Source organism: Schistocerca americana, chromosome X (genome assembly GCF_021461395.2).
Source record: "Schistocerca americana isolate TAMUIC-IGC-003095 chromosome X, iqSchAmer2.1, whole genome shotgun sequence".
Taxonomy (NCBI): Eukaryota; Metazoa; Arthropoda; class Insecta; order Orthoptera; family Acrididae; genus Schistocerca; species Schistocerca americana.
The window spans coordinates 74,605,125-74,749,303 of NC_060130.1; positions in this window are offsets into that span (position 1 = coordinate 74,605,125).

The window sequence follows — 144,179 nt, forward strand, 5'->3', positions numbered from 1 at the left end:
TAAGCTCGGATGCAATTTCTGTGTTTCATCGTCAATAAGATGGTCCAAGGGATTCAGTAAACTTGAATTAAAGCATCGGAATCTAAAACTGGACTCACAGGAGAGGTTCTAATCATAGAAAGTTAGAGTGTCAGTCCTCTTGTACTTAACTCGGCTTTGTGCCTTTTGTATTACATTCGGATGCAATTTTTGTGTTTCATCAGCAATAAGAAGGTCCAAGGGATACAGTAAACCTGAAGTGAAGCATTGGAATCTAAAACTGGACTCACAGCAGAGGTTCAAATCATAGAATGATAGAGTGTCAGTCCTCTTGAACTTAAGTCGGCATTGTGCATTTTGTATTAAATTCGGATGGATATTCTGTGTTTCATCGTCAATAAGAAGAACCAAGGGTTACAGTATATCTGAAGTGAAGCATCGGAATCTAAAACTGGACTCACAGGAGACGTTCAAATCATAGAAAGTTTGAGTGTAAGTCCTCTTGTACTGAAGTCGGCATTGTGCCTTTTGTATTAAATTCGGATGCAATTTCTGTGTTTCATCGTCAATAAGTTGGTCCAAGGGATTCAGTAAACCTGAAGTGAAGCATCGGAATCTAAAACTGGACTCACAGGAGAGGTTCAAATCATAGAAAGTTAGAGTGTCAGTCCTCTTGTACTTAAGTCGGCATTGTGCATTTTGTACTAAATTCCAATGGAAACTCTGTCTTTCATCATCAATAAGAAGGTCCAAAGGATACAGTAAACCTGAAGTGATGCATCGGAATCTAAAACTGGACTCACAGGAGAGGTTCAAATCATATAAAATTTGAGTATCAGTCCTCTTGTACTTAAGCCGGCATTGTGCCTTTTGTATTAAATTCGGATGAAATTTCTGTGTTTCATCATCAATAAGAAGGTCCAAGGGATACAGTAAACCTGAAGTGAAGCATCGAAATCTAAAACTGGACTTACAGGTGAGGATCAAATCATGGAAAGTTAGAGTGTCAGTCCTCTTTTACTTAAGTCATCATTGTGGCTTTTGTATTAAATTCGGATGCAATATCTGTGTTTCATCGTCAATAAGAAGGTCCAAGGGATACAGTAAACCTGAAGTGAAGCATCGGAATCTAAAAGTGGACTCACAGGAGAGGTTCAAATCATATAAAATTTGAGTGTCAGTCCTCTTGTTCTTCAGTCGGCATTGTGACTTTTGTATTAAATTCAGAAGCATATTCTGTGTTTCATCGTCAATGAGATGGTCCAAGAGATACAGTAAACCTGAAGTGAAGCATCAGAATCTAAAACTGGACTCACAGGAGAGGTTCAAATCATAGAAAGTTAGAGTATTAGTCCTCTTGTACTTAAGCCGGCATTGTGCCTTTTGTATTAAATTCGGATGCAATTTCTGTGTTTCATCATCAATAAGAATGTCCAAGGGATACAGTAAAGCTGAAGTGAAGCATCAGAATCTAAAACTGGACTCACAGGAGAGGTTCAAATCATAGAAAGTTAGAGTGTCAGTCCTCTTGTACTTAACTCGGCTTTGTGCCTTTTGTATTACATTCGGATGCAATTTCTGTGTTTCATCGTCAATAAGAAGGTCCAAGGGATACAGTAAACCTGAAGTGAAGCATCGGAATTTAGACTGTACTCACAGGAGACGTTCAAATCATAGAAAGTTAGAGTGTAAGTCCTCTTGTACTTAAGTCGGCATTGTGCCTTTTGTATTAAGCTCGGATGCAATTTCTGTGTTTCATCGTCAATAAGATGGTCCAAGGGATTCAGTAAACTTGAATTAAAGCATCGGAATCTAAAACTGGACTCACAGGAGAGGTTCTAATCATAGAAAGTTAGAGTGTCAGTCCTCTTGTACTTAACTCGGCTTTGTGCCTTTTGTATTACATTCGGATGCAATTTTTGTGTTTCATCAGCAATAAGAAGGTCCAAGGGATACAGTAAACCTGAAGTGAAGCATTGGAATCTAAAACTGGACTCACAGCAGAGGTTCAAATCATAGAATGATAGAGTGTCAGTCCTCTTGAACTTAAGTCGGCATTGTGCATTTTGTATTAAATTCGGATGGATATTCTGTGTTTCATCGTCAATAAGAAGAACCAAGGGTGACAGTATATCTGAAGTGAAGCATCGGAATCTAAAACTGGACTCACAGGAGACGTTCAAATCATAGAAAGTTTGAGTGTAAGTCCTCTTGTACTTAAGTCGGCATTGTGCCTTTTGTATTAAATTCGGATGCAATTTCTGTGTTTCATCGTCAATAAGTTGTCCAAGGGATTCAGTAAACCTGAAGTGAAGCATCGGAATCTAAAACTGGACTCACAGGAGAGGTTCAAATCATAGAAAGTTAGAGTGTCAGTCCTCTTGTACTTAAGTCGGCATTGTGCATTTTGTACTAAATTCCAATGGAAACTCTGTCTTTCATCATCAATAAGAAGGTCCAAAGGATACAGTAAACCTGAAGTGATGCATCGGAATCTAAAACTGGACTCACAGGAGAGGTTCAAATCATATAAAATTTGAGTATCAGTCCTCTTGTACTTAAGCCGGCATTGTGCCTTTTGTATTAAATTCGGATGAAATTTCTGTGTTTCATCATCAATAAGAAGGTCCAAGGGATACAGTAAACCTGAAGTGAAGCATCGAAATCTAAAACTGGACTTACAGGTGAGGATCAAATCATGGAAAGTTAGAGTGTCAGTCCTCTTTTACTTAAGTCATCATTGTGGCTTTTGTATTAAATTCGGATGCAATATCTGTGTTTCATCGTCAATAAGAAGGTCCAAGGGATACAGTAAACCTGAAGTGAAGCATCGGAATCTAAAACTGGACTCACCGGAGTGGTTCAAATCATAGAAAGTTAGAGTGTCAGTCCTCTTGTACTTAAGTCGGCATTGTGCCTTTTGTATCAAATTCGGATGCAATTTCTGTGTTTCATCGTCAATACGAATGTCCAAGGGATACAGTAAACCTGAAGTGAAGCATCGTAATCTAAAACTGGACTCACAGGTGAGGTTCAAATCATTGAAAGTTAGAGTGTCTGTCCTCTTGTACTTAAGTCGGCATTGTGCCTTTTGTATTAAATTCGGATGCAAATTCTGTGTTTCATCAACAACAAGAAGGTCCAAGGGATACAGTGAACCTGAAGTGAAGCATCGGAATCTAAAACTGGACTCACAGGAGAGGTTCAAATCATAGAAAATTAGAGTGTCAGTCCTCTTGTACTTAAGTCGGCATTGTGCCTTTTGTCTTAAATTCGGATGCAAATTCTGTGTTTCATCGTCAATAAGAACTTCCAAGGGATACAGTGAATCTGAAGTGAAGCATCGGAATCTAAAACTGGACTCACAGGTGAGGTTCAAATCGTAGAAAGTTAGAGTGTCTGTCCTCTTGTACTTAAGTCATCATTGTGGCTTTTGTATTAAATTCGGATGCAATTTCTGTGTTTCATCGTCAATAAGAAGGTCCAAGGGATACAGTAAACCTGAAGTGAAGCATCGGAATCCAAAACTGGACTCACAGGAGAGGTTCAAATCATAGAAAGTTAGAGTGTCAGTCCTCTTGTTCTTCAGTCGGCATTGTGCCTTTTGTATTAAATTCGGATGCAATTTCTGTGTTTCATCATCAATAAGATGGTCCAAGGGATATAGTAAACCTGAAGTGAAGCATCGGAATCTAAAACTGGACTCACAGGAGAGGTTCAAATCATATAAAATTAGAGTGTCAGTCCTCTTGTTCTTCAGTCGGCATTGTGCCTTTTGTATTAAATTCAGAAGCATATTCTGTGTTTCATCGTCAATGAGATGGTCCAAGAGATACAGTAAACCTGAAGTGAAGCATCAGAATCTAAAACTGGACTCACAGGAGAGGTTCAAATCATAGAAAGTTAGAGTGTGGAGTCCTCTTGTACTTAAGTCGGCATTGAGCCTTTTGTATTAAATTCGGATGCTTTTTCTGTGTTTCATCGTGAATAAGAGGGTCCAAGGGATACAGTAAACCTGAAGTGAAGCATCGGAACTTAAAACTGGACGCACAGGTGAGGTTCAAAACATAGAACGTTAGAGTGTCAGTCCTCTTGTACTTTACTCGGCTTTGTGCCTTTTGCATTACATTCGCATGCAATTTTAGTATTTCATCAGCAATAAGAAGGTCCAAGGGATACAGTAAACCTGAAGTGAAGCATTGGAATCTAAAACTGGACTCACAGCAGAGGTTCAAATCATAGAATGATAGAGTGTCAGTCCTCTTGTACTTAAGTCGGCATTGTGCATTTTGTATTAAATTCGGATGGATATTCTGAGTTTCATCATCAATAAGAAGGTCCAAGGGATACAGGAAACCTGAAGTGAAGCATCGGAATCTAAAACTGGACTCACAGGAGAGGTTCAAGTCATAGAAAATTAGAGTATCAGTCCTCTTGTACTTAAGCCGGCATTGTGCGTTTTGTATTAAATTCGGATGCAATTTCTGTGTTTCATCATCAATAAGAATGTCCAAGGGATACAGTAAAGCTGAAGTGAAGCATCGGAATCTAAAACTGGACTCACAGGTGAGGTTCAAATCATAGAAAGTTAGAGTATCTGTCCACTTGTACTTAAGTCATCATTGTGGCTTTTGTATTAAATTCGGATGCAATTTCTGTGTTTCATCGTCAATAAGAAGGTCCAAGGGATACAGTAAACCTGAAGTGAAGCATCAGAAGCTAAAACTGGACTCACAGGAGAGGTTCAAATCATAGATATTTAGAGGGTCAGTCCTCTTGTTCTTCAGTCGGCATTGTGCCTTTTGTAGTAAATTCGGATGCAATTTCTGTGTTTCATCGTCAATAAGATGGTCCAAGGGATACAGTAAACCTGAAGTGAAGCATCGGAATTTAGAACTGTACTCACAGGAGACGTTCAAATCATAGAAAGTTAGAGTGTAAGTCCTCTTGTACTTAAGTCGGCATTGTGCCTTTTGTATTAAATTCGGATGCAATTTCTGTGTTTCATCGTCAATAAGATGGTCCAAGGGATTCAGTAAACCTGAATTAAAGCATCGGAATCTAAAACTGGACTCACAGGAGAGGTTCAAATCATAGAAAGTTAGAGTGTCAGTCCTCTTGTACTTAAGTCGGCATTGTGCATTTTATATTAAATTCGGATGGAAACTCTGTCTTTCATCATCAATAAGAAGGTCCAAGGGATACAGTAAACCTGAAGTGATGCATCGGAATCTAAAACTGGACTCACAGGAGAGGTTCAAATCATATAAAATTAGAGTATAAGTCCTCTTGTACTTAAGCCGGCATTGTGCCTTTTGTATTAAATTCGGATGAAATTTCTGTGTTTCATCATCAATAAGATGGTCCAAGGGATATAGTAAACCTGAAGTGAAGCATCGGAATCTAATAGTGGACTCACAGGAGAGGTTCAATTCATATAAAATTAGAGTGTCAGTCCTCTTGTTCTTCAGTCGGCATTGTGCCTTTTGTATTAAATTCAGAAGCATATTCTGTGTTTCATCGTCAATGAGATGGTCCAAGAGATACAGTAAACCTGAAGTGAAGCATCAGAATCTAAAACTGGACTCACAGGAGAGGTTCAAATCATAGAAAGTTAGAGTGTGGAGTCCTCTTGTACTTAAATCGGCATTGAGCCTTTTGTATTAAATTCGGATGCAATTTCTGTGTTTCATCGTGAATAAGAGGGTCCAAGGGATACAGTAAACCTGAAGTCAAGCATCGGAACTTAAAACTGGACGCACAGGTGAGGTTCAAAACATAGAAAGTTAGAGTGTCAGTCCTCTTGTACTTAACTCGGCTTTGTGCCTTTTGTATTACATTCGGAAGCAATTTTTGTGTTTCATCAGCAATAAAAAGGTCCAAGGGATACAGTAAACCTGAAGTGAAGCATTGGAATCTAAAACTGGACTCACAGCAGAGGTTCAAATCATAGAATGATAGAGTGTCAGTCCTCTTGAACTTAAGTCGGCATTGTGCATTTTGTATTAAATTCGGATGGATATTCTGTGTTTCATCGTCAATAAGAAGAACCAAGGGTTACAGTATATCTGAAGTGAAGCATCGGAATCTAAAACTGGACTCACAGGAGACGTTCAAATCATAGAAAGTTTGAGTGTAAGTCCTCTTGTACTTAAGTCGGCATTGTGCCTTTTGTATTAAATTCGGATGCAATTTCTGTGTTTCATCGTCAACAAGATGGTCTAAGGGATTCAGTAAACCTGAAGTGAAGCATCGGAATCTAAAACTGGACTCACAGGAGAGGTTCAAATCATAGAAAGTTAGAGTGTCAGTCCTCTTGTACTTAAGTCGGCATTGTGCATTTTGTACTAAATTCCAATGGAACCTCTGTCTTTCATCATCAATAAGAAGGTCCAAAGGATACAGTAAACCTGAAGTGATGAATCGGAATCTAAAACTGGACTCACAGGAGAGGTTCATATCATATAAAATTTGAGTATCAGTCCTCTTGTACTTAAGCCGGCATTGTGCCTTTTGTATTAAATTCGGAAGAAATTTCTGTGTTTCATCATCAATAAGAAGGCCAAGGGATACAGTAAACCTGAAGTGAAGCATCGAAATCTAAAACTGGACTTACAGGTGAGGATCAAATCATGGAAAGTTAGAGTGTCTGTCCTCTTTTACTTAAGTCATCATTGTGGCTTTTGTATTAATTTCGGATGCAATATCTGTGTTTCATCGTCAATAAGAAGGTCCAAGCGATACAGTAAACCTGAAGTGAAGCATCGGAATCTAAAACTGGACTCACCGGAGTGGTTCAAATCATAGAAAGTTAGAGTGTCAGTCCTCTTGTACTTAAGTCGGCATTGTGCCTTTTGTATCAAATTCGGATGCAATCTCTGTGTTTCATCGTCAATACGAATGTCCAAGGGATACAGTAAACCTGAAGTGAAGCATCGTAATCTAAAACTGGACTTACAGGAGAGGTTCAAATCATAGAAAGTTAGACTGTCAGTCCTCTTGTACTTAAGTCGGCATTGTGCCTTTTGTATTAAATTCGGATGCAAATTCTGTGTTTCATCAACAACAATAAGGTCCAAGGGATACAGCAAACCTGAAGTGAAGCATCGGAATCTAAAACTGGACTCACAGGAGAGGTTCAAATCATAGAAAATTACAGTATCAGTCCTCTTGTACTTAAGCCGGCATTATGCCTTTTGTATTAAATTCGTATGCAATTTCTGTGTTTCATCATCAATAAGAAGGTCCAAGGGATACAGTAAACCTGAAGTGAAGCATCGGAATCTAAAACTGGACTCACAGGTGAGGTTCAAATCATTGAAAGTTAGAGTGTCTGTCCTCTTGTACTTAAGTCATCATTGTGGCTTTGTATTAAATTCGGATGCAGTTTCTGTGTTTCATCGTCAATAAGAAGGTCCAAGGGATACAGTAAACCTGAAGTGAAGCATCGGAATCTAAACCTGGACTCACAGGAGTGGTTCAAATCATAGAAAGTTAGAGTGTCAGTCCTCTTGTACTTAAGTCGGCATTGTGCTTTTTGTATTAAATTCCGATGCAATTTCTGTGTTTCATCTTCGATACGAATGTCCAAGGGATACAGTAAACCTGAAGTGAAGCATCGGAATCTAAAACTGGACTTACAGGAGAGGTTTAAATCATAGAAAGTTAGACTGTCAGTCCTCTTGTACTTATGTCGGCATTGTGCCTTTTGTATTAAATTCGGATGCAAATTCTGTGTTTCATCAACAACAAGAAGGTCCAAGGGATACAGTAAACCTGAAGTGAAGCATCGGAATCTAAAACTGGACTCACAGGAGAGGTTCAAATCATAGAAAATTAGAGTGTCAGTCCTCTTGTACTTAAGTCATCATTGTGGCTTTTGTATTAAATTCGGATGCAATTTCTGTGTTTCATCGTCAATAAGAAGGTCCAAGGGATACAGTAAACCTGAAGTGAAGCATCGGAATCCAAAACTGGACTCACAGGAGAGGTTCAAATCATAGAAAGTTAGAGTGTCAGTCCTCTTGTTCTTCAGTCGGCATTGTGCCTTTTGTATTAAATTCGGATGCAATTTCTGTGTTTCATCGTCAAAAAGATAGTCCAAGGGATACTGTAAACCTGAAGTGAAGCATCGGAATGTAAAACTGGACTCACAGTAGAGGTTCAAATCATAGAAAGTTAGAGTGTCAGTCCTCTTGTACTTAAGTCGGCATTGTGCCTTTTGTCTTAAATTCGGATGCAATTTCTGTGTTTCATCGTCAATAAGAACTTCCAAGGGATACAGTGAACCTGAAGTGAAGCATCGGAATCTAAAACTGGACTCACAGGTGAGGTTCAAATCATAGAAAGTTATAGTGTCTGTCCTCTTGTACTTAAGTCATCATTGTGGCTTTTGTATTAAATTCGGATGCAATTTCTGTGTTTCATCGTCAATAAGGAGGTCCAAGGGATACAGTAAACCTGAAGTGAAGCATCGGAATCTAAAACTGGACTCACAGGAGAGGTTCAAATCATAGAAAGTTAGAGTGTCAGTCCTCTTGTTCTTCAGTCGGCATTGTGCCTTTTGTATTAAATTCGGATGCAATTTCTGTGTTTCATGGTCAATAAGAACGTCCAAGGGATACACTAAACCTGAAGTGAAGCATCGGAATCTAAAACTGGACTCACAGGAGAGGTTCAAATCATAGAAAGTTAGATTGTCAGTCCTCTTGTACTTAAGTCGGCATTGTGCATTTTGTATTAAAATCGGATGGAAACTCTGTGTTTCATCATCAATAAGATGGTCCAAGGGATACAGTAAACCTGAAGTGAAGCATCGGAATCTAAAACTGGACTCACAGGAGAGGTTCAAATCATAGAAAATTACAGTATCGGTCCCCTTGTACTTAAGCCGGCATTATGCCTTTTGTATTAAATTCGGATGCAATTTCTGTGTTTCATCATCAATAAGAAGGTCCAAGGGATACAGTAAACCTGAAGTGAAGCATCGGAATCTAAAACTGGACTCACAGGTGAGGTTCAAATCATTGAAAGTTAGAGTGTCTGTCCCCTTGTACTTAAGTCATCATTGTGGCATTTGTATTAAATTCGGATGCAATTTCTGTTTTTCATCGTCAATAAGAAGGTCCAAGGGATACAGTAAACCTGAAGTGAAGCATCGGAATCTAAAACTGGACTTACAGGAGAGGTTCAAATCATAGAAAGTTAGACTGTCAGTCCTCTTGTACTTAAGTCGGCATTGTGCCTTTTGTATTAAATTCGGATGCAAATTCTGTGTCTCATCAACAACAAGAAGGTCCAAGGGATACAGTAAACCTGAAGTGAAGCATCGGAATCTAAAACTGGACTCACTGGAGAGGTTCAAATCATTTAAAATTAGAGTGTCAGTCCTCTTGTACTTAAGTCGGCATTGTGCCTTTTGTCTTAAATTCGGATGCAATTTCTGTGTTTCATCGTCAATAAGAACTTCCAAGGGATACAGTAAACCTGAAGTGAAGCATCGGAATCTAAAACTGGACTCACAGGAGAGGTTCAAATCATAGAAAGTTAGAGTGTCAGTCATCTTGTACTTAAGTCGGCATTGTTCCTTTTGTATTAAATTCGGATGCAATTTCTGTGTTTCATCATCAATAAGAAGGTCCAATGGATACAATAAACCTGAAGTGCAGCATCGGAATCTAAAACTGGACTCACAGGTGAGGTTCAAATCATAGATAGTTCGAGTGTCAGTCCTCTTGTTCTTCAGACGACATTGTGCCTTTTGTAGTACATTCGGATGCAATTTCTGTGTTTCATCGTCAATAAGAATGTCCAAGGGATACAGTAAACCTGAAGTGAAGCATCGGTATCTAAAACTGGCCTCACAGGAGAGGTTCAAATCATAGAAAGTTAGAAAGTCAGTCCTCTTGTACTTAAGTCGGCATTGTGCCTTTTGTATTATATTCGGATGCAATTTCTGTGTTTCATCATCAATAAGAAGGTCCAAGGGATACAGTAAACGTAAGGTGAAGCATCGGAATCTAAAACTGGTCTCACAGGAGAGGTTCAAAGCATAGAAAGTTAGAGTGTCTGTCCTCTTGTACTTAAGTCGGCATTGTGCCTTTTGTATTAAATTTGGATGCAATGTCTGTGTTTCATCATCAATAAGAAGGTCCAATGGATACAATAAACCTGAAGTGAAGCATCGGAATCCAAAACTGGACTCACAGGAGAGGTTCAAATCATAGAAAGTTAGAGTGTCAGTCCTCTTGTTCTTTAGTCGGCATTGTGCCTTTTGTATTAAATTCGGATGCAATTTCTGTGTTTCATCGTCAATTAGATAGTCCAAGGGATACTGTAAACCTGAAGTAAAGCATCGGAATCTAAAACTGGACTCACAGGAGAGGTTCAAATCATAGAAAGTTAGAGTGTCAGTCCTCTTGTACTTAAGTCGGCATTGTGCCTTTTGTATTAAATTTGGATGCAATGTCTGTGTTTCATCGTCAATAAGGAGGTCCAAGGGATACACTAAACCTGAAGTGAAGCATCGGAATCTAAAAGTGGACTCACAGGAGAGGATCAAATCATAGTAAGTTAGAGTGTCTGTCCTCTTGTACTTAAGTCATTATTGTGGATTTTGTATTAAATTCGGATGCAAATTCTGTGTTTCTTCGTCAATAAGAAGGTCCAAGGGATTTAGTGAACCTGAAGTGAAGCATCGGAGTCTAAAACTGGACTCACAGGTGAGGTTCAAATCATAGAAAGTTAGAGTGTCTGTCCTCTTGTACTTAAGTCATCATTGTGGCTTTTGTATTAAATTCGGATGCAATTTCTGTGTTTCATCGTCAATAAGAAGGTCCAAGGGATACAGTAAACCTGAAGTGAAGCATCGGAATCTAAAACTGGACTCACAGGAGAGGTTCAAATCATAGAAAGTTAGAGTGTCAGTCCTCTTTCTCTTCAGTCGGCATTGTGCCTTTTGTACTAAATTCGGATGCAATTTCTGTGTTTCATCGTCAATAAGATAGTCCAAGGGAAACTGTAAACCTGAAGTGAAGCATCGGAATCTAAAACTGGACTCACAGGAGAGGTTCAAATCATAGAAAGTTGGAGTGTCAGTCCTCTTGTACTTACGTCGGCATTGTGCCTTTTGTATTAAATTCGGATGCAATTTCTGTGTTTCATCGTCAATAAGAACGTCCAAGGGATACACTAAACCTGAAGTGAAGCATCGGAATCTAAAACTGGACTCACAGGAGAGGTTCAAATCATAGAAAGTTAGATTGTCAGTCCTCTTGTACTTAAGTCGGCATTGTGCATTTTGTATTAAAATCGGATGGAAACTCTGTGTTTCATCATCAATAAGAAGGTCCAAGGGATAAAGTAAACCTGAAGTGACGCATCGGAATCTAAAACTGGACTCACAGGAGAGGTTCAAATCATAGAAAATTACAGTATCAATCCCCTTGTACTTAAGCCGGCATTATGCCTTTTGTATTAAATTCGGATGCAATTTCTGTGTTTCATCATCAATAAGAAGGTCCAAGGGATACAGTAAACCTGAAGTGAAGCATCGGAATCTAAAACTGGACTCACAGGTGAGGTTCAAATCATCGAAAGTTAGAGTGTCTGTCCTCTTGTACTTAAGTCATTATTGTGGCTTTGAATTAAATTCGGATGCAATATCTGTGTTCCATCGTCAATAAGAAGGTCCAAGGGATACAATAAACCTGAAGTGAAGCATCGGAATCGAAAACTGGACTCACAGGTGAGGTTCAAATCATAGATAGTTAGAGTGTCAGTCCTCTTGTCCTTCAGACGACATTGTGCCTTTTGTAGTACATTCGGATGCAATTTCTGTGTTTCATCGTCAATAAGAATGTCCAAGGGATACAGTAAACCTGAAGTGAAGCATCGGTTTCTAAAACTGGCCTCGCAGGAGAGGTTCAAATCATAGAAAGTTAGAGTGTCAGTCCTCTTGTACTTAAGTCGGCATTGTGCCTTTTGTATTATATTCGGATGCAATTTCTGTGTTTCATCATCAATAAGAAGGTCCAAGGGATACAGTAAACGTGAGGTGAAGCATCGGAATCTAAAACTAGACTCACAGGAGAGGTTCAAAGCATAGAAAGTTAGAGTGTCAGTCCTCTCGTACTTAAGTCGACATTGTGCCTTTTGTATTAAATTCGTATACTAATTCTGTGTTTCATCAACAACAAGAAGGTCCAAGGGATACACTAAACCTGAAGTGAAGCATCGGAATCTAAAACTGGACTCACAGGAGAGGATCAAATCATAGATAGTTAGAGTGTCTGTCCTCTTGTACTTAAGTCATTATTGTGGATTTTGTATTAAATTCGGATGCAAATTCTGTGTTTCATCGAGAATATGAGGGTCCAAGGGAAACAGTAAACCTGAAGTGAAGCATCGGAACTTAAAACTGGACTCACAGGTGAGGTTCAAATCATAGAAAGTTAGAGTGTCAGTCCTCTTGTACTTAAGCCGGCATTGCGCCTTTTGTATTAAATTCGGTTGCAATTTCTGTGTTTCATCATCAATAAGAAGGTCCAAGGGATACAGTAAACCAGAAGTGAAGCATCGGAATCTAAAACTGGACTCACAGGTGAGGTTCAAATCATAGAAAGTTAGAGTGTCTGTCCTCTTGTACTTAAGTCATCATTGTGCCTTTTGTATTAAATTCGGATGCAATTTCTGTGTGTCATCGTCAATAAGATGATCCAAGGGATACAGTAAACCTGAAGTGAAGCATCGGAATCTAAAACTGGACTCACAGGAGAGGTTCAAATCACAGAAAATTAGAGTATCAGACCTCTTGTACTTAAGCCGGCATTGCGCCTTTTGTATTAAATTCGGTTGCAATTTCTGTGTTTCATTATCAATAAGAAGGTCCAAGGGATACAGTAAACCGGAAGTGAAGCATCGGAATCTCAAACTGGACTCACAGGTGAGGTTCAAATCATAGAAAGTTAGAGTGTCTGTCCTCTTGTACTTAAGTCATCATTGTGCCTATTGTATTAAATTCGGATGCATTATCTGTGTTTAATCGTCAATAAGCAGGTCCAAGGGATACAGTAAACCTGAAGTGGAGCATCGGACTCTAAAACTCGACTCACAGGAGAGGTTCAAATCATAGATAGTTAGAGTGTCAGTCCTCTAGTTTTTCAGTCGGCATTGTGCCTTTTGTATTAAATTCGGATGCAATTTCTGTGCTTCATCGCCAATAAGAAGGTCCAATTTAAACAGTAAACCTGAAGTGAAGCGTCGGAATCTAAAACTGGACTCACAGGAGAGGTTCAAATCATAGAAAGTGAGAGTGTCAGTCCTCTTGTACTTACGTCGGCATTGTGCATTTTGAATTTAATTCCGATGCAATATCTGTGTTTCATCGTAAATAAGAAGGTCCAAGGGATACATTAAACCTGAAGTGAAGCATCGGAATCTAAATCTGGACTCACAGGAGAGGTTTAAATCATTGAAAGTTAGAGTGTCAGTCCTCTTGTACTTAAGTCGGCATTGTGCCTTTTGTATTAAATTCGGATGCAATTTCTGTGTTTCATCATCAATAAGAAGGTCCAAGGGATACAGTAAACCTGAAGTGAAGCATTGGAACCTAAAACTGGACTCACAGCAGAGGCTTAAATCGTAGAACGATAGAGTGTCAGTCCTCTTGTACTTAAGTCGGCATTGTGCCTTTTGTATTAAATTCGGATGCAATTTCTGTGTTTCATCGTGAATAAGAGGGTCCAAGGGATACAGTAAACCTGAAGTGAAGCATCGGAACTTAAAACTGGACTCACAGGTGAGGTTCAAATCATAGAAATTTAGAGTGTCAGTCCTCTTGTACTTAGGTCGGCATTGTGCCATTTGTATTAAATTCGGATGCAATTTCTGTGTTTCATCGTCAATAAGAAGATCCAAGGGATACAGTAAACCTGAAGTGAAGCATCGGAAACAAAAAGTGGACTCACAGGAGAGGTTTAAATCTTAGATAGTTAGAGTGTCAGTCCTCTTGTTCTTCAGTCGGCATTGTGCCTTTTGTAGTAAATTCGGATGGAATTTCTGTGTTTCATCGTCAATAAGAAGGTCCAAGGTATACACTAAACCTGAAGTGAAGCATCGGAATCTAAAACTGGACTCACAGGAGAGGTTCAAATCATAGAAAGTTAGAGTGTCAGTCCTCTTGTACTTAAGTCGGCATTGTGCCTTTTGCATTACATTCGGATGCAATTTCTGTGTTTCATCGTCAATAAGAAGGTCCAAGGGATACAGTAAACCTGAAGTGAAGCATCGGAATCTGAAACTGGGCTCACAGAAGAGGTTCAAATCATAGAAAGTAAGAGTGTCAGTCCTCTTGTACTTACGTCGGCATTGTGCATTTTGTATTAAATTCGGATGGAAATTCTATGTTTCATCATCAATAAGAAGCTCCAAGGGATACAGTAAACCAGAAGTGTAGCATTGGAATCTAAAACTGGACTCACAGGAGAGGTTCAAATCATAGAAAGTTAGAGTGTCAGTCCTCTTGTCGGCATTGTGCCTTTTGTATTAAATTCGGATGCAATTTCTGTGTTTCATCGGCAATAAGAAGGTCCAAGGGATACAGTAAACCTGAAGTGAAGCGTCGGTGTCTAAAACTGGACTCACAGGAGAGGTTCAAATGATAGAAAGTTTGAGTGTCAGTGCTCTTGAACTTGAGACGGCATTGTGCCTTTTGTATTAAATTCGGATGCAATTTCTGTGCTTCATCGCCAATAAGAGGGTCCAAGGTATACAGTAAACCTGAAGTGAAGCGTCCGAATCTAAAACTGGACTCACAGGAGAGGTTCAAATCATAGAAAGTGAGAGTGTCAGTCCACTTGTACTTAAGTCGGCATTGTACCTTTTAAATTCAATTCCGATGCAATTTCTGTGTTTCATCGCCAATAAGAAGGTCCAAGGGATACATTAAACCTGAAGTGAAGCATCGGAATCTAAATCTGGTCTCACAGGAGAGGTTTAAATCATTGAAAGTTAGAGTGTCAGTCCTCTTGTACTTAAGTCGGCATTGTGCCTTTTGTATTAAATTCGGATGCAATTTCTGTGTTTCATCATCAATAAGAAGGTCCAACGGATACAGTAAACCTGAAGTGAAGCATTGGAATCTAAAACTGGACTCACAGCAGAGGCTCCAATCGTAGAATGATAGAGTGTCAGTCCTCTTGTACTTAAGTCGGCATTGTGCCTTTGTATTAAATTCGGATGCAATTTCTGCGCTTCATCGTCAATAAGACGGTCCAAGGTATACACTAAACATGAAGTGAAGCATCGGAAGCTGAAACTGGACTCACAGGAGAGGTTCAAATCATAGAAAGTTAGAGTGTCAGTCCTCTTGTACTTAAGTCGGCATAGTGCCTTTTGTATTAAAGTAGGATGCAATTTCTGTGTTTCATCGTAAATAAGAAGGTCCAAGGGATACAGTAAACCTGAAATGAAGCATCGGAGTCTAAAACTGGACTCACAGGAGTGGTTCAAATCATAGAAAGTTAGAGTGTCAGTCCTCTTGTACTTACGTCGGCATTGTGCCTTTTGTATCAAATTCGGTTGCAATTTCTGTGTTTCATCGTCAATAAGAATGTCCAAGGGATACAGTAAACCTGAAGTGAAGCATCGGAATCTAAAACTGGACTCACAGGAGAGGTTTAAGTCATAGAAAGTGAGAGAGTCACTCCTCTTGTACTTAAGTCGGCATTGTGCCTTTTGTATTAAATTGGGATGCAATTTCTGTGTTTCATCATCAATAAGAAGGTCCAAGGGATACAGTAAACCTGAAGTGAAGCATTGGAATCTAAAACTGGACTCACAGCAGAGGCTCAAATCGTAGAATGATAGAGTGTACGTCCTCTTGTACTTAAGTCGGCATTGTGCCTTTGTATTAAATTCGGATGCAATTTCTGGGCTTCATCGTCAATAAGACGGTCCAAGGTATACACTAAACCTGAAGTGAAGCATCGAAAGCTGAAACTGGACTCACTGGAGAGGTTCATATCTAAGAAAGTTAGAGTGTCAGTCCTCTTGTACTTAAGTCGGCATAGTGCCTTTTGTACTAAATTAGGATGCAATTTCTGTGTTTCATCATCAATAAGAAGGTCCAAGGGATACAGTAAACCTGAAGTGAAGCATCGGAATCTAAAACTGGACTCACAGGTGAGGTTCAAATCATAGAAAGTTAGAGTGTCTGTCCTCTTGTACTTAAGTCATCATTGTGCCTTTTGTATTAAATTCGGATGCAATTTCTGTGTTTCATCGTCAATAAGAAGGTCCTAGGGATACAGTAAACCTGAAGTGAAGCATCGGAATCTAAAAGTGGACTCACAGGAGAGGTTCAAATCATAGAAAGTTAGAGTGTCAGTCCTCTTGTACTTAGGTGGCATTGTGCATTTTGTATTAAATTCGGATGGAAATTCTATGTTTCATCATCAATTAGAAGCACCAAGGGATACAGTAAACCCAAAGTGAAGCATCGGAATCTAAAACTGGACTCACAGGAGAGGTTCAAATCACAGAAAATTAGAGTATCAGTCCTCTTGTACTTAAGCCGGCATTGCGCCTTTTGTATTAAATTCGGTTGCAATTTCTGTGTTTCATCATCAATAAGAAGGTCCAAGGGATACAGTAAACCAGAAGTGAAGCATCGGAATCTAAAACTGGACTCACAGGTGAGGTTCAAATCATAGAAAGTTAGAGTGTCTGTCCTCTTGTACTTAAGTCATCATTGTGCCTTTTGTATTAAATTCGGATGCAATTTCTGTGTGTCATCGTCAATAAGATGGTCCAAGGGATACAGTAAACCTGAAGTGAAGCATCGGAATCTAAAACTGGACTCACAGGTGATGTTCAAATCATAGAAAGTTAGAGTGTAGAGTCCTCTTGTACTTAAGTCGGCATTGTGCTTTTTGAATTAAATACGGATGCAATTTCTGTATTTCATCGAGAGTAAGAGGGTCCAAGGGAAACAGTAAACCTGAAGTGAAGCATCAGAACTTAAAACTGGACTCACAGGTGAGGTTCAAATCATAGAAAGTTAGAGTGTCAGTCCTCTTGTACTTAAGTCGGCATTGTGCCTTTTGTATTAAATTCGGATGCAATTTCTGTGTGTCATCGTCAATAAGATGGTCCAAGGGATACAGTAAACCTGAAGTGAAGCATCGGAATCTAAAACTGGACTCACAGGTGTTGTTCAAATCATAGAAAGTTAGAGTGTAGAGTCCTCTTGTACTTAAGTCGGCATTGTGCCTTTTGTATTAAATTCGGATGCAATTTCTGTGTTTCATCGTGAATAAGAGGGTCCAAGGGATACAGTAAACCTGAAGTGAAGCATCGGAACTTAAAACTGGACTCACAGGTGAGGTTCAAATCATAGAAATTTAGAGTGTCAGTCCTCTTGTACTTAGGTCGGAATTGTGCCTTTTGTATTAAATTCGGATGCAATTTCTGTGTTTCATCGTCAATAAGAAGATCCAAGGGATACAGTAAACCTGAAGTGAAGCATCGGAAACAAAGAGTGGACTCACAGGACAGGTTTAAATCTTAGATAGTTAGAGTGTCAGTCCTCTTGTTCTTCAGTCGGCATTGTGCCTTTTGTAGTAAATTCGGATGGAATTTCTGTGTTTCATCGTCAATAAGAAGGTCCAAGGTATACACTAAACCTGAAGTGAAGCATCGGAATCTAAAACTGGACTCACAGGAGAGGTTCAAATCATAGAAAGTTAGAGTGTCAGTCCTCTTGTACTTAAGTCGGCATTGTGCCTTTTGTATTAAAGTAGGATGCAATTTCTGTGTTTCATCGTAAATAAGAAGGTCCAAGGGATACAGTAAACCTGAAATGAAGCATCGGAGTCTAAAACTGGACTCACAGGAGTGGTTCAAATCATAGAAAGTTAGAGTGGCAGTCCTCTTGTACTTACGTCGGCATTGTGCCTTTTGTATCAAATTCGGTTGCAATTTCTGTGTTTCATCGTCAATAAGAATGTCCAAGGGATACAGTAAACCTGAAGTGAAGCATCGGAATCTAAAACTGGACTCACAGGAGAGGTTTAAGTCATAGAAAGTGAGAGAGTCACTCCTCTTGTACTTAAGCCGGCATTGTGTCTTTTAAATTCAATTCCGATGCAAATTCTGTGTTTCGTCGCCAATAAGAAGGTCCAAGGGATACATTAAACCTGAAGTGAAGCATCGGAATCTAAATCTGGACTCACAGGAGAGGTTTAAATCATTGAAAGTTAGAGTGTCAGTCCTCTTGTACTTAAGTCGGCATTGTGCCTTTTGTATTAAATTAGGATGCAATTTCTGTGTTTCATCATCAATAAGAAGGTCCAAGGGATACAGTAAACCTGAAGTGAAGCATTGGAATCTAAAACTGGACTCACAGCAGAGGCTCAAATCGTAGAATGATAGAGTGTACGTCCTCTTGTACTTAAGTCGGCATTGTGCCTTTGTATTAAATTCGGATGCAATTTCTGCGCTTCATCGTCAATAAGACGGTCCAAGGTATACACTAAACCTGAAGTGAAGCATCGAAAGCTGAAACTGGACTCACTGGAGAGGTTCATATCTAAGAAAGTTAGAGTGTCAGTCCTCTTGTACTTAAGTCGGCATAGTGCCTTTTGTACTAAATTAGGATGCAATTTCTGTGTTTCATCATCAATAAGAAGGTCCAAGGGATACAGTAAACCTGAAGTGAAGCATCGGAATCTAAAACTGGACTCACAGGTGAGGTTCAAATCATAGAAAGTTAAAGTGTCTGTCCTCTTGTACTTAAGTCATCATTGTGCCTTTTGTATTAAATTCGGATGCAATTTCTGTGTTTCATCGTCAATAAGAAGGTCCTAGGGATACAGTAAACCTGATGTGAAGCATCGGAATATAAAAGTGGACTCACAGGAGAGGTTCAAATCATAGAAAGTTAGAGTGTCAGTCCTCTTGTACTTAGGTCGGCATTGTGCATTTTGTATTAAATTCGGATGGAAATTCTATGTTTCATCATCAATTAGAAGCACCAAGGGAATCAGTAAACCCAAAGTGAAGCATCGGAATCTAAAACTGGACTCACAGGAGAGGTTCAAATCACAGAAAATTAGAGTATCAGTCCTCTTGTACTTAAGCCGGCATTGCGCCTTTTGTATTAAATTCGGTTGCAATTTCTGTGTTTCATCATCAATAAGAAGGTCTAAGGGATACAGTAAACCAGAAGTGAAGCATCGGAATCTAAAACTGGACTCACAGGTGAGGTTCAAATCATAGAAAGTTAGAGTGTCTGTCCTCTTGTACTTAAGTCATCATTGTGCCTTTTGTATTAAATTCGGATGCAATTTCTGTGTGTCATCGTCAATAAGATGGTCCAAGGGATACAGTAAACCTGAAGTGAAGCATCGGAATCTAAAACTGGACTCACAGGTGATGTTCAAATCATAGAAAGTTAGAGTGTAGAGTCCTCTTGTACTTAAGTCGGCATTGTGCTTTTTGAATTAAATACGGATGCAATTTCTGTATTTCATCGAGAGTGAGAGGGTCCAAGGGAAACAGTAAACCTGAAGTGAAGCATCGGAACTTAAAACTGGACTCACAGGTGAGGTTCAAATCATAGAAAGTTAGAGTGTCAGTCCTCTTGTACTTAAGTCGGCATTGTGCCTTTTGTATTAAATTCGGATGCAATTTCTGTGTGTCATCGTCAATAAGATGGTCCAAGGGATACAGTAAACCTGAAGTGAAGCATCGGAATCTAAAACTGGACTCACAGGTGATGTTCAAATCATAGAAAGTTAGAGTGTAGAGTACTGTTGTACTTAAGTCGGCATTGTGCCTTTTGTATTAAATTCGGATGCAATTTCTGTGTTTCATCGTGAATAAGAGGGTCCAAGGGATACAGTAAACCTGAAGTGAAGAATCGGAACTTAAAACTGGACTCACAGGTGAGGTTCAAATCATAGAAATTTAGAGTGTCAGTCCTCTTGTACTTAGGTCGGCATTGTGCCTTTTGTATTAAATTCGGATGCAATTTCTGTGTTTCATCGTCAATAAGAAGATCCAAGGGATACAGTAAACCTGAAGTGAAGCATCGGAAACAAAAAGTGGACTCACAGGACAGGTTTAAATCTTAGATAGTTAGAGTGTCAGTCCTCTTGTTCTTCAGTCGGCATTGTGCCTTTTGTAGTAAATTCGGATGGAATTTCTGTGTTTCATCGTCAATAAGAAGGTCCAAGGTATACACTAAACCTGAAGTGAAGCATCGGAATCTAAAACTGGACTCACAGGAGAGGTTCAAATCATAGAAAGTTAGAGTGTCAGTCCTCTTGTACTTAAGTCGGCATTGTGCCTTTTGTATTACATGCGGATGCAATTTCTGTGTTTCATCGTCAATAAGAAGGTCCAAGGGATACAGTAAACCTGAAGTGAAGCATCGGAATCTGAAACTGGGCTCACAGAAGAGGTTCAAATCATAGAAAGTAAGAGTGTCAGTCCTCTTGTACTTACGTCGGCATTGTGCATTTTGTATTAAATTCGGATGGAAATTCTATGTTTCATCATCAATAAGAAGCTCCAAGGGATACAGTAAACCAGAAGTGTAGCATCGGAATCTAAAACTGGATTCACAGGAGAGGTTCAAATCATAGAGAGTTAGAGTGTCAGTCCTCTTGTCGGCATTGTGCCTTTTGTATTAAATTCGGATGCAATTTCTGTGTTTCATCGCCAATAAGAGGGTCCAAGGTATACAGTAAACCTGAAGTGAAGCGTCCGAATCTAAAACTGGACTCACAGGAGAGGTTCAAATCATAGAGAGTTAGAGTGTCAGTCCTCTTGTCGGCATTGTGCCTTTTGTATTAAATTCGGATGCAATTTCTGTGTTTCATCGGCAATAAGAAGGTCCAAGGGATACAGTAAACATGAAGTGAAGCGTCGGTGTCTAAAACTGGACTCACAGGAGAGGTTCAAATGATAGAAAGTTAGAGTGTCAGTGCTCTTGAACTTGAGACGGCATTGTGCCTTTTGTATTAAATTCGGATGCAATTTCTGTGCTTCATCGCCAATAAGAGGGTCCAAGGTATACAGTAAACCTGAAGTGAAGCGTCCGAATCTAAAACTGGACTCACAGGAGAGGTTCAAATCATAGAAAGTGAGAGTGTCAGTCCTCTTGTACTTAAGTCGGCATTGTACCTTTTAAATTCAATTCCGATGCAATTTCTGTGTTTCATCGCCAATAAGAGGGTCCAAGGGATACATTAAACCTGAAATGAAGCATCGGAATCTAAATCTGGTCTCACAGGAGAGGTTTAAATCATTGAAAGTTAGAGTGTCAGTCCTCTTGTACTTAAGTCGGCATTGTGCCTTTTGTATTAAATTCGGATGCAATTTCTGTGTTTCATCATCAATAAGAAGGTCCAACGGATACAGTAAACCTGAAGTGAAGCATTGGAATCTAAAACTGGACTCACAGCAGAGGCTCCAATCGTAGAATGATAGAGTGTCAGTCCTCTTGTACTTAAGTCGGCATTGTGCCTTTGTATTAAATTCGGATGCAATTTCTGCGCTTCGTCGTCAATAAGACGGTCCAAGGTATACACTAAACCTGAAGTGTAGCATCGGAAGCTGAAACTGGACTCACAGGAGAGGTTCAAATCATAGAAAGTTAGAGTGTCAGTCCTCTTGTACTTAAGTCGGCATAGTGACTTTTGTATTAAATTAGGATGCAATTTCTGTGTTTCATCGTAAATAAGAAGGTCCAAGGGATACAGTAAACCTGAAATGAAGCATCGGAGTCTAAAACTGGACTCACAGGAGTGGTTCAAATCATAGAAAGTTAGAGTGTCAGTCCTCTTGTACTTACGTCGGCATTGTGCCTTTTGTATCAAATTCGGTTGCAATTTCTGTGTTTCATCGTCAATAAGAATGTCCAAGGGATACAGTAAACCTGAAGTGAAGCATCGGAATCTAAAACTGGACTCACAGGAGAGGTTTAAGTCATAGAAAGTGAGAGAGTCACTCCTCTTGTACTTAAGCCGGCATTGTGTCTTTTAAATTCAATTCCGATGAAAATTCTGTGTTTCATCGCCAATAAGAAGGTCCAAGGGATACATTAAACCTGAAGTGAAGCATCGGAATCTAAATCTGGACTCACAGGAGAGGTTTAAATCATTGAAAGTAAGAGTGTCAGTCCTCTTGTACTTAAGTCGGCATTGTGCATTTTGTATTAAAATGGGATGCAATTTCTGTGTTTCATCATCAATAAGAAGGTCCAAGGGATACAGTAAACCTGAAGTGAAGCATTGGAATCTAAAACTGGACTCACAGCAGAGGCTCAAATCGTAGAATGATAGAGTGTCCGTCCTCTTGTACTTAAGTCGGCATTGTGCCTTTGTATTAAATTCGGATGAAATGTCTGCGCTTCATCGTCAATAAGACGGTCCAAGGTATACACTAAACCTGAAGTGAAGCATGGAAAGCTGAAACTGGACTCACTGGAGAGGTTCATATCTAAGAAAGTTAGAGTGTCAGTCCTCTTGTACTTAAGTCGGCATAGTGCCTTTTGTACTAAATTAGGATGCAATTTCTGTGTTTCATCATGAATAAGAAGGTCCAAGGGATACAGTAAACCTGAAGTGAAGCATCGGAATCTAAAACTGGACTCACAGGTGAGGTTCAAATCATAGAAAGTTAGAGTGTCTGTCCTCTTGTACTTATGTCATCATTGTGCCTTTTGTATTAAATTCGGATGCAATTTCTGTGTTTCATCGTCAATAAGAAGGTCCTAGGGATACAGTAAACCTGAAGTGAAGCATCGGAATCTAAAAGTGGACTCACAGGAGAGGTTCAAATCATAGAAAGTTAGAGTGTCAGTCCTCTTGTACTTAGGTCGGCATTGTGCATTTTGTATTAAATTCGGATGGAAATTCTATGTTTCATCATCAATTAGAAGCACCAAGGGATACAGTAAACCCAAAGTGAAGCATCGGAATCTAAAACTGGACTCACAGGAGAGGTTCAAATCACAGAAAATTAGAGTATCAGTCCTCTTGTACTTAAGCCGGCATTGCGCCTTTTGTATTAAATTCGGTTGCAATTTCTGTGTTTCATCATCAATAAGAAGGTCCAAGGGATACAGTAAACCAGAACTGAAGCATCGGAATCTAAAACTGAACTCACAGGTGAGGTTCAAATCATAGGAAGTTAGATTGTCTGTCCTCTTGTACTTAAGTCATCATTGTGCCTTTTGTATTAAATTCGGATGCAATTTCTGTGTGTCATCGTCAATAAGATGGTCCAAGGGATACAGTAAACCTGAAGTGAAGCATCGGAATCTAAAACTGGACTCACAGGTGATGTTCAAATCATAGAAAGTTAGAGTGTAGAGTCCTCTTGTACTTAAGTCGGCATTGTGCTTTTTGAATTAAATGCGGATGCAATTTCTGTATTTCATCGAGAGTAAGAGGGTCCAAGGGAAACAGTAAACCTGAAGTGAAACATCGGAACTTAAAACTGGACTCACAGGTGAGGTTCAAATCATAGAAAGTTAGAATGTCAGTCCTCTTGTACGTAAGTCGGCATTGTGCCTTTTGTATGAAATTCGGATGCAACTTCTGTGTTTCATCATCAATAAGAAGGTCTAAGGGATACAGTAAACCTGAAGTGAAGCATTGGAATCTAAAACTGGACTCACAGCAGAGGTTCAAATCATAGAATGATAGATTGTCAGTCCTCTTGTACTTAAGACGGCATTGTACCTTTTGCATTAAATTCGGATGCAATTTCTGTGCTTCATCGTCAATAAGAAGGTCCAAGGTATACACTAAACCTGAAGTGAAGCATCGGAATCTAAAACTGGACTCACAGGAGAGGTTCAAATCATAGAAAGCTAGAGTCTCAGTCCTCTTGTACTTAAGTCGGCATTGTGCCTTTTGTATTAAATTCGGATGCAATTTCTGTGTTTCATCGTCAATAAGAAGGTCCTAGGGATTCAGTAAACCTGAAGTGAAGCATCGGAATCTAAAAGTGGACTCACAGGAGAGGATCAAATCATAGAAAATTAGAGTGTCAGTCCTCTTGTACTTAGGTCGGCATTGTGCATTTTGTATTAAATTCGGATGGAAATTCTATGTTTCATCATCAATAGGAAGCACCAAGGGATACAGTAATCCCAAAGTGAAGCATCGGAATCTAAAACTGGACTCACAGGAGAGGTTCAAATCACAGAAAATTAGAGTATCAGACCTCTTGTACTTAAGCCGGCATTGCGCCTTTTGTATTAAATTCGGTTGCAATTTCTGTGTTTCATCATCAATAAGAAGGTCCAAGGGATACAGTAAACCAGAAGTGAAGCATCGGAATCTCAAACTGGACTCACAGGTGGGGTTCAAATCATAGAAAGTTAGAGTGTCTGTCCTCTTGTACTTAAGTCATCATTGTGCCTTTTGTATTAAATTCGGATGCATTTTCTGTGTTTAATCGTCAATAAGCAGGTCCAAGGGATACAGTAACCTGAAGTGGAGCGTCGGACTCTAAAACTCGACTCACAGGAGAGGTTCAAATCATAGATAGTTAGAGTGTCAGTCCTCTAGTTTTTCAGTCGGCATTGTGCCTTTTGTATTAAATTCGGATGCAATTTCTGCGCTTCATCGCCAATAAGAAGGTCCAATTTAAACAGTAAACCTGAAGTGAAGCGTCGGAATCTAAAACTGGACTCACAGGAGAGGTTCAAATCATAGAAAGTGAGAGTGTCAGTCCTCTTGTACTTACGTCGGCATTGTGCATTTTGAATTTAATTCCGATGCAATATCTGTGTTTCATCGTAAATAAGAAGGTCCAAGGGATACATTAAACCTGAAGTGAAGCATCGGAATCTAAATCTGGACTCACAGGAGAGGTTTAAATCTTAGATAGTTAGAGTGTCAGTCCTCTTGTTCTTCAGTCGGCATTGTACCTTTTGTAGTAAATTCGGATGGAATTTCTGTGTTTCATCGTCAATAAGAAGGTCCAAGGTATACACTAAACCTGAAGTAAAGCATCGGAATCTAAAACTGGACTCACAGGAGAGGTTCAAATCATAGAAAGTTAGAGTGTCAGTCCTCTTGTACTTAAGTCGGCATTGTGCCTTTTGTATTACATTCGGATGCAATTATTGTGTTTCATCGTCAATAAGAAGGTCCAAGGGATACAGTAAACCTGAAGTGAAGCATCGGAATCTGAAACTGGGCTCAAAGAAGAGGTTCAAATCATAGAAAGTAAGAGTGTCAGTCCTCTTGTACTTACGTCGGCATTGTGCATTTTGTATTAAATTCGGATGGAAATTCTATGTTTCATCATCAATAAGAAGCTCCAAGGGATACAGTAAACCAGAAGTGTAGCATCGGAATCTAAAACTGGATTCACAGGAGAGGTTCAAATCATAGAAAATTAGAATATCAGTCCTCTTGTACTTAAGCTGGCATTGTGCCTTTTGTATTAAATTCGGATGCAATTTCTCTGTTTCATCATCAATAAGAAGGTCCAAGGGATACAGTAAACCTGAGGTGAAGCATCGGAATCTAAAACTGGACTCACAGGAGAGGTTCAAATCATAGAAAGTTCGAGTGTCAGTCCTCTTGTCGGCATTGTGCCTTTTGTATTAAATTCGGATGCAATTTCTGTGTTTCATCGGCAATAAGAAGGTCCAAGGGATACAGTAAACCTGAAGTGAAGCGTCGGTGTCTAAAACTGGACTCACAGGAGAGGTTCAAATGATAGAAAGTTAGAGTGTCAGTGCTCTTGAACTTGAGACGGCATTGTGCCTTTTGTATTAAATTCGGATGCAATTTCTGTGCTTCATCGCCAATAAGAGGGTCCAAGGTATACACTAAACCTGAAGTGAAGCGTCCGAATCTAAAACTGGACTCACAGAAGAGGTTCAAATCATAGAAAGTGAGAGTGTCAGTCCTCTTGTACTTAAGTCGGCATTGTACCTTTTAAATTCAATTCCGATGCAATTTCTGTGTTTCATCGCCAATAAGAAGGTCCAAGGGATACATTAAACCTGAAGTGAAGCATCGGAATCTAAATCTGGTCTCACAGGAGAGGATTAAATCATTGAAAGTTAGAGTGTCAGTCCTCTAGTACTTAAGTCGGCATTGTGCCTTTTGTATTAAATTCGGATGCAATTTCTGTGTTTCATCATCAATAAGAAGGTCCAACGGATACAGTAAACCTGAAGTGAAGCATTGGAATCTTAAACTGGACTCACAGCAGAGGCTCCAAACGTAGAATGATAGAGTGTCAGTCCTCTTGTACGTAAGTCGGCATTGTGCCTTTGTATTAAATTCGGATGCAATTTCTGCGCTTCATCGTCAATAAGACGGTCCAAGGTATACACTAAACCTGAAGTGAAGCATCGGAAGCTAAAACTGGACTCACAGGAGAGGTTCAAATCATTGAAAGTTAGAGTGTCAGTCCTCTTGTACTTAAGTCGGCATAGTGCCTTTTGTATTAAATTAGGATGCAATTTCTGTGTTTCATCGTAAATAAGAAGGTCCAAGGGATACAGTAAACCTGAAATGAAGCATCGGAGTCTAAAACTGGACTCACAGGAGTGGTTCAAATCATAGAAAGTTAGAGTGTCAGTCCTCTTGTACTTACGTCGGCATTGTGCCTTTTGTATCAAATTCGGTTGCAATTTCTGTGTTTCATCGTCAATAAGAATGTCCAAGGGATACAGTAAACCTGAAGTGAAGCATCGGAATCTGAAACTGGACTCACAGGAGAGGTTTAAGTCATAGAAAGTGAGAGAGTCACTCCTCTTGTACTTAAGCCGGCATTGTGTCTTTTAAATTCAATTCCGATGCAAATTCTGTGTTTCATCGCCAATAAGAAGGTCCAAGGGATACATTAAACCTGAAGTGAAGCATCGGAATCTAAATCTGGACTCACAGGAGAGGTTTAAATCATTGAAAGTTAGAGTGTCAGTCCTCTTGTACTTAAGTCGGCATTGTGCGTTTTGTATTAAATTGGGATGCAATTTCTGTGTTTCATCATCAATAAGAAGGTCCAAGGGATACAGTAAACCTGAAGTGAAGCATTGGAATCTAAAACTGGACTCACAGCAGAGGCTCAAATCGTAGAATGATAGAGTGTCCGTCCTCTTGTACTTAAGTCGGCATTGTGCCTTTGTATTAAATTCGGATGCAATTTCTGCGCTTCATCGTCAATAAGACGGTCCAAGGTATACACTAAACCTGAAGTGAAGCATCGAAAGCTGAAACTGGACTCACTGGAGAGGTTCATATCTAAGAAAGTTAGAGTGTCAGTCCTCTTGTACTTAAGTCGGCATAGTGCCTTTTGTACTAAATTAGGATGCAATTTCTGTGTTTCATCATCAATAAGAAGGTCCAAGGGATACAGTAAACCTGAAGTGAAGCATCGGAATCTAAAACTGGACTCACAGGTGAGGTTCAAATCATAGAAAGTTAGAGTGTCTGTCCTCTTGTACTTAAGTCATCATTGTGGCTTTTTTATTTAATTCGGATGCAATTTCTGTGTTTCATCGTCAATAAGAAGGTCGAAGGGATACAGTAAACCTGAAGTGTAGCATCGGAATCTAAAACTGGACTCACAGGAGAGGTTCAAATCATAGAAAGTTAGTGTGTCAGTCCTCTTGTCCTTCAGTCGGCATTGTGCCTTTTGTATTAAATTCAGATGCAATTTCTGTGTTTCATCGTCAATGAGATGGTCCAAATGATACAGTAAACCTGATGTGAAGCATCGGAATCTAAAACTGGACACAGAGGAGAGGTTCAAATCATAGAAAGTTAGAGTGTAGAGTCCTCTTGTACTTAAGTCGGCATTGTGCCTTTTGTATTAAATTCAGATGCAATTTCTGTGTTTCATCGTTAATAAGAGGGTCCAAGTTATACAGTAAACCTGAAGTGAAGCATCGGTACTTAAAACTGGACGCACAGGTGAGGTTCAAAACATAGAAAGTTAGAGTGTCAGTCCTCTTGTACTTAAGTCGGCTTTGTACCTTTTGTATTACATTCGGATGCAATTTTTGTGTTTCATCATCAATAAGAAGGTCCAAGGGATACAGTAAACCTGAAGTGAAGCATTGGAATCTAAAACTGGACTCACAGCAGAGGTTCAAATCATAGAATGATAGTGTGTCACTCGTCTTGTACTTAAGTCGGCATTGTGCCTTTTGTATTAAATTCGGATGCAATTTCTGTGCTTCATCGTCAATAAGAAGGTCCAAGGTATACACTAAACCTGAAGTGAAGCATCGGAATCTAAAACTGGACTCACAGGAGAGGTTCAGATCATAGAAAGTTAGAGTGTCAGTCCTCTTGTACTTAAGTCGGCATTGTGCCTTTTGTATTACATTCGGATGCAATTTCTGTGTTTCATCGTCAATAAGAAGGTCCAAGGGATACAGTAAACCTGAAGTGAAACATCGGAATCTGAAACTGGGCTCACAGAAGAGGTTCAAATCATAGAAAGTAAGAGTGTCAGTCCTCTTGTACTTACGTCGGCATTGTGCATTTTGTATTAAATTCGGATGGAAATTCTATGTTTCATCATCAATAAGAAGCTCCAAGGGATACAGTAAACCAGAAGTGTAGCATCGGAATCTAAAACTGGATTCACAGGAGAGGTTCAAATCATAGAAAATTAGAATATCAGTCCTCTTGTACTTAAGCTGGCATTGTGCCTTTTGTATTAAATTCGGATGCAATTTCTCTGTTTCATCATCAATAAGAAGGTCCAAGGGATACAGTAAACCTGAGGTGAAGCATCGGAATCTAAAACTGGACTCACAGGAGAGGTTCAAATCATAGAAAGTTAGAGTGTCAGTCCTCTTGTCGGCATTGTGCCTTTTGTATTAAATTCGGATGCAATTTCTGTGTTTCATCGGCAATAAGAAGGTCCAAGGGATACAGTAAACCTGAAGTGAAGCGTCGGTGTCTAAAACTGCACTCACAGGAGAGGTTCAAATGATAGAAAGTTAGAGTGTCAGTGCTCTTGAACTTGAGACGGCATTGTGCCTTTTGTATTAAATTCGGATGCAATTTCTGTGCTTCATCGCCAATAAGAGGGTCCAAGGTATACAGTAAACCTGAAGTGAAGCGTCCGAATCTAAAACTGGACTCACAGGAGAGGTTCAAATCATAGAAAGTGAGAGTGTCAGTCCTCTTGTACTTAAGTCGGCATTGTACCTTTTAAATTCAATTCCGATGCAATTTCTGTGTTTCATCGCCAATAAGATGGTCCAAGGGATACATTAAAGCTGAAGTGAAGCATCGGAATCTAAATCTGGTCTCACAGGAGAGGTTGAAATCATTGAAAGTTAGAGTGTCAGTCCTCTTGTACTTAAGTCGGCATTGTGCCTTTTGTATTAAATTCGGATGCAATTTCTGTGTTTCATCATCAATAAGAAGGTCCAAGGGATACAGTAAACCTGAAGTGAAGCATTGGAATCTAAAACTGGACTCACAGCAGAGGCTCCAATCGTAGAATGATAGAGTGTCAGTCCTCTTGTACTTAAGTCGGCATTGTGCCTTTGTATTAAATTCGGATGCAATTTCTGCGCTTCATCGTCAATAAGACGGTCCAAGGTATACACTAAACCTGAAGTGAAGCATCGGAAGCTAAAACTGGACTCACAGGAGAGGTTCAAATCATAGAAAGTTAAAGTGTCAGTCCTCTTGTACTTAAGTCGGCATAGTGCCTTTTGTATTAAATTAGGATGCAATTTCTGTGTTTCATCGTAAATAAGAAGGTCCAAGGGATACAGTAAACCTGAAGTGAAGCATCGGAATCTAAAACTGGACTCACAGGAGAGGTTTAAGTCATAGAAAGTGAGAGAATCACTCCTCTTGTACTTAAGCCGGCATTGTGTCTTTTAAATTCAATTCCGATGCAAATTCTGTGTTTCATCGCCAATAAGAAGGTCCAAGGGATACATTAAACCTGAAGTGAAGCATCGGAATCTAAATCTGGACACACAGGAGAGGTTTAAATCATTGAAAGTTAGAGTGTCAGTCCTCTTGTACTTAAGTCGGCATTGTGCCTTTTGTATTAAATTGGGATGCAATTTCTGTGTTTCATCATCAATAAGAAGGTCCAAGGGATACAGTAAACCTGAAGTGAAGCATTGGAATCTAAAACTGGACTCACAGCAGAGGCTCAAATCGTAGAATGATAGAGTGTCCGTCCTCTTGTACTTAAGTCGGCATTGTGCCTTTGTATTAAATTCGGATGCAATTTCTGCGCTTCATCGTCAATAAGACGGTCCAAGGTATACACTAAACCTGAAGTGAAGCATCGAAAGCTGAAACTGGACTCACTGGAGAGGTTCATATCTAAGAACGTTAGAGTGTCAGTCCTCTTGTACTTAAGTCGGCATAGTGCCTTTTGTACTAAATTAGGATGCAATTTCTGTGTTTCATCATCAATAAGAAGGTCCAAGGGATACAGTAAACCTGAAGTGAAGCATCGGAATCTAAAACTGGACTCACAGGTGAGGTTCAAATCATAGAAAGTTAGAGTGTCTGTCCTCTTGTACTTAAGTCATCATTGTGGCTTTTTTATTTAATTCGGATGCAATTTCTGTGTTTCATCGTCAATAAGAAGGTCGAAGGGATACAGTAAACCTGAAGTGTAGCATCGGAATCTAAAACTGGACTCACAGGAGAGGTTCAAATCATAGAAAGTTAGAGTGTCAGTCCTCTTGTCCTTCAGTCGGCATTGTGCCTTTTGTATTAAATTCAGATGCAATTTCTGTGTTTCATCGTCAATGAGATGGTCCAAGGGATACAGTAAACCTGATGTGAAGCATCGGAATCTAAAACTGGACACACAGGAGAGGTTCAAATCATAGAAAGTTAGAGTGTAGAGTCCTCTTGTACTTAAGTCGGCATTGTGCCTTTTGTATTAAATTGAGATGCAATTTCTGTGTTTCATCGTTAATAAGAGGGTCCAAGTTATACAGTAAACCTGAAGTGAAGCATCGGTACTTAAAACTGGACGCACAGGTGAGGTTCAAAACATAGAAAGTTAGAGTGTCAGTCCTCTTGTACTTAAGTCGGCTTTGTGCCTTTTGTATTACATTCGGATGCAATTTTTGTGTTTCATCATCAATAAGAAGGTCCAAGGGATACAGTAAACCTGAAGTGAAACATTGGAATCTAAAACTGGACTCACAGCAGAGGTTCAAATCATAGAATGATAGTGTGTCACTCGTCTTGTACTTAAGTCGGCATTGTGCCTTTTGTATTAAATTCGGATGCAATTTCTGTGCTTCATCGTCAATAAGAAGGTCCAAGGTATACACTAAACCTGAAGTGAAGCTTCGGAATCTAAAACTGGACTCACAGGAGAGGTTCAGATCATAGAAAGTTAGAGTGTCAGTCCTCTTGTACTTAAGTCGGCATTGTGCATTTTGTATTAAATTCGGATGGATATTCTGTGTTTCATCATCAATAAGAAGGTTCAAGGGATACAGGAAACCTGAAGTGAAGCATCAGAATCTAAAACTGGACTCACAGGAGAGGTTCAAATCATAGAAAATTAGAGTATCAGTCCTCTTGTACTTAAGCCGGCATTGTGCCTTTTGTATTAAATTCGGATGCAATTTCTCTGTTTCATCATCAATAAGAAGGTCCAAGGGATACAGTAAACCTGAGGTGAAGCATCGGAATCTAAAACTGGACTCACAGGAGAGCTTCAAATCATAGATAGTTAGAGTGTCAGTCCTCTTGTCGGCATTGTGCCTTTTGTATTAAATTCGGATGCAATTTCTGTGTTTCATCGGCAATAAGAAGGTCCAAGGGATACAGTAAACCTGAAGTGAAGCATCGGTGTCCAAAACTGGACTCACAGGAGAGGTTCAAATGATAGAAAGTTAGAGTGTCAGTGCTCTTGAACTTGAGACGGCATTGTGCCTTTTGTATTAAATTCGGATGCAATTTCTGTGCTTCATCGCCAATAAGAAGGTCCAAGGTATACAGTAAGCCTGAAGTGAAGCGTCCGAATCTAAAACTGGACTCACAGGAGAGGTTCAAATAATAGAAAGTGAGAGTGTCAGTCCTCTTGTACTTAAGTCTGCATTGTACCTTTTAAATTCAATTCCGATGCAATTTCTGTGTTTCATCGCCAATAAGAAGGTCCAAGGAATACATTAAACCTGAAGTGAAGCATCGGAATCTAAATCTGGTCTCACAGGAGAGGTTTAAATCATTGAAAGTTAGAGTGTCAGTCCTCCTGTACTTAAGTCGGCATTGTGCCTTTTGTATTAAATTCGGATGCAATTTCTGTGTTTCATCATCAATAAGAAGGTCCAACGGATACAGTAAACCTGAAGTGAAGCATTGGAATCTAAAACTGGACTCACAGCAGAGGCTCCAATCGTAGAATGATAGAGTGTCAGTCCTCTTGTACTTAAGTCGGCATTGTGCCTTTGTATTAAATTCGGATGCAATTTCTGCGCTTCATCGTCAATAAGACGGTCCAAGGTATACACTAAACCTGAAGTGAAGCATCGGAAGCTAAAACTGGACTCACAGGAGAGGTTCAAATCATAGAAAGTTAGAGTGTCAGTCCTCTTGTACTTAAGTCGGCATAGTGCCTTTTGTATAAAATTAGGATGCAATTTCTGTGTTTCATCGTAAATAAGAAGGTCCAAGGGATACAGTAAACCTGAAATGAAGCATCGGAATCTAAAACTGGACTCACAGGAGTGGTTCAAATCATAGAAAGTTAGAGTGTCAGTCCTCTTGTACTTACGTCGGCATTGTGCCTTTTGTATCAAATTCGGTTGCAATTTCTGTGTTTCATCGTCAATAAGAATGTCCAAGGGATACAGTAAACCTGAAGTGAAGCATCGGAATCTAAAACTGGACTCACAGGAGAGGTTTAAGTCATAGAAAGTGAGAGTGTCAGTCCTCTTGTACTTAAGCCGGCATTGTGTCTTTTAAATTCAATTCGGATGCAAATTCTGTGTTTCATCGCCAATAAGAAGGTCCCAGGGATACATTAAACCTGAAGTGAAGCATCGGAATCTAAATCTGGACTCACAGGAGAGGTTTAAATCATTGAAAGTTAGAGTGTCAGTCCTCTTGTACTTAAGTCGGCATTGTGCCTTTTGTATTAAATTCGGATGCAATTTCTGTGTTTCATCATCAATAAGAAGGTCCAAGGGATACACTAAACCTGAAGTGAAGCATCGGAAGCTAAAACTGGACTCACTGGAGAGGTTCATATCTAAGAAAGTTAGAGTGTCAGTCCTCTTGTACTTAAGTCGGCATAGTGCCTTTTGTACTAAATTAGGATGCAATTTCTGTGTTTCATCGTAAATAAGAAGGTCCAAGGGATACAGTAAACCTGAAATGAAGCATCGGAATCTAAAACTGGACTCACAGGAGTGGTTCAAATCATAGAAAGTTAGAGTGTCAATCCTCTTGTACTTACGTCGGCATTGTGCCTTTTGTATCTAATTCGGTTGCAATTTCTGTGTTTCATAGTCAATAAGAATGTCCAAGGGATACAGTAAACCTGAAGTGAAGCATCGGAATCTAAAACTGGACTCACAGGAGAGGTTCAAATCATAGAGAGTTAGAGTGTCAGTCGTCTTTTACGTAAGTCGGCATTTGCCTTTTGTATTATATTCGGATGCAATTTCTGTGTTTCATCTTCAATAAGAGGGTCCAAGGGATCCAGTAAACCTGAAGTGAAGCATCGGAATCTAAAACTGGACTCACAAGAGAGGTTCAAATCGTAGAAAGTTAGAGTGTCAGTCCTCTTGTACTTAAGTCGGCATTTTGCCTTTTGTATTAATTTCGGATGCAAATTCTGTGTTTCATCAACAACAAGAAGGTCCAAGGGATACAGCAAACCTGAAGTGAAGCATCGGAATCAAAAACTGGACTCACAGGAGAGGTTCAAATCATAGAAAATTAGAGTGTCAGTCCTCTTGTACTTAAGTCGGCATTGTGCCTTTTGTATTAAATTCGGATGCAATTTCTGTGTTTCATCGTCAATAAGAAGGTCCAAGGGATACAGTAAACCTGAAGTGAAGCATCGTAATCTAAAACTGGACTCACAGGTGAGGTTCAAATCATAGAAAGTTAGAGTGTCGGTCCTCTTGTACTTAAGTCATCATTGTGGCTTTTTTATTTAATTCGGATGCAATTTCTGTGTTTCATCGTCAATTAGAAGGTCGAAGGGATACAGTAAACCTGAAGTGTAGCATCGGATCTAAAACTGGACTCACAGGAGAGGTTCAATTCATAGAAAGTTATAGTGTCAGTCGTCTTGTCCTTCGGTCGGCATTGTGCCTTTTGTATTAAATTCAGATGCAATTTCTGTGTTTCATCGTCAATGAGATGGTCCAAGGGATACAGTAAACCTGATGTGAAGCATCGGAATCTAAAACTGGACACACAGGAGAGGTTCAAATCATAGAAATTTAGGGTGTAGAGTCCTCTTGTACCTAAGTCGGCATTGTGCCTTTTGTATTAAATTCAGATGCAATTTCTGTGTTTCATCGTTAATAAGAGGGTCCAAGTTATACAGTAAACCTGAAGTGAAGCATCGAAACTTAAAACTGGACGCACAGGTGAGGTTCAAAACATAGAAAGTTAGAGTGTCAGTCCTCTTGTACTTAAGTCGGCTTTGTGCCTTTTGTATTACATTCGGAAGCAATTTTTGTGTTTCATCATCAATAAGAAGGTCCAAGGGATACAGTAAACCTGAAGTGAAGCATTGGAATCTAAAACTGGACTCACAGCAGAGGTTCAAATCATAGAATGATAGAGTGTCACTCGTCTTGTACTTAAGTCGGCATTGTGCCTTTTGTATTAAATTCGGATGCAATTTCTGTGCTTCATCGTCAATAAGAAGGTCCAAGGTATACACTAAACCTGGAGTGAAGCATCGGAATCTAAAACTGGACTCACAGGAGAGGTTCAGATCATAGAAAGCTAGAGTGTCAGTCCTCTTGTACTTAAGTCGGCATTGTGCCTTTTGTATTAAATTCGGATCCAATTTCTGTGTTTCATCGTCAATAAGAAGGTCCAAGGGATACAGTAAACCTGAAGTGAAGCATCGGAATCTAGAACTGGATTCACAGGAGAGGTTCAAATCATAGAAAGTTTAAGTGTCAGTCCTCTTGTACTTAAGTCGGCATTGTGCATTTTGTATTAAATTCGGATGGATATTCTGTGTTTCATCATCAATAAGAAGGTCCAAGGGATACAGGAAACCTGAAGTGAAGCATCAGAATCTAAAACTGGACTCACAGGAGAGGTTCAAATCATAGAAAGTTAGAGTATCAGTCCTCTTGTACTGAAGCCGGTATTGTGCCTTTTGTATTAAATTCGGATGCAATTTCTGTGTTTCGTCATCAATAAGAATGTCCAAGGGATACAGTAAACCTGAAGTGAAGCATCGGAATCTAAAACTGGACTCACAGGTGAGGTACACATCATAGAAAGTTATATTGTCTGCCCTCTTGTACGTAAGTCATCATTGTGGCTTTTGTATTAAATTCGGATGCAATTTCTGTGTTTCATCTTCATTAAGAAGGTCCAAGGGATACAGTAAACCTGAAGTGAAGCATCGGAATCTGAAACTGGACTCACAGGAGAGGTTCAAATCATAGATAGTTAGAGTGTCAGTCCTCCTGTTCTTCAGTCGGCATTGTTCCTTTTGTAGTAAATTCGGATGCAATTTCTGAGTATCACCGTCAATAAGATGGTCCAAGGGATACAGTAAACCTGAAGTGAAGCATCAGAATCTAAAACTGTACTCACAGGAGAGGTTTACATCATACAAAGTTAGAGTGTAGGGTCCTCTTGTACTTAAGTCGACATTGTGCCTTTTGTATTAAATTCGGATGCAATTTCTGCGTTTTTATCGTGAATAAGTGGGTCCAAGGGATACAGTAAACCTGAAGTGAAGTATCGGAACTTAAAACTGGACGTACTGGTGAGGATCAAATCATAGACAGGTAGAGTGTCAGTCCTCTTGTACTTAAGTCGGCATTATGCCTTTTGTATTAAATTAGGATGCAATTTCTGTGTTTCATCATCAATAAGAAGGTCCAACGGATACAGTAAACCTGAAGTGAAGCATTGGAATCTAAAACTGGACTCACAGCAGAGGCTCCAATCGTAGAATGATAGAGTGTCAGTCCTCTTGTACTTAAGTCGGCATTGTGCCTTTGTATTAAATTCGGATGCAATTTTTGTGTTTCATCGTAAATAAGAAGGTCCAAGGGATACAGTAAACCTGAAATGAAGCATCGGAATCTAAAACTGGACTCACAGGAGTGGTTCAAATCATAGGAAGTTAGAGTGTCAGTCCTCTTGTACTTACGTCGGCATTGTGCCTTTTGTATCAAATTCGGTTGCAATTTCTGTGTTTCATCGTCAATAAGAATGTCCAAGGGATACAGTAAACCTGAAGTGAAGCATCGGAATCTAAAACTGGACTCACAGGAGAGGTTTAAGTCATAGAAAGTGAGAGTGTCAGTCCTCTTGTACTTAAGCCGGCATTGTGTCTTTTAAATTCAATTCCGATGCAAATTCTGTGTTTCATCGCCAATAAGAAGGTCCAAGGGATACATGAAACCTGAAGTGAAGCATCGGAATCTAAATCTGGACTCACAGGAGAGGTTTAAATCATTGAAAGTTAGAGTGTCAGTCCTCTTGTACTTAAGTCGGCATTGTGCCTTTTGTATTAAATTCGGATGCAATTTCTGTGTTTCATCATCAATAAGAAGGTCCAAGGGATACACTAAACCTGAAGTGAAGCATCGGAAGCTAAAACTGGACTCACTGGAGAGGTTCATATCTAAGTAAGTTAGAGTGTCAGTCCTCTTGTACTTAAGTCGGCATAGTGCCTTTTGTACTAAATTAGGATGCAATTTCTGTGTTTCATCGTAAATAAGAAGGTCCAAGGGATACAGTAAACCTGAAATGAAGCATCGGAATCTAAAACTGGACTCACAGGAGTGGTTCAAATCATAGAAATTTAGAGTGTCAATCCTCTTGTACTTACGTCGGCATTGTGCCTTTTGTATCAAATTCGGTTGCAATTTCTGTGTTTCATAGTCAATAAGAATGTCCAAGGGATACAGTAAACCTGAAGTGAAGCGTCGGAATCTAAAACTGGTCTCACAGGAGAGGTTCAAATCATAGATAGTTAGAGTGTCAGTCGTCTTGTACGTAAGTCGGCATTTGGCTTTTGTATTATATTCGGATGCAATTTCTGTCTTTCATCTTCAATAAGAGGGTCCAAGGGATCCAGTAAACCTGAAGTGTAGCATCGGAATCTAAAACTGGACTCACAAGAGAGGTTCAAATCGTAGAAAGTTAGAGTGTCAGTCCTCTTGTACTTAAGTCGGCATTTTGCCTTTTGTATTAATTTCGGATGCAAATTCTGTGTTTCATCAACAACAAGAAGGTCCAAGGGATACAGCAAACCTGAAGTGAAGCATCGGAATCAAAAACTGGACTCACAGGAGAGGTTCAAATCATAGAAAATTAGAGTGTCAGTCCTCTTGTACTTAAGTCATCATTGTGGCTTTTTTATTTAATTCGGATGCAATTTCTGTGTTTCATCGTCAATTAGAAGGTCGAAGGGATACAGTAAACCTGAAGTGTAGCATCGGATCTAAAACTGGACTCACAGGAGAGGTTCAATTCATAGAAAGTTAGAGTGTCAGTCCTCTTGTCCTTCAGTCGGCATTGTGCCTTTTGTATTAAATTCAGATGCAATTTCTGTGTTTCATCGTCAACGAGATGGTCCAAGGGATACAGTAAACCTGATGTGAAGCATCGGAATCTAAAACTGGACACACAGGAGAGGTTCAAATCATAGAAATTTAGGGTGTAGAGTCCTCTTGTACCTAAGTCGGCATTGTGCCTTTTGTATTAAATTCAGATGCAATTTCTGTGTTTCATCGTTAATAAGAGGGTCCAAGTTATACAGTAAACCTGAAGTGAAGCATCGAAACTTAAAACTGGACGCACAGGTGAGGTTCAAAACATAGAAAGTTAGAGTGTCAGTCCTCATGTACTTAAGTCGGCTTTGTGCCTTTTGTATTACATTCGGATGCAATTTTTGTGTGTCATCATCAATAAGAAGGTCCAAGGGATACAGTAAACCTGAAGTGAAGCATTGGAATCTAAAACTGGACTCACAGCAGAGGTTCAAATCATAGAATGATAGAGTGTCACTCGTCTTGTACTTAAGTCGGCATTGTGCCTTTTGTATTAAATTCGGATGCAATTTCTGTGCTTCATCGTCAATAAGAAGGTCCAAGGTATACACTAAACCTGGAGTGAAGCATCGGAATCTAAAACTGGACTCACAGGAGAGGTTCAGATCATAGAAAGTTAGAGTGTCAGTCCTCTTGTACTTAAGTCGGCATTGTGCCTTTTGTATTAATTTCGGATGCAATTTCTGTGTTTCATCGTCAATAAGAAGGTCCAAGGGATACAGTAAACCTGAAGTGAAGCATCGGAATCTAAAACTGGATTCACAGGAGAGGTTCAAATCATAGAAAGTTTAAGTGTCAGTCCTCTTGTACTTAAGTCGGCATTGTGCATTTTGTATTAAATTCGGATGGATATTCTGTGTTTCATCATCAATAAGAAGGTCCAAGGGATACAGGAAACCTGAAGTGAAGCATCAGAATCTAAAACTGGACTCACAGGAGAGGTTCAAATCATAGAAAATTAGAGTATCAGTCCTCTTGTACTTAAGCCGGTATTGTGCCTTTTGTATTAAATTCGGATGCAATTTCTGTGTTTCATCATCAATAAGAATGTCCAAGGGATACAGTAAACCTGAAGTGAAGCATCGGAATCTATAACTGGACTCACAGGTGAGGTACACATCATAGAAAGTTATATTGTCTGCCCTCTTGTACGTAAGTCATCATTGTGGCTTTTGTATTAAATTCGGATGCAATTTCTGTGTTTCATCTTCATTAAGAAGGTCCAAGGGATACAGTAAACCTGAAGTGAAGCATCGGAATCTAAAACTGGACTCACAGGAGAGGTTTAAATCATAGATAGTTAGAGTGTCAGTCCTCCTGTTCTTCAGTCGGCATTGTTCCTTTTGTAGTAAATTCGGATGCAATTTCTGAGTATCACCGTCAATAAGATGGTCCAATGGATACAGTAAACCTGAAGTGAAGCATCAGAATCTAAAACTGTACTCACAGGAGAGGTTTAAATCATAGAAAGTTAGAGTGTAGAGTCCTCTTGTACTTAAGTCGACATTGTGCCTTTTGTATTAAATTCGGATGCAATTTCTGTGTTTTTATCGTGAATAAGTGGGTCCAAGGGATACAGTAAACCTGAAGTGAAGTATCGGAACTTAAAACTGGACGTACTGGTGAGGATCAAATCATAGACAGGTAGAGTGTCAGTCCTCTTGTACTTAAGTCGGCATTATGCCTTTTGTATTAAATTAGGATGCAATTTCTGTGTTTCATCATCAATAAGAAGGTCCAACGGATACAGTAAACCTGAAGTGAAGCATTGGAATCTAAAACTGGACTCACAGCAGAGGCTCCAATCGTAGAATGATAGAGTGTCAGTCCTCTTGTACTTAAGTCGGCATTGTGCCTTTGTATTAAATTCGGATGCAATTTCTGTGTTTCATCGTAAAGAAGAAGGTCCAAGGGATACAGTAAACCTGAAATGAAGCATCGGAATCTAAAACTGGACTCACAGGAGTGGTTCAAATCATAGGAAGTTAGAGTGTCAGTCCTCTTGTACTTACGTCGGCATTGTGCCTTTTGTATCAAATTCGGTTGCAATTTCTGTGTTTCATCGTCAATAAGAATGTCCAAGGGATACAGTAAACCTGAAGTGAAGCATCGGAATCTAAAACTGGACTCACAGGAGAGGTTTAAGTCATAGAAAGTGAGAGTGTCAGTCCTCTTGTACTTAAGCCGGCATTGTGTCTTTTAAATTCAATTCCGATGTAAATTCTGTGTTTCATCGCCAATAAGAAGGTCCAAGGGATACATGAAACCTGAAGTGAAGCATCGGAATCTAAATCTGGACTCACAGGAGAGGTTTAAATCATTGAAAGTTAGAGTGTCAGTCCTCTTGTACTTAAGTCGGCATTGTGCCTTTTGTATTAAATTCGGATGCAATTTCTGTGTTTCATCATCAATAAGAAGGTCCAAGGGATACACTAAACCTGAAGTGAAGCATCGGAAGCTAAAACTGGACTCACTGGAGAGGTTCATATCTAAGAAAGTTAGAGTGTCAGTCCTCTTGTACTTAAGTCGGCATAGTGCCTTTTGTACTAAATTAGGATGCAATTTCTGTGTTTCATCGTAAATAAGAAGGTCCAAGGGATACAGTAAACCTGAAATGAAGCATCGGAATCTAAAACTGGACTCACAGGAGTGGTTCAAATCATAGAAAGTTAGAGTGTCAATCCTCTTGTACTGACGTCGGCATTGTGCCTTTTGTATCAAATTCGGTTGCAATTTCTGTGTTTCATAGTCAGTAAGAATGTCCAAGGGATACAGTAAACCTGAAGTGAAGCGTCGGAATCTAAAACTGGTCTCACAGGAGAGGTTCAAATCATAGATAGTCAGAGTGTCAGTCGTCTTGTACGTAAGTAGGCATTTGCCTTTTGTATTACATTCGGATGCAATTTCTGTCTTTCATCTTCAATAAGAGGGTCCAAGGGATCCAGTAAACCTGAAGTGAAGCATCGGAATCTAAAACTGGACTCACAAGAGAGGTTCAAATCGTAGAAAGTTAGAGTGTCAGTCCTCTTGTAGTTAAGTCGGCATTTTGCCTTTTGTATTAATTTCGGATGCAAATTCTGTGTTTCATCAACAACAAGAAGGTCCAAGGGATACAGCAAACCTGAAGTGAAGCATCGGAATCAAAAACTGGACTCACAGGAGAGGTTCAAATCATAGAAAATTAGAGTGTCAGTCCTCTTGTACTTAAGTTGGCATTGTGCCTTTTGTATTAAATTCGGATGCAATTTCTGTGTTTCATCATCAATAAGAAGGTCCAAGGGATACAGTAAACCTGAAGTGAAGCATCGGAATCTAAAACTGGACTCACAGGTGAGGTTCAAATCATAGAAAGTTAGAGTGTCTGTCCTCTTGTACTTAAGTCATCATTGTGGCTTTTTTATTTAATTCGGATGCAATTTCTGTGTTTCATCGTCAATTAGAAGGTCGAAGGGATACAGTAAACCTGAAGTGTAGCATCGGAATCTAAAACTGGACTCACAGGAGAGGTTCAATTCTTAGAAAGTTAGAGTGTCAGTCCTCTTGTCCTTCAGTCGGCATTGTGCCTTTTGTATTAAATTCAGATGCAATTTCTGTGTTTCATCGTCAATGAGATGGTCCAAGGGATACAGTAAACCTGATGTGAAGCATCGGAATCTAAAACTGGACACACAGGAGAGGTTCAAATCATAGAAATTTAGGGTGTAGAGTCCTCTTGTACTTAAGTCGGCATTGTGCCTTTTGTATTAAATTCAGATGCAATTTCTGTGTTTCATCGTTAATAAGAGGGTCCAAGTTATACAGTAAACCTGAAGTGAAGCATCGGAACTTAAAACTGGACGCACAGGTGAGGTTCAAAACATAGAAAGTTAGAGTGTCAGTCCTCTTGTACTTAAGTCGGCTTTGTGCCTTTTGTATTACATTCGGATGCAATTTTTGTGTTTCATCATCAATAAGAAGGTCCAAGGGATACAGTAAACCTGAAGTGAAGCATTGGAATCTAAAACTGGACTCACAGCAGAGGTTCAAATCATAGAATGATAGAGTGTCACTCGTCTTGTACTTAAGTCGGCATTGTGCCTTTTGTATTAAATTCGGATGCAATTTCTGTGCTTCATCGTCAATAAGAAGGTCCAAGGTATACACTAAACCTGGAGTGAAGCATCGGAATCTAAAACTGGACTCACAGGAGAGGTTCAGATCATAGAAAGTTAGAGTGTCAGTCCTCTTGTACTTAAGTCGGCATTGTGCCTTTTGTATTAAATTCGGATGCAATTTCTGTGTTTCATCGTCAATAAGAAGGTCCAAGGGATACAGTAAACCTGAAGTGAAGCATCGGAATCTAAAACTGGATTCACAGGAGAGGTTCAAATCATGGAAAGTTTAAGTGTCAGTCCTCTTGTACTTAAGTCGGCATTGTGCATTTTGTATTAAATTCGGATGGATATTCTGTGTTTCATCATCAATAAGAAGGTTCAAGGGATACAGGAAACCTGAAGTGAAGCATCAGAATCTAAAACTGGACTCACAGGAGAGGTTCAAATCATAGAAAATTAGAGTATCAGTCCTCTTGTACTTAAGCCGGTATTGTGCCTTTTGTATTAAATTCGGATGCAATTTCTGTGTTTCATCATCAATAAGAATGTCCAAGGGATACAGTAAACCTGAAGTGAAGCATCGGAATCTATAACTGGACTCACAGGTGAGGTACACATCATAGAAAGTTATATTGTCTGCCCTCTTGTACGTAAGTCATCATTGTGGCTTTTGTATTAAATTCGGATGCAATTTCTGTGTTTCATCTTCATTAAGAAGGTCCAAGGGATACAGTAAACCTGAAGTGAAGCATCGGAATCTAAAACTGGACTCACAGGAGAGGTTTAAATCATAGATAGTTAGAGTGTCAGTCCTCCTGTTTTTCAGTCGGCATTGTTCCTTTTGTAGTAAATTCGGATGCAATTTCTGAGTATCACCGTCAATAAGATGGTCCAAGGGATACAGTAAACCTGAAGTGAAGCATCAGAATCTAAAACTGTACTCACAGGAGAGGTTTAAATCATAGAAAGTTAGAGTGTAGAGTCCTCTTGTACTTAAGTCGACATTGTGCCTTTTGTATTAAATTCGGATGCAATTTCTGTGTTTTTATCGTGAATAAGTGGGTCCAAGGGATACAGTAAACCTGAAGTGAAGTATCGGAACTTAAAACTGGACGTACTGGTGAGGATCAAATCATAGACAGGTAGAGTGTCAGTCCTCTTGTACTTAAGTCGGCATTATGCCTTTTGTATTAAATTAGGATGCAATTTCTGTGTTTCATCATCAATAAGAAGGTCCAACGGATACAGTAAACCTGAAGTGAAGCATTGGAATCTAAAACTGGACTCACAGCAGAGGCTCCAATCGTAGAATGATAGAGTGTCAGTCCTCTTGTACTTAAGTCGGCATTGTGCCTTTGTATTAAATTCGGATGCAATTTCTGTGTTTCATCGTAAAGAAGAAGGTCCAAGGGATACAGTAAACCTGAAATGAAGCATCGGAATCCAAAACTGGACTCACAGGAGTGGTTCAAATCATAGGAAGTTAGAGTGTCAGTCCTCTTGTACTTACGTCGGCATTGTGCCTTTTGTATCAAATTCGGTTGCAATTTCTGTGTTTCATCGTCAATAAGAATGTCCAAGGGATACAGTAAACCTGAAGTGAAGCATCGGAATCTAAAACTGGACTCACAGGAGAAGTTTAAGTCATAGAAAGTGAGAGTGTCAGTCCTCTTGTACTTAAGCCGGCATTGTGTCTTTTAAATTCAATTCCGATGTAAATTCTGTGTTTCATCGCCAATAAGAAGGTCCAAGGGATACATGAAACCTGAAGTGAAGCATCGGAATCTAAATCTGGACTCACAGGAGAGGTTTAAATCATTGAAAGTTAGAGTGTCAGTCCTCTTGTACTTAAGTCGGCATTGTGCCTTTTGTATTAAATTCGGATGCAATTTCTGTGTTTCATCATCAATAAGAAGGTCCAAGGGATACACTAAACCTGAAGTGAAGCATCGGAAGCTAAAACTGGACTCACTGGAGAGGTTCATATCTAAGAAAGTTAGAGTGTCAGTCCTCTTGTACTTAAGTCGGCATAGTGCCTTTTGTACTAAATTAGGATGCAATTTCTGTGTTTCATCGTAAATAAGAAGGTCCAAGGGATACAGTAAACCTGAAATGAAGCATCGGAATCTAAAACTGGACTCACAGGAGTGGTTCAAATCATAGAAAGTTAGAGTGTCAATCCTCTTGTACTGACGTCGGCATTGTGCCTTTTGTATCAAATTCGGTTGCAATTTCTGTGTTTCATAGTCAATAAGAATGTCCAAGGGATACAGTAAACCTGAAGTGAAGCGTCGGAATCTAAAACTGGTCTCACAGGAGAGGTTCAAATCATAGATAGTTAGAGTGTCAGTCGTCTTGTACGTAAGTAGGCATTTGCCTTTTGTATTACATTCGGATGCAATTTCTGTCTTTCATCTTCAATAAGAGGGTCCAAGGGATCCAGTAAACCTGAAGTGAAGCATCGGAATCTAAAACTGGACTCACAAGAGAGGTTCAAATCGTAGAAAGTTAGAGTGTCAGTCCTCTTGTAGTTAAGTCGGCATTTTGCCTTTTGTATTAATTTCGGATGCAAATTCTGTGTTTCATCAACAACAAGAAGGTCCAAGGGATACAGCAAACCTGAAGTGAAGCATCGGAATCAAAAACTGGACTCACAGGAGAGGTTCAAATCATAGAAAATTAGAGTGTCAGTCCTCTTGTACTTAAGTCATCATTGTGGCTTTTTTATTTAATTCGGATGCAATTTCTGTGTTTCATCGTCAATTAGAAGGTCGAAGGGATACAGTAAACCTGAAGTGTAGCATCGGAATCTAAAACTGGACTCACAGGAGAGGTTCAATTCTTAGAAAGTTAGAGTGTCAGTCCTCTTGTCCTTCAGTCGGCATTGTGCCTTTTGTATTAAATTCAGATGCAATTTCTGTGTTTCATCGTCAGTGAGATGGTCCAAGGGATACAGTAAACCTGATGTGAAGCATCGGAATCTAAAACTGGACACACAGGAGAGGTTCAAATCATAGAAATTTAGGGTGTAGAGTCCTCTTGTACTTAAGTCGGCATTGTGCCTTTTGTATTAAATTCAGATGCAATTTCTGTGTTTCATCGTTAATAAGAGGGTCCAAGTTATACAGTAAACCTGAAGTGAAGCATCGGAACTTAAAACTGGACGCACAGGTGAGGTTCAAAACATAGAAAGTTAGAGTGTCAGTCCTCTTGTACTTAAGTCGGCTTTGTGCCTTTTGTATTACATTCGGATGCAATTTTTGTGTTTCATCATCAATAAGAAGGTCCAAGGGATACAGTAAACCTGAAGTGAAGCATGGGAATCTAAAACTGGACTCACAGCAGAGGTTCAAATCATAGAATGATAGAGTGTCACTCGTCTTGTACTTAAGTCGGCATTGTGCCTTTTGTATTAAATTCGGATGCAATTTCTGTGCTTCATCGTCAATAAGAAGGTCCAAGGTATACACTAAACCTGGAGTGAAGCATCGGAATCTAAAACTGGACTCACAGGAGAGGTTCAGATCATAGAAAGTTAGAGTGTCAGTCCTCTTGTACTTAAGTCGGCATTGTGCCTTTTGTATTAAATTCGGATGCAATTTCTGTGTTTCATCGTCAATAAGAAGGTCCAAGGGATACAGTAAACCTGAAGTGAAGCATCGGAATCTAAAACTGGATTCACAGGAGAGGTTCAAATCATGGAAAGTTTAAGTGTCAGTCCTCTTGTACTTAAGTCGGCATTGTGCATTTTGTATTAAATTCGGATGGATATTCTGTGTTTCATCATCAATAAGAAGGTTCAAGGGATACAGGAAACCTGAAGTGAAGCATCAGAATCTAAAACTGGACTCACAGGAGAGGTTCAAATCATAGAAAATTAGAGTATCAGTCCTCTTCTACTTAAGCCGGTATTGTGCCTTTCGTATTAAATTCGGATGCAATTTCTGTGTTTCATCTTCAATAAGAATGTCCAAGGGATACAGTAAACCTGAAGTGAATCATCGGAATCTAAAACTGGACTCACAGGTGAGGTACACATCATAGAAAGTTATATTGTCTGCCCTCTTGTACGTAAGTCATCATTGTGGCTTTTGTATTAAATTCGGATGCAATTTCTGTGTTTCATCGTCAATAAGAAGGTCCAAGGGATACAGTAAACCTGAAGTGAAGCATCGGAATCTAAAACTGGACTCACAGGAGAGGTTCAAATCATAGATAGTTAGAGTGTCAGTCCTCCTGTTCTTCAGTCGGCATTGTTCCTTTTGTAGTAAATTCGGATGCAATTTCTGAGTATCATCGTCAATAAGATGGTCCAAGGGATACAGTAAACCTGAAGTGAAGCATCAGAATCTAAAACTGTACTCACAGGAGAGGTTTAAATCATAGAAAGTGAGAGTGTAGAGTCCTCTTGTACTTAAGTCGACATTGTGCCTTTTGTATTAAATTCGGTTGCAATTTCTGTGTTTTTATCGTGAATAAGTGGGTCCAAGGGATACAGTAAACCTGAAGTGAAGTATCGGAACTTAAAACTGGACGTACTGGTGAGGATCAAATCATAGACAGTTAGAGTGTCAGTCCTCTTGTACTTAAGTCGGCATTATGCCTTTTGTATTAAATTAGGATGCAATTTCTGTGTTTCATCTTCAATAAGAAGGTCCAAGGGATACAGTAAACCTGAAGTGAAGCATTGGGATCTAAAACTGAACTCACAGCAGAGGTTCAAATCATAGAATGATAGAGTGTCAGTGCTCTTGTACTTAAGTCGGCATTGTGCCTTTTTTATTAAATTCGGATGTAATATCTGAGCTTCATCGTCAATAAGAAGGTCCAAGGTATACACTAAACCTGAAGTGAAGCATCGGAATCTAAAACTGGACTCACAGGAGAGATTCAAGTTACAGAAAGTTAGAGTGTCAGTCCTCTTGTACTTAAGTCGGCATTGTGCATTCTGTATTAAATTCGGATGCAATTTCTGTGTTTCATCATCAATAAGAAGGTCCAAGGGATACTGTAAACCTGAAGTGATGCATTGGAATCTAAAACTGGACTCACAGCAGAGGTTCAAATCATAGAATGATAGAGTGTCAGTCCTCTTGTACTTAAGTCGGCATTGTGCATTTTGTATTAAATTCGGATTCAATTTCTGTGCTTCATCGTTAATAAGAAGGTCCAAGGTATACACTAAACCTGAAGTGAAGCATCGGATTCTAAAACTCGACTCACAGCAGAGGTTCAAAACATAGAAAGTTAGAGTGACAGTCCTCGTGTACTTGAGACGGCATTGTGCGTTTTGTATGAAATTCGGATGCAATTTCTGTGTTTCATCGTCAATAAGAAGGTCCAAGGGACACAGTAAACCTGAAGTGAAGCATCGGAAACTAAAACTGGACTCACAGGAGAGGTTCAAATCAAAGAAAGTTAGAGTATCAGTCCTCTTGTACTTAAGCCGGCATTGTGCCTTTTGTATTAAATTCGGATGCAATTTCTGTGTTTCATCATCAATAAGAAGGTCCAAGGGCTACAGTAAACCTGAAGTGAAGCATCGGAATCTAAAACTGGACTCACAGGTGAGGTTCACATCATAGAAAGTTAGAGTGTCTGTAATCTTGTACTTAAGTCATCATTGTGGCTTTTGTATTAAATTCGGATGCAATTTCTGTGTTTCATCGTCAATAAGAAGGTCTAAGGGATACAGTAAACCTGAAGTGAAGCATCGCAATCTAAAACTGGAGTCACAGGAGAGGTTCAAAAAATAGATGGTTAGAGTGACAGTCCTCTTGTACATGAGACGGCATTGTGCCTTTTGTATTAAATTCGGATGCAATTTCTGTGCTTCATCGCCAATAAGAAGGTCCAAGGTATACAGCAAACCTGAAGTGAAGCGTCGGAATCTAAAACTGTACTCACAGGAGAGGTTCAAATCATAGAAAGTGAGAGTGTCAGTCCTCTTGTACTTAAGTCGTCATTGTGCCTTTTGAATTTAATTCCGATGCAATTTCTGTGTTTCATCGTCAATAAGAAGGTCCAAGGGATACATTAAACCAGAAGTGAAGCATCGGAATCCAAAACTGGACTCACAGGAGAGGCTTAAATCATTGAAAGTTAGAGTGTCAGTCCTCTTGTACTTAAGTCGGCATTGTGCCTTTTGTATTAAATTCGGATGCAATTTCTGTGTTTCATCATCAGTAAGAAGGTCCAAGTAATACAGTAAACCTGAAGTGAAGCATTGGAATCTAAAACTGGACTCACAGCAGAGGCTCAAATCGTAAAATGATAGAGTGTCAGTCCTCTTGTACTTAAGTCGGCATTGTGCCTTTTGTATTAAATTCGGATGCAATTTCTGTGCTTCATCGTCAATAAGTCGGTCCAAGGTATACACTAAACCTGAAGTGAAGCATCGGAAGCTAAAACTGGACTCACAGCAGAGGTTCAAATCATAGTAAGTGAGAGTGTCAGTCCTCTTTTACTTAAGTCGCCATTGTGCCTTTTGAATTTAATTCCGATGCAATTTCTGTGTTTCATCATCAATAAGAAGGTCCAAGTAATACAGTAAACCTGAAGTGAAGCATCGGAATCTAAAACTGGACTCACAGGAGTGGTTCAAATCACAGGAAGTTAGAGTGTCAGTCCTCTTGTACTTAAGTCGGCATTGTGTCTTTTGTATCAAATTCGGATGCAATTTCTGTGTATCATAGTCAATAAGAATGTCCAAGGGATACAGTAAACCTGAAGTGAAGCATCGGAATCTAAAACAGGACTCACTGGAGAGGTTCAAATAATAGAAAGTTAGAGTGTCAGTCCTCTTGTACTTAAGTCGGCAATGTGCCTATTTTATTAAATTCGGATGCCATTTCTGTGTTTCATCATCAATAAGAAGGTCCAAGGTATACACTAAACCTGAACTGAAGCATCGGAATATAATACTGGACTCACAGGAGAGGTTCAAATAATAGAAAGTTAGAGTCTCAGTCCTCTTGTACTTAAGTCGGCATTGTGCCTTTTGTATTAAATTCGGATGCAAATTCTGTGTTTCATCAACAACAAGAAGGTCCAAGGGATACAGTAAACCTGAAGTGAAGCATCGGAATCTAAAACTGGACTCACAGGAGAGGTTCTAATCATAGAAAATTAGAGTGTCAGTCCTCTTGTACTTAAGTCGGCATTGTGCCTTTTGTATTAAATTCGGATGCAATTTCTGTGTTTCATCGTCAATAAGAAGGTCGAAGGGATACAGTAATCCTGAAGTGAATCATCGGAATCTAAAACTGGACTCACAGGTGAGGTACACATCATAGAAAGTTATATTGTCTGCCCTCTTGTACGTAAGTCATCATTGTGGCTTTTGTATTAAATTCGGATGCAATTTCTGTGTTTCATCGTCAATAAGAAGGTCCAAGGGATACAGTAAACCTGAAGTGAAGCATCGGAATCTAAAACTGGACTCACAGGAGAGGTTCAAATCATAGATAGTTAGAGTGTCAGTCCTCCTGTTCTTCAGTCGGCATTGTTCCTTTTGTAGTAAATTCGGATGCAATTTCTGAGTATCATCGTCAATAAGATGGTCCAAGGGATACAGTAAACCTGAAGTGAAGCATCAGAATCTAAAACTGTACTCACAGGAGAGGTTTAAATCATAGAAAGTGAGAGTGTAGAGTCCTCTTGTACTTAAGTCGACATTGTGCCTTTTGTATTAAATTCGGTTGCAATTTCTGTGTTTTTATCGTGAATAAGTGGGTCCAAGGGATACAGTAAACCTGAAGTGAAGTATCGGAACTTAAAACTGGACGTACTGGTGAGGATCAAATCATAGACAGTTAGAGTGTCAGTCCTCTTGTACTTAAGTCGGCATTATGCCTTTTGTATTAAATTAGGATGCAATTTCTGTGTTTCATCTTCAATAAGAAGGTCCAAGGGATACAGTAAACCTGAAGTGAAGCATTGGGATCTAAAACTGAACTCACAGCAGAGGTTCAAATCATAGAATGGTAGAGTGTCAGTGCTCTTGTACTTAAGTCGGCATTGTGCCTTTTTTATTAAATTCGGATGTAATATCTGAGCTTCATCGTCAATAAGAAGGTCCAAGGTATACACTAAACCTGAAGTGAAGCATCGGAATCTAAAACTGGACTCACAGGAGAGATTCAAGTTACAGAAAGTTAGAGTGTCAGTCCTCTTGTACTTAAGTCGGCATTGTGCATTCTGTATTAAATTCGGATGCAATTTCTGTGTTTCATCATCAATAAGAAGGTCCAAGGGATACTGTAAACCTGAAGTGATGCATTGGAATCTAAAACTGGACTCACAGCAGAGGTTCAAATCATAGAATGATAGAGTGTCAGTCCTCTTGTACTTAAGTCGGCATTGTGCATTTTGTATTAAATTCGGATTCAATTTCTGTGCTTCATCGTTAATAAGAAGGTCCAAGGTATACACTAAACCTGAAGTGAAGCATCGGATTCTAAAACTCGACTCACAGCAGAGGTTCAAAACATAGAAAGTTAGAGTGACAGTCCTCGTGTACTTGAGACGGCATTGTGCGTTTTGTATGAAATTCGGATGCAATTTCTGTGTTTCATCGTCAATAAGAAGGTCCAAGGGACACAGTAAACCTGAAGTGAAGCATCGGAAACTAAAACTGGACTCACAGGAGAGGTTCAAATCAAAGAAAGTTAGAGTATCAGTCCTCTTGTACTTAAGCCGGCATTGTGCCTTTTGTATTAAATTCGGATGCAATTTCTGTGTTTCATCATCAATAAGAAGGTCCAAGGGCTACAGTAAACCTGAAGTGAAGCATCGGAATCTAAAACTGGACTCACAGGTGAGGTTCACATCATAGAAAGTTAGAGTGTCTGTAATCTTGTACTTAAGTCATCATTGTGGCTTTTGTATTAAATTCGGATGCAATTTCTGTGTTTCATCGTCAATAAGAAGGTCTAAGGGATACAGTAAACCTGAAGTGAAGCATCGCAATCTAAAACTGGAGTCACAGGAGAGGTTCAAAAAATAGATGGTTAGAGTGACAGTCCTCTTGTACATGAGACGGCATTGTGCCTTTTGTATTAAATTCGGATGCAATTTCTGTGCTTCATCGCCAATAAGAAGGTCCAAGGTATACAGCAAACCTGAAGTGAAGCGTCGGAATCTAAAACTGTACTCACAGGAGAGGTTCAAATCATAGAAAGTGAGAGTGTCAGTCCTCTTGTACTTAAGTCGTCATTGTGCCTTTTGAATTTAATTCCGATGCAATTTCTGTGTTTCATCGTCAATAAGAAGGTCCAAGGGATACATTAAACCAGAAGTGAAGCATCGGAATCCAAAACTGGACTCACAGGAGAGGCTTAAATCATTGAAAGTTAGAGTGTCAGTCCTCTTGTACTTAAGTCGGCATTGTGCCTTTTGTATTAAATTCGGATGCAATTTCTGTGTTTCATCATCAGTAAGAAGGTCCAAGTAATACAGTAAACCTGAAGTGAAGCATTGGAATCTAAAACTGGACTCACAGCAGAGGCTCAAATCGTAAAATGATAGAGTGTCAGTCCTCTTGTACTTAAGTCGGCATTGTGCCTTTTGTATTAAATTCGGATGCAATTTCTGTGCTTCATCGTCAATAAGTCGGTCCAAGGTATACACTAAACCTGAAGTGAAGCATCGGAAGCTAAAACTGGACTCACAGGAGAGGTTCAAATCATAGTAAGTGAGAGTGTCAGTCCTCTTTTACTTAAGTCGCCATTGTGCCTTTTGAATTTAATTCCGATGCAATTTCTGTGTTTCATCATCAATAAGAAGGTCCAAGTAATACAGTAAACCTGAAGTGAAGCATCGGAATCTAAAACTGGACTCACAGGAGTGGTTCAAATCACAGGAAGTTAGAGTGTCAGTCCTCTTGTACTTAAGTCGGCATTGTGTCTTTTGTATCAAATTCGGATGCAATTTCTGTGTATCATAGTCAATAAGAATGTCCAAGGGATACAGTAAACCTGAAGTGAAGCATCGGAATCTAAAACAGGACTCACTGGAGAGGTTCAAATAATAGAAAGTTAGAGTGTCAGTCCTCTTGTACTTAAGTCGGCAATGTGCCTATTTTATTAAATTCGGATGCCATTTCTGTGTTTCATCATCAATAAGAAGGTCCAAGGTATACACTAAACCTGAACTGAAGCATCGGAATATAATACTGGACTCACAGGAGAGGTTCAAATAATAGAAAGTTAGAGTCTCAGTCCTCTTGTACTTAAGTCGGCATTGTGCCTTTTGTATTAAATTCGGATGCAAATTCTGTGTTTCATCAACAACAAGAAGGTCCAAGGGATACAGTAAACCTGAAGTGAAGCATCGGAATCTAAAACTGGACTCACAGGAGAGGTTCTAATCATAGAAAATTAGAGTGTCAGTCCTCTTGTACTTAAGTCGGCATTGTGCCTTTTGTATTAAATTCGGATGCAATTTCTGTGTTTCATCGTCAATAAGAAGGTCGAAGGGATACAGTAATCCTGAAGTGAAGCATCGGAATCTAAAACTGGACTCACAGGAGAGGTTCAAGTCATAGAAAGTCAGAGTGTCAGTCCTGTTGTACTTAAGTCGGCATTGTGCCTATTGTATGAAATTCGGATGCAATTTCTGTGTTTCATCGTCAATAAGATGGTCCAAGGGATACAGTAAACCTGAAGTGAAGCATCGGAATCTAAAACTGGACTCACAGTAGAGGTTCAAATCATAGGAAGATAGAGTGTCAGTCCTCTTGTGCTTCAGTCGGCTTTGTGCCTTTTTTATTAAATTCGGATGCAATTTCTGTGTTTCATCGTCAATAAGAAGGTCCAAGGGATACAGTAAACCTGAAGTGAAGCATCGGAATCGAAAACTGGACTCACAGGAGAGGTTCAAATCATAGAAAGTTAGAGTGTCAGTCCTCTTGTACTTAAGTCTTCATTGTGCCTTTTGTATTAAATTCGGATGCAATTTCTGTGTTTCATCATCAATAAGAAGGTCCAAGGGATACAGTAAACCTGAAGTGAAGCATTGGAAACTAAAACTGGACTCACAGCAGAGGCTCAAATCGTAGAATGATAGAGTGTCAGTCCTCTTGTACTTAAGTCGGCATTGTGCCTTTTGTATTACATTCGGATGCAATTTCAGTGCTTCATCGTCAATATGACGGTCGAAGGTATACACTAAACCTGAAGTGAAGCATGGGAATGTAAAACTGAACTCACAGGAGTGGTTCAAATCATAGAAAGTTAGAGTGTCAGTCCTCTTGTACTTAAGTCGGCAATTGGCCTTTTTTATTAAATTCGGATGCCATTTCTGTGTTTCATCATCAATAAGAAGGTCCAAGGTATACACTAAACCTGAACTGAAGCATCGGAATATAAAACTGGACTCACAGGTGAGGTTCAAATCATAGAAAGTTAGAGTGTCTGTCCTCTTGTACTTAAGTCATCATTGTGGCTTTAGTATTAAATTCGGATGCAATTTCTGTGTGTCATCGTCAATAAGAAGGTCCAAGGGATACAGTAAACCTGAAGTGAAGCATCGGAATCTAAAACTGGACTCACAGGAGAGGTTCAAATCATAGATAGTTAGAGTGTCAGGCCTCTTGTTCTTCAGTCGGCATTGTGCCTTTTGTAGTAATTTCGGATGCAATTTCTCTGTTTCATCGTCAATAAGATGGTCCAAGGGATGCAGTAATCCTGAAGTGAAGCATCGGAATCTAAAACTGGACTCACAGGAGAGGTTCAAATCATAGAAAGTTAGAGTGTCAGTCCTGTTGTACTTAAGTCGGCATTGTGCCTTTTGTATTAAATTCGGATGCAAATTCTGTGTTTCATCAACAACAAGAAGGTCCAAGGGATACAGTAAACCTGAAGTGAAGCATCGGAATCTAAAACTGGACTCACAGGAGAGGTTCAAATCATAGAAAATTAGAGTGTCAGTCCTCTTGTACTTAAGTCGGCATTGTGCCTTTTGTATCAAATTCGGATGCAATTTCTGTGTTTCATCGTCAATAAGATTGTCCAAGGGATACAGTAAACCTGAAGTGAAGCATCGGAGTCTAAAACTGGACTCACAGGAGAGGTTCAAATCATAGAAAGTTAGAGTGTCAGTCCTCTTGGTCTTAAGTCGGCGTTGTGCCTTTTGTATTATATTCGGATGCAATTTCTGTGTTTCATCATCAATAAGAGGGTCCAAGGGATACAGTAAAATTGATGTGAAGCATCGGAATCGAAAACTGGACTCACAGGAGAGGTTCAAATCATAGAAAGTTAGAGTGTCAGTCCTCTTGTACTTAAGTCTTCATTGTGCCTTTTGTATTAAATTCAGATGCAATTTCTCTGTTTCATCGTCAATGAGATGGTCCAAGGGATACAGTAAACCTGATGTGAAGCATCGGAATCTAAAACTGGACACACAGGAGAGGTTCAAATCATAGAAAGTTAGAGTGTAGAGTCCTCTTGTACTTAAGTCGGCATTGTGCCTTATGTATTAAATTCAGATGCAATTTCTGTGTTTCATCGTTAATAAGAGGGTCCACGTTATACAGTAAACCTGAAGTGAAGCATCGGAACTTAAAACTGGACGCACAGGTGAGGTTCAAAACATAGAAAGTTAGAGTGTCAGTCCTCTTGTACTTAAGTCGGCTTTGTGCCTTTTGTATTACATTCGAATGCAATTTTTGTGTTTCATCATCAATAAGAAGGTCCAAGGGATACAGTAAACCTGAAGTGAAGCATTGGAATCTAAAACTGGACTCACAGCAGAGGTTCAAATCATAGAATGATAGAGTGTCACTCGTCTTGTACTTAAGTCGGCATTGTGCCTTTTGTATTAAATTCGGATGCAATTTCTGTGCTTCATCGTCAATAAGAAGGTCCAAGGTATACACTAAACCTGAAGTGAAGCATCGGAATCTAAAACTGGACTCACAGGAGAGGTTCAGATCATAGAAAGTTAGAGTGTCAGTCCTCTTGTACTTAAGTCGGCATTGTGCCTTTTGTATAAAATTCGGATGCAATTTCTGTGTTTCATCGTCAATAAGAAGGTCCAAGGTATACAGTAAACCTGAAGTGAAGCATCGGAATCTAAAACTGGACGCACAGGAGAGGTTCAAATCATAGAAAGTTTAAGTGTCAGTCCTCTTGTACTTAAGTCGGCATTGTGCATTTTGTATTAAATTCGGATGGATATTCTGTGTTTCATCATCAATAAGAAGGTTCAAGGGATACAGGAAACCTGAAGTGAAGCATCAGAATCTAAAACTGGACTCACAGGAGAGGTTCAAATCATAGAAAATTAGAGTATCAGTCCTCTTGTACTTAAGCCGGTATTGTGCCTTTTGTATTAAATTCGGATGCAATTTCTGTGTTTCATCATCAATAAGAATGTCCAAGGGATACAGTAAACCTGAAGTGAAGCATCAGAATCTAAAACTGTACTCACAGGAGAGGTTTAAATCATAGAAAGTTAGAGTGTAGAGTCCTCTTGTACTTAAGTCGGCATTGTGCCTTTTGTATTAAATTCGGATGCAATTTCTGTGTTTTTATCGTGAATAAGTGGGTCCAAGGGATACAGTAAACCTGAAGTGAAGTATCGGAACTTAAAACTGGACGTCCTGGTGAGGTTCAAATCATAGACAGTTAGAGTGTCAGTCCTCTTGTACTTAAGTCGGCATTGTGCCTTTTGTAATAAATTCGGATGCAATTTCTGTGTTTCATCGTCAATAAGAAGGTCCAAGGGATACAGTAATCCTGAAGTGAAGCATCGGAATGTAAAACTGGACTCACAGGAGAGGTTCAAATCATAGAAAGTTAGAGTGTCAGTCCTCTTGTACTTAAGTCGGCATTGTGCCTTTTGTATTAAATTCGGATGCAAATTCTGTGTTTCATCAACAACAAGAAGGTCCAAGGGATACAGTAAACCTGAGGTGAAGCATCGGAATATAAAACTTTACTCACAGGAGAGGTTCAAAACATAGAAAATTAGAGTGTCAGTCCTCTTGTATTTAAGTCGGATTTGTGCCTTTTGTATTACATTCCGATGCAATTTCTGTGTTTCATCATCAATAAGAAGGTCCAAGGGATACAGTAAATCTGAAGTGAAGCATCGGAATCTAAAACTGGACTCACAGGTGAGGTTCAAATCATAGAATGTTAGAGTGTTAGCCCTCTTGTACTTAAGTCATCATTGTGGCTTTTGTATTTAATTCAGGTGCAATTTGTGTGTTTCATCGTCAATAAGAAGGTCGAAGGGATTCAGTAAATCTGAAGTGAAGCATCGGAATCTAAAACTGTACTCACAGGAGAGGTTCAAATCATAGAAAGTTAGAGTGTAGAGTCCTCTTGTACTTAAGTCGACATTGTGCCTTTTGTATTAAATTCGAATGCAATTTCTGTGTTTCATCGTGAATAAGAGGGTCCAAGGGATACAGTGAACCATAAGTGAAGCATCGGAACTTAAAACTGGACGCACAGTTGAGGTTTAAATCATAGAATGATAGAGTGTCAGTCCTCTTGTACTTAAGTCGGCATTGTGCCTTTTGTATCAAATTCGGATGCAATTTCTGTGTTTCATCATCAATAAGAAGGTCCAAGGGATACTGTAAACCTGAAGTGATGCATTGGAATCTAAAACTGGACTCACAGCAGAGGTTCAAATCATAGAATGATAGAGTGTCAGTCCTCTTGTACTTAAGTCGGCATTGTGCATTTTGTATTAAATTCGGATTCAATTTCTGTGCTTCATCGTCAATAAGAAGGTCCAAGGGATACAGTAAACCTGAAGTGAAGCATCGCAATCTAAAACTGGAGTCACAGGAGAGGTTCAAAAAATAGAAAGTTAGAGTGACAGTCCTCTTGTACATGAGACGGCATTGTGCCTTTTGTATTAAATTCGGATGCAATTTCTGTGCTTCATCGCCAATAAGAAGGTCCAAGGTATACAGCAAACCTGAAGTGAAGCGTCGGAATCTAAAACTGTACTCACAGGAGAGGTTCAAATCATAGAAAGTGAGAGTGTCAGTCCTCTTGTACTTAAGTCGTCATTGTGCCTTTTGAATTTAATTCCGATGCAATTTCTGTGTTTCATCGTCAATACGAAGGTCCAAGGGATACATTAAACCAGAAGTGAAGCAACGGAATCCAAAACTGGACTCACAGGAGAGGCTTAAATCATTGAAAGTTAGAGTGTCAGTCCTCTTGTACTTAAGTCGGCATTGTGCCTTTTGTATTAAATTCGGATGCAATTTCTGTGTTTCATCATCAGTAAGAGTTTCCAAGTAATACAGTAAAACTGAAGTGAAGCATTGGAATCTAAAACTGGACTCACAGCAGAGGCTCAAATCGTAGAATGATAGAGTGTCAGTCCTCTTGTACTTAAGTCGGCATTGTGCCTTTTGTATTAAATTCGGATGCAATTTCTGTGCTTCATCGTCAATAAGTCGGTCCAAGGTATACACTAAACCTGAAGTGAAGCATCGGAAGCTAAAACTGGACTCACAGGAGAGGTTCAAATCATAGAAAGTGAGAGTGTCAGTCCTCTTGTACTTAAGTCGTCATTGTGCCTTTTGAATTTAATTCCGATGCAATTTCTGTGTTTCATCATCAATAAGAAGGTCCAAGTAATACAGTAAACCTGAAGTGAAGCATCGGAATCTAAAACTGGACTCACAGGAGTGGTTCAAATCACAGGAAGTTAGAGTGTCAGTCCTCTTGTACTGAAGTCGGCATTGTGTCTTTTGTATCAAATTCGGATGCAATTTCTGTGTATCATAGTCAATAAGAATGTCCAAGGGATACAGTAAACCTGAAGTGAAGCATCGGAATCTAAAACTGGACTCACTGGAGAGGTTCAAATAATAGAAAGTTAGAGTGTCAGTCCTCTTGTTCTTAAGTCGGCAATGTGCCTTTTTTATTAAATTCGGATGCAAATTCTGTGTTTCATCAACAACAAGAAGGTCCAAGGGATACAGTAAACCTGAGGTGAAGCATCGGAATATAAAACTTTACTCACAGGAGAGGTTCAAAACATAGAAAATTAGAGTGTCAGTCCTCTTGTATTTAAGTCGGCATTGTGCCTTTTGTAATAAATTCCGATGCAATTTCTGTGTTTCATCATCAATAAGAAGGTCCAAGGGATACAGTAAATCTGAAGTGAAGCATCGGAATCTAAAACTGGACTCACAGGTGAGGTTCAAATCATAGAATGTTAGAGTGTTAGTCCTCTTGTACTTAAGTCATCATTGTGGCTTTTGTATTTAATTCAGATGCAATTTCAGTGTTTCATCGTCAATAAGAAGGTCGAAGGGATTCAGTAAATCTGAAGTGAAGCATCGGAATCTAAAACTGTACTCACAGGAGAGGTTCAAATCATAGGAAGTTAGAGTGTAGAGTCCTCTTGTACTTAAGTCGACATTGTGCCTTTTGTATTAAATTCGAATGCAATTTCTGTGTTTCATCGTGAATAAGAGGGTCCAAGGGATACAGTGAACCATAAGTGAAGCATCGGAACTTAAAACTGGACGCACAGTTGAGGTTCAAATCATAGAATGATAGAGTGTCAGTCCTCTTGTACTTAAGTCGGCATTGTGCCTTTTGTATCAAATTCGGATGCAGTTTCTGTGTTTCATCATCAATAAGAAGGTCCAAGGGATACTGTAAACCTGAAGTGATGCATTGGAATCTAAAACTGGACTCACAGCCGAGGTTCAAATCATAGAATGATAGTGTCAGTCCTCTGGTACTTAAGTCGGCATTGTGCATTTTGTATTAAATTCGGATTCAATTTCTGTGCTTCATCGTCAATAAGAAGGTCCAAGGTATACACTAAAACTGAAGTGAAGCATCGGAATCTAAAACTCGACTCACAGCAGAGGTTCAAAACATAGAAAGTTAGAGTGACAGTCCTCGTGTACTTGAGACGGCATTGTGCGTTTTGTATGAAATTCGGATGCAATTTCTGTGTTTCATCGTCAATAAGAAGGTCCAAGGGATACAGTAAACCTGAAGTGAAGCATCGGAATCTAAAACTGTACTCACAGGAGAGGTTCAAAAAATAGAAAGTTAGAGTGACAGTCCTTTTGTACATGAGACGGCATTGTGCCTTTTGTATTAAATTCGGATGCAATTTCTGTGCTTCATCGCCAATAAGAAGGTCCAAGGTATACAGCAAACCTGAAGTGAAGCGACGGAATCTAAAACTGTACTCACAGGAGAGGTTCAAATCATAGAAAGTGAGAGTGTCAGTCCACTTGTACTTAAGTCGTCATTGTGCCTTTTGAATTTAATTCCGATGCAATTTCTGTGTTTCATCGTCAATAAGAAGGTCCAAGGGATACATTAAACCAGAAGTGAAGCATTGGAATCCAAAACTGGACTCACAGGAGAGGCTTAAATCATTGAAAGTTAGAGTGTCAGTCCTCTTGTACTTAAGTCGGCATTGTGCCTGTTGTATTAAATTCGGATGCAATTTCTGTGCTTCATCGTCAATAAGTCGGTCCAAGGTATACACTAAACCTGACGTGAAGCATCGGAAGCTAAAACTGGACTCACAGGAGAGGTTCAAATCATAGAAAGTGAGAGTGTCAGTCCTCTTGTACTTAAGACGTCATTGTGCCTTTTGAATTTAATTCCGATGCAATTTCTGTGTTTCATCATCAATAAGAAGGTCCAAGTAATACAGTAAACCTGAAGTGAAGCATCGGAATCTAAAACTGGACTCACAGGAGTGGTTCAAATCACAGGAAGTTAGAGTGTCAGTCCTCTTGTACTTAAGTCGGCATTGTGTCTTTTGTATCAAATTCGGATGCAATTTCTGTGTATCATTGTCAATAAAAATGTCCAAGGGATACAGTAAACCTGAAGTGAAGCATCGGAATCTAAAACTGGACTCACTGGAGAGGTTCAAATAATAGAAAGTTAGAGTGTCAGTCCTCTTGTACTTAAGTCGGCAATTTGCCTTTTGTATTAAATTCGGATGCCATTTCTGTGTTTCATCATCAATAAGAAGGTCCAAGGTATACACTAAACCTGAACTGAAGCATCGGAATCTAAAACTGGACTCACAGGAGAGGTTCAAATAATAGAAAGTTAGAGTCTCAGTCCTCTTGTACTTAAGTCGGCATTGTGCCTTTTGTATTAAATTCGGATGCAAATTCTGTGTTTCATCAACAACAAGAAGGTCCAAGGGATACAGTAAACCTGAAGTGAAGCATCGGAATCTAAATTTGGACTCACAGGAGAGGTTCAAATCATAGAAAATTAGAGTGTCAGTCCTCTTGTACTTAAGTCGGAATTGTGCCTTTTGTATTAAATTTGGATGCAATTTCTGTGTTTCATCGTCAATAAGAAGGTCGAAGGGATACAGTAATCCTGAAGTGAAGCATCGGAATCTAAAACTGGACTCACAGGAGAGGTTCAAGTCATAGAAAGTCAGAGTGTCTGTCCTGTTGTACTTATCTCGGCATTGTGCCTATTGTATGAAATTCGGATGCAATTTCTGTGTTTCATCGTCAATAAGATGGTCCAAGGGATACAGTAAACCTGAAGTGAAGCATCGGAATCTAAAACTGGACTCACAGGAGAGGTTCAAATCATAGGAAGTTAGAGTGTCAGTCCTCTTGTACTCAAGTCGGCATTGTGCCTTTTGTATCAAATTCGGATGCAATTTCTGTGTTTCATCGTCAATAAGAATGTCCAAGGGATACAGTAAACCTGAAGTGAAGCATCGGAGTCTAAAACTGGACTCACAGGAGAGGTTCAAATCATATAAAGTTAGAGTGTCAGTCCTCTTGGTCTTAAGTCGGCGTTGTGCCTTTTGTATTATATTCGGATGCAATTTCTGTGTTCCATCATCAATAAGAGGGTCCAAGGGATACAGTAAAGTTGATGTGAAGCATCGTAATCTAAAACTAGACTCACAGTAGAGGTTCAAATCATAGAAAGTTAGAGTGTCAGTCCTCTTGTACTTAAGTCGGCAATGTGCCTTTTTTATTAAATTCGGATGCCATTTGTGTGTTTCATCATCAATAATAAGGTCCAAGGTATACACTAAACCTGAACTGAAGCATCGGAATATAAAACTGGACTCACAGGTGAGGTTCAAATCGTAGAAAGTTAGAGTGTCTGTCCTCTTGTACTTAAGTCATCATTGTGGCTTTAGTATTAAATTCGGATGCAATTTCTGTGTGTCATCGTCAATAAAAAGGTCCAAGGGATAAAGTAAACCTGAAGTGAAGCATCGGAATCTAAAACTGGACTCACAGGAGAGGTTCAAATCATAGAAAGTTAGAGTGTCAGTTCTCTTGTACTTAAGTCTTCATTGTGCCTTTTGTATTAATTTCTGATGCAATTTCTGTGTTTCATCATCAATAAGAAGGTCCAAGGGATACAGTAAACCTGAAGTGAAGCATTGGAAACTAAAACTGGACTCACAGCAGAGGCTCAAATCGTAGAATGATAGAGTGTCAGTCCTCTTGTACTTAAGTCGGCATTGTGCCTTTTGTATTACATTCGGATGCAATTTCAGTGCTTCATCGTCAATATGACGGTCCAAGGTATACACTAAACCTGAAGTGAAGCATCGGAATCTGAAACTGAACTCACAGGAGTGGTTAAACACATAGGAAGTTAGAGTGTCAGTCCTCTTGTACTTAAGTCGGCATTGTGCCTTTTGTATCAAATTCGGATGCAATTTCTGTGTTTCATCGTCAATAAGAATGTCCAAGGGATACAGTAAACCTGAAGTGAAGCATCGGAGTCTAAAACTGGACTCACAGGAGAGGTTCAAATCATAGAAAGTTAGAGTGTCAGTCCTCTTGGTCTTAAGTCGGCGTTGTGCCTTTTGTATTATATTCGGATGCAATTTCTGTGTTTCATCATCAATAAGAGGGTCCAAGGGATACAGTAAAATTGATGTGCAGCATCGGAATCTAAAACTAGACTCACAGTAGAGGTTCAAATCATAGAAAGTTAGAGTGTCAGTCCTCTTGTACTTAAGTCGGCATTGTGCCTTTTGTATTAAATTCGGATGCAATTTCTGTGTTTCATCATCAATAAGAAGGTCCAAGTAATACAGTAAACCTGAAGTGAAGCATCGGAATCTAAAACTGGACTCACAGGAGTGGTTCAAATCACAGGAAGTTAGAGTGTCAGTCCTCTTGTACTTAAGTCGGCATTGTGTCTTTAGTATCAAATTCGGATGCAATTTCTGTGTTTCATCGTCAATAAGAATGTCCAAGGGATACAGTAAACCTGAAGTGAAGCATCGGAATCTAAAACTGGACTCACTGGAGAGGTTCAAATCATAGAAAGCTAGAGTGTCAGTCCTCTTGCACTTAAGTCGGCATTGTGCTTTTGTATTAAATTCGGATGCCATTTCTGTGTTTCATCATCAATAAGAAGGTCCATGGTATACACTAAACCTGAAGTGAAGCATCGGAATATAAAACTGGACTCACAGGTGAGGTTCAAATCATAGAAAGTTAGAGTGTCTGTCCTCTTGTACTTAAGTCATCATTGTGGCTTTTGTATTAAATTCGGATGCAATTTCTGTGTGTCATCGTCAATAAGAAGGTCCTAGGGATACAGTAAACCTGAAGTGAAGCATCGGAATCTAAAACTGGACTCACAGGAGACGTTCAAATCATAGATAGTTAGAGTGTCAGTCCTCTTGTTCTTCAGTCGGAATTGTGCCTTTTGTAGTAAATTTGGATGCAATTTCTGTGTTTCATCGTCAATAAGATGGTCCAAGGGATACAGTAATAACTGAAGTGAAGCATCGGAATCTAAAACTGGACTCACAGGAGAGGTTCAAATCATAGAAAGTTAGAGTGTCAGTCCTCTTGTACTTAAGTCGGCATAGTGCGTTTTGTATGAAATTCGGATGCAAATTCTGTGTTTCATCAACAACAAGAAGGTCCAAGGGATACAGTAAACCTGAAGTGAAGCATTGGAAACTAAAACTGGACTCACAGCAGAGGCTCAAATCGTAGAATGATAGAGTGTCAGTCCTCTTGTACTTAAGTCGGCATTGTGCCTTTTGTATTACATTCGGATGCAATTTCAGTGCTTCATCGTCAATATGACGGTCCAAGGTATACACTAAACCTGAAGTGAAGCATCGGAATATAAAACTGAACTCACAGGAGTGGTTCAAATCATAGGAAGTTAGAGTGTCAGTCCACTTGTACTTAAGTCGGCATTGTGCCTTTTGTATCAAATTCGGATGCAATTTCTGTGTTTCATCGTCAATAAGAATGTCCAAGGGATACAGTAAACCTGAGGTGAAGCATCGGAGTCTAAAACTGGACTCACAGGAGAGGTTCGAATCATAGAAAGTTAGAGTGTCAGTCCTCTTGGTCTTAAGTCGGCGTTGTGCCTTTTGTATTATATTCGGATGCAATTTCTGTGTTTCATCATCAATAAGAGGGTTTAAGGGATACAGTAAAATTGATGTGAAGCATCGGAATCTAAAACTAGACTCACAGTAGAGGTTCAAATCATAGAAAGCTAGAGTGTCAGTCCTCTTGTACTTAAGTCGGCAATGTGCCTTTTTTATTAAATTCGGATGCCATTTCTGTGTTTCATCATCAATAAGAAGGTCCAAGGTATACACTAAACCTGTACTGAAGCATCGGAATATAAAACTGGACTCACAGGTGAGGTTCAAATCATAGAAAGTTAGAGTGTCTGTCCTCTTGTACTTAAGTCATCATTGTGGCTTTAGTATTAAATTCGGATGCAATTTCTCTGTGTCATCGTCAATAAGAAGGTCCAAGGGATACAGTAAACCTGAAGTGAAGCATCGGAATCTAAAAAAGGCCTCACAGGTGTGATTCAAATCATAGGAAGTTAGAGTGTCAGTCCTCTTGTGCTTCAGTCGGCATTGTGCCTTTTGTATTAAATTCCGATGCAATTTCTGTGTTTTATCATCAATAAGAAGGTCCAAGGGATACAGTAAACCTGAAGTGAAGCATCGGAATCTAATAATCAACTCACTGGAGAGGTTCAAACCATAGAAAGTTAGAGTGTCGGTCCTCTTGTACTTAAGTCGTCATTGTGCCTTTTGAATTTAATTCCAATGCAATTTCTGTGTTTCATCGTCAATAAGAAAGTCCAAGGGATACATTAAACCTGAAGTGATGCATCGGAATCTAAAACTCGACTCACAGGAGAGGTTTAAATCATTGAAAGTTAGAGTGTCAGTCCTCTTGTACATAAGTCTTCATTGTGCCTTTTGTATTAAATTCGGATGCAATTTCTGTGGTTCATCATCAAAAAGAAGGTCCAAGGGATACAGTAAACCTGAAGTGAAGCATTGGAATCCAAAACTGGACTCACAGCAGAGGCTCAAATCGTAGAATGATAGAGTGTCAGTCCTCTTGTACTTAAGTCGGCACTGTGCCTTTTGTATTACATTCGGATGCAATTTCAGTGCTTCATCGTCAATATGACGGTCCAAGGTATACACTAGACCTGAAGTGAAGCATCGGAATCTAAAACTGAACTCACAGGAGTGGTTCAAATCATAGGAAGTTAGTCAGTCCTCTTGTACTTAAGTCGGCATTGTGCCTTTTGTATCAAATTCGGATGCAATTTCTGTGTTTCATCGTCAATAAGAATGTCCAAGGGATACAGTAAACCTGAAGTGAAGCATCGGAGTCTAAAACTGGACTCACAGGAGAGGTTCAAATCATAGAAAGTTAGAGTGTCAGTCCTCTTGGTCTTAAGTCGGCGTTGTGCCTTTTGTATTATATTCGGATGCAATTTCTGTGTTTCATCATCAATAAGAGGGTCCAAGGGATCAGTAAAATTGATGTGAAGCATCGGAATGTAAAACTAGACTCACAGTAGAGGTTCAAATCATAGAAAGTTAGAGTGTCAGTCCTCTTGTACTTATGTCGGCATTGTGCCTTTTGTATTAAATTCGGATGCAATTTCTGTGTTTCATCATCAATAAGAAGGTCCAAGTAATACAGTAAACCTAAAGTGAAGCATCGGAATCTAAAACTGGACTCACAGGAGTGTTTCAAATCACAGGAAGTTAGAGTGTCAGTCCTCTTGTACTTAAGTCGGCATTGTGTCTTTAGTATCAAATTCGGATGCAATTTCTGTGTTTCATCGTCAATAAGAATGTCCAAGGGATACAGTAAACCTGAAGTGAAGCATCGGAATCTAAAACTGGACTCACAGGAGAGGTTCAAATCATAGAAAGCTAGAGTGTCAGTCCTCTTGTACTTAAGTCGGCATTGTGCCTTTTGTATTAAATTCGGATGCCATTTCTGTGTTTCATCATCAATAAGAAGGTCCAAGGTATACACTAAACCTGAAGTGAAGCATCGGAATATAAAACTGGACTCACAGGTGAGGTTCAAATCATAGAAAGTTAGAGTGTCAGTCCTCTTGTACTTAAGTCATCATTGTGGCTTTTGTATTAAATTCGGATGCAATTTCTGTGTGTCATCGTCAATAAGAAGGTCCTAGGGATACAGTAAACCTGAAGTGAAGCATCGGAATCTAAAACTGGACTCACAGGAGAGGTTCAAATCAATGATAGTTAGAGTGTCAGTCCTCTTGTTCTTCAGTCGGCATTGTGCCTTTTGTAGCAAATTCGGATGCAATTTCTGTGTTTCATCGTCAATAAGATGGTCCAAGGGATACAGTAATCCTGAAGTCAAGCATCGGAATCTAAAACTGGACTTACAGGAGAGGTTCAAATCATAGAAAGTTAGAGTGTCAGTCCTCTTGTACTTAAGTCGGCATTGTGCGTTTTGTATGAAATTCGGATGCAAATTCTGTGTTTCATCAACAACAAGAAGGTCCAAGGGATACAGTAAACCTGAAGTGAAGCATTGGAAACTAAAACTGGACTCACAGCAGAGGCTCAAATCGTAGAATGATAGAGTGTCAGTCCTCTTGTACTTAAGTCGGCATTGTGCCTTTTGTATTACATTCGGATGCAACTTCAGTGCTTCATCGTCAATATGACGGTCCAAGGTATACACTAAACCTGAAGTGCAGCATCGGAATGTAAAACTGAACTCACAATAGTGGTTCAAATCATAGGAAGTTAGAGTGTCAGTCCTCTTGTACTTAAGTCGGCATTGTGCCTTTTGTATCAAATTCGGATGCAATTTCTGTGTTTCATCGTCAATAAGAATGTCAAAGGGATACAGTAAACCTGAAGTGAAGCATCGGAGTCTAAAACTGGACTCACAGGAGAGTTTCAAATCATAGAAAGTTAGAGTGTCAGTCCTCTTGGTCTTAAGTCGGCGTTGTGCCTTTTGTATTATATTCGGATGCAATTTCTGTGTTTCATCATCAACAAGAGGGTCCAAGGGATACAGTAAAATTGATGTGAAGCATCGGAATGTAAAGCTAGACTCACAGTAGAGGTTCAAATCATAGAAAGCTAGAGTGTCAGTCCTCTTGTACTTAAGTCGGCAATGTGCCTTTTTTATTAAATTCGGATGCCATTTCTGTGTTTCATCATCAATAAGAAGGTCCAAGGTATACACTAAACCTGTACTGAAGCATCGGAATATAAAACTGGACTCACAGGTGAGGTTCAAATCATAGAAAGTTAGAGTGTCTGTCCTCTTGTACTTAAGTCATCATTGTGGCTTTAGTATTTAATTCGGATGCAATTTCTGTGTTTCATCGTCAATAAGAATGTCCAAGGGATACAGTAAACCTGAAGTGAAGCATCGGAGTCTAAAACTGGACTCACAGGAGAGGTTCAAATCATAGAAAGTTAGAGTGTCAGTCCTCTTGGTCTTAAGTCGGCGTTGTGCCTTTTGTATTATATTCGGATGCAATTTCTGTGTTTCATCATCAATAAGAGGGTCCAAGGGATACAGTAAAATTGATGTGAAGCATCGGAATGTAAAACTAGACTCACAGTAGAGGTTCAAATCATAGAAAGTTAGAGTGTCAGTCCTCTTGTACTTATGTCGGCATTGTGCCTTTTGTATTAAATTCGGATGCAATTTCTGTGTTTCATCATCAATAAGAAGGTCCAAGTAATACAGTAAACCTAAAGTGAAGCATCGGAATCTAAAACTGGACTCACAGGAGTGTTTCAAATCACAGGAAGTTAGAGTGTCAGTCCTCTTGTACTTAAGTCGGCATTGTGTCTTTAGTATCAAATTCGGATGCAATTTCTGTGTTTCATCGTCAATAAGAATGTCCAAGGGATACAGTAAACCTGAAGTGAAGCATCGGAATCTAAAACTGGACTCACAGGAGAGGTTCAAATCATAGAAAGCTAGAGTGTCAGTCCTCTTGTACTTAAGTCGGCATTGTGCCTTTTGTATTAAATTCGGATGCCATTTCTGTGTTTCATCATCAATAAGAAGGTCCAAGGTATACACTAAACCTGAAGTGAAGCATCGGAATATAAAACTGGACTCACAGGTGAGGTTCAAATCATAGAAAGTTAGAGTGTCAGTCCTCTTGTACTTAAGTCATCATTGTGGCTTTTGTATTAAATTCGGATGCAATTTCTGTGTGTCATCGTCAATAAGAAGGTCCTAGGGATACAGTAAACCTGAAGTGAAGCATCGGAATCTAAAACTGGACTCACAGGAGAGGTTCAAATCAATGATAGTTAGAGTGTCAGTCCTCTTGTTCTTCAGTCGGCATTGTGCCTTTTGTAGCAAATTCGGATGCAATTTCTGTGTTTCATCGTCAATAAGATGGTCCAAGGGATACAGTAATCCTGAAGTCAAGCATCGGAATCTAAAACTGGACTTACAGGAGAGGTTCAAATCATAGAAAGTTAGAGTGTCAGTCCTCTTGTACTTAAGTCGGCATTGTGCGTTTTGTATGAAATTCGGATGCAAATTCTGTGTTTCATCAACAACAAGAAGGTCCAAGGGATACAGTAAACCTGAAGTGAAGCATTGGAAACTAAAACTGGACTCACAGCAGAGGCTCAAATCGTAGAATGATAGAGTGTCAGTCCTCTTGTACTTAAGTCGGCATTGTGCCTTTTGTATTACATTCGGATGCAACTTCAGTGCTTCATCGTCAATATGACGGTCCAAGGTATACACTAAACCTGAAGTGCAGCATCGGAATGTAAAACTGAACTCACAATAGTGGTTCAAATCATAGGAAGTTAGAGTGTCAGTCCTCTTGTACTTAAGTCGGCATTGTGCCTTTTGTATCAAATTCGGATGCAATTTCTGTGTTTCATCGTCAATAAGAATGTCAAAGGGATACGGTAAACCTGAAGTGAAGCATCGGAGTCTAAAACTGGACTCACAGGAGAGTTTCAAATCATAGAAAGTTAGAGTGTCAGTCCTCTTGGTCTTAAGTCGGCGTTGTGCCTTTTGTATTATATTCGGATGCAATTTCTGTGTTTCATCATCAATAAGAGGGTCCAAGGGATACAGTAAAATTGATGTGAAGCATCGGAATCTAAAGCTAGACTCACAGTAGAGGTTCAAATCATAGAAAGCTAGAGTGTCAGTCCTCTTGTACTTAAGTCGGCAATGTGCCTTTTTTATTAAATTCGGATGCCATTTCTGTGTTTCATCATCAATAAGAAGGTCCAAGGTATACACTAAACCTGTACTGAAGCATCGGAATATAAAACTGGACTCACAGGTGAGGTTCAAATCATAGAAAGTTAGAGTGTCTGTCCTCTTGTACTTAAGTCATCATTGTGGCTTTAGTATTTAATTCGGATGCAATTTCTGTGTGTCATCGTCAATAAGAAGGTCCAAGGGATACAGTAAACCTGAAGTGAAGCATCGGAATCTAAAACTGGACTCACAGGAGAGGTTCAAATCATAGATAGATAGAGTGTCAGGCCTCTTGTTCTTCAGTCGGCATTGTGCCTTTTGTAGTAAATTCGGATGCAATTTCTGTGTTTCATCGTCAATAAGATGGTCCATGGGATGCAGTAATCCTGAAGTGAAGCATCGGAATCTAAAACTGGACTCACAGGAGAGGTTCAAATCATAGAAAGTTAGAGTGTCTGTCCTCTTGTACTTCAGTCGGCATTGTGCCTTTTGTATTAAATTCGGATGCAAATTCTGTGTTTCATCAACAACAAGAAGGTCCAAGGGATACAGTAAACCTGAAGTGAAGCATCGGAATCTAAAACTGGACTCACAGGAGAGGTTCAAATCATAGAAAATTAGAGTGTCAGTCCTCTTGTACTTAAGTCGGCATTGTGCCTTTTGTATCAAATTCGGATGCAATTTCTGTGTTTCATCGTCAATAAGAATGTCCAAGGGATACAGTAAACCTGAAGTGAAGCATCGGAGTCTAAAACTGGACTCACAGGAGAGGTTCAAATCATAGAAAGTTAGAGTGTCAGTCCTCTTGGTCTTAAGTCGGCGTTTTGCCTTTTGTATTATATTCGGATGCAATTTCTGTGTTTCATCATCAATAAGAGGGTCCAAGGGATACAGTAAAATTGATGTGAAGCATCGGAATCGAAAACTGGACTCACAGGAGAGGTTCAAAGCATAGAAAGTTAGAGTGTCAGTCCTCTTGTACTTAAGTCTTCATTGTGCCTTTTGTATTAAATTCTGATGCAATTTCTGTGTTTCATCATCAATAAGAAGTTCCAAGGGATACAGTAAACCTGAAGTGAAGCATTGGAAACTAAAACTGGACTCACAGCAGAGGCTCAAATCGTAGAATGATAGAGTGTCAGTCCTCTTGTACTTAAGTCGGCATTGTGCCTTTTGTATTATTTTCAGATGCAATTTCAGTGCTTCATCGTCAATATGACGGTCCAAGGTATACACTAAACCTGAAGTGAAGCATCGGAATCTTAAACTGAACTCACAGGAGTGGTTAAAATCATAGGAAGTTAATGTGTCAGTCCTCTTGTACTTAAGTCGGCATTGTGCCTTTTGTATCAAATTCGGATGCAATTTCTGTGTTTCATCGTCAATAAGAATGTCCAAGGGATACAGTAAACCTGAAGTGAAGCGTCGGAGTCTAAAACTGGACTCACAGGAGAGGTTCAAATCATAGAAAGTTAGAGTGTCAGTCCTCTTGTCTTAAGTCGGCGTTGTGCCTTTTGTATTATATTCGGGTGCAATTTCTGTGTTTCATCATCAATAAGAGGGTCCAAGGGATACAGTAAAATTGATGTGAAGCATCGGAATCTAAAACTAGACTCACAGTAGAGGTTCAAATCATAGAAAGTTAGAGTGTCAGTCCTCTTGTACTTAAGTCGGCATTGTGCGTTTTGTATGAAATTCGGATGCAAATTCTGTGTTTCATCATCAATAAGAAGGTCCAAGGGATACAGTAAACCTGAAGTGAAGCATCGGAATCTAAAAAAGGCCTCACAGGTGTGGTTCAAATCATAGGAAGTTAGAGTGTCAGTCCTCTTGTGCTTCAGTCGGCATTATGCCTTTTGTATTAAATTCCGATGCAATTTCTGTGTTTTATCATCAATAAGAAGGTCCAAGGGATACAGTAAACCTGAAGTGAAGCATCGGAATCTAAAAATCAACTCACTGGAGAGGTTCAAACCATAGAAAGTTAGAGTGTCGGTCCTCTTTCACTTAAGTCGTCATTGTGCCTTTTGAATTTAATTCCAATGCAATTTCTGTGTTTCATCGTCAATAAGAAAGTCCAAGGGATACATTAAACCTGAAGTGAAGCATCGGAATCTAAAACTCGACTCACAGGAGAGGTTTAAATCATTGAAAGTTAGAGTGTCAGTCCTCTTGTACACAAGTCTTCATTGTGCCTTTTGTATTAAATTCGGATGCAATTTCTGTGGTTCATCATCAAAAAGAAGGTCCATGGGATACAGTAAACCTGAAGTGAAGCATTGGAATCCAAAACTGGACTCACAGCAGAGGCTCAAATCGTAGAATGATAGAGTGTCAGTTCTCTTGTACTTAAGTCGGCATTGTGCCTTTTGTATTACATTCCAATGCAATTTCAGTGCTTCATCGTCAATATGACGGTCCAAGGTATACACTAAACCTGAAGTGAAGCATCGGAATCTAAAACTGAACTCACAGGAGTGGTTCAAATCATAGGAAGTTAGTCAGTCCTCTTGTACTTAAGTCGGCATTGTGCCTTTTGTATCAAATTCGGATGCAATTTCTGTGTTTCATCGTCAATAAGAATGTCCAAGGGATACAGTAAACCTGAAGTGAAGCATCGGAGTCTAAAACTGGACTCACAGGTGAGGTTCAAATCACAGAAAGTTAGAGTGTCAGTCCTCTTGGCCTTAAGTCGGCGTTGTGCCTTTTGTATTATATTCGGATGCAATTTCTGTGTTTCATCATCAATAAGAGGGTCCAAGGGATACAGTAAAATTGATGTGAAGCATCGGAATGTAAAACTAGACTCACAGTAGAGGTTCAAATCATAGAAAGTTAGAGTGTCAGTCCTCTTGTACTTATGTCGGCATTGTGCCTTTTGTATTAAATTCGGATGCAATTTCTGTGTTTCATCATCAATAAGAAGGTCCAAGTAATACAGTAAACCTAAAGTGAAGCATCGGAATCTAAAACTGGACTCACAGGAGTGTTTCAAATCACAGGAAGTTAGAGTGTTAGTCCTCTTGTACTTAAGTCGGCATTGTGTCTTTAGTATCAGATTCGGATGCAATTTCTGTGTTTCATCGTCAATAAGAATGTCCAAGTGAGATACAGTAAACCTGAAGTGAAGCATCGGAATCTAAAACTGGACTCACAGGAGAGGTTCAAATCATAGAAAGCTAGAGTGTCAGTCCTCTTGTACTTAAGTCGGCATTGTGCCTTTTGTATTAAATTCGGATGCCATTTCTGTGTTTCATCATCAATAAGAAGGTCCAAGGTATACACTAAACCTGAAGTGAAGCATCGGAAAATAAAACTGGACTCACAGGTGAGGTTCAAATCATAGAAAGTTAGAGTGTCAGTCCTCTTGTACTTAAGTCATCATTGTGGCCTTTGTATTAAATTCGGATGCAATTTCTGTGTGTCATCGTCAATAAGATGGTCCAAGGGATACAGTAATCCTGAAGTGAAGCATCGGAATCTAAAACTGGACTCACAGGAGAGGTTCATATCATAGAAAGTTAGAGTGTCAGTCCTCTTGTACTTAAGTCGGCATTGTGCGTTTTGTATGAAATTCGGATGCAAATTCTGTGTTTCATCATCAATAAGAAGGTCCAAGGGATACAGTAAACCTGAAGTGAAGCATCGGAATCTAAAAAAGGCCTCACAGGTGAGGTTCAAATCATAGGAAGTTAGAGTGTCAGTCGTCTTGTGCTTCAGTCGGCATTGTGCCTTTTGTATTAAATTCCGATGCAATTTCTGTGTTTTATCATCAATAAGAAGGTCCAAGGGATACAGTAAACCTGAAGTGAAGCATCGGAATCTAAAACTGGACTCACAGGAGAGGTTTAAATCATTGAAAGTTAGAGTGTCAGTCCTCTTGTACTTAAGTCTTCATTGTGCCTTTTGTATTAAATTCGGATGCAATTTCTGTGGTTCATCATCAAAAAGAAGGTCCAGGGGATACAGTAAACTTGAAGTGAAGCATTGGAATCCAAAACTGGACTCACAGCAGAGGCTCAAATCGTAGAATGATAGAGTGTCAGTCCTCTTGTACTTAAGTCGGCATTGTGCCTTTTGTATTATATTCGGATGCAATTTCAGTGCTTCATCGTCAATATGACGGTCCAAGGTATACACTAAACCTGAAGTGAAGCATCGGAATCTAAAACTGGACTCACAAGAGTGGTTCAAATCGTAGGAAGTTAGAGTGTCAGTCCTCTTGTACTTAAGTCGGCATTGTGCCTTTTGTATTAAATTCGGATGCAATTTCTGTGTTTCATCATCAATAAGAAGGTCCAAGTAATACAGTAAACCTGAAGTGAAGCATCGGATTCTAAAACTGGACTCACAGGAGTGGTTCAAATCACAGGAAGTTAGAGTGTCAGTCCTCTTGTACTTATGTCGGCATTGTGCCTTTTGTATTACATTCGGATGCAATTTCAGTGCTTCATCGTCAATATGACGGTCCAAGGAATACACTAAACCTGAAGTGAAGCATCGGAATCTAAAACTGGACTCACAGGAGTGGTTCAAATCATAGGATGTTAGAGTGTCAGTCTTCTTGTACTTAAGTCGGCATTGCGCCTTTTGTATTAAATTCGGATGCAATTTCTGTGTGTCATCGTCAATAAGAAGGTCCTAGGGAAACAGTAATCCTGAAGTGAAGCATCGGAATCTAAAACTGGACTCACAGGAGAGGTTCAAATCATAGAAAGTTAGAGTGTCAGTCCTATGTACTTAAGTCGGCTTTGTGCGTTTTGTATGACATTCGGATGCAAATTCTGCGTTTCATCATCAATAAGAAGGTCCAAGGGATACAGTAAACCTGAAGTGAAGCATCGGAATCTAAAAAAGGCCTCACAGGTGAGGTTCAAATCATAGGAAGTTAGAGTGTCACTCCTCTTGTGCTTCAGTCGGCATTGTGCCTTTTGTATTAAATTCCGATGCTATTTCTGTGTTTTATCATCAATAAGAAGGTCCAAGGGATACAGTAAACCTGAAGTGAAGCATCGGAATCTAAAACTCAACTCACTGGAGAGGTTCAAATCATAGAAAGTTAGAGTGTCGGTCCTCTTGTACTTAAGTCGTCATTGTGCCTTTTGAATTTAATTCCAATGCAATTTCTGTGTTTCATCGTCAATAAGAAAGTCCAAGGGATACATAAAACCTGAAGTGAAGCATCGGAATCTAAAACTCGACTCACAGGAGAGGTTTAAATCATTGAAAGTTAGAGTGTCAGTCCTCTTGTACTTAAGTCTTCATTGTGCCTTTTGTATTAAATTCGGATGCAATTTCTGTGTTTCATCATCAAAAAGAAGGTCCAAGGGATACAGTAAACCTGAAGTGAAGCATTGGAATCTAAAACTGCACTCACAGCAGAGGCTCATACCGTAGAATGATAGAGTGTCAGTCTTCTTGTACTAAAGTCGGCATTGTGCCTTTTGTATTACATTCGGATGCAATTTCAGTGCTTCATCGTCAATATGACGGTCCAAGGAATACACTAAACCTGAAGTGAAGCATCGGAATCTAAAAGTGGACTCACAGGAGTGGTTCAAATCATAGGATGTTAGAGTGTCAGTCTTCTTGTACTTAAGTCGGCATTGCGCCTTTTGTATCAAATTCGGATGCAATTTCTGTGCTTCATCGTCAATAAGAATGTCCAAGGGATACAGTAAACCTGACGTGAAGCATCGGAGTCTAAAACTGGACTCACAGGAGAGGTTCAAATCATAGAAAGTTAGAGTGTCAGTCCTCTTGCTCTTAAGTCGGCGTTGTGGATTTTGTATTATATTCGGATGCAATTTCTGTGTTTCATCATCAATAAGAGGGTCCAAGGGATACAGTAAAATTGAAGTGAAGCATCGGAATCTAAAACTAGACTCACAGTAGAGGTTCAAATCATAGAAAGTTAGAGTGTCAGTCCACTTGTACTTAAGTCGGCATTGTGCCTTTTGTTTTAAATTCGGATGCAAATTCTGTGTTTCATCAACAACAAGAAGGTCCAAGGGATACAGTAAACCTGAAGTGAAGCATCGGAATCTAAAACTGGACTCACAGGAGAGGTTCAAATCATAGAAAATTAGAGTGTCAGTCCTCTTGTACTTAAGTCGGCATTGTGCCTTTTGTATTAAATTCGGATGCAATTTCTGTGTTTCATCGTCAATAAGAAGGTCGAAGGGATACAGTAATCCTGAAGTGAAGCATCGGAATCTAAAACTGGACTTACAGGAGAGGTTCAAGTCATAGAAAGTCAGAGTGTCTGTCCTGTTGTACTTAAGTCGGCATTGTGCCTATTGTATGAAATTCGGATGCAATTTCTGTGTTTCATCGTCAATAAGATGTTCCAAGGGATACAGTAAACCTGAAGTGAAGCATCGGAATCTAAAACTGGACTCACAGGAGAGGTTCAAATCATAGAAAGTTAGAGTGTCAGTCCTCTTGTACTTAAGTCGGCATTGTGCCTTTTGTATTAAATTCGGATGCAATTTCTGTGTTTCATCGTCAAAATGATGGTCCAAGAGATACAGTAAACCTGAAGTGAAGCATCGGAATCTAAAACTGGACTCACAGGAGAGGATCAAATCATAGAAAGTTACAGCGTCAGTCCTCTTGTACTTAAGGCGGTATTGTGCATTTGGTATTAAATTCGGATGGAAATTCTGTGTTTCATCGTCAATAAGAAGGTCCAAGGGATACAGTAAACCATAAGTGAAGCATCGGAATCTAAACCTGGACTCACAGGAGAGGTTCAAATCATAGAGGGTTAGAGTGTCAGACCTCTTGTATTTAAGTCGGCATTGTGCCTTTTGTATTAAATTCGGATGCAATTTCTGTGTTTCATTATCATTAAGAATGTCCAAGGGATACAGTAAACCTGAAGTGAATCATCGGAATCTAAAACTGGACCCACAGGAGAGGTTCAAATCATAGAATGTTAGAGTGTCAGTCCTCTTGTACTTAAGTCGGCATCGTGCCTTTTGTATTATATTCGGATGCAAGTTCTGTGTTTCATCATCAATAAGAAGGTGCAAGGGATACAGTAAACCTGAAGTGAAGCATCGGAATCCAAAAGTGGACTCACAGGAGAGGTTCAAATCATAGAAAGTTAGAGTGTCAGTCCTCTTGTTCTTAAGTCGGCATTGTGCCTTTTGTATTAAATTCGGATGCAAATTCTGTGTTTCATCATCAATAAAAAGGTCCAAGGGATACAGTAAACCTGAAGTGAAGCATCGGAACTTAAAACTGGACGCACAGGTGAGGTTCAAAGCATAGAAAGTTAGAGTGTCAGTCGTCTTGTACTTAAGTCGGCATTGTGCCTTTTGTATTAAATTCTGATGCAATTTCTGTGTTTCATCGTCAATAAGAAGGTGTAAGAGATACAGTAAACATGAAGTGAAGCATTGGAAACTAAAACTGGACTCACAGCAGAGGCTCAAATCGTAGAATGATAGAGTGTCAGTCCTCTTGTACTTAAGTCGGCATTGTGCCTTTTGTATTACATTCGGATGCAATTTCAGTGCTTCATCGTCAATATGACGGTCCAAGGTATACACTAAACCTGTAGTGAAGCATCGGAATCTAAAACTGAACTCACAGGAGTGGTTCAAATCATAGGAAGTTAGAGTGTCAGTCCTCTTGTACTTAAGTCGGCATTGTGCCTTTTGTATTAAATTCGGATGCCATTTCTGTGTTTCATCGTCAATAAGAAGGTCCAAGGTATACACTAAACCTGAAGTGAAGCATCGGAATATAAAACTGGACTCACAGGTGAGGTTCAAATCATAGAAAGTTAGAGTGTCTGTCCTCTTGTACTTAAGTCATCATTGTGGCTTTTGTCTTAAATTCGGATGCAATTTCTGTGTCTCATCGTCAATAAGAAGGTCCTAGGGATACAGTAAACCTGAAGTGAAGCATCGGAATCTAAAACTGGACTCACAGGAGGGGTTCAAATCATAGATAGTTAGAGTGTCAGTCCTCTTGTTCTTCAGTCGGCATTGTCCCTTTTGTAGTAAATTCGGATGCAATTTCTGTGTTTCATCGTCAATAAGAAGGTCCTAGGGATACTGTAAACCTGAAGTGAAGCATCGGAATCTAAAACTGGACTCACAGGAGAGGTTCAAATCATAGAAAGTTAGAGTGTCAGTCTTCTTGGTCTTAAGTCGGCGTTGTGCCTTTTGTAATATATTCGGATGCAATTTCTGTGTTTCATCATCAATAAGAGGGTCCAAGGGATACAGTAAAATTGAAGTGAAGCATCGGAATCTAAAACTAGACTCACAGTAGAGGTTCAAATCATAGAAAGTTAGAGTGTCAGTCCTCTTGGTCTTAAGTCGGCGTTGTGCCTTTTGTAATATATTCGGATGCAATTTCTGTGTTTCATCGTCAATAAGATGGTCCAAGGGATACAGTAATCCTGAAGTGAAGCATCGGAATCTAAAACTGGACTCACAGGACAGGTTCAAATCATAGAAAGTTAGAGTGTCAGTCCTCTTGTACTTAAGTCGGCATTGTGCGTTTTGTATGAAATTCGGATGCAAATTCTGTGTTTCATCATCAATAAGAAGGTCCAAGGGATACAGTAAACCTGAAGTGAAGCATCGGAATCTAAAAAAGGCCTCACAGTTGAGGTTCAAATCATACGAAGTTAGAGTGTCAGTCCTCTTGTGCATTAGTCGGCATTGTGCCTTTTGTATTAAATTCCGATGCAATTTCTGTGTTTTATCATCAATAAGAAGGTCCAAGGGATACAGTAAACCTGAAGTGAAGCATCGGAATCTAAAAATCAACTCACTGGAGAGGTTCAAATCATAGAAAGTTAGAGTGTCGGTCCTCTTGTACTTAAGTCCTCATTGTGCCTTTTGAATTTAATTCCAATGCAATTTCTGTGTTTCATCGTCAATAAGAAAGTCCAAGGGGTACACTAAACCTGAAGTGAAGCATCGGAATGTAAAACTGAACTCACAGGAGTGGTTCAAATCATAGGAAGTTAGAGTGTCAGTCCTCTTGTACTTAAGTCGGCATTGTGCCTTTTGTATCAAATTCGGATGCAATTTCTGTGTTTCATCGTCAATAAGAATGTCCAAGGGATACAGTAAACCTGAAGTGAAGAATCGGAGTCTAAAACTGGACTCACAGGAGAGGTTCAAATCATAGAAAGTTAGAGTGTCAGTCCTCTTGGTCTTAAGTCGGCGTTGTGCCTTTTGTAATATATTCGGATGCAATTTCTGTGTTTCATCATCAATAAGAGGGTCCAAGGGATACAGTAAAATTGAAGTGAAGCATCGGAAACTAAAACTAGACTCACAGTAGAGGTTCAAATCATAGAAAGTTAGAGTGTCAGTCCTCTTGTATTTAAGTCGGCATTGTGCCTTTTGTATTAAATTCGGATGCCATTTCTGTGTTTCATCATCAATAAGAAGGTCCAAGGTATACACTAAACCTGAAGTGAAGCATCGGAATGTAAAACTGGACTCACAGGTGAGGTTCAAATCATAAAAAGTTAGAGTGTCAGTCCTCTTGTACTTAAGTCATCATTGTGGCTTTTGTATTAAATTCGGATGCAATTTCTGTGTGTCATCGTCAATAAGAAGGTCCTAGGGAAACAGTAAACCTGAAGTGAAGCATCGGAATCTAAAAGTGGACTCACAGGAGAGGTTCAAATCATAGAAAGTTAGAGTGTCAGTCCTCTTGTTCTTCAGTCGGCATTGTGCCTTTTGTAGTAAATTCGGATGCAATTTCTGTGTTTCATCGTCAATAAGATGGTCCAAGGTATACAGTAATCCTGAAGTGAAGTATCGGAATCTAAAACTGGGCTCACAGGAGAGGTTCAAATCATAGAAAGTTAGAGTGTCAGTCCTCTTGTACTTAAGTCGGCATTGTGCGTTTTGTATGAAATTCGGATGCAAATTCTGTGTTTCATCATCAATAAGAAGGTCCAAGGGATACAGTAAACCTGAAGTGAAGCATCGGAATCTAAAAAATGCCTCACAGGTGAGGTTCAAATCATAGGAAGTTAGAGTGTCAGTCCTCTTGTGCTTGAGTCGGCATTGTGCCTTTTGTATTAAATTCCGATGCAATTTCTGTGTTTTATCATCAATAAGAAGGTCCAAGGGATACAGTAAACCTGAAGTGAAGCATCGGAATCTAAAACTCAACTCACTGGAGAGGTTCAAATCATAGAAAGTTAGAGTGTCGCTCCTCTTGTACTTAAGTCGTCATTGTGCCTTTTGAATTTAATTCCAATGCAATTTCTGTGTTTCATCGTCAATAAGAAAGTCCAAGGGATACATTAAACCTGAAGGGAAGCATCGGAATCTCAAACTGGACTCACAGGAGCGGTTCAAATCATAGGAAGTTAGAGTGTCAGTCTTCTTGTACTTAAGTCGGCATTGTGCCTTTTGTATCAAATTCGGATGCAATTTCTGTGTTTCATCGTCAATAAGAATGTCCAAGGGATACAGTAAACCTGACGTGAAGCATCGGAGTCTAAAACTGGACTCACGGGAGAGATTCAAATCATAGAAAGTTAGAGTGTCAGTCCTCTTGCTCTTAAGTCGGCGTTGTGGATTTTGTATTATATTCGGATGCAATTTCTGTGTTTCATCGTCAAAATGATGGTCCAAGAGATACAGTAAACCTGAAGTGAAGCATCGGAATCTAAAACTGGACTCACAGGAGAGGATCAAATCATAGAAAGTTACAGCGTCAGTCCTCTTGTACTTAAGGCGGTATTGTGCATTTGGTATTAAATTCGGATGGAAATTCTGTGTTTCATCGTCAATAAGAAGGTCCAAGGGATACAGTAAACCATAAGTGAAGCATCGGAATCTAAACCTGGACTCACAGGAGAGGTTCAAATCATAGAAGGTTAGAGTGTCAGACCTCTTGTATTTAAGTCGGCATTGTGCCTTTTGTATTAAATTCGGATGCAATTTCTGTGTTTCATTATCATTAAGAATGTCCAAGGGATACAGTAAACCTGAAGTGAATCATCGGAATCTAAAACTGGACCCACAGGAGAGGTTCAAATCATAGAATGTTAGAGTGTCAGTCCTCTTGTACTTAAGTCGGCATCGTGCCTTTTGTATTATATTCGGATGCAAGTTCTGTGTTTCATCATCAATAAGAAGGTGCAAGGGATACAGTAAACCTGAAGTGAAGCATCGGAATCCAAAAGTGGACTCACAGGAGAGGTTCAAATCATAGAAAGTTAGAGTGTCAGTCCTCTTGTTCTTAAGTCGGCATTGTGCCTTTTGTATTAAATTCGGATGCAAATTCTGTGTTTCATCATCAATAAAAAGGTCCAAGGGATACAGTAAACCTGAAGAGAAGCATCGGAACTTAAAACTGGACGCACAGGTGAGGTTCAAAGCATAGAAAGTTAGAGTGTCAGTCGTCTTGTACTTAAGTCGGCATTGTGCCTTTTGTATTAAATTCTGATGCAATTTCTGTGTTTCATCGTCAATAAGAAGGTGTAAGAGATACAGTAAACCTGAAGTGAAGCATTGGAAACTAAAACTGGACTCACTGCAGAGGCTCAAATCGTAGAATGATAGAGTGTCAGTCCTCTTGTACTTAAGTCGGCATTGTGCCTTTTGTATTACATTCGGATGCAATTTCAGTGCTTCATCGTCAATATGACGGTCCAAGGTATACACTAAACCTGTAGTGAAGCATCGGAATCTAAAACTGAACTCACAGGAGTGGTTCAAATCATAGGAAGTTAGAGTGTCAGTCCTCTTGTACTTAAGTCGGCATTGTGCCTTTTGTATTAAATTCGGATGCCATTTCTGTGTTTCATCGTCAATAAGAAGGTCCAAGGTATACACTAAACCTGAAGTGAAGCATCGGAATATAAAACTGGACTCACAGGTGAGGTTCAAATCATAGAAAGTTAGAGTGTCTGTCCTCTTGTACTTAAGTCATCATTGTGGCTTTTGTATTAAATTCGGATGCAATTTCTGTGTCTCATCGTCAATAAGAAGGTCCTAGGGATACAGTAAACCTGAAGTGAAGCATCGGAATCTAAAACGGGACTCACAGGAGGGGTTCAAATCATAGATAGTTAGAGTGTCAGTCCTCTTGTTCTTCAGTCGGCATTGTCCCTTTTGTAGTAAATTCGGATGCAATTTCTGTGTTTCATCGTCAATAAGAAGGTCCTAGGGATACTGTAAACCTGAAGTGAAGCATCGGAATCTAAAACTGGACTCACAGGAGAGGTTCAAATCATAGAAAGTTAGAGTGTCAGTCCTCTTGGCCTTAAGTCGGCGTTGTGCCTTTTGTAATATATTCGGATGCAATTTCTGTGTTTCATCATCAATAAGAGGGTCCAAGGGATACAGTAAAATTGAAGTGAAGCATCGGAATCTAAAACTAGACTCACAGTAGAGGTTCAAATCATAGAAAGTTAGAGTGTCAGTCCTCTTGGTCTTAAGTCGGCGTTGTGCCTTTTGTAATATATTCGGATGCAATTTCTGTGTTTCATCGTCAACAAGATGGTCCAAGGGATACAGTAATCCTGAAGTGAAGCATCGGAATCTAAAACTGGACTCACAGGACAGGTTCAAATCATAGAAAGTTAGAGTGTCAGTCCTCTTGTACTTAAGTCGGCATTGTGCGTTTTGTATGAAATTCGGATGCAAATTCTGTGTTTCATCATCAATAAGAAGGTCCAAGGGATACAGTAAACCTGAAGTGAAGCATCGGAATCTAAAAAAGGCCTCACAGTTGAGGTTCAAATCATACGAAGTTAGAGTGTCAGTCCTCTTGTGCATTAGTCGGCATTGTGCCTTTTGTATTAAATTCCGATGCAATTTCTGTGTTTTATCATCAATAAGAAGGTCCAAGGGATACAGTAAACCTGAAGTGAAGCATCGGAATCTAAAAATCAACTCACTGGAGAGGTTCAAATCATAGAAAGTTAGAGTGTCGGTCCTCTTGTACTTAAGTCGTCATTGTGCCTTTTGAATTTAATTCCAATGCAATTTCTGTGTTTCATCGTCAATAAGAAAGTCCAAGGGATACACTAAACCTGAAGTGAAGCATCGGAATCTAAAACTGAACTCACAGGAGTGGTTCAAATAGTAGGAAGTTAGAGTGTCAGTCCTCTTGTACTTAAGTCGGCATTGTGCCTTTTGTATCAAATTCGGATGCAATTTCTGTGTTTCATCGTCAATAAGAATGTCCAAGGGATACAGTAAACCTGACGTGAAGCATCGGAGTCTAAAAAATGCCTCACAGGTGAGGTTCAAATCATACGAAGTTAGAGTGTCAGTCCTCTTGTGCATTAGTCGGCATTGTGCCTTTTGTATTAAATTCCGATGCAATTTCTGTGTTTCATCGTCAATAAGATGGTCCAAGGGATACAGTAATCCTGAAGTGAAGCATCGGAATCTAAAACTGGACTCACAGGACAGGTTCAAATCATAGAAAGTTAGAGTGTCAGTCCTCTTGTACTTAAGTCGGCATTGTGCGTTTTGTATGAAATTCGGATGCAAATTCTGTGTTTCATCATCAATAAGAAGGTCCAAGGGATACAGTAAACCTGAAGTGAAGCATCGGAATCTAAAAAATGCCTCACAGGTGGGGTTCAAATCATACGAAGTTAGAGTGTCAGTCCTCTTGTGCTTGAGTCGGCATTGTGCCTTTTGTATTAAATTCCGATGCAATTTCTGTGTTTTATCATCAATAAGAAGGTCCAAGGGATACAGTAAACCTGAAGTGAAGCATCGGAATCTAAAACTCAACTCACTGGAGAGGTTCAAATCATAGAAAGTTAGAGTGTCGCTCCTCTTGTACTTAAGTCGTCATTGTGCCTTTTGAATTTAATTCCAATGCAATTTCTGTGTTTCATCGTCAATAAGAAAGTCCAAGGGATACATTAAACCTGAAGGGAAGCATCGGAATCTAAAACTGGACTCACAGGAGTGGTTCAAATCATAGGAAGTTAGAGTGTCAGTCTTCTTGTACTTAAGTCGGCATTGTGCCTTTTGTATCAAATTCGGATGCAATTTCTGTGTTTCATCGTCAATAAGAATGTCCAAGGGATACAGTAAACCTGACGTGAAGCATCGGAGTCTAAAACTGGACTCACAGGAGAGGTTCAAATCATAGAAAGTTAGAGTGTCAGTCCTCTTGCTCTTAAGTCGGTGTTGTGGATTTTGTATTATATTCGGATGCAATTTCTGTGTTTCATCATCAATAAGAGGGACCAAGGGATACAGTAAAATTGAAGTGAAGCATCGGAATCTAAAACTAGACTCACAGTAGAGGTTCAAATCATAGAAAGTTAGAGTGTCAGTCCACTTGTACTTAAGTCGGCATTGTGCCTTTTGTATTAAATTCGGATGCAAATTCTGTGCTTCATCAACAACAAGAAGGTCCAAGGGATACAGTAAACCTGAAGTGAAGCATCGCAATCTAAAACTGGACTCACAGGAGAGGTTCAAATCATAGAAAATTAGAATGTCAGTCCTCTTGTACTTAAGTCGGCATTGTGCCTTTTGTATTAAATTCGGATGCAATTTCTGTGTTTCATCGTCAATAAGAAGGTCGAAGGAATGCAGTAATCCTGAAGTGAAGCATCGGAATCTAAAACTGGACTCACAGGTGAGGTTCAAGTGATAGAACGTCAGAGTGTCTGTCCTGTTGTACTTAAGTCGGCATTGTGCCTATTGTATGAAATTCGGATGCAATTTCTGTGTTTCATCGTCAATAAGATGGTCCAAGGGATACAGTAAACCTGAAGTGAAGCATCGGAATCTAAAACTGGTCTCACAGGAGAGGTTCAAATCATAGAAAGTTAGAGTGTCAGTCCTCTTGTACTTAAGTCGGCATTGTGCCTTTTGTATTAAATTTGGATGCAATTTCTGTGTTTCATCGTCAAAATGATGGTCCAAGAGATACAGTAATCTTGAAGTGAAGCATCGGAATCTAAAACTGGACTCACAGGAGAGGTTCAAATCATAGAAAGTTACAGCGTCAGTCCTCTTGTACTTAAGGCGGCATTGTGCATTTTGTATTAAATTCGGATGGAAATTCTGTGTTTCATCGTCAATAAGAAGGTCCAAGGGATACAGTAAACCATAAGTGAAGCATCGGAATCGAAACCTGGACTCACAGGAGAGGTTCAAATCATAGACGGTTAGAGTGTCAGACCTCTTATATTTAAGTCGGCATTGTGCCTTTTGTATTAAATTCGGATGCAATTTCTGTGTTTCATTAACATTAAGAATGTCCAAGGGATACAGAAAACCTGAGGTGAAGCATCGGAATCTAAAACTGGACCCACAGGAGAGGTTCAAATCATAGAATGTTAGAGTGTCAGTCCTCTTGTTCTTAAGTCGGCATCGTGCCTTTTGTATTATATTCGGATGCAAGTTCTGTGTTTCATCATCAATAAGAAGGTGCAAGGGATACAGTAAACCTGAAGTGAAGCATCGGAATCTAAAAGTGGACTCACAGGAGAGGTTCAAATCATAGAAAGTTAGAGTGTCAGTCCTCTTGTTCTTAAGTCGTCATTGTGCCTTTTGTATTAAATTCGGATGCAAATTCTGTGTTTCATCATCAATAAAAAGGTCCAAGGGATACAGTAAACCTGAAGTGAAGCATCGGAACTTAAAACTGGACGCACAGGTGAGGTTCAAAGCATAGAAAGTTAGAGTGTCAGTCGTCTTGTACTTCAGTCGGCATTGTGCCTTTTGTATTAAATTCTGATGCAATTTCTGTGTTTCATCGTCAATAAGAAGGTGCAAGGGATACAGTAAACCTGAAGTGAAGCATCGGAATCTGCAACTGAACTCACAGGAGAGTTTCAAATCATAGAAAGTTAGAGTGTCAGTCATTTTGCACTTAAGTCGGCATTGTGCCTTTTGGTTGAAATTCAGATGTTAATTCTGTGTTTCATCATCAATAAGAAGGTCCAAGGGATACAGTAAACCTGAAGTGAAGCATCGGAATCTAAAACTGGACTCACAGGAGAGGTTCAAATCATAGAAAATTGGAGTGTCAGTCCTCTTGTTTTTAAGTCGGCATTGTGCCTCTTGTATTAAATTCGGATGCAATTTCTGTGTTTCATCATCGATAAGAAGGTCCAAGGGATACAGTAAACCTGAAGTGAAGCATCGGAATCTAAAACTGGACTCACAAGTGAGGATCAAATCATAGATAGTTAGAGTGTCAGTCCCCTTGTACTTCAGTCGGCATTGTGCCTTTTGTATTAAATTCGGATGCAATTTCTGTGTTTCATCATCAATATGAAGGTCCAAGTGATACAGTAAACCTGAAGTGAAGCATCGGAATCTAAAACTGGACTCACATGAGAGGTTCAAATCATAGAATGTTAGAGTGTCAGTACTTTTGTACTTAAGTCACCATTGTGCCTTTTGTATTAAATTCGGTTGCAATTTCTGTGTTCCATCGTCAATAAGGAGGTCCAAGGGATACAGTAAACCTGAAGTGAAGCATCGAATGTAAAACTGGACTCACAGGAAAGGTTCAAATCATAGAAAGTTAGAGTGTCAGTCCTTATGTACTTAAGTCGGCATTGTGCCTTTTGTATTAAATTCGGATGCAATTTCTGTGCTTCATCGCCAATAAGAAGGTCCAACGTATACAGTAATCCTGAAGTGAAGCGTCAGAATCTAAAACTGGACTCTCAGGAGAGGTTCAAATCTTAGAAAGTTAGAGTGTCAGTCCTCTTGTACTTAGGTCGGCATTGTGCCTTTTGAATTTAATTCCGATGCAATTTCTGTGTTTCGTTGTCAATAAGAAGGTCCAAGGGAAACATTAAACCTGAAGTGAAGCATCGGAATCTAAAACTGGACTCACAGGAGAGGTTTAAATCATAGAAATTTCTAGTGTCAGTGCTCTTGTACTTAAGTCGGCATTGTGCCTTTTGTATTTAGTTTGGATGCAATTTCTGTGCTTCATCGCCAATAAGATGGTCCAAAGTATACAGTAAACCTGAAGTGAAGCATCGGAATCTAAAACTGGACTCACAGGAGAGGTTCAAATCATACAGAGTTAGAGTGTCAGTTCTCTTGTACTAAAGTCAGCATTGTGCCTTTTGTATTAAATTCGGATGCAATTTCTGTGCTTCCTCGCCAATAAGAAGGTCCAAGGTATACAGTAAACCTGAAGTGAAGCATCGGAATCTAAAACTGGAATCACAGGAGAGGTTCAATTCATAGAAAGTTAGAGTGTCAGTCCTCTTGTACTTAAGTCGGCATTGTGCCTTTTGTATTAAATTCGGATGCAATATCTGTGTTTCATCGTCAATAAGAAGGTCCAAGGGATACAGTAAACCTGAAGTGAAGCATTGGAATCTAAAACTGGACTCACAGGAGAGGTTCAAATCATAGAAAGTTAGAGTGTCAGTAGTCTTGTACTTAAGTCGGCATTGTGCCTTTTGTATTATATTCGGATGCAATTTCTGTGCTTCATCGCCACTAAGAAGGTCCAAGGTATACAGTAAACCAGAAGTGAAGCGTCGGAATCTAATACTGGACTCACAGGAGAGGTTCAAATCATAGGAAATTAGAGTGTCCGTCTTCTTGTACTTAAGTTGGCATTGTGCTTTTGTATTAAATTCGGATGCAATTTCTGTGCTTCATCGCCAATAAGAAGGTCCAAGGTATACAGTAAACCTGAAGTGAAGCATCGGAATCTAACACTGGACTCACAGGAGAGGTTTAAATCATAGGAAGTTAGAGTGTCAGCCTTCTTGTACTTAAGTCGGCATTGTGCCTTTTGTATCAAATTCGGATGCAATTTCTGTGTTTCATCGTCAATAAGAATGTCCAAGGGATACAGTAAACCTGACGTGAAGCATCGGAGTCTAAAACTGGACTCACAGGAGAGGTTCAAATCATAGAAAGTTAGAGTGTCAGTCCTCTTGCTCTTAAGTCGGCGTTGTGGATTTTGTATTATATTCGGATGCAATTTCTGTGTTTCATCATCAATAAGAGGGTCCAAGGGATACAGTAAAATTGAAGTGAAGCATCGGAATCTAAAACTAGACTCACAGTAGAGGTTCAAATCATAAAAAGTTAGAGTGTCAGTCCACTTGTACTTAAGTCGGCATTGTGCCTTTTGTATTAAATTCGGATGCAAATTCTGTGTTTCATCAACAACAAGAAGGTCCAAGGGATACAGTAAACCTGAAGTGAAGCATCGGAATCTAAAACTGGACTCACAGGAGAGGTTCAAATCATAGAAAATTAGAATGTCAGTCCTCTTGTACTTAAGTCGGCGTTGTGCCTTTTGTATTAAATTCGGATGCAATTTCTGTGTTTCATCGTCAATAAGAAGGTCGAAGGGATGCAGTAATCCTGAAGTGAAGCATCGGAATCTAAAACTGGACTCACAGGAGAGGTTCAAGTCATAGAAAGTCAGAGTGTCTGTCCTGTTGTACTTAAGTCGGCATTGTGCCTATTGTATGCAATTCGGATGCAATTTCTCTGTTTCATCGTCAATAAGATGGTCCAAGGGATACAGTAAACCTGAAGTGAAGCATCGGAATCTAAAACTGGACTCACAGGAGAGGTTCAAATCATAGACAGTTAGAGTGTCAGTCCTCTTGTACTTAAGTCGGCATTGTGCCTTTTGTATTAAATTTGGATGCAATTTCTGTGTTTCATCGTCAAAATGATGGTCCAAGAGATACAGTAAACCTGAAGTGAAGCATCGGAATTTAAAACTGGACTCACAGGAGAGGTTCAAATCATAGAAAGTTACAGCGTCAGTCCTCTTGTACTTAAGGCGGCATTGTGCATTTTGTATTAAATTCGGATGGAAATTCTGTGTTTCATCGTCAATAAGAAGGTCCAAGGGATACAGTAAACCATAAGTGAAGCATCGGAATCGAAACCTGGACTCACAGGAGAGTTTCAAATCATAGAAGGTTAGAGTGTCAGACCTCTTATATTTAAGTCGGCATTGTGCCTTTTGTATTACATTCGGATGCAATTTCTGTGTTTCATTATCATTAAGAATGTCCAAGGGATACAGTAAACCCGAGGTGAAGCATCGGAATCTAAAACTGGACCCACAGGAGAGGTTCAAATCATACAGAGTTAGAGTGTCAGTCCTCTTGTACTTAAGTCGGCATCGTGCCTTTTGTATTATATTCGGATGCAAGTTCTGTGTTTCATCATCAATAAGAAGGTGCAAGGGATACAGTAAACCTGAAGTGAAGCATCGGAATCTAAAAGTGGACTCACAGGAGAGGTTCAAATCATAGAAAGTTAGAGTGTCAGTCCTCTTGTTCTTAAGTCGGCATTGTGCCTTTTGTATTAAATTCGGATGCAAATTCTGTGTTTCATCATCAATAAAAAGGTCCAAGGGATACAGTAAACCTGAAGTGAAGCATCGGAACTTAAAACTGGACGCACAGGTGAGGTTCAAAGCATAGAAAGTTAGAGTGTCAGTCGTCTTGTACTTAAGTCGGCATTGTGCCTTTTGTATTAAATTCTGATGCCATTTCTGTGTTTCATCGTCAATAAGAAGGTGCAAGGGATACAGTAAACCTGAAGTGAAGCATCGGAATCTACAACTGGACTCACAGGAGAGTTTCAAATCATAGAAAGTTAGAGTGTCAGTCATTTTGCACTTAAGTCGGCATTGTGCCTTTTGTATGAAATTCAGATGTAAATTCTGTGTTTCATCATCAATACGAAGGTCCAAGGGATACAGTAAACCTGAAGTGAAGCATCGGAATCTAAAACTGGACTCACAGGAGAGGTTCAAATCATAGAAAATTGGAGTGTCAGTCCTCTTGTTTTTAAGTCGGCATTGTGCCTCTTGTATTAAATTCGGATGCAATTTCTGTGTTTCATCATCGATAAGAAGGTCCAAGGGATACAGTAAACCTGAAGTGAAGCATCGGAATCTAAAACTGGACTCACAAGTGAGGATCAAATCATAGAAAGTTAGAGTGTCAGTCCCCTTGTACTTCAGTCGGCATTGTGCCTTTTGTATTAAATTCGGATGCAATTTCTGTGCTTCATCGCCAATAAGAAGGTCCAAGGGATACAGTAAACCTGAAGTGAAGCATCGGATCTAAAACTGGACTCACAGGAGAGGTTCAAATCATAGAAAGTTAGAGTGTCAGTCCTTTTGTACTTAAGTCGCCATTGTGCCTTTTGTATTAAATTCGGTTGCAATTTCTGTGTTTCATCGTAAATAAGGAGGTCCAAGGGATACAGTAAACCTGAAGTGAAGCATCGAATCTAAAACTGGACTCACAGGAAAGGTTCAAATCATAGAAAGTTAGAGTGTCAGTAATTATGTACTTAAGTCGGCATTGTGCCTTTTGTATTAAATTCGGATGCAATTTCTGTGCTTCATCGCCAATAAGAAGGTCCAACGTATACAGTAATCCTGAAGTGAAGCGTCAGAATCTAAAACTGGACTCTCAGGAGAGGTTCAAATCTTAGAAAGTTAGAGTGTCAGTCCTCTTGTACTTAGGTCGGCATTGTGCCTTTTGAATTTAATTCCGATGCAATTTCTGTGTTTCGTTGTCAATAAGAAGGTCGAAGGGAAACATTAAACCTGAAGTGAAGCATCGGAATCTAAAACTGGACTCACAGGAGAGGTTTAAATCATAGAAAGTTCTAGTGTCAGTGCTCTTGTACTTAAGTCGGCATTGTGCCTTTTGTATTTAGTTTGGATGCAATTTCTGTGCTTCATCGCCAATAAGAAGGTCCAAAGTATACAGTAAACCTGAAGTGAAGCATCGGAATCTAAAACTATACTCACAGGAGAGGTTCAAATCATACAGAGTTAAAGTGTCAGTTCTCTTGTACTTAAGTCAGCATTGTGCCTTTTGTAATAAATTCGGATGCAATTTCTGTGCTTCATAGCCAATAAGAAGGTCCAAGGTATACAGTAAACCTGAAGTGAAGCATCGGAATCTAAAACTGGAATCACAGGAGAGGTTCAATTCATAGAAAGTTAGAGTGTCAGTCCTCTTGTACTTAAGTCGGCATTGTGCCTTTTGTATTAAATTCGGATGCAATATCTGTGTTTCATCGTCAATAAGAAGGTCCAAGGGATACAGTAAACCTGAAGTGAAGCATTGGAATCTGAAACTGGACTCACAGGAGAGGTTCAAATCATAGAAAGTTAGAGTGTCAGTAGTCTTGTACTTAAGTCGGCATTGTGCCTTTTGTATTAAATTCGGATGCAATTTCTGTGCTTCATCGCCACTAAGAAGGTCCAAGGTATACAGTAAACCAGAAGTGAAGCATCGGAATCTAACACTGGACTCACAGGAGAAGTTTAAATCATAGGAAGTTAGAGTGTCAGTCTTCTTGTACTTAAGTCGGCATTATGCCTTTTGTATTAAATTTGGATGCAATTTCTGTGTTTCATCGTCAAAATGATGGTCCAAGAGATACAGTAAACCTGAAGTGAAGCATCGGAATCTAAAACTGGACTCACAGGAGAGGTTCAAATCATAGAAAGTTACAGCGTCAGTCCTCTTGTACTTAAGGCGGCATTGTGCATTTTGTATTAAATTCGGATGGAAATTCTGTGTTTCATTACCATTAAGAATGTCCAAGGGATACAGTAAACCTGAGGTGAAGCATCGGAATCTAAAACTGGACCCACAGGAGAGGTTCAAATCATAGAATGTTAGAGTGTCAGTCCTCTTGTACTTAAGTCGGCATCGTGCCTTTTGTATTATATTCGGATGCAAGTTCTGTGTTTCATCATCAATAATAAGGTGCAAGGGATACAGTAAACCTGAAGTGAAGCATCGGAATCTAAAAGTGGACTCACAGGAGAGGTTCAAATCATAGAAAGTTAGAGTGTCAGTCCTCTTGTTCTTAAGTCGGCATTGTGCCTTTTGTATTAAATTCGGATGCAAATTCTGTGTTTCATCATCAATAAAAAGGTCCAAGGGATACAGTAAACCTGAAGTGAAGCATCGGAACTTAAAACTGGACGCACAGGTGAGGTTCAAAGCATAGAAAGTTAGAGTTTCAGTCGTCTTGTACTTAAGTCGGCATTGTGCCTTTTGTATTAAATTCTGATGCAATTTCTGTGTTTCATCGTCAATAAGAAGGTGCAAGGGATACAGTAAACCTGAAGTGAAGCATCGGAATCTACAACTGGACTCACAGGAGAGGTTCAAATCATAGAAAGTTAGAGTGTCAGTCCTTTTGTACTTAAGTCGCCATTGTGCCTTTTGTATTAAATTCGGTTGCAATTTCTGTGTTTCATCGTCAATAAGGAGGTCCAAGGGATACAGTAAACCTGAAGTGAAGCATCGAATCTAAAACTGGACTCACAGGAAAGGTTCAAATCATAGAAAGTTAGAGTGTCAGTCCTTATGTACTTAAGTCGGCATTGTGCCTTTTGTATTAAATTCGGATGCAATTTCTGTGCTTCATCGCCAATCAGAAGGTCCAACGTATACAGTAATCCTGAAGTGAAGCGTCAGAATCTAAAACTGGACTCTCAGGAGAGGTTCAAATCTTAGAAAGTTAGAGTGTCAGTCCTCTTGTACTTAGGTCGGCATTATGCCTTTTGAATTTAATTCCGATGCAATTTCTGTGTTTCGTTGTCAATAAGAAGGTCCAAGGGAAACATTAAACCTGAAGTGAAGCATCGGAATCTAAAACTGGACTCACAGGAGAGGTTTAAATCATAGAAAGTTCTAGTGTCAGTGCTCTTGTACTTAAGTCGGCATTGTGCCTTTTGTATTAAGTTTGGATGCAATTTCTGTGCTTCATCGCCAATAAGAAGGTCCAAAGTATACAGTAAACCTGAAGTGAAGCATCGGAATCTAAAACTGGAATCACAGGAGAGGTTCAATTCATAGAAAGTTAGAGTGTCAGTCCCCTTGTACTTCAGTCGGCATTGTGCCTTTTGTATTAAATTCGGATGCAATTTCTGTGCTTCATCGCCACTAAGAAGGTCCAAGGTATACAGTAAACCAGAAGTGAAGCGTCGGAATCTAAAACTGGACTCACAGGAAAGGTTCAAATCATCGGAAATTGGAGTGTCCGACTTCTTGTACTTAAGTTGGCATTGTGCTTTTGTATTAAATTAGGATGCAAATTCTGTGCTTCATCGCCAATAAGAAGGTCCAAGGTATACAGTAAACCTGAAGTGAAGCATCGGAATCTAACACTGGACTCACAGGAGAGGTTTAAATCATAGAAAGTTAGAGTGTCAGTCCTCTTGTACTTAAGTCGGCATTGTGCCTTTTGTATTAAATTCGGATGCAATTTCTGTGCTTCATCACCAATAAGAAGTTCCGAGGTATACAGTAAACCTGAAGTGAAGCATCGGAATCTAAAACTGGAATCACAGGAGAGGTTCAAATCATAGAAAGTTAGAGTGTCAGTCCTCTTGTACTTAAGTCGGCATTGTGCCTTTTGTATTAAATTCGGATGTAATTTCTGTGCTTCATCACCAATAAGAAGTTCCGAGGAATACAGTAAACCTGAAGTGAAGCATCGGAATCTAAAACTGGAATCACAGGAGAGGTTCAAATCATAGAAAGTTAGAGTGTCAGTCCTCTTGTACTTAAGTCGGCATTGTGCCTTTTGTATTAAATTTGGATGCAATTTCTGTGTTTCATCATCAATAAGTGGGTCCAAGGGATACAGTAAACCTGAAGTGAAGCATCGGAATCTGAAACTGGACTAACAGGTGAGGTTCAAATCATAGAATGTTGGAGTGTCAGTCCTCTTGTACTTCAGTCGGCATTGTGCCTTTTGTATTAAATTCGGATGCAATTTCTGTGTTTCATCATCAATAAGAAGGTCCAAGGGATACAGTAAACCTGAAGTGAAGCATCGGAATCCAAAACTGGACTCACATTAGAGGTTCAAATCATAGAAAGTTAGAGTGTCAGTCCTCTTGTACTTAAGTCGGCCATGTGCCTCTTGTATTAAATTCGGATGCAATTTCTGTGTTTCATCGTCAATGAGAAGGTCCAAGGGATCCAGTAAACATGAAGTGAAGCATCGGAAGCTAAAACTGGACTCACAGGAGAGGTTCAAATCATAGAAAATTAGAGTGTCCGTCTTCTTGTACTTAAGTTGGAATTGTGCCTTTTGTATTGAATTCGGATGCAATTTCTGTGTTTCATCATCAATAAGTGGGTCCAAGGGATACAGTAAACCTGAAGTGAAGCATCGGAATCTAAAACTGGACTAACAGGTGAGGTTCAAATCATAGAATGTTGGAGTGTCTGTCCTCTTGTACTTCAGTCGGCATTGTGCCTTTTGTATTAAATTCGGATGCAATTTCTGTGTTTCATCATCAATAAGAAGGTACAAGGGATACATTAAACCTGAAGTGAAGCATCGGAATCTAAAACTGGACTCACAGGAGATGTTCAAATCATAGAAACTTAGAGTGTTAGTCCTTTTGTACTTAAGTCGGTATTCGGCCTCTTGTATTAAATTCGGATGCGATTTCTGTGTTTCACCGTCAATTAGAAGGTACAACAGATACAGTAAACCTGAAGTGAAGCATCGGAATCTTAAACTGGACCCACAGTAGAGGATCAAATCATAGAAAGCTGGAGTATCAGTCCTCTCGTACTTAAGTCGGCATTGTGCCTTTCGTATTAAATTCGGATGCAATTTCTGTGCATCAAGGCCATAAGAAGGTCCAAGGTATACAGTAAACCTTAAGTGAAGCATCGGAATCTAAAACTGGACTCACAGCAGAGGTTTAAATCATAGAAAGTTAGAGTGTCAGTCCTCTTGTACTTAAGTTGGCCTTGTGCCTTTTGTATTAAATTCAGATGCAATTTCTGTGCTTCATCGCCAATAAGAAGGTCCAAGGTATACAGTAAACCTGAAGTGAAGCATCGGAATCCAAAACTGGACTCACAGGAGAGGTTCAAATCATAGAAAGTTAGAGTGTCAGTCTTCTTGTACTTAAGTCGGCATTGTGCCTTTTGTATTAAATTCGGATGCAATTTCTGTGTTTCATCGTCAATAAGAAGGTCCAAGGGATACAGTAAACCTGAAGTGAAGCATCGGATGCTAAAACTGGACTCACAGGAGAGGTTCAAATCATAGAAAGTTAGAGTGTCAGTCACCTTGTACTTAAGTCGGCACTGTGCCTCTTGAATTTAATTCGGATGCAATTTCTGTGTTTCATCGTCAATAAGAAGGTTCAAGGGATACAGTAAACCTGAAGTGAAGCATCGGAATCTAAAACTGGAATCACAGGATAGGTTCAATTCATAGAAAGTTAGAGTGTCAGCCCCCATGTACTTCAGTCGGCATTGTGCCTTTTGTATTAAATTCGGATGCAATTTCTGTGCTTCATCGCCACTAAGAAGGTCCAAGATATACAGTAAACCAGAAGTGAAGCGTCGGAATCTAAAACTGGACTCACAGGAGAGGTTCAAATCATCGGAAATTGGAGTGTCCGACTTCTTGTACTTAAGTTGGCATTGTGCTTTTGTATTAAATTCGGATGCAAATTCTGTGCTTCATCGCCAATAAGAAGGTCCAAGGTATACAGTAAACCTGAAGTGAAGCATCGGAATCTAACACTGGACTCACAGGAGAGGTTTAAATCATAGAAAGTTAGAGTGTCAGTCCTCTTGTACTTAAGTCGGCATTGTGCCTTTTGTATTAAATTCGGATGCAATTTCTGTGCTTCATCACCAATAAGAAGTTCCGAGGTATACAGTAAACCTGAAGTGAAGCATCGGAATCTAAAACTGGAATCACAGGAGAGGTTCAAATCATAGAAAGTTAGAGTGTCAGTCCTCTTGTACTTAAGTCGGCATTGTGCCTTTTGTATTAAATTCGGATGCAATTTCTGTGCTTCATCACCAATAAGAAGTTCCGAGGAATACAGTAAACCTGAAGTGAAGCATCGGAATCTAAAACTGGAATCACAGGAGAGGTTCAAATCATAGAAAGTTAGAGTGTCAGTCCTCTTGTACTTAAGTCGGCATTGTGCCTTTTGTATTAAATTTGGATGCAATTTCTGTGTTTCATCATCAATAAGTGGGTCCAAGGGATGCAGTAAACCTGAAGTGAAGCATCGGAATCTGAAACTGGACTAACAGGTGAGGTTCAAATCATAGAATGTTGGAGTGTCAGTCCTCTTGTACTTCAGTCGGCATTGTGCCTTTTGTATTAAATTCGGATGCAATTTCTGTGTTTCATCATCTATAAGAAGGTCCAAGGGATACAGTAAACCTGAAGTGAAGCATCGGAATCCAAAACTGGACTCACATTAGAGGTTCAAATCATAGAAAGTTAGAGTGTCAGTCCTCTTGTACTTAAGTCGGCCATGTGCCTCTTGTATTAAATTCGGATGCAATTTCTGTGTTTCACCGTCAATGAGAAGGTCCAAGGGATCCAGTAAACATGAAGTGAAGCATCGGAAGCTAAAACTGGACTCACAGGAGAGGTTCAAATCATAGAAAATTAGAGTGTCCGTCTTCTTGTACTTAAGTTGGAATTGTGCCTTTTGTATTGAATTCGGATGCAATTTCTGTGTTTCATCATCAATAAGTGGGTCCAAGGGATACAGTAAACCTGAAGTGAAGCATCGGAATCTAAAACTGGACTAACAGGTGAGGTTCAAATCATAGAATGTTGGAGTGTCTGTCCTCTTGTACTTCAGTCGGCATTGTGCCTTTTGTATTAAATTCGGATGCAATTTCTGTGTTTCATCATCAATAAGAAGGTACAAGGGATACATTAAACCTGAAGTGAAGCATCGGAATCTAAAACTGGACTCACAGGAGATGTTCAAATCATAGAAACTTAGAGTGTTAGTCCTTTTGTACTTAAGTCGGTATTCGGCCTCTTGTATTAAATTCGGATGCGATTTCTGTGTTTCACCGTCAATTAGAAGGTACAACAGATACAGCAAACCTGAAGTGAAGCATCGGAATCTTAAACTGGACCCACAGTAGAGGATCAAATCATGGAAAGCTGGAGTGTCAGTCCTCTCGTACTTAAGTCGGCATTGTGCCTTTCGTATTAAATTCGGATGCAATTTCTGTGCTTCAAGGCCATAAGAAGGTCCAAGGTATACAGTAAACCTTAAGTGAAGCATCGGAATCTAAAACTGGACTCACAGCAGAGGTTTAAATCATAGAAAGTTAGAGTGTCAGTCCTCTTGTACTTAAGTTGGCCTTGTGCCTTTTGTATTAAATTCAGATGCAATTTCTGTGCTTCATCGCCAATATGAAGGTCCAAGGTATACAGTAAACCTGAAGTGAAGCATCGGAATCCAAAACTGGACTCACAGGAGAGGTTCAAATCATAGAAAGTTAGAGTGTCAGTCTTCTTGTACTTAAGTCGGCATTGTGCCTTTTGTATTAAATTCGGATGCAATTTCTGTGTTTCATCGTCAATAAGAAGGTCCAAGGGATACAGTAAACCTGAAGTGAAGCATCGGATGCTAAAACTGGACTCACAGGAGAGGTTCAAATCATAGAAAGTTAGAGTGTCAGTCACCTTGTACTTAAGTCGGCACTGTGCCTCTTGAATTTAATTCGGATGCAATTTCTGTGTTTCATCGTCAATAAGAAGGTTCAAGGGATACAGTAAACCTGAAGTGAAGCATCGGAATCTAAAACTGTACTCGAAGTAGAGGTTTAAATCATAGAAAGTTAAAGTGTCAGTCCTCTTGTACTGAAGTCGGCATTGTGACATTTGTATTAAATTCGGATGCAATTTCTGTGCTTTATCGCCAATAAGAAGGTCCAAGGGATACAGTAAACCGGAAGTGAAGCATCGGAATCCAAAACTGGACTCACAGGAGAGGTTCAAATCATAGAGTGTTAGAGTGTCAGTCCTCTTGTAGTTATTTCGGCATTGTGCCTTTTGTATTAAATTCGGATGCAATTTCTGTGTTTCATCTTCAATAAGAAGGTCCAAGGGATACAGTAAACCTGAAGTGAAGCATCGGAAGCTAAAACTGGACTCACAGGAGAGGTTCAAATCATAGAAAGTTAGAGTGTCAGTCCACTTGTACTTAAGTCGGCACTGTGCCTCTTGAATTTAATTCCGATGCAATATCTGTGTTTCATCGTCAATAAGAAGGTCCAAGGGATACAGTAAACCTTAGGTGAAGCATCGGAATCTAGTACTGGACTCGAAGTACAGGTTTAAATCATAGAAAGTTAAAGTGTCAGTCCTCTTGTACTTAAGTCGGCATTGTGACTTTTGTATTAAATTCGGATGCAATATCTGTGCTTTATCGCCAATAAGAAGTTCCAAGGGATACAGTAAACCTGAAGTGAAGCATCGGAATCCAAAACTTGACTCACAGGAGAGGTTCAAATCATTATAAGTTAGAGTGTCAGTCCTCTTGTACTTATTTCGGCATTGTGCCTTTTGTATTAAATTCGGATGCAATTTCTGTGCTTTATCGCCAATAAGAAGGTCCAAGGGATACAGTGAACCTGAAGTGAAGCATCGGAATCCAAAACTGGACTCACAGGAGAGGTTCAAATCATAGAAAGTTAGAGTGTCAGTCCTCTTGTACTTATTTCGGCATTGTGCCGTTTGTATTAAATTCGGATGCAATTTCTGTGTTTCATCGTCAATATGAATGTCAAAGGGAAACAGTAAACCTGAAGTGAAGCATCGGAATCTAAAACTGGACTCACAGGAGAGGTTCAAATCATAGAAAGATAGAGTGTAGAGTCCTCTTGTACTTAAATCGACATTGTGCCTTTTGTATTAAATTCGGATGCAATTTCTGTGTTTCATCGTCAATTGGAGGGTCTAAGGGATACAGTAAACCTGAAGTGAAGCATCGGAATCTAAAACTGGACTCACAGGTGAGGTTCAAATCATAGAAAGTTAAAGTGTCAGTCCTCTTGTACTTAAGTCGGCATTGTGCCTTTTGTATAAAATTCGGATGCAATTTCTGTGTTTCATCATCAATAAGAAGGTCCAAGTGTTACAGTAAACCTGAAATGAAGCATTGGAATCTAAAACTGGACTCGCAGGAGAGGTTCAAATCATAGAAAGTTCGAGTGTCAGTACTCTTGTACTTAAGTCGGCATTGTGCCTTTTGTATTAAATTCGATGCAATTTCTGTGCTTCATCGCCACTAAGAAGGTCCAAGGTATACAGTAAACCAGAAGTGAAGCGTCGGAATCTAAAACTGGACTCACAGGAGAGGTTCAAATCATAGAAAATTAGAGTGTCCGTCCTCTTGTACTTAAGTTGGCATTGTGCCTTTTGTATTGAATTCGGATGCAATTTCTGTGTTTCATCATCAATAAGTGGGTCCAAGGGATACAGTAAACCTGAAGTGGAGCATCGGAATCTAAAACTGGACTAACAGGTGAGGTTCAAATCATAGAATGTTGGAGTGTCAGTCCTCTTGTACTTCAGTCGGCATTGTGCCTTTTGTATTAAATTCGGATGCAATTTCTGTGTTTCATCATCAATAAGAAGGTCCAAGGGATACAGTAAACCTGAAGTGAAGCATCGGAATCTAAAACTGGACTCACAGGAGAGGTTTAAATCATAGAAAGTTATAGTTTCAGTCCTCTTGTACTTAAGTTGGCCTTGTGCCTTTTGTATTAAATTCAGATGCAATTTCTGTGCTTCATCGCCAATAAGAAGGTCCAAGGTATACAGTTAACCTGAAGTGAAGCATCGGAATCCAAAACTGGAATCACAGGAGAGGTTCAAATCATAGAAAGTTAGAGTGTCAGTCTTCTTGTACTTACGTCGGCATTGTGCCTTTTGTATTAAATTCGGATGCAATTTCTGTGTTTCATCGTCAATAAGAAGGTCCAAGGGATACAGTAAACCTCAAGTGAAGCATCGGATGCTAAAACTGGACTCACAGGAGAGGTTCAAATCATAGACAGTTAGAGTGTCAGTCACCTTGTACTTAAGTCGGCACTGTGCCCCTTGAATTTAATTCGGATGCAATTTCTGTGTTTCATCGTCAATAAGAAGGTCCAAGGGATACAGTAAACCTGAAGTGAAGCATCGGAATCTAAAACTGTACTCGAAGTAGAGGTTTAAATCATAGAAAGTTGAAGTGTCAGTCCTCTTGTACTTAAGTCGGCATTGTGACTTTTGTATTAAATTCGGATGCAATTTCTGTGCTTTATCGCCAATAAGAAGGTCCAAGGGATACAGTAAACCTGAAGTGAAGCATCGGAATCCAAAACTGGACTCACAGGAGAGGTTCAAATCATAGAAAGTTAGAGTGTCAGTCCTCTTGTAGTTATTTCGGCATTGTGCCTTTTGTATTAAATTCGGATGCAATTTCTGTGTTTCATCTTCAATAAGAAGGTCCAAGGGATACAGTAAACCTGAAGTGAAGCATCGGAATCTAAAACTGGACTCACAGGAGAGGTTCAAATCATAGAAATTTAGAGTGTCAATCCTCTTGTACTTAAGTCGGCCATGTGCCTTTTGTATTAAATTCGGATGCAATTTCTGTTTTTCATCGTCAATAAGAAGGTCCAAGGGATACAGTAAACCTGAAGTGAAGCATCGGAAGCTAAAACTGGACTCACAGGAGAGGTTCAAATCATAGAAAGTTAGAGTGTCAGTCCACTTGTACTTAAGTCGGCACTGTGCCACTTGAATTTAATTCCGATGCAATATCTGTGTTTCATCGTCAATAAGAAGGTCCAAGGGATACAGTAAACCTGAGGTGAAGCATCGGAATCTAGAACTGGACTCGAAGTACAGGTTTAAATCATAGAAAGTTAAAGTGTCAGTCCTCTTGTACTTAAGTCGGCATTGTGACTTTTGTATTAAATTCGGATGCAATTTCTGTGCTTTATCGCCAATAAGAAGTTCCAAGGGATACAGTAAACCTGAAGTGAAGCATCGGAATCCAAAACTGGACTCACAGGAGAGGTTCAAATCATTATAAGTTAGAGTGTCAGTCCTCTTGTACTTATTTCGGCATTGTGCCTTTTGTATTAAATTCGGATGCAATTTCTGTGCTTTATCGCCAATAAGAAGGTCCAAGGGATACAGTAAACCTGAAGTGAAGCATCGGAATCCAAAACTGGACTCACAGGAGAGGTTCAAATCATAGAAAGTTAGAGTGTCAGTCCTCTTGTACTTATTTCGGCATTGTGCCGTTTGTATTAAATTCGGATGCAATTTCTGTGTTTCATCGTCAATATGAATGTCAAAGGGAAACAGTAAACCTGAAGTGAAGCATCGGAATCTAAAACTGGACTCACAGGAGAGGTTCAAATCATAGAAAGATAGAGTGTGGAGTCCTCTTGTACTTAAATCGACATTGTGCCTTTTGTATTAAATTCGGATGCAATTTCTGTGTTTCATCGTCAATTAGAGGGTCTAAGGGATACAGTAAACCTGAAGTGAAGCATCGGAATCTAAAACTGGACTCACAGGTGAGGTTCAAATCATAGAAAGTTAAAGTGTCAGTCCTCTTGTACTTAAGTCGGCATTGTGCCTTTTGTATAAAATTCGGATGCAATTGCTGTGTGTCATCATCAATAAGAAGGTCCAAGGGTTACAGTAAACCTGAAATGAAGCATTGGAATCTAAAACTGGACTCGCAGGAGAGGTTCAAATTATAGAAAGTTCGAGTGTCAGTACTCTTGTACTTAAGTCGGCATTCTGCCTTTTGTATTAAATTCGATGCAATTTCTGTGCTTCATCGCCACTACGAAGGTCCAAGGTATACAGTAAACCAGAAGTGAAGCGTCGGAATCTAAAACTGGACTCACAGGAGAGGTTCAAATCATAGAAAATTAGAGTGTCCGTCCTCTTGTACTTAAGTTGGCATTGTGCCTTTTGTATTGAATTCGGATGCAATTTCTGTGTTTCATCATCAATTAGTGGGTCCAAGGGATACAGTAAACCAGAAGTGGAGCATCGGAATCTAAAACTGGACTAACAGGTGAGGTTCAAATCATAGAATTTTGGAGTGTCAGTCCTCTTGTACTTCAGTCGGCATTGTGCCTTTTGTATTAAATTCGGATGCAATTTCTGTGTTTCATCATCAATAAGAAGGTCCAAGGGATACAGTAAACCTGAAGTGAAGCATCGGAATCTAAAACTGGACTCACAGGAGAGGTTCAAATCATAGAAAGTTAGAGTGTCAGTCCTCTTGTACTTAAGTCGGCCATGTGCCTCTTGTATTAAATTCGGATGCAATTTCTGTGTTTCATCGTCAATGAGAAGGTCCAAGGGATACAGTAAACCTGAAGTGAAGCATCGGAAGCTAAAACTGGTCTCACAGGATAGGTTCAAATCACAGAAAGTTAGAGTGTCAGTCCTCTTGTACTTAAGTCGCCATTGTGCCTTTTGTATTAAATTCGGATGCAATTCCTGTGCTTCAAGGCCATAAGAAGGTCCAAGGTATACAGTAAACCTGAAGTGAAGCATCGGAATCTAAAACTGGACTCACAGCAGAGGTTTAAATCATAGAAAGTTAGAGTGTCAGTCCTCTTGTACTTAAGTTGGCCTTGTGCCTTTTGTATTAAATTCAGATGCAATTTCTGTGCTTCATCGCCAATAAGAAGGTCCAAGGTATACAGTAAACCTGAAGTGAAGCATCGGAATCCAAAACTGGACTCACAGGAGAGGTTCAAATCATAGAAAGTTAGAGTGTCAGTCATCTTGTACTTAAATCGGCACTGTGCCTCTTGAATTTAATTCCGATGCAATTTCTGTGTTTCATCGTCAATAAGAAGGTCCAAGGGATACAGTAAACCTGAAGTGAAGCATCGGAATCTAAAACTGTACTCGAAGTAGAGGTTTAAATCATAGAAAGTTGAAGTGTCAGTCCTCTTGTACGTAAGTCTGCATTGTGCCTTTTGTATTAAATTCGGATGCAATTTTTGTGCTTTATCGCCAATAAGAAGGTCCAAGGGATACAGTAAACCTGAAGTGAAGCATCGGAATCCAAAACTGGACTCTCAGGAGAGGTTCAAATCATAGAAAGTTAGAGTGTCAGTCCTCTTGTACTTACTTCGGCATTGTGCCTTTTGTATTAAATTCGGATGCAATTTCTGTGTTTCATCTTCAATAAGAAGGTCCAAGGGATACAGTAAACCTGAAGTGAAGCATCGGAATCTAAAACTGGACTCACAGGAGAGGTTCAAATCATAGAAATTTAGAGTGTCAGTCCTCTTGTACTTAAGTCGTCCATGTGCCTTTTGTATTAAATTCGGATGCAATTTCTGTGTTTCATCGTCAATAAGAAGGTCCAAGGGATACAGTAAACCTGAAGTGAAGCATCGGAAGCTAAAACTGGACTCACAGGAGAGGTTCAAATCATAGAAAATTAGAGTGTCCGTCACCCTGTACTTAAGTCGGCACTGTGTCTCCTGAATTTAATTCCGATGCAATTTCTGTGTTTCATCGTCAATAAGAAGGTCCAAGGGATACAGTAAACCTGAGGTGAAGCATCGGCATCTAGAACTGGACCCGAAGTACTGGTTTAAATCATAGGAAGTTAAAGTGTCAGTCCTCTTGTACCTAAGTCGGCATTGTGACTTTCGTATTAAATTCGGATGCAATTTCTGTGCTTTATCGCCAATAAGAAGTTCCAAGGGATACAGTAAACCTGAAGTGAAGCATCGGAATCCAAAACTGGACTCACAGGAGAGGTTCAAATCATAGAAAGTTAGAGTGTCAGTCCTCTTGTACTTATTTCGACATTGTGCCTTTTGTATTAAATTCGGATGCAATTTCTGTGTTTAATCGTCAATAAGAAGGTCCAAGCGATACAGTAAACCTGATGTGAAGCATCGGAAGCTAAAACTGGACTCAAAGGAGAGGTTCAAATCAAAAGTTAGAGTGTCAGTCCTCTTGTACTTCAGTCGGCATTGTGCCTTTTGTATTAAATTCGGATGCAATTTCTGTGCTTCATCGTCAATATGAATGTCAAAGGGAAACAGTAAACCTGAGTGAAGCATCGGAATCTAAAACTGGACTCACAGGAGAGGTTCAAATCATAGAAAGATAGAGTGTAGAGTCCTCTTGTACTTAAATCGACATTGTGCCTTTTGTATTAAATTCGGATGCAATTTCTGTGTTTCATCGTCAATTAGAGGGTCTAAGGCATACAGTAAACCTGAAGTGAAGCATCGGAATCTAAAACTGGACCCACAGGTGTGGTTCAAATCATAGAAAGTTAGAGTGTCAGTCCTCTTGTACTTAAGTCGGCATTGTGCCTTTTGTATAAAATTCGGATGCAATTTCTGTGTTTCATCATCAATAAGAAGGTCCAATGGTTACAGTACACCTGAAGTGAAGCATTGGAATCTAAAACTGGACTCACAGCAGAGGTTCAAATCATAGAATGATAGAGTGTCAGTCCTCTTGCACTTAAGTCGGCATCATGCCTTTTGTATTAAATTCAGATGCAATTTCGGTGCTTCATCGTCAATGAGACGGTCCAAGGTATACACTAAACCTGAAGTGAAGCATCGGAATCTAAAACTGGACTCACAGGAGGGGTTCAACCCATAGAAAGTTAGAGTGTCCGTCCTCTTGTACTTTATTCGGCATTGTGCCTTTTGTATTAAATTCGGATTCAACTTCTGTGTTTCATCGTCAATAAGAAGGTCCAAGGTATACAGTAAACCTGAAGTGAAGCATTGGAATCTAAAACTGGACTCACAGGAGTGGTTCAAATCATAGAAAGTTAGGGTGTCAGTGCTCTTTTACTTAAGTCGGCATTGTGCATTTTGTATTAAATTCGAATGGAAATTCTGTGTTTCATCGTCAATAAGACGGTCCAAGGGATACAGTAAACCTGAAGTGAAGCATCGGAATCTAAAACTGGACTCACAGGAGAGGTTCAAATCATAGAAAGTTAGAGTGTCAGTCCTCTTGTACTTAAGTCGGCATTGTGCCTTTTGTATTAAGTTCGGATGCAATTTCTGAGTTTCATCATCAATAAGAAGGTCCAAGGCATACAGTAAACCTGAAGTGAAGCATCGGAATCTAAAACTGGACTCACAGGAGAGGTTCAAATCATAGAAAGTTAGAGTGTCAGTCCGGTCGTACTTAATTCAGCATTGTGCCTTTTGTATTAAATTCGGATGCAATTTCTGTGTTTCATCGTCAACAAGAAGGTCCAAGGGATACAGTAAACCTGAAGTGAAGCATCGGAATCTAAAACTGGACTCAAAGGAGAGGTTCAAATCATAGAAAGTTAGAGAGTCCTCTTGTACTTCAGCCGGCATTGTGCCGTTTGTATTAAATTCGGATGTAATTTCTGTGTTTTATCGTCAATAAAAATGTCCAAGGGAAACAGTAAACCTGAAGTGAAGCATCGGAATCTTAAACTGGACTCACAGGAGAGGTTCAAATCATAGAAAGTTAGAGTGTAGAGTCCTCTTGTACTTAAATCGGCATTGTGCCTTTTGTATTAAATTCGGATGCAATTTCTGTGTTTCATCGTCAATAAGAGGGTCCAAGGGATACAGTAAACATGAAGTGAAGCATCGGAACTTAAAACTGGACTCACAGGTGAGGTTCAAATCATAGAAATTTAGAGTGTCAGTCCTCTTGTACTTAAGTCGGCATTGTGCCTTTTGTATTAAATTCGGATGCAATTTCTGTGCTTCATCGCCAATAAGAAGGTCCAACGTATACAGTAATCCTGAAGTGAAGCGTCAGAATCTAAAACTGGACTCTCAGGAGAGGTTCAAATCTTAGAAACTTAGAGTGTCAGTCCTCTTGTACTTAGGTCGGCATTGTGCCTTTTGAATTTAATTCCGATGCAATTTCTGTGTTTCGTTGTCAATAAGAAGGTCCAAGGGAAACATTAAACCTGAAGTGAAGCATCGGAATCTAAAACTGGACTCACAGGAGAGATTTAAATCATAGAAAGTTCTAGTGTCAGTGCTCTTGTACTTAAGTCGGCATTGTGCCTTTTGTATTAAGTTTGGATGCAATTTCTGTGCTTCATCGCCAATAAGAAGGTCCAAAGTATACAGTAAACCTGAAGTGAAGCATCGGAATCTAAAACTGGACTCACAGGAGAGGTTCAAATCATACAGAGTTAGGGTGTCAGATCTCTTGTACTTAAGTCAGCATTGTGCCTTTTGTATTAAATTCGGATGCAATTTCTGTGTTTCATCGCCAATAAGAAGGTCCAAGGTATACAGTAAACCTGAAGTGAAGCATCGGAATCTAAAACTGGACTCACAGGAGAGGTTCAATTCATAGAAAGTTAGAGTGTCAGTAGTCTTGTACTTAAGTCGGCATTGTGCCTTTTGTATTAAATTCGGATGCAATTTCTGTGCTTCATCGCCACTAAGAAGGTCCAAGGTATACAGTAAACCAGAAGTGAAGCGTCGGAATCTAAAACTGGACTCACAGGAGAGGTTCAAATCATAGGAAATTAGAGTGTCCGTCTTCTTGTACTTAAGTTGGCATTGTGCTTTTGTATTAAATTCGGATGCAATTTCTGTGCTTCATCGCCAATAAGAAGGTCCAAGGTATACAGTAAACCTGAAGTGAAGCATCGGAATCTAACACTGGACTCACAGGAGAGGTTTAAATCATAGAAAGTTAGAGTGTCAGTCCTCTTGTACTTAAGTCGGCATTGTGCCTTTTGTATTAAATTCGGATGCAATTTCTGTGCTTCATCACCAATAAGAAGTTCCGAGGTATACAGTAAACCTGAAGTGAAGCATCGGAATCTAAAACTGGAATCACAGGAGAGGTTCAAATCATAGAAAGTTAGAGTGTCAGTCCTCTTGTACTTAAGTCGGCATTGTGCCTTTTGTATTAAATTTGGATGCAATTTCTGTGTTTCATCATCAATAAGTGGGTCCAAGGGATACAGTAAACCTGAAGTGAAGCATCGGAATCTAAAACTGGACTAACAGGTGAGGTTCAAATCATAGAATGTTGGAGTGTCAGTCCTCTTGTACTTCAGTCGGCATTGTGCCTTTTGTATTAAATTCGGATGCAATTTCTGTGTTTCATCATCAATACGAAGGTCCAAGGGATACAGTAAACCTGAAGTGAAGCATCGGAATCTAAAACTGGACTCACAGGAGAGGTTCAAATCATAGAAAGTTAGAGTGTCAGTCCTCTTGTACTTAAGTCGGCCATGTGCCTCTTGTATTAAATTCGGATGCAATTTCTGTGTTTCATCGTCAATGAGAAGGTCCAAGGGATACAGTAAACATGATGTGAAGCATCAGAAGCTAAAATTGGACTCACAAGAGAGGTTCAAATCATAGAAAATTAGAGTGTCCGTCCTCTTGTACTTAAGTTGGCATTGTGCCTTTTGTATTGAATTCGGATGCAATTTCTGTGTTTCATCATCAATAAGTGGGTCCAAGGGATACAGTAAACCTGAAGTGAAGCATCGGAATCTAAAACTGGACTAACAGGTGAGGTTCAAATCATAGAATGTTGCAGTGTCTGTCCTCTTGTACTTCAGTCGGCATTGTGCCTTTTGTATTAAATTCGGATGCAATTTCTGTGTTTCATCATCAATAAGAAGGTACAAGGGATACATTAAACCTGAAGTGAAGCATCGGAATCTAAAACTGGACTCACAGGAGATGTTCAAATCATAGAAACTTAGAGTGTTAGTCCTTTTGTACTTAAGTCGGTATTCGGCCTCTTGTATTAAATTCGGATGCGATTTCTGTGTTTCACCGTCAATTAGAAGGTACAAGAGATACAGTAAACCTGAAGTGAAGCATCGGAATCTTAAACTGGACCACAGTAGAGGATCAAATCATGGAAAACTGGAGTGTCAGTCCTCTTGTACTTAAGTCGGCATTGTGCCTTTTGTATTAAATTCGGATACAATTTCTGTGCTTCAAGGCCATAAGAAGGTCCAAGGTATACAGTTAACCTTAAGTGAAGCATCGGAATCTAAAACTGGACTCACAGCAGAGGTTTAAATCATAGAAAGTTAGAGTGTCAGTCCTCTTGTACTTAAGTTGGCCTTGTGCCGTTTGTATTAAATTCAGATGCAATTTCTGTGCTTCATCGCCAATAAGAAGGTCCAAGGTATACAGTAAACCTGAAGTGAAGCATCGGAATCCAAAACTGGACTCACAGGAGAGGTTCAAATCATAGAAAGTTATAGTGTCAGTCTTCTTGTACTTAAGTCGGCATTGTGCCTTTTGTATTAAATTCGGATGCAATTTCTGTGTTTCATCGTCAATAAGAAGGTCCAAGGGATTCAGTAAACCTGAAGTCAAGCATCGGATGCTAAAACTGGACTCACAGGAGAGGTTCAAATCATAGAAAGTTAGAGTGTCAGTCACCTTGTACTTAAGTCGGCACTGTGCCTCTTGAATTTAATTCGGATGCAATTTCTGTGTTTCATCGTCAATAAGAAGGTCCAAGAGATACAGTAAACCTGAAGTGAAGCATCGGAATCTAAAACTGTACTCGAAGTAGAGGTTTAAATCATAGAAAGTTGAAGTGTCAGTCCTCTTGTACTTAAGTCGGCATTGTGACTTTTGTATTAAATTCGGATGCAATTTCTGTGCTTTATCGCCAATAAGAAGGTCCAGGGGATACAGTAAACCTGAAGTGAAGCATCGGAATCCAAAACTGGACTCACAGGAGAGGTTCAAGTCATAGAAAGTTAGAGTGTCAGTCCTCTTGTAGTTATTTCGGCATTGTGCCTTTTGTATTAAATTCGGATGCAATTTCTATTTTTCATCGTCAATAAAAAGGTCCAAGGGATACAGTAAACCTGAAGTGAAGCATCGGAAGCTAAAACTGGACTCACAGGAGAGGTTCAAATCATAGAAAGTTAGAGTGTCAGTCCACTTGTACTTAAGTCGGCACTGTGCCTCTCGAATTTAATTCCGATGCAATATCTGTGTTTCATCGTCAATAAGAAGGTCCAAGGGATACAGTAAACCTGAGGTGAAGCATCGGAATCTAGAACTGGACTCGAAGTACAGGTTTAAATCATAGAAAGATAAAGTGTCAGTCCTCTTGTACTTAAGTCGGCATTGTGACTTTTGTATTAAATTCAGATGCAATTTCTGTGCTTTATCGCCAATAAGAAGTTCCAAGGGATACAGTAAACCTGAAGTGAAGCATCGGAATCCAAAACTGGACTCACAGGAGAGGTTCAAATCATTATAAGTTAGAGTGTCAGTCCTCTTGTACTTATTTCGGCATTGTGCCTTTTGTATTAAATTCGGATGCAATTTCTGTCCTTTTTCGCCAATAAGAAGGTCCAAGGGATACAGTAAACCTGAAGTGAAGCATCGGAATCCAAAACTGGACTCACAGGAGAGGTTCAAATCATAGAAAGTTAGAGTGTCAGTCCTCTTGTACTTATTTCGGCATTGTGCCGTTTGTATTAAATTCGGATGCAATTTCTGTGTTTCATCGTCAATATGAATGTCAAAGGGAAACAGTAAACCTGAAGTGAAGCATCGGAATCTAAAACTGGACTCACAGGAGTGGTTCAAATCATAGAAAGATAGAGTGTAGAGTCCTCTTGTACTTAAATCGACATTGTGCCTTTTGTATTAAATTCGGATGCAATTTCTGTGTTTCATCGTCAATTAGAGGGTCTAATGGATACAGTAAACCTGAAGTGAAGCATCGGAATCTAAAACTGGACTCACAGGTGAGGTTCAAATCATAGAAAGTTAAAGTGTCAGTCCTCTTGTACTTAAGTCGGCATTGTGCCTTTTGTATAAAATTCGGATGCAATTTCTGTGTTTCATCATCAATAAGAAGGACCAAGGGTTACAGTAAACCTGAAATGAAGTATTGGAATCCAAAACTGGTCTCGCAGGAGATGTTCAAATCATAGAAAGTTCGAATGTCAGTACTCTTGTACTTAAGTCGGCATTGTGCCTATTGTATTAAATTCGATGCAATTTCTGTGCTTCATCGCCACTAAGAAGGTACAAGGTATACAGTAAACCAGAAGTGAAGCGTCGGAATCTAAAACTGGACTCACAGGAGAGGTTCAAATCATAGATAATTAGAGTGTCCGTCCTCTTGTACTTAAGTTGGCATTGTGCCTTTTGTATTGAATTCGAATGCAATTTCTGTGTTTCATCATCAATAAGTGGGTCCAAGGGATACAGTAAACCTGAAGTTTAGCATCGGAATCTAAAACTGGACTAACAGGTGAGGTTCAAATCATAGAATGTTGGAGTGTCAGTCCTCTTGTACTTCAGTCGGCATTGTGCCTTTTGTATTAAATTCGGATGCAATTTCTGTGTTTCATCATCAATAAGAAGGTCCAAGGGATACAGTAAACCTGAAGTGAAGCATCGGAATCTAAAACTGGACTCACAGGAGTGGTTCAAATCATAGAAAGTTAGAGTGTCAGTCCTCTTGTACTTAAGTCGGCCATGTGCCTCTTGTATTAAATTCGGATTCAATTTCTGTGTTTCATCGTCAATGAGAAGGTCCAAGGGATACAGTAAACCTGAAGTGAAGCATCGGAAGCTAAAACTGGACTCACAGAATAGGTTCAAATCACAGAAAGTTAGAGTGTCAGTCCTCTTGTACTTAAGTCGCCATTGTGCCTTTTGTATTAACTTTGGATGCAATTTCTGTGCTTCATCGCCAATAAGAAGGTCCAAGGCATACAGTAAACCTGAAGTGAAGCATCGGTATCTAAAACTGGACTCACAGCAGAGGTTTAAATCATAGAAAGTTAGAGTGTCAGTCCTCTTGTACTTAAGTTGGCCTTGTGCCTTTTGTATTAAATTCAGATGCAATTTCTGTGCTTCATCGCCAATAAGAAGGTCCAAGGTATACAGTAAACCTGAAGTGAAGCATCGGAATCCAAAACTGGACTCACAGGAGAGGTTCAAATCATAGAAAGTTAGAGTGTCAGTCACCTTGTACTTAAATCGGCACTGCGCCTCTTGAATTTAATTCCGATGCAATTTCTGTGTTTCATCGTCAATAAGAAGGTCCAAGGGATACAGTAAACCTGAAGTGAAGCATCGGAATCTAAAACTGTACTCGAAGTAGAGGTTTAAATCATAGAAAGTTGAAGTGTCAGTCCTCTTGTACGTAAGTCTGCATTGTGCCTTTTGTATTAAATTCGGATGCAATTTCTGTGCTTTATCGAAAATAAGAAGGTCCAAGGGATACAGTAAACCTGAAGTGAAGCATCGGAATCCAAAACTGGACTCTCAGGAGAGGTTCAAATCATAGAAACTTAGAGTGTCAGTCCTCTTGTACTTACTTCGGCATTGTGCCTTTTGTATTAAATTCGGATGCAATTTCTGTGTTTCATCTTCAATAAGATGGTCCAAGGGATACAGTAAACCTGAAGTGAAGCATCGGAATCTAAAACTGGACTCACAGGAGGGATTCAAATCATAGAAATTTAGAGTGTCAGTCCTCTTGTACTTAAGTCGGCCATGTGCCTTTTGTATTAAATTCGGATGCAATTTCTGTGTTTCATCGTCAATAAGAAGGTCCAAGGGATACAGTAAACCTGAAGTGAAGCATCGGAAGCTAAAACTGGACTCACAGGAGAGGTTCAAATCATAGAAAATTAGAGTGTCGGTCACCTTGTACTTTAGTCGGCACTGTGCCTCCTGAATTTAATTCCGATGCAATTTCTGTGTTTCATCGTCAATAAGGAGGTCCAAGGGATACAGTAAACCTGAGGTGAAGCATCGGAATCTAGAACTGGACTCGAAGTACTGGTTTAAATCATAGAAAGTTAAAGTGTCAGTCCTCTTGTACCTAAGTCGGCATTGTGACTTTCGTATTAAATTCGGATGCAATTTCTGTGCTTTATCGCCAATAAGAAGTTCCAAGGGATACAGTAAACCTGAAGTGAAGCATCGGAATCCAAAACTGGACTCACAGGAGATATTCAAATCATAGAAAGTTAGAGTGTCAGTCCTCTTGTACTTATTTCGACATTGTGCCTTTTGTATTAAATTCGGATGCAATTTCTGTGTTTAATCGTCAATATGAATGTCAAAGGGAAACAGTAAACCTGAGTGAAGCATCGGAATCTAAAACTGGACTCACAGGAGAGGTTCAAATCATAGAAAGATAGAGTGTAGAGTCCTCTTGTACTTAAATCGACATTGTGCCTTTTGTATTAAATTCGGATGCAATTTCTGTGTTACATCGTCAATTAGAGGGTCTAAGGGATACAGTAAACCTGAAGTGAAGCATCGGAATCTAAAACTGGACCCACAGGTGAGGTTCAAATCATAGAAAGTTAGAGTGTCAGTCCTCTTGTACTTAAGTTGGCATTGTGCCTTTTGTATAAAATTCGGATGCAATTTCTGTGTTTCATCATCAATAAGAAGGTCCAAGGGTTACAGTAAACCTGAAGTGAAGCATTGGAATCTAAAACTGGACTCACAGCAGAGGTTCAAATCATAGAATGATAGAGTGTCAGTCCTCTTGTACTTCAGTCGGCATTGTGCCTTTTGTATTAAATTCGGATGCAATTTCTGTGTTTCATCATCAGTAAGAAGTTCCAAGGGATACAGTAAACCTGAAGTGAAGCATCGGAATCTAAAACTGGACTCACAGGAGAGGTTCAAATCATAGAAAGTTAGAGTGTCAGTCCTCTTGTACTTAAGTCGGCCATGTGCCACTTGTATTAAATTCGGATGCAATTTCTGTATTTCATCGTCAATGAGAAGGTCCAAGGGATACAGTAAACCTGAAGTGAAGCATCGGAAGGTAAAACTGGACTCACAGGATAGGTTCAAATCACAGAAAGTTAGAGTGTCAGTCCTCTTGTACTTAAGTCGCCATTGTGCCTTTTGTATTAATTTTGGATGCAATTTCTGTGCTTCATCGCCAATACGAAGGTCCAAGGTATACAGTAAACCTGAAGTGAAGCATCGGAATCTAAAACTGGACTCACAGGAGATGTTCAAATCATAGAAACTTAGAGTGTTAGTCCTTTTGTACTTAAGTTGGTATTCGGCCTCTTGTATTAAATTCGGATGCGATTTCTGTGTTTCACCGTTACTTAGAAGGTCCAACAGATACAGTAAACCTGAAGTGAAGCATCGGAATCTAAAACTGGACTCACAGGAGAGGTTCAAATCATAGAAAGTTAGAGTGTCAGTTCTCTTGTACTTAAGTCGGCATTGTGGCTTTCGTATTAAATTCGGATGCAATTTCTGTGTTTCATCGTCAATAAGAAGGTCCAAGGGATACAGTAAATCTGAAGTGAAGCATCGGAATCTAAAACTGGACCCACAGTAGAGGATCAAATCATGGAAAGCTGGAGTGTCTGTCCTCTTGTACTTAAGTCGGCATTGTGCCTTTTGTATTAAATTCGGAAGCAATTTCTGTGCTTCAAGGCCATAAGAAGGTCCAAGGTATACAGTAAACCTGAAGTGAAGCATCGGAATCTAAAACTGGACTCACAGCAGAGGTTTAAATCATAGAAAGTTAGAGTGTCAGTCCTCTTGTACTTAAGTTGGCCTTGTGCCTTTTGTATTAAATTCAGATGCAATTTCTGTGCTTCATCGCCAATAAGAAGGTCCAAGGTATACAGTAAACCTGAAGTGAAGCATCGGAATCCAAAACTGGACTCACAGGTGAGGTTTAAATCATAGAAAGTTAGAGTGTCAGTCCTCTTGTACTTAAGTCGGCATTGTGCCTTTTGTATTAAATTCGGATGCAATTTCTCTGTATCATCGTCAATAAGAAGGTCCAAGGGATACAGTAAACCTGAAGTGAAGCATCGGAAGCAAAAACTGGACTCACAGGAGAGGTTCAAATCATAGAAAGTTAGAGTGTCAGTCACCTTGTACTTAAGTCGGCACTGTGCCTCTTGAATTTAATTACGATGCAATTTCTGTGTTTCATCGTCAATAAGAAGGTCCAAGGGATACAGTAAACCTGAAGTGAAGCATCGGAATCTAAAACTGTACTCGAAGTAGAGGTTCAAATCATAGAAATTTAAAGTGTCAGTCCTCTTTTACTTCAGTCGGCATTGTGCCTTTTGTATTAAATTCGGATGCAATTTCTGTGCTTCATCGTCAATATGAATGTCAAAGGGAAACAGTGAACCTGAGTGAAGCATCGGAATCTACAACTGGACTCACAGGAGAGGTTCAAATCATAGAAAGATAGAGTGTAGAGTCCTCTTGTACTTAAATCGACATTGTGCCTTTTGTATTAAATTCGGATGCAATTTCTGTGGTTCATCGTCAATTAGAGGATCTAAGGGATACAGTAAACCTGAAGTGAAGCATCGGAATCTAAAACTGGACTCACAGGTGAGGTTCAAATCATAGAAAGTTAGAGTGTCAGTCCTCTTGTACTTAAGTCGGCCTTGTGCCTTTTGTATTAAATTCGGATTCAACTTCTGTGTTTCATCGTCAATAAGAAGGTCCAAGGTATACAGTAAACCTGAAGTGAAATATCGGAATCTAAAACTGGACACACAGAAGAGGTTCAAATCATAGAGATTTAGAGTGTCAGTCGTCTTGTACTTAAGTCGGCATTGTGCCTTTTGTATTATATTCGGATCCAATTTCTGTGTTTCATCTTCAATAAGAGGGTCCAAGGGATCCAGTAAACCTGAAGTGAAGCATCGGAATCTAAAACTGGACTCACAAGAGAGGTTCAAATCATAGAAAGTTAGAGAGTCCACTTGTACTTCAGCCGGCATTGTGCCTTTTGTATTAAATTCGGATGCAATTTCTGTGTTTCATCGTCAATAAGAATGTCCAAGGGAAACAGTAAACCTGAAGTGAAGCATCGGAATCTTAAACTGGACTCACAGGAGAGGTTCAAATCATAGAAAGTTAGAGTGTAGAGTCCTCTTGTACTTAAATCGGCATTGTGCCTTTTGTATTAAATTCGGATGCAATTTCTGTGTTTCATCGTCAATAAGAGGGTCCAAGTGATACAGTAAACCTGAAGTGAAGCATCGGAACTTAAATTTGGACTCACAGGTGAGGTTCAAATCATAGAAAGTTAGAGTGTCAGTCCTCTTGTACTTAAGTCGGCATTGTGCCTTTTGTATTAAATTCGGATGCAATTTCTGGGCTTCATCATCAATAAGAAGGTACAAGGGTTACAATAATCCTGAAGTGAAGCATTGGAATCTAAAACTGGACTCACAGCAGAGGTTCAAATCATAGAATGATAGAGTGTCAGTCCTCTTGTACTTAAGTCAGCATTCTGCCTTTTGTATTAAATTCGGATGCAATTTCTGTGCTTCATCGTCAATAAGACGGGCCATGGTAAACACTAAACCTGAAGTGAAGCATCGGAATCTAAAACTGGTCTCACAGGGGAGGTTCAAATCATAGAAAGTTTGAGTGTCTGTCCTCTTGTACTTAAGTCAGCAGTGTGCCTTTTGTATTAAATTCGGATGCAATTTCTGAGTTTCATCGTCAATAAGAATGTCCAAGGGATACAGTAAACCTGAAGTGAAGCATCGGAATCTAAAACTGGACTAAAAGGTGAGGTTCCAATTATAGAAAATTAGAGTGTCCGTCCTCTTGTACTTCAGTCGGCATTGAGCTTTTTATATTAAATTCGGATTCAATTTCTGTGTTTCATCACCAATAAGAAGGTCCAAGGGATACAGTAAACTTGAAGTGAAGCTTCGGAATCTAAATCTGGACTCACAGGAGAGGTTCAAATCGTAGAAAGTTAGAGTGTCAGTCCGCTAGTAATTAAGTCGGCAATGTTTCTTTTGTAATTAATTCGGATGCAATTTCTGTGTTTCATCGTTAATAAGAAGGTCCAAGGGATACAGTAAACCTGAAGTGGAGTATCGGAATCTAAAACTGGACTCACAGGAGTGGTTCAAATCATAGAAATTTAGAGTGTAAGTCCTCTTGTACTTAAGTCGGCATTGTGCATTTTGTATTAATTTCGGATGCAATTTCTGAGTTTCATCAAGAATAAGAAGGTCCAAGGGATACAGTAAAACTGAAGTGAAGCATCGGAATCTAAAACGGGACTCACAGGAGTGGTTCACATCATAGATAGTTAGGGTGTCAGTCCTCTTTTACTTGAGTCGGCATTGTGCATTTTGTATTAAATTCGAATGGAAATTCTGTGTTTCATCGTCAATAAGACGGTCCAAGGGATACAGTAAACCTGAAGTGAAGCATCGGAATCTAAGACTGGTTTCACAGGAGAGGTTCAAAGCATAGAAAGTTAGAGTGTCAGTCCTCTTGTACTTAAGTCGGAATTGTGCCTTTTGTATTAAATTCGGATGCAATTTCTGAGTTTCATCGTCAATAAGAATGTCCAAGGGATACAGTAAACCTGAAGTGAAGCATCGGAATCTAAAACTGGACTCACAGGAGAGGTTCAAATCATAGGAAGTTAGAGTGTCAGTCCTCTTGTACTTAAGTCGGCATTGTGCCTTTTGTATTAAATTCAGATGCAATTTCTGTGCTTCATCGCCAATAAGAAGGTCCAAGGTATACAGTAAACCTGAAGTGAAGCATCGGAATCCAAAACTGGACTCACAGGTGAGGTTTAAATCATAGAAAGTTAGAGTGTCAGTCCTCTTGTACTTAAGTCGGCATTGTGCCTTTTGTATTAAATTCGGATGCAATTTCTGAGTTTCATCGTCAATAACAATGTCCAAGGGATACAGTAAACCTGAAGTGAAGCATCGGAATCTAAAACTGGACTAACAGGTGAGTTTCAAATCATAGAAAGTTAGAGTGCCAGTCCTCTTGTACTTAAGTCGGCATTCTGCCTTTTGTATTAAATTCGGATGCAATTTCTGTGCTTCATGGTCAATAAGACGGTCCAAGGTATAGACTAAACCTGAAGTGAAGCATCGGAAACTAAAACTGGTCTCACCGGAGAGGTTCAAATCATAGAAAGTTAGAGTGTCTGTCCTCTTGTACTTAAGTCGGCATTGTGCCTTTTGTATTAAATTCGGATTCAACTTCTGTGTTTCATCGTCAATAAGAAGGTCCAAGGTATACAGTAAACCTGAAGTCAAGGATCGGAATCTATAACTGGACTAACAGGTGAGGTTCAAATTATAGATAGTTTGGGTGTCAGTCCTCTTGTACCTCAGTCGGCATTGAGCTTTTTATATTAATTTCGGATTCAATTTCTGTGTTTCATCATCAATAAGAAGGTCCAAGGGATACAGTAAACCTGAAGTGAAGCATCGGAATCTAAAACTGGACTCACAGGAGAGGTTCAAATCATAGAGAGTTAGAGTGTCAGTCCTCTAGTAATTAAGTCGGAATTATTTCTTTTGTAATTAATTCGGATGCAATTTCTGTGTCTCATCGTTAATAAGAAGGTCCAAGGGATACAGTAAACCTGAAGTGGAGTATCGGAATCTAAAACTGGACTCTTAGGAGTGGTTCAAATCATAAAAATTTAGAGTGTCAGTCCTCTTGTACTTAAGTCGGCATTGTGCCTTTTGTATTAAAGTCGGATGCAATTTCTGAGTTTCATCATCAATAAGAAGGTCCAAGGGATACAGTAAACCTGAAGTGAAGCATCGGAATATAAAACTGGACTCACAGGAGAGGTTCAAATCATAGAAAGTTAGAGTGTCAGTCCTGTTGTACTTAAGTCGGCATTGTGCCTTTTATACTAAATTCGGATGCAATTTCTGTGTTTCATCGTCAATAAGATGGTCCAAGGGATACAGTAAACCTGAAGTGAAGCATCGGAATCTAAAACTGGAGTCACAGGAGAGGTTCAATTCATAGAAAGTTAGAGTGTCAGTCCTCTTGTACTTAAGTCGGCATTGTCCCTTTTGTGTTAAATTCGGATGCAATTTCTGTGCTTCATCGCCAATAAGATGGTCCAAGGTATACAGTAAACCTGAAGTGAAGCGTCGGAATCTAAAACCCTGACTCACAGGAGAGGTTCAAATCATAGAAACATAGAGTGTCAGTCCTCTTGTACTTAAGTCGGCATTGTGCCTTTTGAATTTAATTCCGATGCAATTTCTGTGTTTCATCGTCAAAAAGAAAGTCCAAGGGATGCATTAAACCTGAAATGAAGCATCGGAATCTAAAACTGGACTCACAGGAGAGGTTTAAATCATAGAAAGTTAGAGTGTCAGTCCTCTTGTACTTAAGTCGGCATTGTGCCTTTTGTATTAAATTCGGATGCAATTTCTGTGCTTCATTGCCAATAAGAAGGTCCAAGGTATACAGTTAACCTGAAGTGAATCATCGGAATCTTAAACTGGACTCACAGGAGAGGTTCAAATCATAGAAAGTTAGAGTTTCAGTCCTCTTGTACTTAAGTCGGCATTGTGCCTTTTGTATTAAATTCGGATGCAATTAATGTGTTTCATCGTCAATAAGAAGGTCCATGGGATACAGTAAACCTGAAGTGAAGCATCGGAATCTAAAACTGGACTCACAGGAGAGGTTCAAATCATAGAAAGTTATAGTGTCAGTTCTCTTGTACTTAAGTCAGCATTGTGCCTTTCGTATTAAATTCGGATGCAATTTCTGTGTTTCATCGTGAATATGAAGGTCCATGAGATACAGTACACCTGAAGTGAAGGATCGGAATCTAAAACTGGACTCACAGGAGAGGATCAAATAATAGAAAGTTAGAGTGTCAGTCCTCTTGTACTTAAGTCGGCATTGTGCCTCTTGTGTTGAATTCGGATGCAATTTCTGTGTTTCATCGTCAATAAGGAGGTCCAAGGGATACAGTAAACCTGAAGTGAAGCATCGGAATCTAAAACTGGACTCACAGGAGAGGGTCAAATCATTGAAAGTTAGAGTGTCAGTCCTCATGTACTTAAGTCGGCAGTATCCCTATTGTATTAAATTCGGATGCAAATTCTGTGTTTCATCATCAATAAGAAGGTCCAAGGGATACAGTAAACCTGAAGTGAAGGATCGGAATCTAAAACTGGACTCACAGGAGAGGATCAAATAATAGAAAGTTAGAGTGTCAGTCCTCTTGTACTTAAGTCGGCATTGTGCCTCTTGTATTGAATTCGGATGCAATTTCTGTGTTTCATCGTCAATAAGGAGGTCCAAGGGATACAGTAAACCTGAAGTGAAGCATCGGAATCTAAAACTGGACTCACAGGAGAGGATCAATTCATTGAAAGTTAGAGTGTCAGTCCTCATGTACTTAAGTCGGCAGTATCCCTATTGTATTAAATTCGGATGCAAATTCTGTGTTTCATCATCAATACGAAGGTCCAAGGGATACAGTAAACCTGATGTGAAGCATCGGAATCTAAAACTGGACTCACAGGAGAGGTTCAAATCATAGAAAGTTAGAGTGTCAGTCCTGTTGTACTTAACTCGGCATTGTGCCTTTTGTATTAAATTCGGATGCAATTTCTGTGTTTCATCGTCAACAAAAAGGTCCAAGGGATTCAGTAAACCTGAAGTGAAGCATCGGAATCTAAAACTGGACTCAAAGGAGAGGTTCAAAACATAGAAAGTAAGAGAGTCCTCTCGTACTTCAGTCGGCATTGTGCCTTTTGTATTAAATTCGGATGCATTTTCTGTGTATCATCGTCAATAAGAATGTCCAAGGGAGACAGTAAACCTGAAGTGAAGCATCGGAATCTAAAACTGGACTCACAGGAGAGGTTCAAATCATAGAAAGTTAGAGTGTAGAGTCCTCTTGTACTTAAATCGGCATTGTGCCTTTTGTATTAAATTCGGATGCAATTTCTGTGTTTCATCGTCAATAAGAGGGTCCAAGATATACAGTAAACCTGAAGTGAAGCATCGGAACTTAAATCTGGACTCACAGGTGAGGTTCAAATCATAGAAAGTTAGAGTGTCAGTCCTCTTGTACTTAAGTCGGCATTGTGCCTTTTGTATTAAATTCGGATGCAATTTCAGGGCTTCATCATCAATAAGAAGGTCCAAGGGTTACAATAAACCTGAAGTGAAGCATTGGAATCTAAAACTGGACTCACAGCAGAGGTTCAAATCATAGAATGATAGAGTGCCAGTCCTCTTGTACTTAAGTCGGCATTCTGCCTTTTGTATTAAATTCGGATGCAATTTCTGTGCTTCATGGTCAATAAGACGGTCCAAGGTATAGACTAAACCTGAAGTGAAGCATCGGAAACTAAAACTGGTCTCACCGGAGAGGTTCAAATCATAGAAAGTTAGAGTGTCTGTCCTCTTGTACTTAAGTCGGCATTGTGCCTTTTGTATTAAATTCGGATTCAACTTCTGTGTTTCATCGTCAATAAGAGGGTCCAAGGTATACAGTAAACCTGAAGTCAAGGATCGGAATCTATAACTGGACTAACAGGTGAGGTTCAAATTATAGATAGTTTGGGTGTCAGTCCTCTTGTACCTCAGTCGGCATTGAGCTTTTTATATTAATTTCGGATTCAATTTCTGTGTTTCATCATCAATAAGAAGGTCCAAGGGATACAGTAAACCTGAAGTGAAGCATCGGAATCTAAAACTGGACTCACAGGAGAGGTTCAAATCATAGAGAGTTAGAGTGTCAGTCCTCTAGTAATTAAGTCGGAATTATTTCTTTTGTAATTAATTCGGATGCAATTTCTGTGTCTCATCGTTAATAAGAAGGTCCAAGGGATACAGTAAACCTGAAGTGGAGTATCGGAATCTAAAACTGGACTCTTAGGAGTGGTTCAAATCATAGAAATTTAGAGTGTCAGTCCTCTTGTACTTAAGTCGGCATTGTGCCTTTTGTATTAAAGTCGGATGCAATTTCTGAGTTTCATCATCAATAAGAAGGTCCAAGGGATACAGTAAACCTGAAGTGAAGCATCGGAATATAAAACTGGACTCACAGGAGAGGTTCAAATCATAGAAAGTTAGAGTGTCAGTCCTGTTGTACTTAAGTCGGCATTGTGCCTTTTATACTAAATTCGGATGCAATTTCTGTGTTTCATCGTCAATAAGATGGTCCAAGGGATACAGTAAACCTGAAGTGAAGCATCGGAAATATAAAACTGGAGTCACAGGAGAGGTTCAATTCATAGAAAGTTAGAGTGTCAGTCCTCTTGTACTTAAGTCGGCATTGTCCCTTTTGTGTTAAATTCGGATGCAATTTCTGTGCTTCATCGCCAATAAGATGGTCCAAGGTATACAGTAAACCTGAAGTGAAGCGTCGGAATCTAAAACCCTGACTCACAGGAGAGGTTCAAATCATAGAAACATAGAGTGTCAGTCCTCTTGTACTTAAGTCGGCATTGTGCCTTTTGAATTTAATTCCGATGCAATTTCTGTGTTCCATCGTCAAAAAGAAAGTCCAAGGGATGCATTAAACCTGAAATGAAGCATCGGAATCTAAAACTGGACTCACAGGAGAGGTTTAAATCATAGAAAGTTAGAGTGTCAGTCCTCTTGTACTTAAGTCGGCATTGTGCCTTTTGTATTAAATTCGGATGCAATTTCTGTGCTTCATTGCCAATAAGAAGGTCCAAGGTATACAGTTAACCTGAAGTGAATCATCGGAATCTAAAACTGGACTCACAGGAGAGGTTCAAATCATAGAAAGTTAGAGTTTCAGTCCTCTTGTACTTAAGTCGGCATTGTGCCTTTTGTATTAAATTCGGATGCAATTAATGTGTTTCATCGTCAATAAGAAGGTCCATGGGATACAGTAAACCTGAAGTGAAGCATCGGAATCTAAAACTGGACTCACAGGAGAGGTTCAAATCATAGAAAGTTATAGTGTCAGTTCTCTTGTACTTAAGTCAGCATTGTGCCTTTCGTATTAAATTCGGATGCAATTTCTGTGTTTCATCGTGAATATGAAGGTCCATGAGATACAGTACACCTGAAGTGAAGGATCGGAATCTAAAACTGGACTCACAGGAGAGGATCAAATAATAGAAAGTTAGAGTGTCAGTCCTCTTGTACTTAAGTCGGCATTGTGCCTCTTGTATTGAATTCGGATGCAATTTCTGTGTTTCATCGTCAATAAGGAGGTCCAAGGGATACAGTAAACCTGAAGTGAAGCATCGGAATCTAAAACTGGACTCACAGGAGAGGGTCAAATCATTGAAAGTTAGAGTGTCAGTCCTCATGTACTTAAGTCGGCAGTATCCCTATTGTATTAAATTCGGATGCAAATTCTGTGTTTCATCATCAATAAGAAGGTCCAAGGGATACAGTAAACCTGAAGTGAAGGATCGGAATCTAAAACTGGACTCACAGGAGAGGATCAAATAATAGAAAGTTAGAGTGTCAGTCCTCTTGTACTTAAGTCGGCATTGTGCCTCTTGTATTGAATTCGGATGCAATTTCTGTGTTTCATCGTCAATAAGGAGGTCCAAGGGATACAGTAAACCTGAAGTGAAGCATCGGAATCTAAAACTGGACTCACAGGAGAGGATCAAATCATTGAAAGTTAGAGTGTCAGTCCTCATGTACTTAAGTCGGCAGTATCCCTATTGTATTAAATTCGGATGCAAATTCTGTGTTTCATCATCAATACGAAGGTCCAAGGGATACAGTAAACCTGATGTGAAGCATCGGAATCTAAAACTGGACTCACAGGAGAGGTTCAAATCATAGAAAGTTAGAGTGTCAGTCCTGTTGTACTTAACTCGGCATTGTGCCTTTTGTATTAAATTCGGATGCAATTTCTGTGTTTCATCGTCAACAAGAAGGTCCAAGGGATTCAGTAAACCTGAAGTGAAGCATCGGAATCTAAAACTGGACTCAAAGGAGAGGTTCAAAACATAGAAAGTAAGAGAGTCCTCTCGTACTTCAGTCGGCATTGTGCCTTTTGTATTAAATTCGGATGCATTTTCTGTGTATCATCGTCAATAAGAATGTCCAAGGGAGACAGTAAACCTGAAGTGAAGCATCGGAATCTAAAACTGGACTCACAGGAGAGGTTCAAATCATAGAAAGTTAGAGTGTAGAGTCCTCTTGTACTTAAATCGGCATTGTGCCTTTTGTATTAAATTCGGATGCAATTTCTGTGTTTCATCGTCAATAAGAGGGTCCAAGATATACAGTAAACCTGAAGTGAAGCATCGGAACTTAAATCTGGACTCACAGGTGAGGTTCAAATCATAGAAAGTTAGAGTGTCAGTCCTCTTGTACTTAAGTCGGCATTGTGCCTTTTGTATTAAATTCGGATGCAATTTCAGGGCTTCATCATCAATAAGAAGGTCCAAGGGTTACAATAAACCTGAAGTGAAGCATTGGAATCTAAAACTGGACTCACAGCAGAGGTTCAAATCATAGAATGATAGAGTGCCAGTCCTCTTGTACTTAAGTCGGCATTCTGCCTTTTGTATTAAATTCGGATGCAATTTCTGTGCTTCATGGTCAATAAGACGGTCCAAGGTATAGACTAAACCTGAAGTGAAGCATCGGAAACTAAAACTGGTCTCACCGGAGAGGTTCAAATCATAGAAAGTTAGAGTGTCTGTCCTCTTGTACTTAAGTCGGCATTGTGCCTTTTGTATTAAATTCGGATTCAACTTCTGTGTTTCATCGTCAATAAGAAGGTCCAAGGTATACAGTAAACCTGAAGTCAAGGATCGGAATCTATAACTGGACTAACAGGTGAGGTTCAAATTATAGATAGTTTGGGTGTCAGTCCTCTTGTACCTCAGTCGGCATTGAGCTTTTTATATTAATTTCGGATTCAATTTCTGTGTTTCATCATCAATAAGGAGGTCCAAGGGATACAGTAAACCTGAAGTGAAGCATCGGAATCTAAAACTGGACTCACAGGAGAGGTTCAAATCATAGAGAGTTAGAGTGTCAGTCCTCTAGTAATTAAGTCGGAATTATTTCTTTTGTAATTAATTCGGATGCAATTTCTGTGTCTCATCCTTAATAAGAAGGTCCAAGGGATACAGTAAACCTGAAGTGGAGTATCGGAATCTAAAACTGGACTCTTAGGAGTGGTTCAAATCATAGAAATTTAGAGTGTCAGTCCTCTTGTACTTAAGTCGGCATTGTGCCTTTTGTATTAAAGTCGGATGCAATTTCTGAGTTTCATCATCAATAAGAAGGTCCAAGGGATACAGTAAACCTGAAGTGAAGCATCGGAATATAAAACAGGACTCACAGGAGAGTTTCAAATCATAGAAAGTTAGAGTGTCAGTCCTGTTGTACTTAAGTCGGCATTGTGCCTTTTATACTAAATTCGGATGCAATTTCTGTGTTTCATCGTCAATAAGATGGTCCAAGGGATACAGTAAACCTGAAGTGAAGCATCGGAATCTAAAACTGGAGTCACAGGAGAGGTTCAATTCATAGAAAGTTAGAGTGTCAGTCCTCTTGTACTTAAGTCGGCATTGTCCCTTTTGTGTTAAATTCGGATGCAATTTCTGTGCTTCATCGCCAATAAGATGGTCCAAGGTATACAGTAAACCTGAAGTGAAGCGTCGGAATCTAAAACCCTCACTCACAGGAGAGGTTCAAATCATAGAAACATAGAGTGTCAGTCCTCTTGTACTTAAGTCGGCATTGTGCCTTTTGAATTTAATTCCGATGCAATTTCTGTGTTTCATCGTCAAAAAGAAAGTCCAAGGGATGCATTAAACCTGAAATGAAGCATCGGAATCTAAAACTGGGCTCACAGGAGAGGTTTAAATCATAGAAAGTTAGATTGTCAGTCCTCTTGTACTTAAGTCGGCATTGTGCCTTTTGTATGAATTTCGGATGCAATTTCTGTGCTTCATTGCCAATAAGAAGGTCCAAGGTATACAGTTAACCTGAAGTGAATCATCGGAATCTAAAACTGGACTCACAGGAGAGGTTCAAATCATAGAAAGTTAGAGTTTCAGTCCTCTTGTACTTAAGTCGGCATTGTGCCTTTTGTATTAAATTCGGATGCAATTAATGTGTTTCATCGTCAATAAGAAGGTCCATGGGATACAGTAAACCTGAAGTGAAGCATCGGAATCTAAAACTGGACTCACAGGAGAGGTTCAAATCATAGAAAGTTATAGTGTCAGTTCTCTTGTACTTAAGTCAGCATTGTGCCTTTCGTATTAAATTCGGATGCAATTTCTGTGTTTCATCGTGAATATGAAGGTCCATGAGATACAGTACACCTGAAGTGAAGGATCGGAATCTAAAACTGGACTCACAGGAGAGGATCAAATAATAGAAAGTTAGAGTGTCAGTCCTCTTGTACTTAAGTCGGCATTGTGCCTCTTGTATTGAATTCGGATGCAATTTCTGTGTTTCATCGTCAATAAGGAGGTCCAAGGGATACAGTAAACCTGAAGTGAAGCATCGGAATCTAAAACTGGACTCACAGGAGAGGATCAAATCATTGAAAGTTAGAGTGTCAGTCCTCATGTACTTAAGTCGGCAGTATCCCTATTGTATTAAATTCGGATGCAAATTCTGTGTTTCATCATCAATAAGAAGGTCCAAGGGATACAGTAAACCTGAAGTGAAGCATCGGAATCTAAAACTGGACTCCCAGGTGAGGTTAAATCATAGAAAGTTTGAGTGTCAGTCCTCTTGTACTTCAGTCGGCATTGTGCCTTTTGTATTAAATTCGGATGCAATTTCTGTGTTTCATCATCAATAAGAAGGTCCAAGGGATACGGTAAACCAGAAGTGAAGCATCGGAATCTAAAACTGGACTCACGGGAGAGGTTCAAATCATAGAAAATTAGAGTGTCAGTCCTCTTGTACTTAAGTCGGCATTGTGCCTTTTATATTAAATTCGGATGCAATTTCTGTGTTTCATCATCAATATGAAGGTCCAAGGGATACAGTAAACCTGAAGTGAAGCATCGGAATCTAAAACTGGACTCACAGGTGAGGTTCAAATCATAGATAGTTAGAGTGTCAGTCCAATTGTACTTAAGTCGGCATTGTGCCATTTGTATTAAATTCGGATGCAATTTCTGTGTGTCATCATCAATAAGAAGGTCCAAGGGATATAGTAAACCTGAAGTGAAGCAGCGGAATCTAAAACTGGACTCACAGCAGAGGCTCAATTCATAGAAAGTTAGAGTGTCAGTCCTCTTGTACCTAAGTCGGCATTGTGCCTCTTGTATTGAATTCGGATGCAATTTCTGTGTTTCATCGTCAATAAGAAGGTCCAAGGGATACAGTAAACCTGAAGTGAAGCATCGGAATCTAAAACTGGACTCACAGGAGAGGATCAAATAATTGAAAGTTAGAGTGTCAGTCCTCTTGTACTTAAGTCGGCATTGTGCCTTTTGTATTAAATTCGGATGCAATTTCTGTGCTTCATCGTCAATAAGAAGGTCCAAGGGACACAGTAAACCTGTAGTGAAGCATCGGAATCTAAAACTGGACTCACAGGAGAGGATCAAATAATTGAAAGTTTGAGTGTCAGTCCTCTTGTACTTAAGTCGGCATTGTCCCTTTTGTATTAAATTCGGATGCAATTTCTGTGCTTCATCGTCAATAAGTAGGTCCAAGGGATACAGCAAACCTAAAGTGAAGCATCGGAATCTAAAACTGGACTCACAGGAGAGGTACAAATTATAGAAAGTTAGAGCATCAGTCCTCTTGTTCTTAAGTCGGCATTGTGCCTTTTGTATTAAATTCGGATGCAATTTCTGTGTTTCATCGTCAATAAGAAGGTCCAAGGGATACAGTAAGCCTGAAGTGAAGCATCGGAATCTAAAACTGGACTCACAGGAGAGGTACAAATTATAGAAAGTTAGAGCATCAGTCCCCTTTTACTTAAGTCGTCATTGTGCCTTTTGTACTAAATTCGGATGCAAATTCTGTGTTTCATCATCAATAAGAAGGTCCAAGGGATACAGTAAACCAGAAGTGAAGCATCGGAATCTAAAACTGGACTAACAGGGGAGGTTAAAATCATAGAAAATTAGAGTGTCAGTCATCTTGTACTAAAGTCGGCATTGTGCCTTTTGTATTAAATTCGGATGCAATTACTGTGCTTCATTGCCAATAAGAAGGTCCAAGGGATACAGTAAGCCTGAATGAAGCATCGGAATCTAAAACTGGACTCACAGGAGAGGTACGAATTATAGAAAGTTAGAGCATCAGTCCTCTTGTACTTAAGTCGGCATTGTGCCTTTTGTATTAAATTCAGATGCAAATTCTGTGTTTCATCATCAATAAGAAGGTCCAAGGGATACAGTAAACCTGAAGTGAAGCATCGGAATCTAAAACTGGACTAAAATGGGAAGGTTAAAATCATAGAAAATTAGAGTGTCAGTCATCTTGTACTTAAGTCGGCATTGTGCCATTTGTATTAAATTCGGATGCAATATCTGTGTTTCATCATCAATAAGAAGGTCCAAGGGATATAGTAAACCTGAAGTGGAGCAGCGGAATCTAAAACTGGACTCGCAGCAGAGGTTCAATTCATAGAAAGTTAGAGTGTCAGTCCTCTTGTACTTAAGTCGGCATTGTGCCTTTTGTATTAAATTCGGATGCAATTTCTGAGTTTCATCATCAATAAGAAGGTCCAAGGGATACAGTAAACCTGACGTGAAGCATCGGAATCTAAAACTGGACTCACAGGAGAGGTTCAAATCATAGAAAGTTAGAGTGTCAGTCCTGTTGTACTTAACTCGGCATTGTGCCTTTTGTATTAAATTCGGATGCAATTTCTGTGTTTCATCGTCAACAAGAAAGTCCAAGGGATTCAGTAAACCTGAAGTGAAGCATCGTAATCTAAAACTGGACTCACAGGAGAGGTTCAAATCATAGAAAGTTATAGTGTCAGTTCTCTTGTACTTAAGTCAGCATTGTGCCTTTCGTATTAAATTCGGATGCAATTTCTGTGTTTCATCGTGAATAAGAAGGTCCATGAGATACAGTACACCTGAAGTGAAGGATCGGAATCTAAAGCTGGACTCACAGGAGAGGATCAAATAATAGAAAGTTAGAGTGTCAGTCCTCTTGTACTTAAGTCGGCATTGTGCCTTTTGTATTGAACTCGGATGCAATTTCTCTGCTTCATCGCCAATAAGAAGGTCCAAGGTATACAGTAAACCTGAAGTGAAGCGTCGGAATCTAAAACTGGACTCACAGGAGAGGTTCAAATCATAGAAAGTTAGAGTGTCAATCCTCTTGTACTTAAGTCGGCATTGTGCCTTTTGTATTAAATTCGGATGCAATTAATGTGTTTCATCGTCAATAAGAAGGTCCAAGGGATACAGTAAACCTGAAGTGAAGCATCGGAATCTAAAACTGGACTCACAGGAGAGGTTCAAATCATAGAAAGTTATAGTGTCAGTTCTCTTGTACTTAAGTCAGCATTGTGCCTTTCGTATTAAATTCGGATGCAATTTCTGTGTTTCATCGTGAATAAGAAGGTCCATGAGATACAGTACACCTGAAGTGAAGGATCGGAATCTAAAACTGGACTCACAGGAGAGGATAAAATAATAGAAAGTTAGAGTGTCAGTCCTCTTGTACTTAAGTCGGCATTGTGCCTTTTGTATTGAACTCGGATGCAATTTCTCTGCTTCATCGCCAATAAGAAGGTCCAATTTATACAGTAAACCTGAAGTGAAGCGTCGGAATCTAAAACTGGACTCACAGGAGAGGTTCAAATCATAGAAAGTTAGAGTGTCAGTATTCTTGTACTTAAGTCGGCATTGTGCCTTTGGAATTTAATTCCGATGCAATTTCTGTGTTTCATCGTCAATAAGGTGGTCCAAGGGATACGGTAAACCAGAAATGAAGCATCGGAATCTAAAACTGGACTACCGGGAGAGGTTCAAATCATAGAAAATTAGAGTGTCAGTCCTCTTGTACTTAAGTCGGCATTGTGCCATTTGTATTAAATTCGGATGCAATTTCTGTGTGTCATCATCAATAAGAAGGTCCAAGGGATATAGTAAACCTGAAGTGAAGCAGCGGAATCTAAAACTGGACTCACAGCAGAGGCTCAATTCATTGATAGTTAGAGTGTCAGTCCTCTTGTACTTAAGTCGGCATTGTGCCTCTTGTATTGAATTCGGATGCAATTTCTGTGTTTCATCGTCAATAAGAAGGTCCAAGGGATACAGTAAACCTGAAGTGAAGCATCGGAATCTAAAACTGGACTCACAGGAGAGGATCAAATCATTGAAAGTTAGAGTGTCAGTCCTCATGTACTTAAGTCGGCAGTATCCCTATTGTATTAAATTCGGATGCAAATTCTGTGTTTCATCATCAATAAGAAGGTCCAAGGGATACAGTAAACCTGAAGTGAAGCATCGGAATCTAAAACTGGACTCCCAGGTGAGGTTAAATCATAGAAAGTTTGAGTGTCAGTCCTCTTGTACTTCAGTCGGCATTGTGCCTTTTGTATTAAATTCGGATGCAATTTCTGTGTTTCATCATCAATAAGAAGGTCCAAGGGATACGGTAAACCAGAAGTGAAGCATCAGAATCTAAAACTGGACTCACGGGAGAGGTTCAAATCATAGAAAATTAGAGTGTTAGTCCTCTTGTACTTAAGTCGGCATTGTGCATTTTGTATTAAATTCGGATGCAATTTCTGTGTTTCATCATCAATATGAAGGTCCAAGGGATACAGTAAACCTGAAGTGAAGCATCGGAATCTAAAACTGGACTCACAGGTGAGGTTCAAATCATAGATAGTTAGAGTGTCAGTCCTCTTGTACTTAAGTCGGCATTGTGCCATTTGTATTAAATTCGGATGCAATTTCTGTGTGTCATCATCAATAAGAAGGTCCAAGGGATATAGTAAACCTGAAGTGAAGCAGCGGAATCTAAAACTGGACTCACAGCAGAGGCTCAATTCATAGAAAGTTAGAGTGTCAGTCCTCTTGTACTTAAGTCGGCATTGTGAATCTTGAATTGAATTCGGATGCAATTTCTGTGTTTCATCGTCAATAAGAAGGTCCAAGGGATACAGTAAACCTGAAGTGAAGCTTCGGAATCTAAAACTGGACTCACAGGAGAGGATCAAATAATTGAAAGTTAGAGTGTCAGTCCTCTTGTACTTAATTCGGCATTGTGCCTTTTGTATTAAATTCGGATGCAATTTCTGTGCTTCATCGTCAATAAGAAGGTCGAAGGGATACAGTAAACCTGTAGTGAAGCATCGGAATCTAAAACTGGACTCACAGGAGAGGATCAAATAATTGAAAGTTAGAGTGTCAGTCCTCTTGTACTTAAGTCGGCATTGTGCCTTTTGTATTAAATTCGGATGCAATTTCTGTGCTTCATCGTCAATAAGTAGGTCCAAGGGATACAGCAAACCTAAAGTGAAGCATCGGAATCTAAAACTGGACTCACAGGAGAGGTACAAATTATAGAAAGTTAGAGCATCAGTCCTCTTGTTCTTAAGTCGGCATTGTGCCTTTTGTATTAAATTCGGATGCAATTTCTGTGTTTCATCGTCAATAAGAAGGTCCAAGGGATACAGTAAGCCTGAAGTGAAGCATCGGAATCTAAAACTGGACTCACAGGAGAGGTACAAATTATAGAAAGTTAGAGCATCAGTCCTCTTTTTCTTAAGTCGGCATTGTGCCTTTTGTATTAAATTCGGATGCAAATTCTGTGTTTCATCATCAATAAGAAGGTCCAAGGGATACAGTAAACCAGAAGTGAAGCATCGGAATCTAAAACTGGACTAACAGGGGAGGTTAAAATCATAGAAAATTAGAGTGTCAGTCATGTTGTACTAAAGTCGGCATTGTGCCTTTTGTATTAAATTCGGATGCAATTACTGTGCTTCATAGCCAATAAGAAAGTCCAAGGGATACAGTAAGCCTGAATGAAGCATCGGAATCTAAAACTGGACTCACAGGAGAGGTACGAATTATAGAAAGTTAGAGCATCAGTCCTCTTGTACTTAAGTCGGCATTGTGCCTTTTGTATTAAATTCGGATGCAAATTCTGTGTTTCATCATCAATAAGAAGGTCCAAGGGATACAGTAAACCTGAAGTGAAGCATCGGAATCTAAAACTGGACTAAAATGGGAAGGTTAAAATCATAGAAAATTAGAGTGTCAGTCATCTTGTACTTAAGTCGCCATTGTGCCATTTGTATTAAATTCGGATGCAATATCTGTGTTTCATCATCAATAAGAAGGTCCAAGGGATATAGTAAACCTGAAGTGGAGCAGCGGAATCTAAAACTGGACTCGCAGCAGAGGTTCAATTCATAGAAAGTTAGAGTGTCAGTCCAATTGTACTTAAGTCGGCATTGTGCCTTTTGTATTAAATTCGGATGCAATTTCTGAGTTTCATCATCAATATGAAGGTCCAAGGGATACAGTAAACCTGAAGTGAAGCATCGGAATCTAAAACTGGACTCACAGGAGAGGTTCAAATCATAGAAAGTTAGACTGTCAGTCCTGTTGTACTTAACTCGGCATTGTGCCTTTTGTATTAAATTCGGATGCAATTTCTGTGTTTCATCGTCAACAAGAAGGTCCAAGGGATTCAGTAAACCTGAAGTGAAGCATCGGAATCTAAAACTGGACTCAAAGGAGAGGTTCAAAACATAGAAAGTTAGAGAGTCCTCTTGTACTTCAGTCGGCATTGTGCCTTTTGTATTAAATTCGGATGCATTTTCTGTGTTTCATCGTCAATAAGAATGTCCAAGGGAAACAGTAAACCTGAAGTGAAGCATCGGAATCTAAAACTGGACTCACAGGAGAGGTTCAAATCATAGAAAGTTAGAGTGTAGAGTCCTCTTGTACTTAAATCGGCATTGTGCCTTTTGTATTAAATTCGGATGCAATTTCTGTGTTTCATCGTCAATAAGAGGGTCCAAGATATACAGTAAACCTGAAGTGAAGCATCGGAACTTAAAACTGGACTCACAGGTGAGGTTCAAATCATAGAAAGTTAGAGTGTCAGTCCTCTTGTACTTATGTCGGCATTGTGCCTTTTGTATTAAATTCGGATGCAATTTCAGGGCTTCATCATCAATAAGAAGGTCCAAGGGTTACAATAAACCTGAAGTGAAGCATTGGAATCTAAAACTGGACTCACAGCAGCGGTTCAAATCATAGAATGATAGAGTGTCAGTCCTCTTGTACTTAAGTCGGCATTCTGCCTTTTGTATTAAATTCGGATGCAATTTCTGTGCTTCATGGTCAATAAGACGGTCCAAGGTATACACTAAACCTGAAGTGAAGCATCGGAATCTAAAACTGGTCTCACAATAGAGGTTCAAATCATAGAAAGTAAGAGTGTCTGTCCTCTTGTACTGAAGTCGGCATTGTGCCTTTTGTATTAAATTCGGATTCAACTTCTGTGTTTCATCGTCAATAAGAAGGTCCAAGGTATACAGTAAACCTGAAGTGAAGCATCGGAATCTACAACTGGACTAACAGGTGAGGTTCAAATTATAGAAAGTTAGGGTGTCAGTCCTCTTGTACTTCAGTCGGCATTGAGCTTTTTATATTAAATTCGGATTCAATTTCTGTGTTTCATCATCAATAAGAAGGTCCAAGGGATACAGTAAACCTGAAGTGAAGCATCGGAATCTAAAACTGGACTCACAGGAGAGGTTCAAATCATAGAGAGTTAGAGTGTCAGTCCTCTAGTAATTAAGTCGGAATTATTTCTTTTGTAATTAATTCGGATGCAATTTCTGTGTCTCATCGTTAATAAGAAGGTCCAAGGGATACAGTAAACCTAAAGTGGAGTATCGGAATCTAAAACTGGACTCACAGGAGTGGTTCAAATCATAGAAATTTAGAGTGTCAGTCCTCTTGTACTTAAGTCGGCATTGTGCCTTTTGTATTAACGTCGGATGCAATTTCTGAGTTTCATCATCAATAAGAAGGTCCAAGGGATACAGTAAACCTGAAGTGAAGCATCGGATTCTAAAACTGGAGTCGCAGGAGAGGTTCAATTCATAGAAAGTTAGAGTGTCAGTCCTCTTGTACTTAAGTCGGCATTGTGCCTTTTGTGTTAAATTCGGATGCAATTTCTGTGCTTCATTGCCAATAAGATGGTCCAAGGTATACAATAAACCTGAAGTGAAGCGTCGGAATCTAAAACCCTGACTCACAGGAGAGGTTCAAATCATAGAAACATAGAGTGTCAGTCCTCTTGTACTTAAGTCGGCATTGTGCCTTTTGAATTTAATTCCGATGCAATTTCTGTGTTTCATCGTCAATAAGAAAGTCCAAGGGATGCATTAAACCTGAAATGAAGCATCGGAATCTAAAACTGGACTCACAGGAGAGGTTTAAATCATAGAAAGTTAGAGTGTCAGTCCTCTTGTACTTAAGTCGGCTTTGTGCCTTTTGTATTAAATTCGGATGCAATTTCTGTGCTTCATTGCCAATAAGAAGGTCCACGGTATACAGTTAGCCTGAAGTGAAACATCGGAATTCTAAACTGGACTCACAGGAGAGGTTCAAATCATAGAAAGTTAGAATTTCAGTCCTCATGTACTTAAGTCGGCATTGTGTCTTTTGTATTAAATTCGGATGCAATTTCTGTGCTTCATCGTCAATAAGAAGGTCCAAGGGATACAGTAAACCTGAAGTGAAGCATCGGAATCTACAACTGGACTCACAGGAGAGGTTCAAATCATAGAAAGTTATAGTGTCAGTTCACTTGTACTTAAGTCAGCATTGTGCCTTTCATATTAAATTCGGATGCATTTTCTGTGTTTCATCGTCAATAAGAATGTCCAAGGGAAACAGTAAACCTGAAGTGAAGCATCGGAATCTAAAACTGGACTCACAGGAGAGGTTCAAATCATAGAAAGTTAGAGTGTAGAGTCCTCTTGTACTTAAATCGGCATTGTGCCTTTTGTATTAAATTCGGATGCAATTTCTGTGTTTCATCGTCAATAAGAGGGTCCAAGATATACAGTAAACCTGAAGTGAAGCATCGGAACTTAAAACTGGACTCACAGGTGAGGTTCAAATCATAGAAAGTTAGAGTGTCAGTCCTCTTGTACTTAAGTCGGCATTGTGCCTTTTGTATTAAATTCGGATGCAATTTCAGGGCTTCATCATCAATAAGAAGGTCCAAGGGTTACAATAAACCTGAAGTGAAGCATTGGAATCTAAAACTGGACTCACAGCAGCGGTTCAAATAATAGAATGATAGAGTGTCAGTCCTCTTGTACTTAAGTCGGCATTCTGCCTTTTGTATTAAATTCGGATGCAATTTCTGTGCTTCATGGTCAATAAGACGGTCCAAGGTATACACTAAACCTGAAGTGAAGCATCCGAATCTAAAACTGGTCTCACAATAGAGGTTCAAATCATAGAAAGGTAGAGTGTCTGTCCTCTTGTACTTAAGTCGGCATTGTGCCTTTTGTATTAAATTCGGATTCAACTTCTGTGTTTCATCGTCAATAAGAAGGTCCAAGGTATACAGTAAACCTGAAGTGAAGCATCGGAATCTATAACTGGACTAACAGGTGAGGTTCAAATTATAGAAAGTTAGGGTGTCAGTCCTCTTGTACTTCAGTCGGCATTGAGCTTTTTATATTAAATTCGGATTCAATTTTTGTGTTCATCATCAATAAGAAGGTCCAAGGGATACAGTAAACCTGAAGTGAGGCATCGGAATCTAAAACTGGACACACAGGAGAGGTTCAAATCATAGAGAGTTAGAGTGTCAGTCCTCTAGTAATTAAGTCGGAATTATTTCTTTTGTAATTAATTCGGATGCAATTTATGTGTCTCATCGTTAATAAGCAGGTACAAGGGATACAGTAAACCTGAAGTGGAGTATCGGAATCTAAAACTGGACTCACAGGAGTGGTTCAAATCATAGAAATTTAGAGTGTCAGTCCTCTTGTACTTAAGTCGGCATTGTGCCTTTTGTATTAAAGTCGGATGCAAATTCTGAGTTTCATCATCAATAAGAAGGTCCAAGGGATACAGTAAACCTGAAGTGAAGCATCGGATTATAAAACTGGACTCACAGGAGAGGTTCAAATCATAGAAAGTTAGAGTGTCAGTCCTGTTGTACTTAAGTCGGCATTGTGCCTTTTATATTGAATTCGGATGCAATTTCTGTGTTTCATCGTCAATAAGATGGTCCAAGGGATACAGTATACCTGAAGTGAAGCATCGGAATCTAAAACTGGAGTCGCAGGAGAGGTTCAATTCATAGAAAGTTAGAGTGTCAGTCCTCTTGTACTTAAGTCGGCATTGTGCCTTTTGTGTTAAATTCGGATGCAATTTCTGTGCTTCATCGCCAATAAGATGGTCCAAGGTATACAGTAAACCTGAAGTGAAGCGTCGGAATCTAAAACCCTGACTCACAGGAGAGGTTCAAATCATAGAAACTTAGAGTGTCAGTCCTCTTGTACTTAAGTCGGCATTGTGCCTTTTGAATTTAATTCCGATGCAATTTCTGTGTTTCATCGTCAATAAGAAAGTCCAAGGGATGCATTAAACCTGAAGTGAAGCATCGGAATCTAAAACTGGACTCACAGGAGAGGTTTAAATCATAGAAAGTTAGAGTGTCAGTCCTCTTGTACTTAAGTCGGCTTTGTGCCTTTTGTATTAAATTCGGATGCAATTTCTGTGCTTCATTGCCAATAAGAAGGTCCACGGTATACAGTTAGCCTGAAGTGAAACATCGGAATCTAAAACTGGACTCACAGGAGAGGTTCAAATCATAGAAAGTTAGAGTTTCAGTCCTCATGTACTTAAGTCGGCATTGTGCCTTTTGTATTAAATTCGGATGCAATTTCTGTGTTTCATCGTCAATAAGAAGGTCCAAGGGATACAGTAAACCTGAAGTGAAGCATCGGAATCTAAAACTGGACTCACAGGAGAGGTTCAAATCATAGAAAGTTATAGTGTCAGTTCTCTTGTACTTAAGTCAGCATTGTGCCTTTCGTATTAAATTCGAATGCAATTTCTGTGTTTCATCGTGAATAAGAAGGTCCATGGGATACAGTACACCTGAAGTGAAGCATCGGAATCTAAAACTGGACTCACAGGAGAGGATCAAATAATAGAAAGTTAGAGTGTCAGTCCTCTTGTACTTAAGTCGGCATTGTGCCTTTTGTATTGAACTCGGATGCAATTTCTCTTCTTCATCGCCAATAAGACGGTCCAAGGTATACGGTAAACCTGAAGTGAAGCATCGGAATCTAAAACTGGACTCACAGGAGAGGATCAAATCATAGAAAGTTAGAGTGTCAGTCCTCTTGTACTTAAGTCGGCATTGTGCCTTTGGAATTTAATTCCGAAGCAATTTCTGTATTTCATCGTCAATATGAAGGTCCAAGGGATACAGTAAACCTGAAGTGAAGCGTCGGAATCTAAAACAGGACTCACAGGAGAGGTTCAAATCATTGAAAGATGGTGTGTCAGTCCTCTTGTACTTAAGTCGGCAGTATCCCTATTGTATTAAATTCGGATGCAAATTCTGTGTTTCATCATCAATAAGAAGGTCCAAGGGATACAGTAAACCTGAAGTGAAGCATCGGAATCTAAAACTGGACTCCCAGGTGAGGATCAAATAATAGAAAGTTTGAGTGTCAGTCCTCTTGTACTTCAGTCGGCATTGTGCCTTTTGTATTAAATTCGGATGCAATTTCTGTGTTTCATCATCAATAAGAAGGTCCAAGGTATACAGTTAACCTGAAGTGAAGCATCGGAATCTAAAACAGGACCCACAGGAGAGGTTCAAATCATTGACAGATGGAGTGTCAGTCCTCTTGAACTTAAGTCGGCAGTATCCCTATTGTATTAAATTCGGATGGAAATTCTGTGTTTCATCATCAATAAGAAGGTCCAAGGGATACAGTAAACCTGAAGTGAAGCATCGGAATCTAAAACTGGACTCCCAGGTGAGGTTAAATCATAGAAAGTCTGAGTGTCAGTCCTCTTGTACTTCAGTCGGCATTGTGCCTTTTGTATTAAATTCGGATGCAATTTCTGTGTTTCATCATCAATAAGAAGGTCCAAGGGATACGGCAAACCAGAAGTGCAGCATCGGAATCTAAAACTGGACTCACGGGAGAGGTTCAAATCATAGAAAATTAGAGTGTCTGTCCTCTTGTACTTAAGTCGGCATTGTGCCTTTTGTATTAAATTCGGATGCAATTTCTGTGTTTCATCATCAATATGAAGGTCCAAGGGATACTGTAAAATTGAAGTGAAGCATCGTAATCTAAAACTGGACTCACAGGTGAGGTTCAAATCATAGATAGTTAGAGTGTCAGTCCTCTTGTACTTAAGTCGGCATTGTGCCATTTGTATTAAATTCGGATGCAATTTCTGTGTGTCATCATCAATAAGAAGGTCCAAGGGATATAGTAAACCTGAAGTGAAGCAACGGAATCTAAAACTGGACTCACAGCAGAGGCTCAATTCATAGAAAGTTAGAGTGTCAGTCCTCTTGTACTTAAGTCGGCATTGTGCCTCTTGTATTGAATTCGGATGCAAGTTCTGTGTTTCATCGTCAATAAGAAGGTCCAAGGGATACAGTAAACCTGAAGTGAAGCATCGGAATCTAAAACTGGACTCACAGGAGAGGATCAAATAATTGAAAGTTAGAGTGTGAGTCCTCTTGTACTTAAGTCGGCATTGTGCCTTTTGTATTAAATTCGGATGCAATTTCTGTGCTTCATCGTCAATAAGAAGGTCCAAGGGATACAGTAAACCTGAAGTGAAGCATCGGAATCTAAAACTGGACTCACAGGAGAGGTACAAATTGTAGAAAGTTAGAGCATCAGTCCTCTTGTACTTAAGTCGGCATTGTGCCTTTTGTATTAAATTCGGATGCAATTTCTGTGTTTCATCGTCAATAAGAAGGTCCAAGGGATACAGTAAACCAGAAGTGAAGCATCGGAATCTAAAACTGGACTAAAATAGGAAGGTTAAAATCATAGAAAATTAGAGTGTCAGTCATCTTGTACTTAAGTCGCCATTGTGCCATTTGTATTAAATTCGGATGCAATATCTGTGTTTCATCATCAATAAGACGGTCCAAGGGATATAGTAAACCTGAAGTGGAGCAGCGGAATCTAAAACTGGACTCGCAGCAGAGGTTCAATTCATAGAAAGTTAGAGAGTCCTCTTGTACTTCAGTCGGCATTGTGCCTTTTGTATTAAATTCGGATGCATTTTCTGTGTTTCATCGTCAATAAGAATGTCCAAGGGAAACAGTAAACCTGAAGTGAAGCATCGGAATCTAAAACTGGACTCACAGGAGAGGTTCAAATCATAGACAGTTAGAGTGTAGAGTCCTCTTGTACTTAAATCGGCATTGTGCCTTTTGTATTAAATTCGGATGCAATTTCTGTGTTTCATCGTCAATAAGGGGGTCCAAGATATACAGTAAACCTGAAGTGAAGCATCGGAACTTAAAACTGGACTCACAGGTGAGGTTCAAATCATAGAAAGTTAGAGTGTCAGTCCTCTTGTACTTAAGTCGGCATTGTGCCTTTTGTATTAAATTCGGATGCAATTTCAGGGCTACATCATCAATAAGAAGGTCCAAGGGTTACAATAAACCTGAAGTGAAGCATTGGAATCTAAAACTGGACTCACAGCAGAGGTTCAAATCATAGAATGATAGAGTGTCAGTCCTCTTGTACTTAAGCCGGCATTCTGCCTTTTGTATTAAATTCGGATGCAATTTCTGTGCTTCATGGTCAATAAGACGGTCCAAGGTATACACTAAACCTGAAGTGAAGCATCGGAATCTAAAACGGGTCTCACAGGAGAGGTTCAAATCATAGAAAGTTAGAGTGTCTGTCCTCTTGTACTTAAGTCGGCATTGAGCTTTTTACATTAAATTCGGATTCAATTTCTGTGTTTCATCATCAATAAGAAGGTCCAAGGGATACAGTAAACCTGAAGTGAAGCATCGGAATCTAAAACTGGACTCACAGGAGAGGTTCAAATCATAGAGAGTAACAGTGTCAGTCCTCTAGTAATTAAGTCGGAATTATTTCTTTTGTAAATAATTCGGATGCAATTTCTGTGTCTCATCGTTAATAAGAAGGTCCAAGGAATACAATAAACCTGAAGTGAAGCATTGGAATCTAAAACTGGACTCACAGCAGAGGTTCAAAACATAGAATGATAGAGTGTCAGTCCTCTTGTACTTAAGCCGGCATTCTGCCTTTTGTATTAAATTCGGATGCAATTTCTGTGCTTCATGGTCAATAAGACGGTCCAAGGTATACACTAAACCTGAAGTGAAGCATCGGAATCTAAAACTGGTCTCACAGGAGAGGTTCAAATCATAGAAATTTAGAGTGTCAGTCCTGTTGTACTTAAGTCGGCATTGTGCCTTTTGTGTTAAATTCGGATGCAATTTCTGTGCTTCATCGCCAATAAGATGGTCCAAGGTATACAGTAAACCTGAAGTGAAGCGTCGGAATCTAAAACCCTGACTCACAGGAGAGGTTCAAATCATAGAAACATAGAGTGTCAGTCCTCTTGTACTTAAGTCGGCATTGTGCCTTTTGAATTTAATTCCGATGCAATTTCTGTGTTTCATCGTCAATAAGAAAGTCCAAGGGATGCATTAAACCTGAAATGAAGCATCGGAATCTAAAACTGGACTCACTGGAGAGGTTTAAATCATAGAAAGTTAGAGTGTCAGTCCTCTTGTACTTAAGTCGGCTTTGTGCCTTTTGTATTAAATTCGGATGCAATTTCTGTGCTTCATTGCCAATAAGAAGGTCCACGGTATACAGTTAGCCTGAAGTGAAACATCGGAATCCTAAACTGGACTCACAGGAGAGGTTCAAATCATAGAAAGTTAGAGTTTCAGTCCTCATGTACTTAAGTCGGCATTGTGTCTTTTGTTTAAAATTCGGATGCAATTTCTGTGTTTCATCGTCAATAAGAAGGTCCAAGGGATACAGTAAACCTGAAGTGAAGCATCGGAATCTACAACTGGACTCACAGGAGAGGTTCAAATCATAGAAAGTTATAGTGTCAGTTCACTTGTACTTAAGTCAGCATTGTGCCTTTCATATTAAATTCGGATGCATTTTCTGTGTTTCATCGTCAATAAGAATGTCCAAGGGAAACAGTAAACCTGAAGTGAAGCATCGGAATCTAAAACTGGACTCACAGGAGAGGTTCAAATCATAGAAAGTTAGAGTGTAGAGTCCTCTTGTACTTAAATCGGCATTGTGCCTTTTGTATTAAATTCGGATGCAATTTCTGTGTTTCATCGTCAATAAGAGGGTCCAAGATATACAGTAAACCTGAAGTGAAGCATCCGAATCTAAAACTGGTCTCACAATAGAGGTTCAAATCATAGAAAGTTAGAGTGTCTGTCCTCTTGTACTTAAGTCGGCATTGTGCCTTTTGTATTAAATTCGGATTCAACTTCTGTGTTTCATCGTCAATAAGAAGGTCCAAGGTATAAAGTAAACCTGAAGTGAAGCATCGGAATCTATAACTGGACTAACAGGTGAGGTTCAAATTATAGAAAGTTAGGGTGTCAGTCCTCTTGTACTTCAGTCGGCATTGAGCTTTTTATATTAAATTCGGATTCAATTTTTGTGTTCATCATCAATAAGAAGGTCCAAGGGATACAGTAAACCTGAAGTGAGGCATCGGAATCTACAACTGGACACACAGGAGAGGTTCAAATCATAGAGAGTTAGAGTGTCAGTCCTCTAGTAATTAAGTCGGAATTATTTCTTTTGTAATTAATTCGGATGCAATTTCTGTGTCTCATCGTTAATAAGAAGGTACAAGGGATACAGTAAACCTGAAGTGGAGTATCGGAATCTAAAACTGGACTCACAGGAGTGGTTCAAATCATAGAAATTTAGAGTGTCAGTCCTCTTGTACTTAAGTCGGCATTGTGCCTTTTGTATTAAAGTCGGATGCAAATTCTGAGTTTCATCATCAATAAGAAGGTCCAAGGGATAAAGTAAACCTGAAGTGAAGCATCGGATTCTAAAACTGGACTCACAGGAGAGGTTCAAATCATAGAAAGTTAGAGTGTCAGTCCTGTTGTACTTAAGTCGGCATTGTGCCTTTTATATTAAATTCGGATGCAATCTCTGTGTTTCATCGTCAATAAGATGGTCCAAGGGATACAGTATACCTGAAGTGAAGCATCGGAATCTAAAACTGGAGTCGCAGGAGAGGTTCAATTCATAGAAAGTTAGAGTGTCAGTCCTCTTGTACTTAAGTCTGCATTGTGCCTTTTGTGTTAAATTCGGATGCAATTTCTGTGCTTCATCGCCAATAAGATGGTCCAAGGTATACAGTAAACCTGAAGTGAAGCGTCGGAATCTAAAACCCTGACTCACAGGAGAGGTTCAAATCATAGAAACTTAGAGTGTCAGTCCTCTTGTACTTAAGTCGGCATTGTGCCTTTTGAATTTAATTCCGATGCAATTTCTGTGTTTCATCGTCAATAAGAAAGTCCAAGGGATGCATTAAACCTGAAGTGAAGCATCGGAATCTAAAACTGGACTCACAGGAGAGGTTTAAATCATAGAAAGTTAGAGTGTCAGTCCTCTTGTACTTAAGTCGGCTTTGTGCCTTTTGTATTAAATTCGGATGCAATTTCTGTGCTTCATTGCCAATAAGAAGGTCCACGGTATACAGTTAGCCTGAAGTGAAACATCGGAATCTAAAACTGGACTCACAGGAGAGGTTCAAATCATAGAAAGTTAGAGTTTCAGTCCTCATGTACTTAAGTCGGCATTGTGCCTTTTGTATTAAATTCGGATGCAATTTCTGTGTTTCATCGTCAATAAGAAGGTCCAAGGGATACAGTAAACCTGAAGTGAAGCATCGGAATCTAAAACTGGACTCACAGGAGAGGTTCAAATCATAGAAAGTTATAGTGTCAGTTCTCTTGTACTTAAGTCAGCATTGTGCCTTTCGTATTAAATTCGAATGCAATTTCTGTGTTTCATCGTGAATAAGAAGGTCCATGGGATACAGTACACCTGAAGTGAAGCATCGGAATCTAAAACTGGACTCACAGGAGAGGATCAAATAATAGAAAGTTAGAGTGTCAGTCCTCTTGTACTTAAGTCGGCATTGTGCCTTTTGTATTGAACTCGGATGCAATTTCTCTTCTTCATCGCCAATAAGAGGGTCCAAGGTATACGGTAAACCTGAAGTGAAGCATCGGAATCTAAAACTGGACTCACAGGAGAGGATCAAATCATAGAAAGTTAGAGTGTCAGTCCTCTTGTACTTAAGTCGGCATTGTGCCTTTGGAATTTAATTCCGAAGCAATTTCTGTATTTCATCGTCAATTTGAAGGTCCAAGGGATACAGTAAACCTGAAGTGAAGCGTCGGAATCTAAAACAGGACTCACAGGAGAGGTTCAAATCATTGAAAGATGGTGTGTCAGTCCTCTTGTACTTAAGTCGGCAGTATCCCTATTGTATTAAATTCGGATGCAAATTCTGTGTTTCATCATCAATAAGAAGGTCCAAGGGATACAGTAAACCTGAAGTGAAGCATCGGAATCTAAAACTGGACTCCCAGGTGAGGATCAAATAATAGAAAGTTTGAGTGTCAGTCCTCTTGTACTTCAGTCGGCATTGTGCCTTTTGTATTAAATTCGGATACAATTTCTGTGTTTCATCATCAATAAGAAGGTCCAAGGTATACAGTTAACCTGAAGTGAAGCATCGGAATCTAAAACAGGACTCACAGGAGAGGTTCAAATCATTGAAAGATGGAGTGTCAGTCCTCTTGTACTTAAGTCGGCAGTATCCCTATTGTATTAAATTCGGATGGAAATTCTGTGTTTCATCATCAATAAGAAGGTCCAAGGGATACAGTAAACCTGAAGTGAAGCATCGGAATCTAAAACTGGACTCCCAGGTGAGGTTAAATCATAGAAAGTCTGAGTGTCAGTCCTCTTGTACTTCAGTCGGCATTGTGCCTTTTGTATTAAATTCGGATGCAATTTCTGTGTTTCATCATCAATAAGAAGGTCCAAGGGATACGGCAAACCAGAAGTGCAGCATCGGAATCTAAAACTGGACTCACGGGAGAGGTTCAAATCATAGAATGATAGAGTGTCAGTCCTCTTGTACTTAAGCCGGCACTCTGCCTTTTGTATTAAATTCGGATGCAATTTCTGTGCTTCATGGTCAATAAGACGGTCCAAGGTATACACTAAACCTGAAGTGAAGCATCGGAATCTAAAACTGGTCTCACGGGAGAGGTTCAAATCATAGAAAGTTAGAGTGTCTGTCCTCTTGTACTTAAGTCGGCATTGAGCTTTTTACATTGAATTTGGATTCAATTTCTGTGTTTCATCATCAATAAGAAGGTCCAAGGGATACAGTAAACCTGAAGTGAAGCATCGGATTCTAAAACTGGACTCACAGGAGAGGTTCAAATCATAGAGAGTAACAGTGTCAGTCCTCTAGTAATTAAGTCGGAATTATTTCTTTTGTAATTAATTCGGATGCAATTTCTGTGTCTCATCGTTAATAAGAAGGTCCAAGGAATACAGTAAACCTGAAGTGGAGTATCGGAATCTAAAACTGGACTCACAGGAGTGGTTCAAATCATAGAAATTTAGAGTGTCAGTCCTCTTGTACTTAAGTCGGCAATGTGCCTTTTGTATTAAAGTCGGATGCTACTTCTGAGTTTCATCATCAATAAGAAGGTCCAAGGGAGACAGTAAACCTGAAGTGAAGCATCGGAATCTAAAACTGGACTCACAAGAGAGGTTCAAATCATAGAAACATAGAGTGTCAGTCCTCTTGTACTTATGTCGGCATTGTGCCTTTTGAATTTAATTCCGATGCAATATCTGTGTTTCATCGTCAATAAGAAAGTCCAAGGGATGCATTAAACCTGAAATGAGGCATCGGAATCTAAAACTGGACTCACAGGAGAGGTTTAAATCATAGAAAGTTAGAGTGTCAGTCCTCTTGTACTTAAGTCGGCATTGTGCCTTTTGTATTAAATTCGGATGCAATTTCTGTGCTTCATTGCCAATAAGAAGGTCCAAGGTATTCAGTTAACCTGAAGTGAAACATCGGAATCTAAAACTGGACTCACAGGAGAGGTTCAAATCGAAGAAAGTTAGAGTTTCAGTCCTCTTGTACTTAAGTCGGCAGTGTGCCTTTTGTATTAAATTCGGATGTAATTTCTGTGTTTCATCGTCAATAAGAAGGTCCAAGGGATACAGTATACCTGAAGTGAAGCATCGGAATCTAAAACTGGACTCACAGGAGAGGTTCAAATCATAGAAAGTTATAGTGTCAGTTCTCTTGTACTTAAGTCAGCATTGTGCCTTTCGTATTAAATTCGGATGCAATTTCTGTGTTTCATCGTGAATAAGAAGGTCCATGGGATACAGTACACCTGAAGTGAAGCATCGGAATCTAAAACTGGACTCACAGGAGAGGATCAAATAATAGAAAGTTAGAGTGTCAGTCCTCTTGTACTTAAGTCGGCATTGTGCCTTTTGTATTGAACTCGGATGCAATTTCTCTGCTTCATCGCCAATAAGAAGGTCCAAGGTATACAGTAAACCTGAAGTGAAGCGTCGGAATCCAAAACAGGACTCACAGGAGAGGTTCAAATCATTGAAAGATGGAGTGTCAGTCATCTTGTACTTAAGTCGGCAGTATCCCTATTGTATTAAATTCGGATGCAAATTCTGCGTTTCATCATCAATAAGAAGGTCCAAGAGATACAGTAAACCTGAAGTGAAGCATCGGAATCTAAAACTGGACTCCCAGGTGAGGTTAAATCACAGAAAGTTTGAGTGTCAGTCCTCTTGTACTTCAGTCGGCATTGTGCCTTTTATATTAAATTCGGATGCAATTTCTGTGTTTCATCATCAATAAGAAGGTCCAAGGGATACGGTAAACCAATAGTGAAGCATCGGAACTTAAAACTGGACTCACAGGTGAGGTTCAAATCATGGAATGATAGAGTGTCAGTCCTCTTGTACTTAATCCGGCATTCTGCCTTTTGTATTAAATTCGGATGCAATTTCTGTGCTTCATGGTCAATAAGACGGTCCAAGGTATACACTAAACCTGAAGTGAAGCACCGGAATCTAAAACTGGACTCACAGGAGAGGATCAAATAATAGAAAGTTAGAGTGTCAGTCCTCTTGTACTTAAGTCGGCATTGTGCCTTTTGTATTGAACTCGGATTCAACTTCTGTGTTTCATCGTCAATAAGAAGGTCCAAAGTATAAAGTAAACCTGAAGTGAAGCATCGGAATCTATAACTGGACTAACAGGTGAGGTTCAAATTATAGAAAGTTAGGGTGTCAGTCCTCTTGTACTTCAGTCGGCATTGAGCTTTTTATATTAAATTCGGATTCAATTTCTGTGTTTCATCATCAATAACAAGGTCCAAGGGATACAGTAAACCTTAAGTGAAGCATCGGAATCTAAACCTGGACTCACAGGAGAGGTTCAAATCATAGAGAGTAAGAGTGTCAGTCCTCTAGTAATTAAGTCGGAATTATTTCTTTTGTAATTAATTTGGATGCAATTTCTGTGTCTCATCGTTAATAAGATGGTCCAAGGAATACAGTAAACCTGAAGTGGAGTATCGGAATCTAAAACTGGACTCACAGGAGTGGTTCAAAGCATAGAAATTTTTGAGTGTCAGTCCTCTTGTACTTAAGTCGGCATTGTGCCTTTTGTATTAAAGTCGGATGCTATTTCTGAGTTTCATCATCAATAAGAAAGTCCAAGGGAGACAGTAAACCTGAAGTGAAGCATCGGAATCTAAAACTGGACTCACAGGAGAGGTTCAAATCATAGAAAGTTAGAGTGTCGGTCCTGTTGTACTTAATTCGGCATTGTGCCTTTTGAATTTAATTCCGATGCAATTTCTGTGTTTCATCGTCAATAAGAAAGTCCAAGGGATGCATTAAACCTGAAATGAAGCATCGGAATCTAAAACTGGACTCACAGGAGAGGTTTAAATCATAGAAAGTTAGAGTGTCAGTCCTCTTGTACTTAAGTCGGCATTGTGCCTTTTGTATTAAATTCGGATGCAATTTCTGTGCTTCATTGCCAAAAAGAAGGTCCAAGGTATACAGTTAACCTGAAGTGAAACATCGGAATCTAAAACTGGACTCACAGGAGAGGTTCAAAT